Source organism: Diadema setosum, chromosome 15 (genome assembly GCF_964275005.1).
Source record: "Diadema setosum chromosome 15, eeDiaSeto1, whole genome shotgun sequence".
Taxonomy (NCBI): Eukaryota; Metazoa; Echinodermata; class Echinoidea; order Diadematoida; family Diadematidae; genus Diadema; species Diadema setosum.
In genome coordinates this window covers 28,798,088-28,921,038 of record NC_092699.1, presented here as the reverse complement: position 1 = coordinate 28,921,038, position 122,951 = coordinate 28,798,088, and the positions used below count along the sequence as shown (strand labels likewise).

Sequence of the window (122,951 nt, the reverse complement as noted above, 5' to 3'; positions counted from 1 at the left end):
AGAACCTAACCCTGGGTGAAAAATTACCGTGTTGTCTGCATAAATAAAGGCATAATATTTGTGTTTAATGTATGGTCAGTATTGTAAGGGGCAAATTATTTGTTTTGTTTCATTTTTCTCTCTCTCTCTTCTTTTCTTTAAACACAACAATACCCAACACTGATTTAGTCCCAGCTTAGAGAAGTTGAACTGAAAAAGTTATAAATATAGTACGAAAAATACGGCACTAAAATTTATCCCTGCGGAATCCCTGATTGAAACGTACTGAAATGCTTATCTCGTGTCTTTGTAAGAAACACATTGCTCTCTCCTGATTACGTTTGACTCTAAACCACTTCAGTTCAATTTCAAGGATGATGTCAAAGAAAAAAAAAGAAAAGAAAGAGAAAAAAAAAACACGTTTTTTCTGAAAAGAAAACGTCATAAACTAAAGCAGAAACAATGTAAGAAGAGACATAAAGCAGGCCTTTAATAACGAGAGTAAGGAGGCGGTAGACGTTGCTGCTCAATTGAATCCTCACAAGTGATTTTACTTCAAGCTTTCGGGCTTTCTGTCCTTTATCAAGACTGAGGACAATTAATCGGACAAAATACAAAACATGGATATCATATACAAAAAAATAATGATGATCAAGACAATAGTGAAAATAATAGTGAAAATAATAACGACAGTGAAAGAGGCAGAGACGGCAGAGAATAATTACACAGATGGGAGTGTATATTTTATGCATCAATCTTGCATAATATAACTTGCATACATACAATCACAAACAAGCATACATGATATTACAAGCATTTGCAAATAGGTATGACTACACATCTGCACACACATGTACATATAGATACGGATGTGTACGCACATGTCATGTGAATCTCCTCGCGTATGTCAAAGCAGGCAACCATATAAACAATAACGGCAGTTTATAAAATCATAATAGTAATTAAATCAAGGAGTGTATGTATAAATAAGCGAACATGGGTACACACAAGAAAGGAAGAAGAGAGCACATAAGTAGCGTTCTTAACCGGAAATAAGTGTATAATAATGTGTTTAACAGCATTCAAGGTTACAGAAAGTGAAGAACAGAATCTATAAATACGTACGATGTGAGATGCACACTTCACACCGAGCCAAAAATGTGATGTGTGCATCTCACACCGGTTAAGAACGCTGCTTATGTCTGCTCTCTTCTTCCTTTCTTGTGTGTACCCATGTTCGCTTATTTATACATACACTCCTTGATTTAATTACTATTATGATTTTATAAACTGCCGTTATTGTTTGATGGTTGCTTTGACATACGCGAGGAGATTCACATGACATGTGCGTAACATCCGTATCTACATGTGTGCGCAGATGTTTAGTCATACGTATTTGTAAATGCTTATAATATTATGTATGCTTGTTTGTGATTGTATGTATGCAAGTTATATTATGCAAGATTGATGCATAATATATACACTCCCATCTGTGTAATTATTCTCTGCCGTCTCTGCCTCTTTCTCTGTCGCTATTATTTTCACTATTATTTTCACTATTGTCTTGATCATCATTATTTTTTTGTATATGATATCCATGTTTTCTATTTTGTCCGATTAATAATGTCCTCAGTCTTGATAAAGGGCAGAAAGCCCGAAAGCTTGAAGTAAAATCACTTGTGAGGATTCATAAGCAACGTCTACCGCCTCCTTACTCTCGTTATATATATGTATAATATATATATATATATATATATATATATATATATATATATATATATATATATATATATATGTATGTATATTATAGAAAAGATGAAGAAGTAGAGTGGTAATGCATTTTGACAGTCCAACAGTTCTATTTATTCAGACCAAATTTTCGACGAATACATTCGTCTTCCTCGGGGTCGACAATGACAATTCTGAAAGTAAACAAGGTGACTCTATTCTCTATATAATTATACATATGTGGTAACCTGGCATATGAATGTTTATAATGTTTATATGCATTATTTATATTATATATCATATATATATATATATATATATATATATATATATATATATATATATATATAGGCGTACCTGTGTTGGCGCGGTGGATCGGTTTGACGCATGGATGATTTTTCTTTTCCGGTGTCTGCATTTGGATATAAGCTCGGACCTTTTATTGAGTGCGTTTTTGTTTCGGATGATGATGGCCTTCTCATCGAGGCAGAGGTTGCACAGGCCACTCCTTCTTAGAGTTAAGTTTGACTTTTTTTGGATGTCCCATGTCAGTGTGAAGTTTACGCGTTTTTCTTTCAGGCTCCAGATGTATTTTGAGAGTTGGGTTTCGTTTTTTTATTTCTCATTCTTGATGGATTTAGCATGATTCCTATATCTGTCTTTGAAGGTACTCCCCGCCAGCCCGTAGTAGCACTTTTCTTCGTTGTCATGCTTGACGGTTGCCTTATACACAAGAGCCGTTTCCATGCATCTTCCTCTCAATGGGCATTGGTCTTTTTGGCGGCAGTTGCATTTGGGTTTGGGTTCGGTGTCACGTGACTTGGATTGTTTGATAACTCCTTGGTTGTGGGATTTTATGACTGCATCCATGTTTTTCATGCAGCTGTAGCTCACTTTTACCGTATTCTTATTGAATATTGGGTTCAGCTTGTGCCCTTTGGGAAAGTGTTTGTTGATGAGCTTCAGGAATCTACCCCACGTTTGTCTTGGTCGCTGCATTATAAGGTGGGTTGAACCATGTGATATTCCTGCTCCTGTTTTTCCTTTTTCTTCTCTTTCCCTCTTATATATTCCCGAGCTTATATCCAAATGCAGACACCGGAAAAGAAAAATCATCCATGCGTCAAACCGATTCACCGCGCCACATAGCATGAGCACAGAAACACACCACTTTGTCAGTCTGCCTGAGGATCGCGACAGCGTGAAACCGCCGGTAGCAGACAAGGCACCAAAACACAGGTACGCCTAATATGCTCTGCTTTACAGCATTGAGCACTTTTCAATCCTCAACAAACTACGTATTCCCGACGGATATATACAAAACGGATATATATATATATATATATATATATATATATATATATATATATATATATATATATATGTAAAATGCATAATATAATAATAAAGACAAATATGGTCACAATATTGTTATACTCTCTTACATAATGTTTGACCTCCGTAGCATCCAGCTCATTACATCTGTCACCATGATCCATTTCGTATAACCCATGCGCACATTTGAGGATTTCAGAAACAATATTAAAGGGAAGATAAACCCCAAGAGCAATGTGGATTGAGTGAAAGCAGCAACATTAGTAGAACACATCAGTGAAAGTTTGAAGAAAATTGAACAATCGATGCAAAAGTTATAAAGTTTTAAAGTTTTGGTGTTGGAACCGCTGGACGAGGAGACTACTAGAGGTTATGACGTATGAGTGGACAACAATACCAAGAAAATATAAAGAAAATTCTACAAAAATCCATTTTTCATGAAAATTACAAATTCCATGAACTTGATATTGACATATGTTAGGGGTAGCAATTATTCCCCCTGCTTTCTGAAAGAGGTTGGTCCATTGCTCTTTCATAATTCTAGAAAAGTATTTTTTTGTTGAATTTCCTTTATATTTTCTTTGTATTGTTGTCCAGTCATACGTCATATCCTCTAGTAGTCTCCTCATCCAGCCGTTTCAACACCAAAACTTTAAAAATTCATAACTTTTGCATCGATTGTCCGATTTTCCTCAAACTTTCACTGATGTGTTCTACCAATGTTGCTGCTTTCACTCAATCCACATTGCTTTTTGGGTTTACCTTCCCTTTAAGCACCTCAACAGCTTCAAGGAGACGTAATGCATGAATGCACAAATTATGAAATTTATGCTCAAACAAAGAATGAGCAGTGGCGGATCCAGAGGGGGCTCACAGGGAGCACGCGCCCCTTTATTTTTCCTTGAAAAACAAAAGAAATAAGAATAAAAAAATAAAGTAAATCCGGAAGCTGCAGCAGAAATATTAGTTGAGCCCCCCCCCCCTTTACAGAATTTATGGATTCCCCCATGATGAATATGCCTTATAACCCAGGTGACCAGCGAAGACTCTCAAACAACAATTGGTGAAGCATCCATTTCATGATTAGTAACAAACTATTTCTATTCTTGCCAAAGTACCCTAGACTTTAAGGAATACTTGGTTGCTGTCAAGCACTATAAAGGACTGCATGAATTATAATCATTACATCACAGATGCTTTATCTCAATGAATAAGCCAACATCACCTCATGCGCAAAGACGAGCTTCATGTAGCCTATACGAAATGTCTTATTTTGGCAGTTGATTTTTCAGTACAACAATTTTCTTATCTTATAACATCATACTTAATTGAAATTTCTAATAATTTCGTAATCGGTGTAGGCTTGTATATAATAATTCGGTAATAACTTTGGTGATTGGAGACTTTTCAAAGTATGTTTGCTACTTTACAGTTTGTATAGAACTATACAGAGGCCAACTCTCTATGATATAACGTCATAATTTATTTTCCACACATTTCGCCACCGTACTCCCCGAAAAAAAAAAGACTTAAAGGTACTGTTTACCATTAGGAGCAGTGATTTAGAAAATGTTCGAGATAGCACATTTGAGGCATAAGTAGAAAATGTATGTCAGTTGTATCATACTAAACATCCAATGAAAAAAAAAAATGTTTGCAATAAAGCCTAAAATACAGGGAGGTATCATTATCTTTATCAACAAACTGTTGACAGTTTAGTCTAGAAACATTTTCATTATAACTATATTGTTCACATTTTTTGTATTTGACAATATCTATTATTAATAATACTGATTCAAATTTTTACTTTGGTTGTTTTTATCCCTATCTCACATTTTAGAACTATTTTGAAGCACGAAAGCTGGGTTTTTGTTTCATCTGCAAAGATGGTAGGCCTAAATAATGCCTTTATAATTTCCTCCTCCTCCTCCTCTTTCTCCTCACTCATCCTTCCCTCCTTCTCCTCTCATTATGAGCCGCCTCCTTCCCCCTCCTTTCGTTCGCTCTGTTCATTATTCATTCACTCATCTTTCCTCACCCCTCTCCCCCTTACTCCAATCAGTCTCAAAATAAAGGTCGCAATACGGCAGACACTCAATGACATCTGCTGCATGCAAGGTGCTTGGGTGCGTGCGGAGTAGTAGCACTGTACTTTACGATGCCGACGCACGATGCACCGTACACACAATAAAAATGCACTCTAATGCTGTAACTGAGGGCATTTAAATCACGTGACCCATTGCGCGCTTCCATTTTTCAAAGAGTTGAGACTTTGCACACGCCACGTGAGTATACTGAAAGCTTTGTTTAGTTTCCGTTCTTAGTGATGTATGTCAGAATATAAACTTTATAATCATGTATCTCATGCAGTAATTATTCACGGTTGATATAATCTACTCTCAGAATGGAATATATTCAGCATTCTGAGGAATTTTTGTGTCTCTTCCTTCTATCGTTTTCACCAAGGGACATAATGGCTGGCAAGGAATGCATGGTCCCATGTATTGAAATTTCTGTAATAGCAGAGGTTGTGTGAACATCCATGGCCATGCAGCATACAGTAACATTTAGAGACAGTGAGTGGTAGACGCACTGACCATGCTGACACTATACTAGCGACAGTACAAGTAGGGTCTGTAGGATTTGAGTCTTGCTTTCTTCTATATCATATGCTATATAGAATTGGTATCTAGATCTTCTAGATGGGCTCTGTATTGCTGTAAATTTAGACTTTAAATTTTAACTTGGGCTCTGCTTTGGTAGGCACTCTCACAGTGAGTCTCACTCAGCTGCAGTAGAAAATAAAGTCTACAATAGGGTAACATCCCCAGTATTCGGTCACTTTAGCTTTTTTGCAATATTTTTCAAACTAGATTAATACATACATGTACATACATCATATCTACAGCTATGTATGTGAAATATATCAAATTTCTTTAATCTCAACTTTCATTTTGTTAAATATCTCACAGAATTGCACAAAATCCCGAAATATTTCACCTTGTCCTTGGTCCTTGAAAATTTCCCAGTATACGGTCACCGGCACCAGTATTCGGTCACGCGATGTGCGCGTTCAAAGTCAATGTATGTTCAAGGCAGCTGAAAAATGCGCGTGCGCTCTACCTTGTTGGCGCAAAATTGCATCGGGGACGTTACGGCGACCGTTAGTGACCGAATACTGGGGCCTCGGCACTTGCGTTCAACCCTTGTACATTGGGACACTGTATCGGCATGTACGGAAATTTTGTTTTTCTTTTGCGTTTTTGAGGATACCATTACACTCCAAGCTTGCGATAAGCGAAAAATCCCGCAAGAGAACGGCGTATTTCTAGATTTTTTTAGCGCTTTTTCGGGACTCGTACTCTTAAAACTGGGCCTTATCCGCGCACGCTTTTGGAAAGTAGCGCCGATTCTGCACTTTTGACGGTAAAATTTGGGATTTTGGATGGATTTTTGAAGGGGGCTAAGGGAGTTTCCTGTTTGAATGAGTGTGCAAGTATGTGAATTAATGTGTTTTGCGTGTGTTGTGACAGTTGAACTTACTGGGTGGTGACTAGTGATAAGTGACCGAATACCGGGAGCTGACCGAATACTGGTGCCCTTACCCTAATGACATGTTAAAATTTACACTTCAGACTTAGATCTAATTAGAATTGTCTAGGTAGAGGACTGTCACTAAATTCAGATTTATATCAAATGTCATGCCTGATGTTTGGTTTTTAGGATATTGTTTGGAATCCGGAATAAAAAGAGATAAAACTGACCTTTAATATAGATTCCGTCACATGAGAATTCGATATCGCGATAATGGCTTGCTATCGCTAAGCCAAGGCAAGGCTACTACGTGTCTGTTACGCGCTCTGAAATACGAATCTTCAGCTACCAGCTCGCTTGCTGCGAGAATCCGAGCCGCAGGATGTGTCCCGTTCGCATCGCCACTGCTTTCGACGCGCTCAACGCCGGGGGCCACGGGGCTGTGAGTTGCGTGAGCTGCCAAATTCTTTGTCCCTTGCCAGTTTGCCGTGCCACTATACTAGCGCATACTGACAGTGAATGGACTGGAATAACGCGGTCATGTGCATTTTAAATGTCATGTTTTTCCATTTTACAACCTCGACAATATGAAACTGCTTTGGACACACAAATTCTACCTACAAAAGTACAATACCATCACACCTCCATTCACGTAACATGTTATCGTGTCATACAGTGTAATTGCATAGACACGCGCTCGGGTTTCTTCCCGCGAGTGCGAACGAAGACTGCTCACTGACCGATATCGTCTGAAAATCGTTCTGCAAGTACTACTTTGTGTACTCATTGCATCTATGTGCTACTATGTGCTACTGTGCCTCGGCAAAAGAAAACTCGTACAAGCATTCAAGATTATTAAAAAACGTTAGAACTTCAATAATTTGGACATTGTCATTGATTAATTGCAATTTTTCATGGAAAACTCACATGTAATCGATTCAAATTTAAAACTTTGCCTGGGATTTCACCGTTGATTCTATGACATATTGTTCACATTTTCTCACAGAATGGCTGTCTTTAGAGAGCAGCAGTACTGATACAGTAGCAGATCACCGTACACGAGTGTGAAAACCCAATCACACAAAGTGAAAAGAATATTCATAAGACGAACCTTCACAGAGCAACACGCCGATAGCAAAACGACTGCACGGAATTGGAAACCATTTACGCATTAACTTTTGGGACACATCTGGGACAGCGCCATCTAATGCCTATGTGTGAACCTAGCTTTGGGCTGGTGCTTGGGAATTTATGAGACAATAGCAAAGACAAAGCCACCGTTTGGCAAAGGTCGAGGGTTAGCTTAGACTCTGTGCCTAATCGTATGGGCCATCAGCTCAGTGATATTTTCTAATGACATAAAGCAAGCTGCCCATGATTTGACCACATGTCATCCAAAATTCGCTTCGTTAACGAAACGATCATTTTGTCGATGAAATGACTGATTTTGTAATGAAATAGGCCATGCGACACTTAGCGTCCTGTAAAAAACTATGGTCCTTGTCCATGATTTAAACCGTGGACAAGATTCTACCACCTTCATGAATTCGGGCCATTGTCTGGATAGGAAGAGTCTTTGTCCAGGTAGTGGTGAAACAAACAATGGGCACAGTGGGATTGTGAAAAACCTGTACTTTTTCCCCATGTACAAAAATTGCAATCAGATTTTCGCATTGATAACACTCAATATGATTAAACTGTCTAAATGCTACTTTAGGGTCTTAAAATATAACATCTGAGCTCTATTTTGCAGAAAACCGCATTCAGTTTAGTTAAGTGGTCACAGAGAAATGTGGATTGTTGTAAAGCATGTCATGAGTCTGATTCTTCCAAGTTTAGCACTTGGATGCTCTTGTGTGTGAATACAATAGACAGAACTTGGAGGGAAGAGATTCCTGACATCCTCAACAAAATTCCTCATTTCTCTTTGACCACTGAAGCAAATCGAATGGGGGTTTCTTTAATATGTGGGCAATGAGTTATAGTTTCATACCCTGAATTTGTATTTGGATTGATTCACTATTTTTAAAGATATCATTGAGGAAAGTCCTGTTGTCATTTTTTGGGGGACATATGGTACTGGACTTTACTGCCACAGTAACATTTTCATGAAACTGATGGGATTGGGGGCACATGGACAGTAGCTGAAGGAAGCATCACACAAAGTCTGTATATTTACACTATAGCAAAGCTACAACAGTAGCTAAGGGACAACAATGCACACAACTCAACCTGAGTGTGTCTGTATGTTTATGTCATAACTCGATCAATAATGTTTGCATTGACCTTGGGTTTGTGTATGACTCTGTGTGTGTGTGTGTGTGTGTGTGTGTGTGTGTGTGTGTGTGTGTGTGTGTGTGTGTATGTATGTTAGTTTGCATGCTGGGGGTAGGGTCCTGATCCAGAGGAAATTTGTGGGTTTTATAAAAGGTCTGCCAAACATTGACAGGATAGGCTCCAATTGTAGTCAATGTTGGCAAACATTACAAGAAGTGTCCTCAAAAAGGGGGTTTGCAGGTTATTAAACCAGCAACCAACAATGTGACTTTTGTAACACTTTTATGCATGCACTAATTGTTGAATATTTAGAGGACATGACATTAAGGCCTCATGTTAGTTCCAAATGAAATTGCAAGGCATATACACATGTGTGCATCACTGTTATGTGAAGACATGTTCAAGCTTGTAATCCACAACTTACTATTGTGTTCAAGTTGAATGAAACTTCCTTGTGTGATTCACTATGCAACCTTTGACATAGATGTCTTGCAATTCCATAGTTGATAAGTAGACAGTTAGGCATATCATGGGTTTGTTGGAAGTCAAGTGCCCTGCGTTCATGTTAGTTGTGCATGTAAATGGCTTCAGTTTGGAACTTACCTGAAACTGACCCTTAGTTACAGCATTTTTTTTTTTTTTTTTTGAGTGATACTTGGTCATGACTTGTGAACTCGTATGGCAAACATTATTTACACAGTCCCCATAACTTAATCCAAGCTCTTTCAAAATTCTGTTTCAAGCTCTATTGTTGTTATTATCATAATAATTTTTAGTTATTTGCTGGAGGAGTGTCTACAGAATTCTACATTGTGGTTGTAAGTACCATAAAGGTCCAAATTAATGTAATTACAATGCATTGCTTTCATTGATGTTTTCCAAGCAGACCAAAGGCAGTAGCAGCAGCGCAGACAGCTTAGCAGTATTTTGTGGAGAAGAAAACTTCCATTTTGAAGATGGATTCCAGGCAGAGAAGTAAGAATGAGAAGCACATACATTGTACATTCATATGCACAAAACCCAGTTTGCTTGTTTGCAGTCAGAGTGTACAATTACCTTCTCCCCTTGCTTGTGTAATTTCATGATGGGACCATTCAGATTCGAGTTAAGATTATTCAACAGCAGTGCAGATTCATGATCCTTTATTATTTCAAATTCGCAAATAACAGTAAGAAAATCTGTTTGTAATTTTACAATATCAGTCCAATTGCCAAATTCACACCCCACCAAAAAAAAAGGGTCCCTGATCTATAGATTGAGTTGATTAATTTGTAATCAGTGAGTTTCCATGGATTATGCAAATTCTGACCGTGTGATTGCGCATGCTACACCAGCTCATCGCCAGGAGGGACTTAACAACTTCTGAGTTATATTTGATTTCACCAACAAGTCTTCTTATCAAAGATAGGCCTAACCTTGATGAATGAAGATGGGGAAATATTTTCTTCTCATATTTTGCTTTTCCCTTCTTTATTGTTGTTGTGGGGGGGGGGGGATGAGGGTATAGTTCCCTATCAGGAGCTGCAAAACATGAGTGTTTAGAAACGCCAAGAGACATGATAGTAGGAGCCATTCCCTTTCCCATCTCCATGCCCTTCTGGCGAAACCGGACCAATGCCCAGACCTCTCTTTGTTCTGTGTGTCCAGGGAGAAGCGAGAGCGAGGATGACCGCACCCTTTTTGTCAAGGGCCTGTGCTACAGCACGACGGAGGAGACCCTTGTGGAAGTCTTCAGGGCCGTGTCGGCGAGGATCCCCCTCAACAACCAGGGACGTTCCAAGGGGTAGGTTGCTTCCAAGATGTGCCCTTTTTAAAACTGCAGTACTTACTAGTAGTTGATTCGGAGCTCTGTGGTGATGTGGTAAAGCAGAGCTTGCCCTCCAAGGTTTTATGACATACAAATGCATGTTGATTTGTGTTGATTCATGATACCCTCAACCTCAATTTTGTGGTGAAACGAATATCTACATATAGAAACAATCCATATATTTTAAAATAATTTTTATTCTTTTTCTTCAGAGTACTTGGGTATGTCAAAAAACAAACAAACAACTTTCAAACTAAGATTCTGGTTGTGACCTCATCTGTCAGTCATTGCTAAATTACTGATATTTTTTAACAAAAGATATTGGAATGCACCTTTCCCTCGACTCGGCATAACTTTCATGTCTCTGTGATATTAATGTCATGAACAAAAGACATGGCAAGGGAACTCTTAAGTTATGCTCTCGTTCTCAGGGAGGGTGCATTCAATGTCTTTTGTTAATCAGATTAGTACTTTAGCAATGATTGACAGAAGAGGTCACAACCAGAATCTTGGTTTGGAAGTCTTGTGTTTGTGGGTTTTTGTTTTGTTTTGTTTTGTTTTGTTTTTTTTGTGGGCGTATCCGAGTAATCTGAAGAAAAATTATTTTGAAATATATGGATTGTTTCTAGATATTCATTTCACCACAAAAGTGATGTTGAGGGTATCATAAATCAACACAGATCAACATGCATTTGTGTGTCATAAAACCTTTAACTTTTTAAATAGGAGGAACCCTACTTAGTTTGCAAGTAGTAAATAAGTGCTAATCTCTGTACACAGAGATTCTACACAGTCTGTCATGTGAATCAGAATAATTCAAAATGTTTTATTTTTTGGTTTAAATGTTCTAGTCTTGGTGATTGAGTGAAAAACAAAATGCAAAGGCCATGTGAAGGGGGTTTGCGGGACGAACACCATACTGGGGCTTTCTTTAGCTCAGTCGGTAAGAGCACATGTGAAGCAATCTGGCTGTGTTGTGCTTGAATCCTGATGGAATCCCATTAAATGTGCTCATTTTTCATTTTAAATTTCAGCTGGTACAATACACTGTAAAAGCGGAAAATTCTTGCCAGAGTAAATGTTTGTGCTCAGCTGGTAAAGTGAAGTTTGCATGTTGTAATTATGCATAATCTAAGAGATAGTTGTATTATTTCATTTAAGAAGCAAAATTATTTGTGCGGTATTATTATCACCAATTTTGATGTTGCATGAAATGTGCTAAAATTTCCACACGCAAAAAGTTTACGTGTTTACATTAGATTGTGTACAAAGCAATGTAGCATCCAGCTGATGAGCTATTTCAATATCCCTCAAGGTTTGCGTACATCGAGTTTGAGGACGAGAGGAGTGTGGACGATGCCATGGACTCGCAGCAAGGCATCGAGATCGACGGATGGACCCTGACTCTGGACTACGTGGGCCACAAGCGGAGGAACTTTGAAGAGTCCGGCGGCGGCGGCGGCGGCAGGAGTAGGGCCAGCGGAGGAGGAGGAGGACGCGATCGTGATCGTGATCGTGACGGAGGGAGGCGGTTCGGCGGTAGCTACGGCTTCAAGTCCGGAGGAGGAGGAGGACGCGGTGGATACGACTCCAGGCCAAGGGGCGGAGGAAGAGGTAAGCTTTGTAGCCAGGATTTGTGATTTCCCCTTCCCAGCTAAGGCCCCAGCCCTGGAAAACAAACAAAGAAACAAAACAAACAAGAAAAACCAGAAAACACCATCATACAGTCACTGGGGATACCATGTAGGGCATCTCTTGGCCATTGATCACCAATTTACGCTCAACAGGAAAGTTTTTGCTTGTGTATTCCAAGTTACAGATATTCCCCCCCCCCCCCCCCCCCCCCCTTTTGAGGACCTGGTAACAAGCTATTCCATCTACCTGTAAATGCTTAGATCATTTCGGTGCTTGAAATCCAATTTGCAAGCACTAGTTTTGGCCCTGTCCATACTGTTTGCTGATTCTTCAGTTTTTGGGGGACAATTGAGTATACAGCTGTGGAGCTCCTGTTGATGTAGCATCAACCTTCTCATTGGCCAATCACACCAGCCATGCATGCTGCTTATGCAAATATGAATGCTACACGATCACAGGTTCCCCAGACATTGTGGCAGGAGAATTATATATTATCAGTGCACTTGTCAGTGATATGACGTTTGCTCCTGCGGCAGTTGCTCCGGTTTTATTTTCTCCAAGGATGAGAGGTTAGGGTTAGGGTTGTGATAGGGTTTTAGGTTTAGTGTCACATGAGGCTTGGAATTAGGGTTGCGGTTAGGTTTGTGGGTAGAAGTTATGTTACGCTTAGTGTGCAGATATTTCTTGGGAGCAATTGCCATAGGAGCACATGTCATGGAACCACACTTGTCACTCCACCACTGTCCACTGTGAGTGGGTCTTGTGTGTGTGTGTGTGTGTGTGCACACGCATTTTTATGCCTCCGCCAACGAAGTGGCCGGAGGCATTATGTTTTCGGGTCGTCCGTCCGTCCGTACGTCCGTACTTCCGTACGTCCGTACTTCCGTACGTCCGTACTTCCGTCCGTCCGTACGTCCGTCCGTCCCGTTTTGTTTTTGTCGATATCTCAAGAACCGTGTGGTGGTTTTGCATCAAACTTGGTATGAGGGTATATCCTTGGGGGATGATACTTTGTGTGGATTTTAGGGTCACAGGGTCAAAGGTCAAAGGTCACAGGTTATTTTGTGAAAAAAAAATTGAAATTTCATGTTTTTCTCCATATCTCGCAAATGGTTCAAGGTATCTTCATGGAACTTAGTATATATGCTTGTACCGATGGGCAGTGATTATCTAGGGAAGTTGGGGGTCATGGGTCAAAGGTCAGGGGTCAAAGGTCAAGGTCAACTCCTCAAAATATAACTACTTTCCTTATATTTATGCAGTGCCTGAAGGATTTTTTTAAAACTTGATGTATGCATGTATAACCCAATATATATTCTGTGGGAAGTTTCTTGCCAAAAGGTCAAAGGTCAAAAGGTCAAAGGTCAAGTGAAAGTGCTAAATTGCACTTTTTCCTCCATATCTCAAAAATAACTCAAGGTATTGTCATGAAACTTACATATTTATGCATGTTCTACCTAACAGTGATTCTCTTTGGAACTGTGGGGTCAAAGGTCAAAGGCCAGGTTTCGATAATACTATTTTACCATTTGATACTAAAATTATACTTTTTCTCAATACCTTGAAAAGTACTCAATGCATAAACTTGTAAAAGGGTCAAAAGTCAAGTGAAAATCATCAGTTCCCCCAAATACCTGCACTCTTGATGTTTTAATCATTCATCCAATTGAACCTAGTTCTAGGAAAGTGAACATTCAGCACATTTGTGGCAAACCTGTCATTTTAATATTTTGCCAATTGTGTGAAACTGTCATCACACATTGTCAAGACATTGTACTATAGACCTATTAGGAGAACCATGTATTATGGCGGAGGCATACACCAGTCGCCGTAGCGACATTTCTAGTTTTTTTCCTTTTTTTCTTTTTGGGTTGGTTTTTTGTTTTGTTTTGTTTTGTTTTTTTTGTTTTTTTGTTTTTTTTGCACTAACCGTGTTTGAGCTTTGTAGTGCCTACTGATATAAGTGGTTTATTACCAGAGCTGGCTAAAAGTCACAGTCACTTCAACTACCATCTGTGGTGCTTATCTTGTCAATTGCAGATAGCAACCAGAACAGGACCCTGTACGTGAAGGGCATCCCGTACGATGCAACGGAGGACTCCCTCATTGACCTGCTGGGATGTGTCTCTGTCAGAATACCAAAGTACAGGGAGTCGGACGAGAACAAAGGGTGAGTCTCTGATTTGCCATGTCTATTGAGAAATCTAGAAATCTCGAAATGTAGCCATCCATGCATACATTTGAAACAAACCAGGGGGGCGTTTCATGAAGGAACTTGTTGGATAAAATGTCCGACAAGTCAATTATATCTGACAAGTTCAGAGAAATCAGCCAATCAGACTAAAGAATTTCTCAAAACTTGTCGGCTATAATTGACTTGTCAGATATTTTATCCGACAAGTTCCTTCATGAAACGCCCCCCAGGTCACAAGTGCACGTGAAATCTTGCTACATACTAATTTTGTAAATGTTTGTAGAGTGCTCCCAGGCAAATGATCTCCCGATGATGTCGCATGGTATTTGTATCGAGTGTTTTGTGTGGTGTAGAGAGGGGAAAATTTGTGAAGATGACTGTATTATCATTTTCAGTCCTGCATTAAGATGAACAGTATTTGGCTAAGATATATATTTTTCCCCCATGGACCCAAGTTGTGTGCCTGCAATCCCATGTGTGTGTATCTGTGTATGTGTGAGATTTTAGCAGGGAAAATTTTCAGCATTTCCGATTATGATTAGATGCTGGTATTTCATTCAGTGTGAGACTCTTCATTCTCTTCACATTCTTGTATTCAATCTTAACATTATAGAGAATGATAAAGTAAATCAATAGTAAACTCAGCACGTTTTCACTTTTCTAGTATTATAACAGATCACTTGACTTGCTTCTCTCAGAAGTAGGGGGAATAGTATTACCCTTAAAGATAATATAAAGTTTTGGTATTACCTTAAAAGTTTCCCTAAATTTCCTTGTCTTAGTCTGTGTTTCAGGTTAAAGTAACTTTCATATAACTAACACTGTGAGACTTACTCTCCCCAAAGTGCTCTCATGTCTTAGTAATCATGCAATAATGGTTTCGTACTAGAGCCGCCGCCGTACGGCAGCGAAGTAGCACACGTGTTGTACGAAACCATTATTGCATGGTAACTGCGACCAGCAGCGTGCAGCCCCATACGCATACTGAGTAGCTAACTGCGACCAGCAGCCCCATACGCATAGCTAGATGGGGCTTCGCATTGTAGCTTACAGGATCATGACAGATTTAGTATCGCGGGTAAATATCTACTTAAAATCCAAAAAATTCTTCAATTTGAAGACTTACCAATTAAGTTGAAGTCTTGAAAACAGGCTTCGAGCAACTTTTGGTTCTGCTAATAGTCCCTTTCTGTTCGAATTGATGACTGAATGTGACTCGGTCGAGAGGACCTTGGGAGAGCTACACTGAATTGACGGCCAGCGCATGCGCACACAAACATCTTATCCGTTCATGGATTTGAAATTTGTTCGCATGTGATGTGTGCGTATGCGCTGGCCGTAGTAATCAGTGTATGTTCAGGGAAACTTTTGAGGTACCAAAACTTTTTATTATCTTTAATATATATGTCATTAACAAGTCAAGTGAATGTGTACTTTTCATAGAAGAACTAAGTTTTTGTGGAAGTCTCTAATTTTTTTTTTATCGTCTTTCACGTTTGTCATCACAAACTGTAGTCCTCTTCTCATCTGTTGATGGCTACACTGAAATCTTTAAAATTCATATCTTTTGAACCAATTGTCTGATTGCATTCTCTGGATCCGCACAAAACAGGTTCGCATATGCCGACTTTGAGGACCACGCTTCGGCGCAGGACGCCATCGACCAACTCACGGGGCACGATGACCTCCTTCTGGAGTTTGCCCGGGAACGCCGCGGTGGCGGCGGCGGCGGTGGTGGCGGTGCCCGTGGTGGATTTGGCAGCGGCGGAGGCGGCAGTGGGTACAGGGACTCGGACCGTACTTACAGATCATCCAGACAGGATGACGGACCTAGTGACTGTACGTATCTTCCTTTCTTGCCAACCCTGAAACCATGAGTAACAGAGGAGAGATAGTGAACTAAGCACAGAGTAACCAGCTTTAAATACTGTAAAACCAGCAATTTTTCGTGTGCGTGAACCTTTTGTGAATTTTGCAAGGAGCCAAGATTTGCAAAAGTGAAAGGCACATGCAAGTTCTTATCTGCACAATGCACTGAATGCGAGGAACAATTAGCGAAAGTTTCATGTGGTAAATGTTTCTTGTTTCACGTTGATCAGACTATCTGGCTCCACATTTAGCAGCATGTACGTTTGTAAATGCATGAAAATAAGTGCAGCCAATACATGATTGTAGAATGACAGTATTTTTTTTTATTTAAGCACAAAATTGTAACAGTTTATGATTCTTTTCATTCCACCCCCGGAAAGATGTAGCCACCTTTGCTGCAAATTGTGGTGTGTAGGTATACATGGAGAGTTGTAAGAAGCGTAGAAATGATTGAACAATTATATTGATAGAGATGATTGGAGTGAAAGGTCAAATCTCGTTAATGCTTTGGCTTGAAATTAATTTCCTAACATTACTTCAGTTGGGACTGTCAAGTAATAATGTGATATGGCAGACACGGTAGACATTTTAGTTTAATCTGATGTTCGAATCGTTTACATGATTTCCTCTTGTTTTCTTTGGCTTTAATTCATTTCATTTCACTTTGTATGAATATGTTACTTTTTGTCAGTTTTGTCTGCACTCTGAAACCAAAAGCGTCAAAATAACATGTCTTATTGACATTTCCCACTGCTGCCTTGTTCCCCGCTTGAACCCCCAGACGACTCCCAGAACAGGACCGTGTACGTGAAGGGCATCCCTGAAGACGCCACTGAGGATGATCTCATGGACCTCCTCGGATGCTCCGCGGTTCGGATACCGAGACATCCCGACACAGATGAAATTAAAGGGTAAGCGCAAATGTCTGATGTGTGTGTGTGTCCCTTGCCAGATTGTTGAGCCATGTTAAAGCCATTTACCATTGGGGGCAGTGATTTAAAAACCGTTCGAGCTATCACATTTGATGCTTATGTGTAGATCAGTTATATCACATAACATCCTACCATATACCAAGAATTTTGCAATAAAGCCTAAAATATAAGGAGATATCACTATTTTTTGCAGTAAACCATAACTGTAGATGGTTTATTGAAATAATTTTGGCAAAACTATTGTTCACATTATGTATTAGCAATACTTAGCATTGATTATACCGATCGGCATTTCTACATCATTTTGTTTCTATCTCTAACTCGCATTTTATAACTATTTTGAAGCACTAAAGCTAGGTCTTTGTTTCATCTGCAAATGGTAAATTGTACCTTTACGTTTCACGGAAACTGAACTGCCGCACAGCTTTGTGTTGCCAAGGTGACCTAGAGATCCAAACTGTGCCACATGGCTCATTTTCAGGGAACCTGCGGTGTTTTTTTCCCCCCTGAAGTATGCCACTTTGGTACTTCTGAGTCGTGCATTGGTCGTGCAATTGGAGTTGTGTAATAGCTCATTGAGCATTCATGAGCACAGCAGAAAGATTAACACATACTCTTCAATATTCTAGAATAGAATACTTCTGATTAGTTAGACTGTACTGATAGGAGTTAGTTTATGACTATAGGTGATGAAGTGATACATAGTGATACTGTGGTTACTAGATGCTGCTGTAATGTACCTATATTGTACATATAAAAAGCAGATTTTGCAAGTAGTCTGTTTCTACAGTGTTTGTTATGTTTTTTGGGTTTTTTTTTTTTTTTTTTTGTTCAGCAAAAATTATATAAAAAGATTCTTTGTCAAGATAAGACACTGCATATTTTGGAAATAAGCTTAGCATGTGCCCTTTTTTTTTTTAGTGAAAAAAAAAAAGTTCTAAAAATTCTGTATGTATATACAGTTTACTCTTCATTGTCTTGCATTTACCTGTGCATTGTAGACAATCCTTTTTTTTTTTTTTTTTAACCCGTTGAGGACAGATTGATTTTGCTACAACACGCATTTCCCATGGGTAGACACCTGCCCGAGTATACTCTGGACTCATCTTCAACGGGTTAAAGATACGGTGATTGGGGTAATGGGACCGTATGGATGTTTTTTATAAGACTATAAATGGGAGATATATCTTTTCTCCATTCAGCTTTGCCTACGCTGATTTTGATGACCACGAAGCCGCGCAGAACGCCATCGACACTCTGTCTGGCTCAGACAACCTGTTCATGGAGTTTGCTCGGGAGCGTGGAGGCGGACGCGGCAGAAGTAAGTACTGCAGAAAATTGGATCTATCTGTCACGCTGTCGCGGAGAGCATTCCTTTGATCTAATCTGGATAATGCCAATCCTTGTGAAGACTTGAATTGTTCCACAAATTTATAGAAATGACGCTCATCTTCGAAATGCATGCGGCCAAGCTATGGATTGCTGCTCATTGAGTGTTTCCTGAGACTTTGTTGAGCCAACTCTTCTGTATTTTTTGTGGATAAGGGATTAAATCCCCTCTAACAAGGAGTACCAATTAGCTAAATATGAATTGTATTTGTTGTGAGATCTGGGGTCAAATGTCAAGGTTAGAATCATGCATTTTATCTTCATTATTGAGAAAACTCTGCAGACATTATTGACTTACACTAAAGAGATCACAACAGGTTGGGTGAAAAAGAGAAAAAAAGGCATCATGCCTATATTATTAAATGTTATGTAGATCCAAGAAGCGAGGAATGATTTTCATTTTCGAAATCATCTCTTCTCACCCAGGGCGTGGCGGATTCCGTGGTCGCCGTGGGGGAAGCGGAGGAGGCGGAGGCTACAATGGATACTGAGGGGGGCAAACATCAAGAACGAGGCGGCGACGCTCGTAACTAAATGTATCAAACAGGGACGGACCACGACGACAGAGGAGTTTTTCTCTACACGTACATCACAGAAATCTTGGGGGAAGAGTGAAAGCGACTTGCATATCAAGTGATGTACCTCTAATACTTTACAGCAAACAAGATGATGCCATGGCATTGTGTGTAGAGAGAAAAAAAAAAGAAAAAAAATTAACAGATGCCTTCGTATCGAGAGGAAATGATATCTTTTTTGACGCTATTATCGTTTGATGAGTCGCTTTGAGTCGAGACTCGCACGCAGATTTAGGCGATGCTCGCATGACGAAAACGTGCAGCAGATTGACAAAAAAAAGTTTTAAAAAAATTGAAGTGACAGTGAAGGGGGTAGCAGTTTTGTGCTTACGATTTTTGTGCTGAAATGTTATTTTTAGTGATCAACGACTTAACATGGGGGTAGGGGGGAAGGGCTGGGAAATGCTGTAAACCTGTGGCCCAAGGGAGGCCGCATTTTTTCACTGGATGTACAAAATTTCCCCTTGTGGTGTCTTATATGTAAGTAGGCTAGTGTGAGTTTGTTGCTACTTGCGGTTGCTCGCTGGAAGCAGATTGCAAATGAATGAATTCTCTTGTTCATTCTACACACTTTAATCTTTTTTTACAATTCTGTTCACTCTTCCTGATATGACAGGAAGGAGAAAAAAAATGTTATGCCTTCCCGGAATTTTATAAGCATAGGCACGGAAGTGAGCCTTCTCTCAGGCATGCATCCAACTGTAGATAGCATTAGTAGCCGACGATGATATGAAAACATATGACAAGTGCTGCAAATATAGGTGGACGAAGATTGCGCTTCTCGAACTTTTTTCATCCCGAGGCGCACTTTGGCCCCTACAAATTTTTTTTGGAGCCCCATAGTCAGACGGAATATGAATCCTTTCTTTTTTTAAATTTTTGGCCAACGTCACGGCTCACCATTGGGCCATGGGTGAGAAGCACAGGAGTAGGAGACCCGATTCATTACGTAAATACCTCTCCTTTCACCCTTTCCTCGGCATGTGCTTCTGGAAAAGTGTTCGTTTGAGCTCGCCAAGATTTGCGTCTTTGTCTAGGTGTGTAGTCGTTGAGGTCGAGGGGAGCTGTGTAGCTTTAAATATCACGGTGGGCTTCGAGTCGTAGATGTGTGCGCAGAGTTTTGGTCGAGCTTCGAACAGCAAGATCTGTAGCCATGTGTTTTGGACAACTTCAGGGAAACCTCAAAGAAAGGCATTTGGGATAGATAATCAGAAAAAAAAAAATACTTACCTCCTGCATGTTTTTTGTTCTTTGAATCATGGTATTTTGACAATTAATTACTCATTTCAGTCTTATTTTTTTCTTCAGGCATTTTTTCTTCTTTCTCTTTGATTTGCAAACATCTTTTTCCTCATATGAGCTGCAAGAAATCCTTGAAGATTAAGTATGTATATAGGCCTGTGATGCCTAATTATATGAAGCATATTCAACACAAATACCCCCCCCCTAAAAAAAAAAAAAAAGCACTGTTCCCTTAGACATTTGCAGACGAGATGGATTGTATAGAGGATATGTATGATTTTTCACACAGGTTAGCCAATACTTTAGCAGTATATACCGCCCTCCCCTCCCCACTCGTGTGAATCTCAGTAATATGATGATGCCCACCCCGATGATCCAAATGTGGATAAAACACGCTGGCCCGGAAAATAAATTGGTCTATGCGGGCAGAAATGGGACTGCAGGACACGGCTATTTTAATTTTAAAATGTGGTCATGTGAGTTGTGGTTTTGAAAGCACATTGTATGATAATTGAGTGGAGTTCATGTACAGTAGTTCTTTTTTTTTATTTTTTTTTTTTTAGTATTGAGATGGAAACAGTCACCTGTGTTGTGTGGATTGTCACCGTTTGAAAACCCAAATATTAATTGGTAGCTCTACTTACTGTCAGTGTAAATACATTTCTTTTCTTCTTCTTCTCTTGTTTTTTTGTCCAATAGTATTTCGTAGTATTAGCATCAACTGTACGTTTTGAGAACAGTTACAATAGCACTGAGTGTATGTTGTGCATTTTGATACAGAGTGAACTTCACAGATGCAGACCAAGAAATAGTAAAGTTACTATTTCGCTATTACAGATACGTATTGAAAGTATACTTTGAAGCCCAATTTTTTTTTGTTTCTTTAAGGACTTTTATTTATCCTTTGCTGTATTTTTAAGGTGTTAGCCAATTAGCGAAGATAAGTGGGCAAGTTGTCCAAACGACAACCATTGCGAAGATGAAACCATGGAGTAAGTTGCGAAGAGTGAACTACAAAGAGCAATCTATATCATGTGGCATGTATGGACACATTAACTCTACCAATATGAAAATCTGTGTATTGCCCATGCTGACAAGTTCGCGATGTATAAGTAAACTATGCAGTGGTAACTTTCTTTTCATTTGTTAATCCCCCATTTGAAGATTATGACCGTCACGAGGAGAAGTTAGCGGGAGTCTTTTCAGAGATGGAGAGTATCTGTATAGACAGATATAAAATGCACACGAAATATAATGCAATGTGGGATTTTTTGTGTTGGTGTCATTAACGCTTTTATCTTACGATATCAGTTTGAGAGTGAACTGGGCAGTCTTGTGGATTTTTTTTTCCTTGTCCACATATGAACTTTTAATTTTGATAGTAAATATCATGACAGCCAGCAAAATCATCAACAATTGAACTTTGACCTGCTCAATGGCGTACGCCCATCAATCATGCCTAACCGATCACCTACGGTGTGATAGTAATTGAGTACATTATGTAACAATATTCAGACATAATACGAGTGTTGAGATGGGAAGGGGGATAGAGATATGTAGTCTCGTGAAAGTCTTCGCAACATTGTGAGCAGTATCAGCACAAAAGTTTGTGTGAGACTCGGGGTGGTAGGTTAAGGTTGCCCATTTTCATTTTCTTGCTTTAAAGTTGTTGTTTTTTTTCACTTTTCTATTTTTTTTTTTTTTTTGGGTCGGGGGGGGGGGGGGGTGAGGGAAGATGTGTGTTTTTTAAATTACTTACATGTAGACCTGAATGTATTGATATGCTGCCCTGCACAAGGACATAATACACATGATTTATAAACAGCCTACAAGGCTGAATTTTGATTCATAATTTATTTTGATTTGAAGATGCCAACAAGTCAAATTTTGTGCGACAGTTGGGGCCCATACTTGAGCGTTTGAGTGTCTCTCCACTTTCCTTAATGTGCATTTTTGAATGTACCAAACTTAATTTATATTGAAGCCTCGTAATTGAATCCTTTCCTTTTAAGTTGCGTTGCTGGAGTTTGTAGTTGGCAAAGGCAGTATTTTAACCCTTTTTTACCATTTCTCATGTTGATTGTCAATCTTTAAGTCCATTTGCATATTTTGCTACATTTGTGGTAAGTCGGTAATGTATATTTGTATTGGAATTATGGAGTATTACATTATTTCTAAGTCAATTTTAATAAAAATTGAAATAAAGGGGAGGTAGTAGAACTGATCCTTGTTCAGTGGATTTATTGTCGTCTGGAACTGAATATCAACCCTTGCAACAACTTTTTGCTCTGCACCGATTCATTATTCCCTGTTCAGTAGATTCATTGTCGTCTAGAGTTGAGCTACGACCTGACAGCAGCTTTTTTTGTTTTGTTTTGTTTTGTTCTGCATGCGCTCTAATTCATTGTTTTGAAGTGCAAGTGCGCACCATGTTCAAACTGTTTTTATTGAATTCAGTGAGGAAAATCAAATGAACAGAGTGATGGAAGCTTATCAAGATCAGACATAAAAGTGGAAAAAAAAGATAATGGAATTAAACACATTTTCACCAAATGCACACAACATGGAAGAGACTACAGTAATGAGCTACAGAAATATATTTTTTGTATCCCCCAAACAGAGTTCAGAGGATACTATAGATTTGGCCTAGTTTTAAATACATTTCATATACTACATAATGATGTATGTATATACATACATATATATATATATATATATATATATATATGTATATATATATATATATATATATATATATATATATATATATATATATATATATATATATATATATATATATATATATATATATATATATATATATATATATATTTATTTATATATATAGGCATACATGTGTTTTGGTGCCTTGTCTGTTACTAGTTTGCAGGCACAAACCCTTGTTGGTCGTAAAGGAGTCTGCGCCAAGACTACTACATGCACCACTTTGGCACTGTCCCATAGGCCCTGTGTTGAAGCTTCTCCTTGTTGGGAGAGGCTGCAGTGTAGTGGTGCGTGTATTAGTCTTGGCGCATGCAGACTCCTATACGACCAACAAGGGTTTGTGCCTGCAAACTATCTGCTACCGACGGTTTCACGCTGTCGTGATCCTCCCAACGGATATATACCAAACGGATATATATACATGTAGTATATGTATGTGTATATATATATATATATATATATATATATATATATACTCCTAGATGGGTCATTTGGAAGACATTTCCATTTGTTTTATATGCAAATTTATTATTACATGTTCAATGGCAGTTTACGCAATGGAGACACGAAAATTGTCTCCTTAATGACCAGTTGTCTCCCTAATGAAGACACTTCCCCCCAATATGTCTCCCTAAGGTGCCAACTAAGGATATATATATATATATAATATATTATATATATATATATATATATATATATATATATATATATATATATATATATATATCCCTAGTTGGCACCTTAGGGAGACACTTCCCCCCCAATATGTCTCCCTAAGGTGCCAACTAGGGATATATATATATATATATATATATATATATATATATATATATATATATATATATATAAATATATTATATATATATATATATATCCTTAGTTGGCACCTTAGGGAGACATATTGGGGGGAAGTGTCTTCATTAGGGAGACAACTGGTCATTAAGGAGACAATTTTCGTGTCTCCATTTCGTAAACTGCCATTGAACATGTAATAATAAATTTGCATATAAAACAAATGGAAATGTCTTCCAAATGACCCATCTAGGAGTATATATATATATATATATATATATGTTGAGAATTCACGTATTGGCTCCATGAAGAAATGATGAAATAAACTGGAAATGCATTTTTGCCAATAAAGAATGAGTTTATTCGACTCAAATTTTCAGCGACCTCCGCCTTCTTCAGGAGTCTTGACAATGACAGTATCAAAACAAAGCAAAACAATGACCCGAATTCACGAAGATGGTACAAACGAAACCATGGTTTAAACCATGGACAAAACCATGGAGCGCCAAGCGTCGCACGGAATATTTCGTTACGAAATTGGTAATTTCGTCAACAAAATGATCGTTTCGTTAACGAAATTATCATTTCGTGGACGAAATGTTCATTTAGTTACAAAATGTCATTTCGTTACAAAATAATCATTTCATCGACGAAATGACTGATTTCGTAACGAAATATTCCATGCGACACTTGGCGCTCCATGGTTTTTGTACTTTGTTTCATACTTTGTACCACCTTCGTGAATTCGGGCCATAGAGAGCGCACTCGTAGACAGACTTGGTTGCTGTGAGACACGGCTGGAGGTGCGCACCCTTTACAGTGATGTTGCCATGTAGACGCAATGTAGTCATGGCACGCATAAGAAGGAGAGCATTGACATGTTTTTATTCGGGTGCTGTTCGTTATTCCGAAGGTTCGATATTCCGAAGGTTCGTTATTCCGAAGGTTCGTTAATCCGAAACACACAGATTCCCTATACCTAGAGGTTCGTTAATCCGAAAGTGAAAAAGGGTTCGTTAATCCGAACATTTTGTGGCGTTATTCCGAAGGTTCGTTATTCCGAAGATTTGTTAATCCGAAAATGAAATTCGGAAAAACGAACATTCGGAATAACGAATCTTCGGGCTGAAGAGCCTTCGGAATAACGAACCTTCGGAATAACGAGCTGTAACCGTTTATTCGGTATTTCATCATAGCATGCTGTGATAATACAAAGTGATATGTCGCTTAAATTGAACGCCTTTGTTAGGTAATAAACATGGCAATGTAACACGAGGAACCTACTAAAAAGCAAAGCTTGTAGGATGTAGGTTCCAAAATTCGGCCTAAGCGTTTAATACAATATTTCAAGCTGGATATCATAAAGAGTAACATCAATCAGAGAAAATGGTGGGAGTTTCATATACGAACGTAAATCAGTGTTGTATTCAAGTTAACCTGTCCGATGGCTGTAAATATAGGACGTCGGCTGGACGCGCCCTATGGCTGGACAGCACAAGTCTGACACGCATCGGACTGACTCGAAACTTGTCCGACACTGACTCGGCCTGCGACCAGAAATGGCGTCCGATGGCCGCGAGCTAAGCTCGAGCTAAGCTCTGAGCTTCGTTCCTATAATCATACTACAATCTTGCCTCATCTCATTACGCCGACACGTCTGACACCGACCTAATTCAATTCAATTCAATTCAATCATTTATTGTCTGATTTAAAAAATACAGAAAATCTTCCTCCACTGGCAAGATAACAGAGCATAACACGACAAGAATAACAAACAGATCACATATAAAAAAAAATAATAATAATAACATTTTTTTTTTAATATTTGACTAACGCAATTTGCATTTATATCCTGTATGAGCTCCCCCCCCCCCCCCCAGCTGCACCCGGAAAATTGCCAACATTTTGATTTGGTCATCTCGGAGAAGACTTGTGTTTAATGGGCATGGTAAGTCAAAAACTATATCGCAATATGTTTCATAATAGTATTCAAATATATGTTCATAGAAACGTGATAAAAAGGAATTCTAAACTCTTAGCAGGATCAATGGCACACAAAATAAACAATGAGCATGCATGTTTGAGTGCGTGGGTTGGAATCGTTTGCACACAGTAATAGCCTGGATTAAACGCGCGAGGAATCGCACAGTAGCCGAAAGTGTCGAAGAAGCAATCACGCACACACTACTGTTTCAGAGTCTAGACGCAAAAAGAAGAAGGAAAAAAGAAAAGGCACAGAACTAGACCACGTCAGGAAGAGAACTACCAGATACATGACATTGAAAGATCGGACACATGTGAGTTGAGCCAGAAAAATTAATTTAGGTTGGACGGTATTCGCGCCCTTCAAACTCTCAACCAATCAAATTCAAGGGATTTCTTCACCCATATTATGGTGATTTCCCATCACATGAATTGCAATGCGAACCATTCAAGCATACTAGACATTCTGAAAATGACAATTTGACAATCTGAATTCTGACTTTTGCGAGGTTCATTAAAGCGTATAAAAGACGACATCACATTTGCGTGTCAGATTCCCCCACCACCTGCCCACAGGCAAGTTTTAAATCAGCACGCCGGGAGGTTCAATTCAATCTAAATTTCTCATTCAGTGAGCCCTTTTTTCGTCATTGAACAAAAATAGCAAATTGAAACATACCAAAATAATGACTGAAATATCCTACTCACATATCTAAAACACTGGTAGTTACCCCCTCGCGTCCACGAAATACTTGAAATAGCAAATAATATTAAGCAACGACCTATAATATCACCACTGGATGAGGGCACAATGCAAAACACGAAATACAACAGGGCAATGAACTTATTCACGAAATATGGAAACAATATTCCTTGGTCAATTGACCAATCAGATTACAGAATGCCTATATCATATTACGTTAATTGTATATGTTAATTAACAGTCTGACAGACTCATTATTCATGCTATGCGAAGGATGGGGAACCCATTGTGCGTGCAACAATGCCATGTGGATAGGTGGGCGTGGTTTTTTCACCTCTTTTTTTATTTGTTTTTAACGAGTTGAGCGTAACTTATGGAACTTCGTTTCTCATTCTGCGTCTGATTACCTCAGGTAAATATTTTGATATGCAATAAGTCACCAGTCTTTGGTGTTTCTCTCTCTCTCTCTCTCTCTCTCTCTCTCCCTCTCTAACAGTGAATAAATATTCCATGATTTGCCAGCTCTTAGGGGGAAATTCCCTATCGTTCCTATATTTTGTAATGTTATTCGCAAAGAAAGGAAACAATCGGAGCATCGCTTACATATTCTGCGGGATTTGTTCTTTGTTTGTTGGTGTTTTGTTGTTCTGCTTGCTTTGAAGTGGAAAGACCTACCCAAGCAGCGTATCTCGCATTGTGCAGTAACGTTCGAGACTCTGTTTTAGTGTCGAGATTGCTTAACCGAAAACAAAGATTGATAAATGACGAATTTTATCAAATGAGGTGCATGTGAAATAATGTGCAAATGCATCTACAGAAAGAAAGACTCAATCTTAAAGCAAAACTTGGGCAAATTATGCTGTTACCATCAAAATATACCACTGTCGTGATATTATGTTTGCTCTACGTCTGTTTGTTTGCTTTTTTTATACCAATGTCTCTGCTCAGGAAAGCAGAATGTGATGACAACACATTTTATGTATCATGGCACCCATCACGCACTCATGTCATGTATCCAATATAAGCCCTGTGCTTTCAACGAGGTGCCTATACTTGATTATCAAAATGCAGGGCCTACTTTGGTAGACTAATTTGTCTACCCACAGTGTCAAACTTTGCCTCACGCGTGAGAGATAATAATACACATGTACCAGAACATGAGCATTGTTAATATTGTCTGTGGTTTGCTCAAAGAATGAGAGTTTGTTCCCTCATAGGACAGTGAAAAGCAGTTCAGTGCAAACAAGCCTTACAAGCATACATGTATGTCACGCGAGCGGAAAGATGGCCGAAGACAGGGAAATTCCCCGCAGGAAACGCGAGTACATACATACTTCCTTGGGTGAAGTCAAGCCCCAACGCGCATCTATTGCGAATCATTGTGAAATTCGAGCTACTTTGATACAGTAGTACGATTTTTAGCTGATGTTACCCCAAGTGTTTCGTATTTTGCAGCGCTTCATCGGGGCTTCATCATAGCTCTTATATACCGTCTACGTCAGGCCTGTTTAGGGGCTTTTAATTACTTGTGTGTGTGTGTGTGCGTGTGTGTGTGTGTGTGTATGAATGCCTTTGTGTGCTTATTTTCAACCTTTAATTTTTACTGTTTGTTGTGTCCAAATTATGAGAATGCTTTGTTATTTTATAAAGAAATATCAGTTTAGGTGCCCTTACATCATCTGAATGGAAATTTATGAATAAATGTCGTTGAAAAAGAGTGTGTATAGATGCGTATGCGTCTGTTTGTGTGTCTGTCTGTGTGCTTGCGTGCGTGTGTATGTGTGTGTAGATTTATGATAAATAAATAGATGTACGGAGGTCGGGACTGAACCACCCCTCACGTTGTATACTTCGATGCCCTTTGTCGCAGCAGGGAGGTGTCTCACCTCCCTGGTCGCAGCGACCCAGCGGACGTCGTCTATCATTGAACTGAAGAAGTTATTCTACTTCCGCCTATTTATTCATTTGTCTAATTTTTGTTTAAGTTGGCTCACCGTCAGTTGCTGAAAGATATTACCATTTTAGCTGTAAGTCGTTATGTGTTTGGTATATTGTCATCCGCAAGATGGCTAGACTTGTTCGCCACATTATTGCTATCTACAATGTGTATTATGCTTGTAAAATCTGGAAATAAACCGTATATTGTGATCATGTAAACAACACTCGAATGGAGTACGGTGAAGACACACAGTCGCAAGAATCTTCAGATATATTATTGAAGGAGGCAGACTTAACCAGAAAAGGAAAAAGAAGAAGAAGAAAAGTGCGAATAACACAATACTAGATATTCGAATTTTATCAAAATTGGCCGCCCGAACGCATTGAAATCAGGAAAATTTTCAAAAGCGAGCAGTCACATTGTCGTTATCACCATGCCGTTATCATTTTTCCAAGTTAATTATACGAGTTGGACATTGAAGACCTATAGTCCCTCCCCCGCATGTCGTCCACGAATCCGGCAAAGTGACCATTCAAGTTATAAGAAGCATTGCACGATATTATCATCACTAACTTGTAATTTTATGTATTTAACTCGTTGGGAATGAAGAATCTTCGGAATACCGAACAGTAACCCTAAAACTTACCCTTGATTATTTCGATGTAACATGCCAGCGTGGTCTATTAAACCAATATTTGCCAAATTTTCATACGTTGACTTACAGCGCGGCTTGACAAGGTCATGAGCAAACGAAATGTCACTCAGCTCACGTTGGCATGTGTGTTTGACTCTAAAAATGTAACACAGTGATTCTTAACTTTCTTCATATGTTTTATGCCCAATTATGCTGAAATGATCAGTGTTTTTCTTGTATATGACCAACCTACGTAACCCTAAACCCAACTGCAATATTGCTGAAAACTCGAAGCCCTCATATGAAAACAGACACACACACACACACACACACAGACACACACACACACACACACACACACACACAACAGGCAGACAAAACTAACAAAAGAAAAGGCACTGGAAAGATGTAAAACACTGTTAGGAATTTTTCCAGTCTTTATTTGTTCTCTCTTTCTCTCTCTCTCTCTCTCCTCTCACACTGAGACTGTTTGGTATTGTATTCCTGAAAAAAAAAAGAAAAAAAAAAAAAACTCATCAGCCCGTTCACGCTTGCAGAGTGGTCTAAACTTGACGATGATTGGTCGGCCGCGTCGCACAGTTCAGCACTTCTCGAATCACGAATACCCTTACATGTGTTTACGCAACGTCGAAATCGCCTTCCCAGCCCTCGCGCCGTTGTCAGACTGATGTCCCAGTGATCTCAGAGGATAATAATAATTGTTCGGGAAATCCAAAAACGTTTCACATTGTGGATATTCGCCTTCGCGGCAGGAGCAAAGAGATATATCGGCGCCGGCCAAAAGTTTGATTCACATGATTGGTGCAAAGAGGAAAATAATTGGCGATCGTTAAGCGGCACCCATGCCCCTACCTCCCTTTCTTTACAATTAACGTGATTAATGGTCGCCGTAATTCGAGTCGATTGTCGGCGTGCTCGAATTCGAACACATAACACAGCATCCGGCGTCAATCGTCAACCCAGTTTGGCTGCACCGTTGTTCAGTCCTGGAGCTACAGGCGAGGCTTACCCGTGACCTTCCAACATTATGAGAGTAGGTACCATAGCTACTTTATGTAAACCTTTTTTTTTTTTTTTTTTTTAAGTATCTTTTTTTTTTTTTTTTTTTTAAAGTATCCCGTAACGTGTTATCGAGAGCTTGTAGACGATCACATAATCGGTTTCACTAAGAAGTATTTTCAGGTAGCGATTATCGATATTGTTATGAAAGTACTCTGAAGAAATGTTTGATGTCATGTTTAGCATGCAATGTCATAATCATGTTTGATTTGTATGTTGATGTTAATGTATATGTCACTCCGGATGAAACTTCGACAATATGATATAATACGTATTTTGTAAGACAAGAAGAATACAAGATATTATACATTCGGTGTGTTAACCTTTCTCCGTTCCTTCACGTCATGCTTGAAGTATAATAATTTTTGTCATCATATTTATCTGTATTCTTTGCGATATAATTGCATTTAGTCAAATGGGTAGCAAACATACATGGAAATATAGAATGTAAGATATTGAATATGAAGAAGAAATATTAGAATACATGCAACCGATTGGCAAGACCTTATGGCCCGAATTCACAAAGGTGGTTTCAAATGAAACTACGGTTTCTAAAAACCATGGTTTCTAGAAACCGTAGTTTCATTTGAAACCTCCTTTGTGAATTCGGGCCTATGGGTTTAGAGGCAACTTAACGCCCTCATCATTCTCAACCGACGATATGTATATATATATATATATATATATATATATATATATATATATATATATATATATATATATATGGGTACAAGTAACATGGCGATCAATTAGGAGCATGCTCAGGGGGCATATCTCTTGAAGTTAAGCAAGATAATCGTGATGATGATAATGTTTGTAAGAAAGTAGGAAAAATTGTTGTTTCTTTAACGAAGAAAAAAAAATGACAACTCAGACTAGTAACTGCCACATTGAATCATGTATGGCACAGGCAGCGAGAAGGAATGTGAAAATGCATGAGAAAATAGAACGAAACCGAAATAGAAGGGAATTTTCCGTCGGAATAAGCTTTCGTGATACACTAGAAACCACTATATACAGGCCTTCACGCACATTGAACACATGCAAAATCAAAAGAGCAACGTAAACTGAAGGCCACCGCACACTACACGATCAGGCTGGTCTTAAAGTCTTAAGCCAAGCTGGGTCTTAAAACCAGTCGTACGACCGGACACCGCACACTATACGACCGAACCTTACGAGTAGGCTTACGACTGTAAAGCGCGCGCAGTGCGCACTGCGTGCGCTTGCATTTTACTGCATTGTGAATGGCTGAAAGTCTACGACCGGTCGTAGAAATTCAACATGTCAAATCTCTACGACTGGCGCTAAGACCCAGTCGTACGACTAGAAAATGGCAAGACTGTCACGTCACACTTCTAGTCTTAATGTCTTAAGACCGGTGAATCGGGGCAAAATCGTGTAGTGTGCGGCGGGCTTAACTTGATTAGACACGCACGCGCGCGCACATACATACACACACACACACACACACACACACACACACACACACACACAAATACACATGATTGTGTGTGTGTGCATATGTGTCATAATATATAATTGGAAGAGGAAGTATTCGGAAAAAAAAGAAAGGAGGACTCTCCCTTTGCAAACAAAGGAAACATGTTGCCTTGTTACCTGTCTCATTCACGAGCGACATGATGTTTGCTATTGTCTTTCATTTATTTCGCACTCGCGAAGCCAAACAGCACAATCTGATCACATAAATATACCAAACGTGATACCGCAGACAGACCGTGACGCTGGGAGGATTCAAGTTCGTGCGTTTTTTGTAGTTGGATCTAACTTAAAAATGGGGGATCCCCTTTTCCGTCACAAGATCCACCCTCCCCTCCCTAACCCACCCCTCCCGCCAAAAAAGGGGAAGGAAATAGGTCAATACAATTCGACAGAAATAACGAAAAACATAATTCCCTGAGGCTTCAAGGACACGTTATTGAAAAATCATCAGTCAATACCTTATCTCAGAAGAACATAGGCCCTAACAGCAAAATAACATTAAAAGCAACGACAACTTTTCTAATGTTGTGCGTTTTTGTAGTTGGATCTAACTTAAATACGGGGGATCCCCTTTTCCGTCACAAGATCCACCCTCCCCTCCCTAACCCACCCCTCCCGCCAAAAAAGGGGAAGGAAATAGGTCAATACATTTCGACAGAAATAACGAAAAACATAATTACCTGAGGCTTCAAGGACACGTTATTGACAAATCATCAGTCAATACCTTCTCTCAGAAGAACATAGGCCCTAATAGCAAAATAACATTAAAAGCAACGACAACTTTTCTCATGTTGTATAAAATCATAATGAATGAATATATAAAAAATACAGATAAATATGTGCATGTACTATATTTATGTGATCTACAATTTATTTCGTTCATTGATGATTGTAGTTATCCTTTCATATTTTTATTTATATCATAACTTTCGTTAATGACATCTTGTTCAGTGATTTGTCTAAATAAAAAAAATGAACCAAACATAACATTGCTGTGTTGACGACAACATGCAGATGGAGCATAACGTGCTATATCGTGACACAACATTCGAGGTATAGTGCGTTATACAAATTATACAAAATGAATATCTACATTTCAACAAGGTTACTATGTTATTAGATTCATTGGAAGGATATGAAGAAATATATCAAGCACCGTTCCGAGCCAGCAGTGAAAATTCCAATTCCCCTGGACAGAATCTACACTATTTAGGCCTACTTCTTTTTCCGGGCTGTGTTCCTTGGACGCTTTTGTGGCGAAAAATTAGTGCTCTTCCTGACTCCCCGAAATCTATAATATCAACTAGAGTGCATCGTTTATTCGTTGAATTTATTTATATATGTATTATAGAGAACTTATACATTTATTAGTGATGTATTATATTTGCTCAAGGCAGATCCACAACTTGTAGGAGCTATAAGTGTGTATGTCTCTCTGAGTGTTTACATTAATGTCTCCATGTATGTCACTTAAAGGGATTGTATAGTTTTGGTTGAGATCTAATTTCAGGTTTCTAACATTTTTTTTTGGCAAGATAATTAGAAACCTCTTATGAAATATGAAAGAGCATGTAATTCTATGAGGAATTCAACATTTATTTGATGAAAATTGGTTTTGAAATGGCTGAGATATCCAAAAAAAGAGCGATTCTAATAAAGTGTGGGACCCACACTTTATTACGATCACTTTGTTTTACTTTGTTTTTTGATGTTTCAGTCATTCCAAACCCGATTTTCATCAAATAAACCTTGAATTCCTCTTAAAATGGTATGCTTTGTACTATATCATAAGCGTTTTCCTGGTATCTCACAAAAAGTTAAAAGCCCAATTTTCATCTCCACCAATACTGTACCATCCCTTTAAAATATGAAATCTACAAGGTTTATATAACCTTTTGTTTTTCATGCAGGGTGCCATGATGAACTCAACTCGGAAGTGCGGCAGGCTCCCGCCGCTGCTCGAAAAGGAGATGTTGTTCCTCGAGATTCACAGCTACGTGCTCGGGACCTTGTTCAACCTGCTCGGTGTCACGGCCGTATTCTTCCTCTACCGCCTTGTCAAGATGAGAGGTCAACCTTTCATAATATGCATCAACGTCCTGCTGATCGTGATGGCCATCCTACGCTACTTATACCTCGCCATAGACCCTTACAACACGAAGATGCTCTTCCATTTCCTCGTGGTACAGATCCTCGAAGACCTGGCGATTCCGTGTTTGACGTCGGCCTTTGCCATGGTGCAGTGTGCCCTCTTCCAACTGTGCAAGGTGAAGCGACTCAGCCCGGTCTTGCAGAAGCCGTGTGTTCTCGCCACGATCGTAGGCATCCACTTCTCCTTCGTCCTAGTCAGCGACGGCCTCATCATCATCGACGCGGTGGGCTGTTGGCCCCTGATCCTGTGCCAGGTGGTGACGCAAGTGTGGGGACTTTTCCTCTGCGCGAGTGTCATGATGGTGACGCTGAGACTAGTGGTGACGGACAAGCGCGTGAAACGGACACTGCGCGGATCGATGCGTTCATCCAATAGAAAAGGGAATGTTACGCATGACGTAACGGATGAAACACGATCTGCGCGCTCCAATGCCAATCCACCAGCAACGGTGAACCTGCAGCGGACAAATCCAGACGACGTTGTAATAGAAATGGCGAAAGACCGGAGAAACACAGACGTTAACGCCAATGACGTGAATACCCTACCGTCTCAGAGGAGGAAAAGGGACCACCTGAGAAAGATCAAGATCATTTGTGTATCGGCGAGCTTAACTGGTCTATTGTGCTTCGCTGTATCGCTCTTGGGTGTCGTGTATGTACTGAATCCTGTTCGTGATTATCATATTGGTCCAATCCCATGGCTGTGCTACCAAACAGTCCAAAGGTGAGGTCATGACGAACTCAGGGCAGCATGTGAATCTTATGTTTCCATGTCATTTGCACCTGCGACAATTGCTCCCATGAAATACCTGCTCGCTAATCCAAACATAATTTCCACCCCCAAACATAACCTTGATCATAATTCTAATCTCATTCACGTCAAACTTAATCTACAACTGAATCACAACTCTTACCCTATAATCCTAAGTTCTTGGAGAAAATAAGTTTGGAGCAATTGTTGCAGGAGCAAATGTCGTGCCACCTTCTCACAGTTTAGTTTATATTCAAGGGTACACAGCGCTAGTATATTACAGATCGCACGTGTTCAGTTTCTATTTAAATTTCAATTAAATGTCCATTTTGGATTTTACCTCAATTTTCTCTGTAAGTTGCAAGAATTACGGAATGTTAAGTATTCAAGTTCTAGAAGTGCACAGATGAAATATTAACAAACTTGACCTGGCTTGCCGAGAAGTATAAATGTAGCAGCAATTAATATTTCACGGTAGGAATCGACGGCCAAGTGTGTAATAATATCCGTGCTAAAGGCAAACATAAAAACATTCACTCAATGAAAGATAATACTATCACGTAATAAAATGATGATTATGTTCCCTCTTTATCTTTCCAGAATTATTGAACTTTTCTTCGGATTCATCTTGCTCTACATCTCATACCAGCGACCCGGGTCCTCTTCGCCGGCGAGGACATGATCACTGTATTCCTTTCAAGAGTTCAGACTTTGATGAACAAGGGCATGCATGCAGCGGATTCTTCCAATAAACTGAGGTTCTGAGCAGGGATAATCTTTTTAAAAATTCAATTTGTAGAGGGAGAAAGAAACTCACACCTGAACGTTCACCCCTTTGAATAATATATTTCTTTCATTTATCCTATGCCTTGTCCGCCTTGGACTACTTAACACAACAATGTCAGAATTTCGGAGCTTGGGTATTTGTTCCATGTTCATCGTGTCACTGCCGGCAACCAGGGACAGCCTGGTGGTAGTGCCGCTGCCTGTTAAGCAGTAGATGACAGGTTCGAGTCTCATTGGTTCCTTTTTTCCGACATGTTTGTTAATTTACAAATCAGCAGTTGCGATCTTAACAAATTTAATTTGTAGAGGGAGACAAACTGAAGAAACTCACACCTGAGGGATAACCTCGTTGGTCACAGGAGGGGTTTATGTCATTGATGTTTCCTTTGTCACTGCCGCTGTGTGACAATGTCTTCTTTGTAAACATTCACCTTGCTAAGACTTTTCGCATTCTAAGTTTGTTGCATCTCTTGACGAGTTGCTTTGCTTTGTTTTCGCTTCATCTTCTTTTGGTCTCCCTTCGGCTCTGTCTAACTGTCGGTATTGATTCTATCTTAAAGGAATCGAATTAAGTTGTATAATCTGCTAATAGGCCTATTACTTGCAGAAGTAAGTGATGACAATACACGTAGCTTTATCATTTTCATATTCCTATGTAGCATTTCCAAAGATCCTATATTGACTTTTCAATGCAAGACACGACAAATGAACAATTCATATTTAGTCTCTGATGTGTCAAAATAGTAACTGTTTCAAGCTCGAGATGTTTATTTTGTTCAGTTGCTAAGTTAGCAATATATATAATGTGTTAAATGATTATTTTATTGCGTAGAAATGAAATTTGCTGTTTCGGTTTTGTTGAACAATGACTTTAACATGTTACGTAGGGAAATTTGTGGAGTGCTAATTTCGTGCAATCAAGCGTGCTTTTAACAATTTATATATACCCAACGATTTTTGTGCTTTCATTGACTGATTTGTTGAAAAATCAGTTTAAGTAGCACTTTCAAGTAGCACTGCCTGCAGAATGAGTCCTAAGACGTTTTAGTGTTTAGTGTGAATTATCGTTTTGCCCTTTCTATGTATAACCCTTAACTAGTTAAAAGCACACCTTAGGCCTAAAGGGAAAATGATAACCAAACCAAAGGATTTCTTCTTTAAATTCCATTAAAGAGTTGAACTCCTCCATGTTTGACATTATAGTATATAGTCAATATAAAGAGCCACGATGAAGACAATCCCTTCTGAACTTAGTTTAGAACTAAAAACTAAGTTTGAAGTATTTGTAAACAAGTACACTACGGTCATAATCACGTGACCCGGACAGTAACTTCGATGTGTTCACATGGAGTGACATACGAAACTGTGTAATTCAAAATGCTCCTATGTTAGACTGCTTATAAAAGTCAACTTTAACATCTTCACATCTATTTTTCCCAGGTCAGTGTTCTTGTTTTTCCAAAGTTTGGAGATGAAGCAACTTTCGACCTGTGAAGTCTATATCCCAAATGGCCACCCATTCTCACATTTCTTCAAAGAACCAAGAACGTATTGCTGTGCCTGAAAGCGAGAATAGATCAGACTCTGTTTTTGCTATATAAACTATCATATTTCGCCATCATGTCCAACAACTTCTTACCCACCAGTTTGGATGTAAGGTGCTGTTAAACGACTCCAATATATCTTTATCATTGTTCCTGTGAGATAATCATTACCATCCTCGTCATACTTATTACTGGTATAATTTCATAATCGATTTATTGACTATCACCTTCAATTCATTGTAATTATTCTTGGCAATATCGTTATACGATCATTATTGTCAGCATAATGATTTCATGATAATGACAAGAACGAAAATATTGATAAATACTGACAGTGATAACTATACTTATCACAGTAGTAATCATCTGTATTTTCATTATTTATTTTTCGTAAGTTACCATTCATATATTGTAGATTATACAGGTGTATAGCTAGTGTTCTATTCCCTGATGACATCAACATTCGTCTTTCGTTCTGGTAACTTTCAGCCCATTCATTGCACATTCTTGTAGGACACATTTTCCCAGGGATAAAAAGAACTAGATGTGTACTTTTGATGTTTGATACTCATCAAAACGGCGTCTACGATGTATATAACTTTGCATTGTATTTTAACTTATTGTATTGTGTATCACCAGATTTCTTTTTTTTTTTTTTGTTTCTAAACACTTGCTATCCTTGTAGATGCTTATGTGTTATGCTGACTGCATCTGGATAAAAAAAAAGAAAAAAAACCCCACAATGTAGCAGTAAGATTCGTTGTATATCAGTTGTTTATTTATCACTTTGTTTGTATCGATAGCAGGAATAAAATCAAGTCAGTCGGAACACTCTGGTTTGATTTGATTTAATTTGATTTGATTCATTTGATTTGATATATGCATATGCTATGACATTAAATGTTCAAAGAATAATACACACACACATATATATATATATACATATATATATATATATATATATATATATATATATCAAGAGTAAAATAACAAATAACAAATGACAGTTATATTTTGATTATATATATATATATATATATATATATATATATATATATAATAGAGTATAATGTAGGTCCTGCAATTGAGCAAAAAATCATTAATTATCAAATCAAATTATTTAAAAGAAATAGTTTGCTCAGTGCTAAGTGCCTAAAGTTGATTGGTGTAGATATTGCCCCATCGAAAGAATACTAATGTGTCAGTGTGCAATCTCACATAGTGTTCAAGTTGTCCGCTTGCAGTACACATGATTAAGATATTGCCCCATCGAAAGAATACTAGTGTGTCAGTGTGCAATCTCACATAGTGTTCAAATTATTTGCTTGCAATACACTTGATTAAGGCAGTCAAACATTATGGTAGGTTTGTCTAATATAAAAAAAAAAAACAAAGCAGTTATTTGATTTCAGAATTTTTGCCTTGCAAGTGATACTAATTCATAAACACACATACGAAATCAGTTATGCCTGTTAGGTGACGTCATTACCTCACTGGTTAACACTGTTATATATACACGAAAGCCCTATAAACAAGGTGATAAAACCTGGTTTGAGGTAGGGAGGTGGAAAGTTTTACCTCCCTGTTTGATGTGATCATTTTGAATTACCCCTGAAAGTCATCAATGTCAGGCCAGTATGCATGGACTTCAGTAGTCAGATGCAAGGGGATAAGCTTTCATTGTGCCTTATTCCAAGTCATTTAATGTCATTAAAAACATTAGGGAATACCCACCCACGGATCAGTGTAGAATTGTAAGGACTGGTGATGATATCTTAACCTCGTTCACTTTTCACGTGACATTGTGCTTGCGAGTAATATTAGTTTTTGAGAGTATGCTGAATTCAGAATTCAACAACGACTCAATCTCAGTTGCGATTCAATTCAAGTTAAATTCTGTTTAAAATATAACATTTCCAATATCTCATTTCATGTCTTGTATTGGTGAAACATCAACCATTTTTCATATTTCCCCCAAAGAATGTATTAAGGTCCTTCTAGATGAACCAATAACCAAAGCCGCGATGATTTGAGTTCTGAAGGTCCCTCCGCCCCATATTTTGCTGCCAGATTTAATCACTGAAAGACGCAGACTTAATAGCTTTCCATTCTATTGCACGCGTTGAACTGGTGATTAGATAATGGGTTGACGTCAGCAGGTACGGTCATTATTGGTAAAATGATGCAGGCTACCCTTACACCGCGACCTCAATTAAGTCAGCAAATATCATACTCCTCGCCCGCATCTGATACCTCGCAAAACCTAGGGCTGCTAGGATACCATGTGATAATATTTATTTAATCACTGGTGGACACTTTTTCTTTTTAGCAAATTGATCAAAATGCGTCCATGTCAAGGTGAAGGCAAATGGACGATTTATTTTCATGGGATTTCAGTTTGACTTAGGCTCAAAAAAAAAAAATCCGAAGTATAATCAGCGCTTGCACTGAATACGAACAATCTCTTATTGATAAAACCATAAGTAGACCTAGTCTATTATTAAGATATACACATCAAACAATTTTTTTCCTTCTTTATTCTTTCACAGTGCGCGTCTGTGTAGAAAGAAAATTCATTTTATTCAAATTTTCCTCCACACACAAACGTACACACACACACACACACACACGCACACACACACACATCACATGTCGGTGCAAGCAAAGCCATTCTGCGTGTTCGAGACTACAAGGTGTATCACGAAGAGTGAAAAACGTAAAACACAAAGTCAAATAACGCACTGTACATGGGTGACGTGAAGTGTTTTGCGAAATATGCAAAAGGGCACACATTGTTATTGCCATTGCTATTTAAAAAAAAAATAATTACATGTGCATATACGTATACTTGTATCCTTCAACGCGTTCTTCCCAACGTCCAAAACACCGCATTGATCACTGGAGGCAAACTAGGATACAAAGTAGAAATTTAAAGGGATGATACAGTATCGGCGGAGATGAGAATTAGCCTTTAACTTTTTACGAGATGCCAAGAAAACACATATGAAATGATACAGAGCATACCATTCTAAGAGGAATTCAAAGTTTATTAGATCAAAATTAGTTTTGGAATGGCTGAGACATCCAAGAAACAAAGTAAAACAAAGCAATCCAAATAAAAGGTGGGTCCCACCTTTTGTTAGGATTACTCTGCTTTTAATATCTCAGCCATTTCAAAACCAATTTTCATGAAATAAATGTTGAAACCCTATTGAAATTATACGCTCTTTCATATTTCATAAGAGATTTCTCATTATATATATATATATATATATATATATATATATATGTATATAAAAATAGAAACTTCAAGATAGGTCTCAACCAAAACTATACGGTTCCTTTAATTGCGCTTTCAAGCATGGTAATTTGTCTTGATAACGAGTAGTTAGACAACTAACACCTTTGCTGTGCTTTTTATTGTTTCTCTCTCTCTCTCTCTTTATAATTAACTGACTGTAACCAAAATGTAATATCAATTATCATAGATTACCTTATCCGAACATTCCAACGCACCAGAGTGATCTTAAATATATATATATATATATATATATATATATATATATATATATATATATATATATACATATATATATATATATATATATATATACATATATATATATATATATATATATATATATACAGTCGAACCTGTCAATATATTATTTGCTCACTATAATTCCACACGAAATGATAATAGCGTCCCACAAAATTATGAGGATAAGTGGAGAATGAAATGAAAGGTGGCACTGAAATTTACCACCACAACCCTTTCCCATATGGCTACGCCACTGTTTTGACCTTGTTCGTAAATGAATACTGCTTTCAACAAGTTTCTGATGATGAGATGATATAGTAAGAGTTAGGTTTTAAGAACTGAAATCCTTCATAATTTTTGTTCCTAAGACCTTAGAATGCACAAAAAAAAAGAAAAAAAGAAAAAGAAAACGAGCACACCCAAATGAATTCCATTCCTTTGTGTTGAGGAAATTACAAGAGGACGAACAAAACAAAATATAATACAACGCGATTTATGATTATGCTCAGCAGTCAATAAATAGAAAATGTTCAAATAACCACCATTCTGAAGGTATTCTGACTTACCTGTATACTTGAGATGGGATTTCATTATAGTTTTGGGATCACCTATTATGTTTCCTATACATTATTTAACATTTTTTATCATGTAAATAAGCAATGTAACATAGAAAGAATAGGTTGCATCCTGTATTAAGCAGGAGAAACAAGGTACAGACTAAGAAAAGGGGCGCTGTGGCATAGTGGATAAGACTCCCGACTCCCGATCGGAGGACCCGAGTTCGAATCCGGCCCAGTGCTTACGTCCTTGGACAAGATGATTTACCCACTGTGTCCCTCTCGACCCAGGTGTATAAATGGGTACCTGGCAACGCTAGGGTAATAATAACAGCAGGGCCCTCTGGTAGAGCAGTGGAAACACTGAAGAGGCTACCCTGGGTAATTAAGACCTTATTATTATTATTATTATTATTATACAGACTAAGAAAAGTTAATGTAACAGATTCGTATTACAGTATCCTTAAATAAAAATGTTACGGAATAACATCTGAATATACCTTTACGCTACTCAACAATAACAGATACATGACCACAAAAAAATAAAAATCACGTACACAAGCGAATAAGAATTTTAGTACAAATGGAAATTTTACGCATGAGTGAACACATTCGTCCTTGTCTTCCAAGAAACAAAAGTAAAAATTGCAGAATTTCACTTGCAGTGATTCATTTGTAAATGCCCTTCAATATAGCAATGATAACAAAAGACAAATTCAACACAATGAGAGACATGAATGAATAGCAAAAATAAGTTTTCATTCTATTGTATCTCTTTATATCCTCAAACAAGAACAAAGTGGGAAACTTACAAAAGAAGGAAACTAAGAATTTTCTGTCAGCTTACATTCAAATGTCATACAGAGTAAGATGCAAATGTGGTAAAATGGACAGTTTTTTTTTTATTTCATTCTTTTGATTTTGATTTAGGGGAAGGCTAGTAACTGATCAGTGGGAATCAGTGGAAATGCTGGGAGATGATTGTTCCAATCCTTATGGGATTCATTCAAGAGTTCATTGTATATCTATTGTTGTGTGAAAATGATTTGCTTCAGAACGGTCTCATATTCAAGTAATGTGCAGATTAATGCTCCGTCACTGACCAGGGACGCTAACCTGGAAGCATTAAACTGCACATTACTTGAATATGAGACCGTTCTGAAGCAAATCATTTTCACACAACAATAGATATACAATGAACTCTTGAATGAAACCCATAAAGATTGGAACAATCATCTCCCAGCATTTCCACTGATTCCCACTGATCAGTTACTAGCCTTCCCCTTTAAGAATTCATGAGACAAATTGAAGAACCAATTATCATTTTCAATGTGCTTAACTCGAAATAACGTTTCAAATTTATACCATTTTTGTTAATATTGCCTCTTCTGTCATGTCAGCTGTATTTGGATTTGAGAGAAGATTCTTCTTTTTCTCCGTTATTTTTTGCCTGTTTTGTCTTTGGGGGCTACAAAGACATTATAGAGATCATTGGGTGAATTCATTTGCAAAATTAATTTGTGTTGGATGTGTCTTTCGTTCTCGGTGTTATGATGGAAGAGGACAAACGTATGAATCAGAAATTGTCATTTTTTCGGGTGCAATTTTCACTTTCGTGCCTTGAAAGAGAAAAATGAATGTATTCACTCATGTGTAAAGTTTCCATTTTTATTGACCTACCAGGTTGATAGCCAATTTGATTGCCTTTAACATGGTATATAAAACGTCAATATGTAGCCTAATATTCTATGAGAAATACGAGCTCAAATGCAAAAGAACTAACTGAACAGATTTTTTTTTTTAAATCATTTTCCTCCTATGTCCCGTGAAAAGTTTCAGTGGGTGAATAACGTACATTGTATAAATACTTACGTAAACAGTCTAACCTGCGTATGTCAACCACTCACCGTCTTGACACACAAAAGATGGTCTTTATAGTCAGGTGGCCACTACAGATATTTAATTTCATCATTATGATACATGGAATAAAAATGGTTATTTGCGGCAGTAATATGTCTCGCAACTCTAATATTTCAGAGAACACGACATTTTTCAAAGCCTAATCGTATTTAGAATATAAATTAGTGAGAAAAACTGAGTACTCATTGTATCACTTTTAGTTTCGCTGTAGACTAATGGCTGGCCTGAAAATGCATGGCCTCAATAATGAACTCTGACAAAAGGAATAGTACCGGTAATTAATTAATACTTGCAATCAATAAATAGCGGTAATCAATTAATACTTGCAAACAATTAATACCGGTAATCAATTAATACAGGGCTCAATTTGGAGTCCGTTACTCTACACATATTCAATCATTGTCCATGCACGGGAAAACAAGTATGCGTTTTGCTGACTGCAATAGAAAGGTACCCAGTATACGAGATTTTTTTTAACACATATTTCCTCGGGAGTTCGTTATGGTTTGCGTAAAACAGGATGGTATTTTACGGTATAAATGAATTATTGTTTTCCAATGCAGTCATCCGAGAAAACAAACAAAGAAACTAGTATATCTTTGTTGTCAAAATGATGAGGCTCCAGACAGCCTTCCTTCCAAATATTTCTTTTCATTACTGTATTCTATTCATTTTCATTTGCAACAAAGAACATGAATGTACAAATGTATCATGTAAAACAAGTATATATACCTTTTCTTCACCATATCAAAATAATAGACACACAATAAATTGTGAAGCCTATAGATCCATGATATTTACTGACTAATGCATGATGCATGATATTTACTGAAACATGTGTCATGTCATGTCATGCCATGTTAGCTTAGAATTGACTCGGATGACGTGTAATACACTGTAATATTCGAGAGAGAAATTTGTATAATAAGACAGTTGACAAGATTTTAAAATGTGCATTAAACATGATGGCCCGAGAGGTGGTACAATCTTGCCCATGGTTTAAACCATGGACAAAGACCATGGAGCGCCAAGTGTCGCATGGAATATTACGTTACGAAATCAGTCATTTCGTCCAAGAAATTATTATTTTGTAACGAAATGACAACATTTCGTAAAGAAATATTCCGTGCGACACTTGACGCCCTATGGTTTAAACGGGTGCAGCTGTTCGTTATTCCGAAGGTTCGATATTCCGAAGGTTCGTTATTCCGAAGGTTCGTTAATCCGAAACACGCAAATTCCCTATACCTAGAGGTTCGTTAATCCGAAAATGAAAAAAGGGTTCGTTAATCCAAACATTGTATTTGTGGCGTTATTCCGAAGGTTCGTTTTTCCGAAGATTTGTTCATCCGAAAATGAAATTCGGAAAAACGAACCTTCGGAATAAGGAATCTTCGGACTGAAGAGTCTTCGGAATAATGAACCTTCGGAATAACGAGCTGTAACCGGTTTAAACCATGAACAAGATTGTACCACCTTCGTGAATTCGGGCCGATATGTTTCTCATAAAATTCTTCTACGTAAGCATCACTATTAAAAGCAAAGTATAAGACTCTCGCCTATTCATTACTAATAAAAATGCAGTTGATAAACATCTGTCTTTTTAAAACCTTTATCTGAATCTTACAAAATAGCTCAGAATTAAAAAACAACAACAGTTAACTGGATAAAGGAGCGGCAGTGTATAGCTCAGTGGATAAAACCACGGAAATCAATCACGAGGTCTCTGGTTCGAGTTCCCTAGATACAGAGGATGTTATACCCTAGGCAAGGCAATCCATCAGTACAGTCAAGGGGAAAACCCTTCCACCTCCACCGCCCCCCCCCCCCCCCATGTTCTTGCCTTACGCGTGCCACAAACGAAACACAAAGTACAGTAATAGATCGATATCAATATATGTTTTCTGCGTGGATGTAACATTGTCCGTTAGATAAATGATGCGGGAATTTTCGGTTCTCAGTACATCATATTCGATGTGTTCAAGAGAGATTTACAATCCCTTTATGATCTTGTTGGCCCAACAATGTAAGCTCATCATGAATGATTATACTGAAGACGTTTTAAGTAAGGTAAATTTTTCATTCATCTAAGTCCAGTTGCATTTCATATTTTCAGCGTGATACAGATCATTGGTATTGTCATGTCATACCTCATGTTAGCTTCAGGTGTGACTCGGATGAGCTGTGATACATTTTAGAGAGAGAAATACATATTCGAGAGAGAAATTTGTATATAAGACAGTTGACAGGTTTTAAACGTGTGCAATAAATAAATGTTTCTCACACAATTCTTCTATGCAAGCATCACTATTAAAAAGCAAAGTATAGGACTCTCGCCTATTCATTACCTTTTAAAACTTTTATCTGAATCTTACAATGTAAATCAGAACTGAAAAAAAAATAACAACAGTGCATTGGATAGAGAAGCGGTTGTAGCTCAGTTGATAAGACTACTGATATTATTCACAAGGTCGCTGGTTCGAGTCCCCTGGATACGGCGGATGTTAACCTAGGCAAGACAATCCATCTATAAAGTCGAGCGGTAAACCGGTCCCCCACCATGTTCTTGTCTTACGTGTGCCACAAACGAAACAAAAAGTACATGAAGTAGAATAATAGATCGATATCAATAAAATATTTCCTGGATGTAATATTGTCCGTGAGATAAATGATGCGGGAACATCCTCAATACATCATATTCGATGTGTTCAAGAGAGATTTACGAGCCATTTATGATCTTGTTGGCCCAACGATGAGTGAATTGGCTAGATGAGACGCTTTGTCTGTCGACATTGTAAGTTCTCATCTCCTCCTTGTAATGTGTGCCTTGAAGTTTTCTCATCTTTTTTTTTTCTTCTGGATCCCTTGATCGGAGAACACTAAGGGGTATGTTTATCTAGTTTTGAGATCATTTAAACTCATCCTGAATATAATGCTGAAGACCTTATGAGTGAGACAGATTTTTTCATTCACGTAATTCTATAATTGCATTTCATATTTTCTGCGAGATACAGGTCATTGTATAGCTAAAATTAATTGTCTATAGATTCACAGATTATATATTTTATAATTGCACCTCATGTTAAAGTAGTAATACACGAAGAGTTTGATCGCAAAACGGACTAAGCACCATTAAACATTCTAAGGCAAGTCCGTCATCGGATAGAGCAAAACAATCTTTCCAGTGATATCTTTACTTGTTGCAATGGTACATGACGTCTAATATATTCCAGAAGCTACAATCATTAATCATATCCTATATTTTCGTATATTTTCTTATTTTTTCAGATTCAGTTTCGATCGCAAAAATCACGAATTGAAAAAGAATGGAGCACATTTGCTTTGCAATCAAATTCTAACACAGTGAGATCAGATGAACAGACAAAAGGTTCATTAAGTATCTTATAAGAAATCATGTAGGAAGGGAAAGGTTTTTTTTGTGGATTTTCCTTTGCAGTGACGAAACAGCCTCAACTTCTTAAAATGATTTCTTTTTAATGAATACTTTGGGTCAAACTATTCTAGAATTTTAATGGCCTTTTTTTTTCTTCGTTTTGTCCTGATGGAAATAGGAATCAATAACATATCAAAACACTAGATATCAAATACCAAAATATTTACTCATTACATTAAAGAGTTCTTGTGTTCTTCATAGATCTGTTCCCTCGCTGCTTTAGACAAGATGGCGGATGCAGTTGGCTACCAAGACAGCGGTGAGAATTTTGTCAGCCATGTTAATTTGACGAAATCCAATAATTCCAGTCTCGCTCTTAGTGATATATGTTTGGCTGGAGCATATTGCGCTGTGTTTGTTCTTGGAGTAACAGGAAACACCGTCCTGTTACTCGCTATCGCACTGTCGAGGAAACTCCAGACGAGAACCTCTATCCTCATCATCAGCCTCAGCGTAAGTGATCTACTGGTGTCCACTGTTCAGCCGTTTCAGGTCAACATGTTGCTTAGAAGAATTAACTTGCCACTTCATGATGTGATTTGCCAACTGACTGCTGCACTTGATATCATTTCTATCGGGAGTAGTATCATTACCATTGCACTGATCGCTCTCAATCGCTGCGTGCTTATTATCAAGCCACTACAGACTTTCAACCGCATCTTTTCGACCAGACACCTCGTTGCTATGGTGATCTTTTCTTGGTTGTATCCCATCATAGCTATAATCGTCCTTCAGGTGGCTGGTCATGGTTTTCTCGGATATGACGCGCTCACGCGACTCTGCATTTGCGACTTCTCTCACAAGAATGCCAATACTTTCGCCTATCTCGTGAGTTCCTCGTCAGCAATAGCCCTCAGCGTATCGTTCCTCTGCTACTGGTTGATCTTCAGGCGCGTGAAAAAGAGCGCCACCAAGTCCAGGTCAAGTACACTGACAGCTGAGAAAAGACGCCGCAGTCATAGCGAAAATGTAATTACCAAGAATCTCCTATGCGTGGTATGCTGCTTCCTCCTGTGCGTATCCCCCTTCCTGGCTGTCTTTCTAGCCATCCCTTTCCTGGAGGGACCCGCTCTGCACCGAGTACTCAGCGTGATGCCCTACGTGTCCCTGCCCCTGGTGCTCGACAGCTGCCTGAATCCGTTTATCTACGGATGGAAGCACCCTCACTTCAGGGTGGTCATGGCCTGCATTCTCCGGGGGCGTTGGCGTGATATCCCGGAGCCCTCCCGACTGCTGGCACGATTCCTCGCCCGTAACAACGGTGGCGTACAGACGTCTCAGGCAAATAGCGTGGCAACGGGATGCGAGGCACAGAGCCAAAATGCCACCATTGAGACCAACAATTAGGCTAATGAAATGCATGTGTCTCCAAAGTATATTGTCTAGTTGTTGTATTTTGTTACACGATATTGAACACTTTCAAAGGCGATGCTCTGTAAAGTTGAACTGGTCTATATGTATCCCGGCTAAGACTGAATATTGTGTAGAGTATGTCAGTTTTAGCCAAGTTTCATGATGATGTGGTTTTGAATAAGAGATTGTTGGCCTACTTGTGAAAGCGAAGTTACAGCGGATCATTGCGTCCAATTAGTGATTTGACACAGCGGAAGATATCACCGGTCTTCATTAAGACCAGGCGTCCACTAAGGTGCGGACAGGATACGGAAAGGGAATTTAGTAATTCCGCACTCATTCGGCAACCTCTCTGCACGTTCTTGAAAGAGTCCGTTCACTGTCCTAAACATGTCTGCACGGGCGTTCCGCGCCTTCGGAAACGCCCGAAAGCTATACGATTAGCATACTAGTATTCCGGAGTATTTCGCGCTCTTCCAGAGTGATAACTAGGATACTCCTAGGAATGTCCCAGGACAAGCCGATTCGCATACTTATTCCGCGTCTGACGCGGGCAGCATGCCGAAATGACAGAATTTGCTTCCGCAACCCTTCCTAGGCTTGTCCGCGCTCTAGTGGACGTCAGCCATAACGGCATAATGCCAAACGTCCTTTTTCACTATAAGCGTTATTTATCTATTTCGTTGAAGTAGAGTATTCGCTTACTTTTATCAAAGGTAATGCTATCTTTGTTGTTATCGATGTGCACTGAAAGGAAATAAAGCACTCATCTTACGTGTGATAGGTTGGCCACATGGTTCCATGAGAAATTGTCCAGTGGTGATCCAGGGAGGACCGCACCGGGCGCATGCCCTCCTTTATTTATTTTTTTTTTAAACAAAAGAAATAAAAGAGCGTTTGCCCCCCTTTAATTTTGTAAACACACCCCCTCCACGGAATTCTTGGATCCACCCCTATATACTATTACATTCAGCGCGGCGCTGCTTGCTTTCTACAGAATGTGTTAATTTGCCTGTAATGGTGTGTTAAAACTATTAAGCGATAAGACGTTATGAGTTATGCAATATTTACAATAGCGACAGACTGGTTGAATATCTTCCTCCATTCGGATGTTAATGTTCGTTTATCCAATTACGCGTGTAGAGTAAAATTAACCCCCCCCCAAAAAAAAAAAAAAAATAGAAATAACATCGCAGTGGATCAATTAAAAACAAAGACCGTTGAACTTTGCTCTCTGAGGTTTGTACCGATGTTCAAATTGAAAAAAAAAAATTGTTCCAAGAAATGTTTTATAAATCATGTTTTGTGTAAATAAATATCACAACGCCGTATAGGCTTGTAACGATCACTCAAAACGTACTTGTCTGAATGATGTTTATGTACTATTAACTATGTGTAAGTTATCCCGACTGGACGTCAAGCTTTTTAGAGCTTGTGACGATCCACACAAAATGTGAAATAACATATTCCATGTACAAACTATGTGCATGTTTGTGTATAATGTATGTACATGCATCTTTTTAATAAATCAAATCAAATCAAACATAACATATATCACTGCGCGTTACTGTTTTGCATTCTTTGGCGGAAGTAAGCTATCTATGTCTGGATGAAATGCATATGATGTAGCTACTGAAAACAAAAAACAAACAAACAAACACACACACACACACACACACACACACGCAAAATAAAAACAACACTCTTGAAACCACAATCCAAGAGTTCCACTGTTCCAGTTCCGTTGTCAGTAGCAATGCCAATTTCAATACACCTGCCATTGCCTATTGGTAGACTTTACCCGTCCCTGGGAAGGAACTTTGACACCAAGTATTCGTCCAGTACGGTCGAAGATTGAAGTTCAAAGACTGGAGTGGACAATGGATGATGCAAGCAGGGTTCTCTATACGGATTGCCTAAGAATACCACGGTTTAGTGTCAAGACTTTCTACACGTTCTTTCACTCCGCATTTTAAGCAGGGCAGGTATTAGCGCAAAATGCAATTCAATACAAGAGTCAACTTAGCCTTACACCAGTGTACACATTATACACTAAACGCATACAAAGCAATGCTCAAAATTTCCTTCTCATAGTGCACCTCACTGTTAACAAAATCAGTTCACATTATCTTGTTAATTGAATACATACTTTCATGCCTGATATAATCTTCGTTTTCCTAACACTGGTCATTCTCTCATGAACTTGACGCATCATTTGATATACAACCCATTGTTAAACAAACTCAGTTCACAATATTTTGTTCGTTGAATGTTGAATATGTACTGGTCAGGCCTGACATAATTTTCTTCATTTTCCTCCCTGTTAACAAAATCAGTTCACATTATTTTGTTCGTTGAATACATGCTGTTCATGCCTTACATGATTTTCTTTTTCCTAACATTTTTTTTCACATTGTTTTGTTCGTTGACACATTATTTTTGCTCAAAAATCACATTATGAACAAAAAGGGCATAGCGTTTAGACAAGAGGTAGAATGTAATTTACTTTCATTTATTCAAGCAGGGTACGGACATACCCATGTGGACCCCAGCACAGCCGACGTAAGATTGTGTGTGTGTGTGTGTGTGTGTGTGCGTTAATTTTTCTTTGTTAGGAGTATATTTCTCGTTGGAAGTAAGAACTGTAGGGAGGAGATAAACTATACAGAGACTTTGAGTAAAGTTAAAAGGTAGTTGGGCTGGTGGTAGCAGAGAGATTTGACAGTAATGGGGAAAGCTCATTATTGAAAAGTATGCTTTGTCCAAACGTAATTATGTTTCTTCATCCTTAGTTGTTCCGAAGTGGGTAGTTAATGCGGAGATTTATCAAACTTATTTTGAACTTATATGGAATGGGAAGGACCGAATTAAAAGAGCGACTTGTTATCAGGATTACAGTCCATGGTGGTGGCGTGAGGAATTTTGAATTATTTGTGAAAACTCAAAGGGTTATGTGGTTAAAATGCCTATTTCTGTGGTGACAGGAAGATGGGTTGGAAGTTATACTTTGATTATTGGTTCAGGAAAATATGTGGAAAGTTTTCATTTTTGTGAAATTAATAATCTGATGTAAAATTGTTGTTTTTGAAGGTGCCTCCCTTTTACTTTCAAGTTTTGCAGGCTTAGGAAAATATGGAGAGAAATAGGAGTTGTTGTTTTTTTTTAAGACAAAATTAATCCAAGTTTTTAATAATAAAGAGTTTTTTTTATAAGGTAAAATGATTCCTTATGAAGATTTACTTGACACGACTCCTGAGGAAGGCGTAGGAAGCCAGGAAAAATTGAGTTCAATAAACTCATGCTTTATTGGTCAAAAATGCACTAACAGTTTGTCTCTTTATGTATATAATGATTTATATAATTATGTATATATATATATATATTTATACATATATATATATATATATATATATATATATATATCGATATAGATGTGTGTGTGTGTACATGAGTAAAACTATAAATCTATGTCTCTCTCTCTCTCTATATATATATATATATATATGCATATACATGCCATTCGGACTTTCGTGTTGCTGTGTTTTTGATTTGTTTACCCTAGATATTGCCCTGAACCATATTGACCATACTGACAGGGCAACCTCGAACGTCAATTACACCGGTCTATCATGATTAGGCAATGACGTACGCTACCTCCATTACCATGCACACGGTGGGACCAAAAAGCCATGTAGTATTAGTATGATCCAAGGTTGAGGTAACTATAATTTTACAATAATAAGCTCTGTTTCGTTAATGGCAGGTAATTCCTAGGGCAGGGCCGGGATGATTACCCTTGAAGTATTTCAGTTACAAGTCGAGGGAATGTGTAGTTTTCATTTCTCAACATGACATTTTGTGGTATTATACGAACAGTGAAAAATTGATCAGAATAGTATTAAAATTAAGGAAATCATGATGTTTCAAGGATTCGTTAATTTTTGAATAGCAAGTCTTGAACAGTTGAATATTTTATTTGAGTGAGCTGCTGATGTCATCACCTCACAATTTTCCATTGATGGTCTACAAAAAATTACAAAAAATCAATCATTTGATCATGAAGGTGTATAACGTAATGTTATTCTCGGCTGAACAAAGTGTTGCACAACTTTAGAATAATGATCAGTCAGAAATATCAGGATTTGAGACTGGGGCATTATTGCCTTTTGAACAAAAAACGGGGAAATTTCAAAATGTTATGTGTAAACTATATGACAAGCAAGGAGGTGACATAATCGCTTCACTATTTTTTATATTCATAATTATTGACCGTTCAACTATTCGGCGGAAAAAATGGCTTAACTTCATCATATCATAACTTCCTTAATTTTCTTTCGATTTTAATCAAATTTTCAATTCTAAACATTTCTAACTTTCAACTGATTTGGAATTCTCCTTGAACTATAGCTCCAAGGAAAAACAGAAAAATAAGATAACAAATTCAAATCCTCGAAAACAACGACAACACAGATGTGACTGTATCACAAGACCAGCTCGTTCATTATCACGAAGGTAGCTCGAATCATCATATCTCTTTGGATATGAAATTCAAGCACATAAAAATGTATTTCAGAATACTCCAACCCATGCGCGTATTCATTCAAGGGAAACAGATCGCGAAATCACAATAATGCGTTTCTATTTGTGTCTTTCCATCCAAATCCATTTGGACGCATCGCAGTAAGAATGTGACAGAATACTAAGTAATTATAGCCATTAGTCTCCTACAAATCCCACAAATATTTAAAGGGATCGTATAGTTTTGGTTGAGACCTAACTTCAGGTTTCTAACATTTTTGGTGAGATAATAATTATGAAACCTCTTTCGAAATATGAAAGAGCATGTAATTTCATGAGGAATTCAACATTTATTTGATAAAAGTTAGTTTTGAGATGGCTGAGATAGCCAAAACAGGGCCTAATAAAAGGTGGGACCCAGCTTTTATAACGATCGCTTTGTTTTACTTAATTTTGGAATGTTTCAGCCATTTCAAAACCGATTTTCATCAAATAAACTTTAAATTCCTCTTAGAATGGTATGCTCTGTACTATTTCATAAGTGTTTTCTTGGTACCTCGCAAAAAGTTAACAGCCCAGTTTGTATTCTCATCTCCACCAATACTGTACCATCTCTTTAATGTGACTTGCCCCAAATTTCCCTGATTTTCTACTTCTTTTCTTTTCTATTCTTTTTTTTTTGCAAACCGCGTAATGTTCCAGATCTCTCTTAAAAGAATAATGATAGTAATGATTCACGTATAACAAATCCCTATCCATGTGAGAAATTGTAAAATTCACTCCCTCTCTTTCGAGTGGGTACATTCATGTTCTCTAGGAACTTTCTTCAGCTGCAGACGTACAGTTTGCTTTGTTTGTTTGTATGTATGTTTGTTTGATTGTTTGTGGGTTTTTTTTTTTATTTGATGTGTGACATTATAAACAATTGAGGAGGAGGGATGGGAGAGTGCCTATTATATAGGGCATGTAGATAATCAGATAGAAATTATATTTTAATTCTTCGTAAATATTTACTTCTGTGATATCCTGACCAATGTCTAATCTTCTCATAGCTTTCATGCCAAGGTCATCATGTTATCACGAAATGATTATTCAGCAATATTGATATATCTTTGTTTTCCTCCAAAGAGATCAACTCTTCAGGAGCAAATACAATCAAATCTAAGACCAAAGTGCAGCTCTAATTAGAAATTAATAGATCACAATATAGAACCTAATCATGGATTGGTCTGATATTTGATTGCTTGACTATTGTCTTCGCAATGTCGCTGATCAGTTTGGGGGAGAACAACGCGTTTTACGCTTTCCGACATCAGCTCTACAGTTAAGGAGAAGTTAAATCTAATTCAAATCTGTTTCAAAAGAACGATTAATCGACGATGAAGTCTCATCATTGTTGGAAGATTTTGCTGATCGTTGAAGTATCATGCATCTTGGCATTGACACGTGGCCAAAGTAAGTATTTGTGTGTGTGTGGGGGGGGGGGGGGGGAGTAGCTCATGCAAAGCTAAACTTTTAAACGCCATGTTCAGGTGTAGGTAGGCCCTATGTATTCATGCAAATCGTCAGAACATTAACAGCGAAATCCACTTTTCGTTTTCGTTTTTAACTTGTAGAGTTACAAGAGGAAGTCTCATTTGAAGGATAAGGGAAATCCAATTCCAAGGAAGTGTGTTGTAAAAAAAGAAATTCTACTTAAAACATTTAAAATCGTATCTCCGAGCTATTTGCTTATTTGACGACCGACTCCTACATTCAAATCGCACAACACATACCAAATTAGTCAGATCACTGTTGTTTCACTGTCTTATGTAGCTCCCTATCGACTCTTTTTTTCATTTTTTTTTCAATCTGTTATCAGTCCATTGTACGCGTAAATTTGAATTATGTTCGGATGTACACATTGCATGCCTTTTGTGTTCGAAAAATAAATTGTATTATTTCAGAAGATTCTGAATAGCTTGAAGTGAATTGTATTGAATTCAATTTAGAATCTCGTTGGTTTTGAAGAGGAGCCGCTGCATGCTGCTGTTGTAATGTGTAATCTCTCTGTAAATTTTATTAGTCATTTCTGTGTCTATTTTCTGAGTCATTCCTGTTTCACCGTCGTGATTGCGAACCCAAATCGGAGCAATCCACCGTAATTTCAATGAACACTTCGCATACTCGTTTGATGACTTAAATAATCCCCGAGCACACCGGTGAGCAATATGACAATGAAATTAACATAGGGAGATTCCCGTCAAAGTTTTCTTTCTTTTTGGTCCCTTTTTGGTAGTTTTCCCAAAACTTTACAAAAATCTAGATTTATCTTATACAATGCCTAACAGCTTCTATTCTGAAACCTGTCCCCCCCCCCCCCCCCCCCCGCACGCCTTTTCATGCCAAGAGGAAATTCTGTAACGTAAACACTTTGGCAAGTGTTGGTATGAATAAAATCTCTTGTGGTGGAAACAATATTGGTAAATGCCCTTCAAAACCCCCTTTTTAGTTGAAAGGTTATGGTAAATATATTTCCCTTAAGTGATAAGAGGTTTAATCAACCATTCATCCAGCACGACAATAAAAAATCTATTCCATTGTTTGAATATCCACTGAATACATTCTGCTCTGTTACGCATGGACGAACGTACAAGGTGAACGAAAATAATAGTACGCCAAGTTGGTTTGTGACAGTGATAAGAATAGCCTTCTCTGTCACCACTCATGCGCTCTAGAGTCTACACGCCACATAAATGAATCCGACTTCAGAGCACTGTAACTTATGGTGTCCATAACTGGGGGGGGGGGGGGCTTCCAGAGAAGAACAAAAACACTTTTAATGAGTTGTGAAATGAGCCAGTTGAATTGCTATGTCGGTGCATACATTGTTATTATCTTTTAGTAGGCTTACTTAAAGCCCCCAGTTAGAAATTACCATTTTAAAAAAAGAACAATACCCTAACCGAATTGGCCCTGTTTATCTTTGGGAGCAGTGATCTAAAACATGTTAAAGATATCACATTTGATGCATATGCGTTGTTCTGTTGTAACACAAAACATCCTGCCATTATAACATTTTCGCACTACAAGCATAGAATATAAGGAAATATCAGTATTTTTCTCAATAAACCATAACTGCAGACGGTTTAGTCTGGATTTTTTTATTATAACTATTGTTGTATTCAACAATCAGTTTCATCTGCAAATGGTAAATTATGCCTTTAACCGATCCTATTCCGACGGATAGTCAGTTAGCGCGGGTGTTTGATGTGTATGAAGAATCAAGAAAAAAAAAATCCGTATGCATTCCTATATCATAGGTGTACAGGGACCTATACCTGATGCACTCCGGGAGTTTTGTCAGTTGTTTTGTTTTGTTTTGTTTTTTTCTGACGAACTGTTATAAGCTACTGAAATCCTTGCATATGATTGGCTGAGAGCAAAATTTGTCTGAAAAATTTGTCGGAGAAACGCTTCATGAAAATCCTAATGTCCCCTTGTGTTGTATTCCCGCATGTGCAGTGCGTTCTCTTCTTTGAATGTCACTGTCAATGTAGCCGTACCGAAGGTCACAAGCAGCGTTGGTAAAGTCCCCCTGAGTAATAGAAAAGGTGGCCTTCAATGGCAAGAAGAAGGGATAAAAAGACATTTACACCAGCTTCATTTCTCTCTAGATTCAAGGTCGTTAATCTTAACAATAGCTCCATAATATGAGCGAAGGAATCTTCCTGGTTGAACAATGATTTGGCTTTGTTATACGTGGATCCACAGCATCCATGATTCTAGATACTTCCTTCTGGAGCTGTTTTCTGTATATTAAAAACATTCTTCCGCTTTCAGAAGTAAACTCTTGCTTATAGCCTCCCCCCCCCCCAAAAAAAAAAACACAATATGATTGCTTCCTGAATTTATTTGCATATCACAAATGTCATTGCAAACTCATTTCTGTTCTGACAAGAAAAAAAAAATATTTGTCTTTATTATTGATTTTTTTTTTTTTTGTGGAGATGGTGGAAGAGGAAGTTGTTTACAAAATTTTGATAAATCAAAATATATCATACATGTATGTGCATGTGTGTATGGATATGGATGTGTGATTATACATTATATGTCTATACATACATGTATATGCATAATATATACATGTTTATGACATATGGTAGTTTTGTTTGAAGTATTTTCAGGGTTCCCTCGACCCGAGATGCATGACAGACACGAATACGTTGGTACGAGGCATACGCGGGCTACAGGGTGTACTAGTACATGTATATGAAAGCAGTGTGTACATGCTAATTTCAATTGTTTCACGCAGAGGTGCCTTTCGTGGCATCTCGGTCTGCAAACATTTTTCTAAGTACTCTGGGGGTAGGTGTTCCCATGGAGCTTCTTTTGGGTTTATTTTATTTTTAATTGTTGTTGAGGGGTCGCTTGAGACTCTTCGGGTAAGCAACCGAGTTTTGGTTAGCACGCCCTCTCCCGTGTGTGTTTTGCTATTGGTCTTTTGTAGTCTATTGTGTGTTATTCATTTGAAAACTACTTCCAAAGGTTGTCCTTTTGCTCGTTTTCTGAAAGCATATTTACCTAATGCAGGATAATGTAACATTTATTTCGATGAATTGTCGTGGCCTAGCGAATAGCCAAAAAAGGCAAGATGTTTTGTCGTATCTGAAGTCAAAAAAGTATGATGTTTGTTGTATTCAAGACACTCATTTTATACCGAGCACTGAGGCAGAAATCCGTAAGGAATGGAAAGGTGAATGTTTTCTTTCATGTAATACCTCAAATTCAAGAGGTGTCGCCATATTATTTAAAGACACAATCCCAGTAAAAGTTAATAGAGTTCAGATAGATAAAACAGGAAACTTTGTGATATTAGATTTGAAATAATATGAATATAATTTGACATTTATATCTTTATATGGTCCGAATACTGATAAACCTGATTTTTTTTTTGTTGACCATCAAAAGATTATATTAGAATTCGAAAACCCACATACTATCCTTTGTGGTGATTGGAACTTAGTTCAGGATACAACCCTCGATACATATAATTATGTACATGTAAATAACCCTAGGGCCAAAAAACAATTAGACACAATGAAAAATGATTTAAGTTTATGTGATCCACGGAGAATATGTAATCCGGATGAAAGATGTTATACGTGGCGGCAACAAAATCCCTTTAAGCAAAGTAGATTAGACTTTTTTTTTTAATATCCTCCGAATTGCTCTCTTTAGTTTGTAACACTGATATTTCTTCAGGTCACCGTACTGACCATGCTAAAGTTTCTCTAAGTTTAAATCTTAATGAGTTTAAACGGGGACCAGGGTTTTGGAAATTTAATAATATTTTATTGAAAGATGAAATATATGTTCAGAAAATTAAACAAATTATAAAAGATACAATTATATTTTATGCAAAGGGAAATGTCCAGTTTGATCACAATGACAACGTAATTGGTGAATGTCAGCTGACTGTTAATGATCAGTTATTTTTTGAAACTTTAATGATGATAATACGTGGGGAAACTATTTCTTACGCTTCTCATATTAAAAAGCAAAATATTGATAGAGAAAAGGAATTGGAGAAAAATATAGAAGATTTAGAAGAAAAATTATTATTGTGTAATGATAAAAGTGAAATATTAGATGAAATGAATAAACAGAAAGAAGAATTTGAAACATTACGCTCAAAAGAAAATGAAAGAATCGCAATGAGAAGCAGGATTAAGTGGATGGAATTAGGAGAGAAGCCCTCAAAGTATTTCTTAACTTTGGAAAAACAGAATAATGTTAATAGACAAATTCGTCAGCTCTTTTGTGAAAATGATATTATTATGAATCAGTGCGATATACAGACAGAAGTGTTTCAGTTTTTTTCCTGTTTCTATGAAGAAAAAGAAACCACAGATGTAGATTTACACTTATTATTGTCATCTTCTGACATACCAAAATTATCACAACAAATGTCGTTATCATTAGAAGGTCCCTTAAATGAAAAAGAGGTATACTCTGTGTTAAAAAATATGAAATGTAATAAATCTCCCGGATTAGACGGTTTTACCGTTGAGTTTTATTGTGTTTTTTTGGAAGGAAATAAAATCTTTTTTTGTTAAATTTCTTAAATTATGCTTATTTTTCAGGACAAATGTCGGCAGCACAAAAAATGGGAGTAATCACATTAATTCCAAAAGTAAATCAGCCCCGACAGTTTCTAAAGAATTGGCGTCCAATTTCTTTATTGAATGTAATATATAAACTGGCATCTGGTTGTATAGCAAACAGATTTAAGAAATTTTTATCATATTTGATACATGGAAATCAAACCTGATTTTTGGAAGGTCGATACATTGGTGAAAAATTTTAATATTCGTTTACTGTATGATATACTTTTATATACAGAGTTACATGATATACCAGGTTTGTTACTTTTAATTGACTTCGAAAAGACTTTTGATTCTGTGTCTCATAAGTTTCTTTTTAAAGTTTTAGATTTTTAAACTTTGGCCAATATATGAAAAACTGGGTACAGTTGTTTTATAACAATGCTACTTCCAGTGTTTTAGTGAACGGTTATTTTACAGATAGATTCAAAATAGAACAGGGCTGTCGACAAGGGGATCCCTTACCTTTTTCTGTTGGTCAGTGAAATTCTTGGAATTATGATGAGGCACACGAATTCTGTGGTTGGGTTGCAAATTAATGAAAAAATTTTAAAGTATTACAATACGCAGATGATATACACTTTTAACACTTAACGGATCAGATCAAGATCTAAAAGATGCTCTTGAGATTTTTGATACTTTTGCTAACATATCGAATTTAAGAATTAACCCCACAAAGACTAAAATAATATGGATAGGAAAAAATCGGAATTGTAGAATTAAATTATTGGAAGATTGTAATTTTGACTGGATTTTTCAGGGTAGGTATACTTTAGGTACCTGGGAATAGAATTTTCAGTTAAATTATATGAAATGGTTGAACAAAATTATTGTGAAAAAAATGAAAGATATTACAAACACAATGACCTCCTGGTCTAAACGATCACTTACTGTTTTAGGAAGAATTACTGTAGTTAAATCATTATTGATGTCAAAATTAAATTATTTGTTGTTATCACTTCCTGAACCAAATTTTAAAACATTGACAGATATAAATCGTTGTTTTTATTCGTTTATATGGGAAGATAAACCCGATAAAATAAATAGAAATCAAATGTGCCAGCTATATTGTCATGGTGGTACTAAAATGATTGATATTTTCATGCATACTAAATCTCTTAAAATATCCTGGATCAGAAGGTTTATTTGTGATCCGCAGACTGAAAATTACACGTTCCACATGTTCCGTTCTTTCTTGCCCCAACCAGTATCGTTTCATTTATTTATGGGGTCACTGTACTACAAAAAACTTGCCAATGTAATGTCTAATGAATTTTGGAAAGAGGTACTTCTGGCTCTTTCAGAATTTCTACAAATCAATACAAATTATAATTGGGCAAGCCAGCCTCTTTGGAATGATCCTTTGATTAAAATGAATAATAACACTGTATATTTTAAGTCTTGGTGTGAAAAAGGTGTACGTTTTATAAATGACTTGTTAGATAATGATGGAAAATTTCTTTCATATTTTGAATTTCAAAGGAAGTTTGGTATACAAACTAACTTTCTTCAGCACGGTGGACTGTGTAATTCTATCCAATCATTTGCAAAAAACTGCATGTCGAAGATAGCAGACCCTTTTATTCCTCATGGTTTAAATGTAATACTGAAACATAAGAAAGGTTGTTCTGATATTTATCAAACGTTGCTAAGACACACGTCAAAACATTGCAACAGTTTTGTTAAGTGGAGTAGTATGTTGGATCTTGATGATGAAACATGGTCTTTATACTGTTTAATTCCTTTTGAATCAACTATTGATATTAATATGAGGTGGTTTCAATTTAAGATTCTCAATAGAATATTATATATGAAAGACGCTCTTTTAAAATTTGGTTTTGTAACAGATAAAAAGTGTACGTTTTGTAATGACAGTGAGGAAACCATAATGCATATATTCTGTTCATGTCCTTATTAAATAATATATGGAATAAGTTTGAGCGATGGTTACTTTTGAAGATAGATAAACAAATTGTATTTACAAACCAACACAAGTTATTCGGATTTTATGGTCTCAACAACAGTGCATTAAACTGTATGATGATTGTTATAAGAAGAGAAATTTTTTCAGCGAAATTAAAAAAAAAACCCGTTCCGTCATTCGAACATATAATATCTGAGATAAAATGTTATTTTGAGATGGAAAAATGTATAAGTCAAATGAATAGTAGAGAAAAAAAAATGTGAAAAAATGGGCTTTATTTATTAAGTGTTCTTTTAAATATTAAAATTACATGATATTCATAGTGTTTTCAGGGTTATTTCTGCCAATAAAATAAAAGAATGATATAAGTTATATGTTTTTAAAAAAAGTTAAAGAAATTGTGTTATTATATGTACAAGTGCAGTAGGCCACTGTTTGTCGATAACCAAATTATTATTGTTTTGTATTTAAAAAATTATTTGTAAATGTGACTTTCTGAATATGTGTATGAATAAAACACCCTGTGGAAGGGAAAAAAATTGATAAATCAAACAATATCCCAACAGAAAAAAAAAAGAATCTTCCCCTCCATCTTACTTGTTTTCTTCTCTAGCCTTTGCATTGAACAGTATTGTTACAAAGATTGTTCTCTAGATGGATTCTTTTTTTTTTCCTGGTCACTTTTACATTGGCACTCCACGATAACACTAGGGCATGGATTTTGAAACAATTCAGCACTTGGATGATTTTTGTAACAGGCAATAGACATTAAAGTAATAGTCAAATACTTTACATCCAAGGTCTTTTCTTACACCAGGAGGCTTGCTCGAGGCTTTCCTGACATAGCAACAGTAAACACATAGGACCTAGGCTGTGCTTCACTAAAGATAGGGTGAGCTTATTGCCTTAGTACAAGGTTTTCAGGGAAATTTCCATGAATTTTCATTATTAGTACACCGCTGAAACAATTCGATTCAGTTTCATTTTTTCCATCCAACAAGAAGTGAAACAAAATAGAATAAACAGTAGTGAGTGCCGCCAAAAATATGCATTACTGAACTCATTAGAATTGCTTGGGAGCAATTTACGTATTTACGGGACCCCCTCCCCCCCCCCCAATAAAAATGAAAAATAGATAAAACAAACACACGAACAAATTAAATCCGGGCTACGATGTTGATTTTGATCTCCTTAATTTAATTCAATTGAATCATCATTCAATTTGATTATGCTTCATTTACATCTAACCAAAACAAACTGTAATACTTAATACAAAGTATAAATTTGTCAATTTTTGTTAAATAGTTTGAAAGCAACATAGACCAGAAAGTTTAATTTATTACGGATAATTATGATATAACGAGAAAACAATGGAAACTTTACAATGGTAACAAAAAATAGATAAAGCGATGGACAAGAGTGATATACTAAAAAGCGGGGCTTGTATGACGTGGATCGCTCCAAAATTAAAAACCATCAACATACCAATAACATTAAATTACAAAATTAATCTAAAGTGTACCGTTAAAGCATTTGATAATTGATATGATTATTATACATAATGCTGATAATAAAATCTTATACAACATTTCTTAACATTTTGTATGATGTTTTAGTGTACAAGAAATAAACCTCATCATCAATCTCCCCAACAAAGTGCCCGACTTCTGGAACGCTCAGGCGCGGGCGAGCATCGACCAGGCTCTCGACATCCAACCCAACACGAACCAGGCCAAGAACGTGATCGTGTTCATCGGCGACGGTCTGGACGTGTCCACCCTGGTGGCGGCCAGGATTCGGCAGGGGCAGCTCGACGGTGGCGACGGCGAGGGGAATATGCTTCCGTGGGACAAGTTTAGCCACAGCGGCCTGACCAAGGTAACGATGAGGCGCTGGAGGAGGAGTTTGAGGAAGATGAGAAAAAGAAAAGGGGAGGAGGAGGAGGAATAGGCAGAAGTGGGTAAGAGGAGGGTGATTCATTTCATTTCATTTCATTTCATTTCATTTCATTTCATTTCATATCATATCATATCATTTCATTTCATTTCATTTCGTTTCATTTCATTTCATTCCACTTCATTTCATTTCACTTCATTTCATTTCATTTCATTTCATTTCATTTCATGTGAACTTACAATGTACATATCCAGATAATAAGAAAAGTTGCGAAGTACAACAGAAGTCATTATCTAATACAAGCGGGTGCAATGGTATATTGGGATAGTAGAATAAAGTTGACACAAATGCTTGATGAGGTATCAAACAGCCATATTATTTGAATAATCGAGAGTATCTATACCTACATATACATGCAGTACATACAAATGGTATGGTAAATGAAGAAAGACTTCATTTCACTTTTCCTTTTATTTCAAGTATATTTATATGTCAAAATTATACGAAATTATTACAAACTTTGAAAATAATCATTTGTAAAGCAGGTGAGAAGGCATATAGGCACTGATAGGGATAGTACAATAAAGTTGATTCAATTACGTACACGATATAAATATCAAACAACCATATTATTTAGAAAATTATGCGTACCGAAACCTACAAATACATGCAATATGGTACATACATACATACATACATACATACATATGGTAAGAGGATTGTGACTTCATGTAAATTCTTCATATTTTCATTTCATGTATTTTTACTTATCCAAATAATATAAATCATTACAAAGTACAATAGCATGATGATAATCATCGTGCAATCAGGTAAAACGGCATACTGGGATAGTTAGAATAAAGTTGCCTTCCTATTCATCTTAACTGTCCTTCACAGGTTGCCCCCCCCCCCCCCCCCCCCATGGTCCTCGGGATCATCACTGACCCTCCTCGGCCTTTTGTCCACCCTCCTGCTTTAATCCCTCTCCTTGTCATACCTGTTGGGCTCCTTGCCCATGACCTCCAATCCTTCCCTTTTGTTTTTCTTTGTTCTGTGTCTCTAGCTCTTGTTGTGTGTAGTCTCTATTCAATATGAGTATGTGATTGTTGTCTCTGCCTGTTTGTCATTTTGCCTCTGACGAAGATCCTGCTAGGATCGAAAGCTCAGGCCCCCCTTTGACCCCATTTTACTCCATTGGCTATAGCCACCATTGGATAAGCAATTTTCAGCATCTTTTTTTTTTTCTTTTTTGCTACACTGAAAATATCGTAAGACAGACTTGATTAATATCTTCACTTGTGCATACGAGAGAACAGTCCACATCACAAAATACTAGACAGATTGAATAATAGAGAAGCGAAAAAAGATAAGAGGAGTTGTATATACACACTATGTCTATCAAACTCAAAACAACCTCTCCCCTTTTTACACAGCAGAACGTTTTCATCGGCACATTCCAACACGAACACTTCGATCATCATCATCATCATCCCACTTTTTTTTTTTTTTTTTTTTTTTTTGGGGGGGGGGGGGTCATATTAACATGTAAACATACAAACATAGGATAACCAATGCTTTACATCATCAGCTTCCACTCGTTGGAATTCATTACCCCTTTGCAATGTTACTCTTCCCTTCATTCTTTCAAGAAGGCTCTGAAACCCTATTTGTTAAGCTATTGATGATTGTATAGGCATAGGGAATTATTTCATAGTGATAATAAGTGCCTCATAACTATGAATCATCATCATCACTACATTTCGTGTTTATTGTCCTCGCAGACATACTCGACCGATCAGCAAGCTGCCGACTCGGCCAGCACGGCCACAGCCATCTTCGCCGGTGTGAAGACCAAGAACGGCGTGGTCGGTCTCGACGATAATGCCGATCGCGGCTCCTGTCAGACGACCACCGGCAGCGAGGTGTTGTCCAACCTTTATATGGCGCGAAACCAAGGTAAGCAGATATACTTTTTTCGATATACTTCTGTCGAGAGTCGCTGGATCTGTTATGCCTTTCTGTCCGTTGTATTGTCTTCCTGTCATGTTAGTCTTGTCTCATTCTGTCTTGTCTCATAGTCTCCCTTTATCTGTTTATTAGTTTCGTCGCCCCAGTCTCTTTATTCGCGTATGTATGTGTGTCTATTTGTTACTCTGTCTTCTTAGTGGGCTTCCAGACTTTTTAGACTCTTTTCCCCAGACTTTTTTTCCCTTTTATGCATCAGCTTATTTTTGTTTTTGACATTCTGTACCAGAGGGGCCCACATTCTACAAGCTTAGTCTTTTTAGTGGGTCCCTCCATTTTTCGAGGTTTGCGTGTTGTCAATTCGTCTTATTTCTTCCTCATGATAACGTATTATTACTACAAGGTGAATTCCACAATTATATTCTTCTCAGTTTACTTTGGTTTTTCTTATGCAGCCTTATTCCCTCTTACCAAGGAAAGTGAAATGTCTATGTCCTTTTCTAAAAATGAAAAAAGAAATTGAACTGAAGTGAATTGAATTGAAGCCCTCATTCAGCTCCGAGGAGAAGCAGTGTCATGATGATAATCATGAATGTTTACATTCATATTAATAATGATAAGAGGTAAAATGATGATGAATGCTTATTAGTAGCATAATTGCACATACCAGAAAAGCAATGGTAATAATGATACAACAATGTCATATGAATGCACAAACGTGAAAAATACATGCAAAAACATAAATCATAACTATAGTGTACGTGCCTTTTGTGGGTATTATAATAAATGTGCACGGTTTGCGCTTTTCCATTATGATGTGATTCTAAATCTAATCTAATGCTGTCATCAAACGTAAATATTTTCTGTGCGTGTTCGTGATATTGCTGACTTAACTTGATCAAAGTGCATCATGTGGTCACTTTATTTCAATCGAAGGAAAAGCTACCGGTTTCGTCACAACAGATAGCGTGACTGGTGCTACGACTGCCGCCCTCTACGCTCACTCACCCGATAGGAACTGGCAGTGTGACGCCGACATTCCTCGAACGCAGAGCGACTGCGTAGACATTGCCCTTCAACTCATCCAGAATAATGCCGACATCAACGTAAATCAGAAAAATCTTTGCTCACATGTTCATGATCCCTAACTGAATGACTGTCTAAATGACAGACTGAAGCATACAATAATGATTAGCCAGGCCCACTTCACAGCGGGAGAGGAGGGAGGGGTAATATGGAGTGCTCAACCAGGGGATTTTCAAACTAGAGTGTTATCTTTAACTTATACTTGTACGAAAAATCTTAAAGGGTGTGTACAGTTCTGGTCGAGGTGAGGATTTAGCTTTTAACATTTTGCGAGATATTCAGAAACCACTCTATGAGATGTCAAAGAGCATGCAGTTCTAAGGGGTATCAAAAGTTTATTCGATGAAAATCGGTTTTGAAATGGCTGAGATATCCAAAAACAAGGTGAAACAAAGAGATCCTAATAAAGTTGTGGCATGTCGCCTTTTATTATTAGCACTTTTTTGGATATCTCAGCCATTTGAAAACCAATTTTCATCAAATAAACGTTGAATCCTTCTTAAAATTACATGATCTTTCATATTTCATAAGAGGCTTTTCATTATCTCACTTAGGAATGTTCAAAACATGAATCCCCACCTCAACCAGTACTGTACAGTCCCTTTAATCATACATTACTTTTTGAAGACGTCTTTCTCGTAGAGGGACTGGTATTTAATTCTACATACACTTGCAGCTCCTCCACAACGTTTCCCATTGAACCCATCAGTGACTAAACCGCCCGAAACCGCCTGTCATTTTTTAATAGTTTTAAGCTTTGATTTTTCTTTTTCATATAGAATATGTAACTATGTATATTTAAAAGAGGTCAAAAGTCAACAAAAGTACGTCAGAATTATTTCTCTGACACACAATTCTCTTGGAAAAGTCTCAATAGTCTTTACAATAAATATAACTTATTATAAACAAATATAAACAATCAGTGAACTATTTTTAATGAGAGCAATATTGCTGTATAGTCTAGGGAACCCTAGGTCGTTATGTACAGAATATTCAGTTCGTAAAGGGTTAATTTTGCAGGTGATTCTGGGTGGAGGCAGACAAGATTTTCTTCCCACGTCCGTGGAGGATCCCGAGTATTACGACGTAATGGGCCGGAGGGAGGACCGAGCTGATCTGATTAGCCAATGGCGGGATATGAAGGGCGCCACCAATAGTCGATATGTGTGGGATTACGACAGTTTCCAAGCAGTCGAGCCCTCCTCCACCGATTTCCTCCTTGGTGAGTTCCTTTTCTACGTCTCCTCCTTCTCCTCCTTTTCCTCTTTCTGCTCCTTGTTATCCTCCTCCTCCTTCTTCCCCTTCTAATCCTCCTCCTTCTCCTCCTTCTTATCCTCCTCCTCCTCCTTCTCCTCCTTCTAATCCTCCTCCTCCTTCTCCGCCTCCTTTTCTTCCTTTTCCTCATTCTCCTCCTTCTAATCCTCCTCTTCTTCCTCATCCCCTTCTCCTCCACCTCCTCCTTCTTCTCATCCACCTCCTCCTTCTCCTCCTCCTCCTGTTCCTTTCTCCTCCTCCCCTCCACTTCATTATCATCATCAACATCCTTGTCTTGTGTCTTGAAGTCTAATCTGTCATATGGAGATTAACCTCGATTATAGTCAAACCTGTCTATATACCAGACACCGAAACATGACTGAAGGGAGACGAAATAATATGTGGGCGTTATGGACAGATCGCCATTGTAGACAGGTGGTCTATTAGACAGACTTGACTGTGCGTTGCAAGCACAACAAAGAGAATGGTAAACTTTTGCAGCTTGAAATCGGAGACAGCCAATTAATGTAAGAAGGTTCTGAAATTTGACAGTTTTTCAAAATCTTGGCGGAGCTATAATCTTGCAAGCAATTACATGTTCAGTTAAGATGAGGACACTGTCATTGGTCCAAACTTCTCTTTTGTTGATTTATGCGAAGAAATAATTTGAAAAGCATGTTTTAATGGGTGATTGAAAAACTATACATACCCTTCGTCATTAACAAGCAATTAAATCACATTTCAGCAATGATTCATCGCTCATGATAACATTTTTGATCTAGTCTATTATGTTTATCCAATGGAAATTCAGGGGAAATAGGTGCCCTGATAAAAAGGGACGGATAACGACATCATCACTTCGTCATCTCATGATAATGTATTAAAGGGATTGTATAGTTTTGGTTGAGACCTAATTTCAGGTTTCTGACATTTTTTTTTTTTTTTTTTTTTGGTGAGATAATGAGAAAGCTCTTATGAAATATGAAAGAGCATGTAATTCTATGAGGAATTCAACATTTATTTGATGAAAATTAGTTTTGAAATGGCTAAGATATCCAAAAAAGAGCAATTCTAATACAGTGTGGGACCCACACTTTATTACGATCACTTTGTTTTACTTTGTTTTTGGATGTTTCAGTCATTCCATACCCAATTTTCATCAAAAAAACTTTGAATTCCTCTTAAAATGGTATGTTCTGTACTACATCATAAGTGTTTTCTTGGTATCTCGCAAAAAGTTAAAAACCCATTTCTCATCTCCACCAATACTGTACCATCCTTTTAATGGTATTTTGACAAACGTCCTTATTTCGTAAAAACACATCGAGATATGTAGTTCACAAATTTCTTATCCTATATTTTTCATCCATCGCTTGTAATGAAATTAAAGATCCTTCTAAGATTTTAGTAGTTTCTTGATATTTCATTTCATTTCATTAATGTCAGCATAGAGTGCCACTTCAAAACTAGCTGTTGAATAATTAGGAAGAAGGTGGATAGTTGAGTGAAAAGATGAGAAAATGATTTTATAGAATAGAAATATTTCAGAATTACACTCTGAAAAAAAAAATAGGTTCAAGGCTACATCTTTACCAGTGTCACACTAGAAACACGTTTACGGGTGCAACTTTCCACCTTTCAGATGTGAAATATTGTTCCTAGTGTAACGCTGGTCCGAAATGTGCAGATTTGCACCCGTAAAGGTGCTCCCAATGTGACACGCGTAAGGATGCAAAATTGAACATATTTTTCTAGAGTATAGTTGATGAATAGGACAGAAATGAGATAGAGAAAGTATACAGTATGGGGGGGGGGGGGGGGCTCTCCTTGTATTGTCTTTGAGTGCCTGTCAGTGTTTTGGAGTCACAAACTCCGGCCACCGGAGTTTTAATCAGATGGCTGTCACAATAGTCATGCCATAGTGTAACTTTTCTGCAGTCAGATAATTTGAAGGGGATTGTCACAGTATACACAGCGCAATGATTCTCTTAGATAGCTGGAAGTAAACGTCTTGAGCAGAGGCTAAAGTGCTAATATTGGGCGAAGTCCCATTTATCATCAACGCACACATGGATTCGCTCATTATTTGTTGGCAAAACAGATAAAGAATTATGATTGACTTTAGCTCTTGGTTGGTATAGTACCACGATGGCTTTCAAAGATAGTAATTGTCATGATGGTATTGACGCTGGGTGTAATTGTGAACGCGATAATACACCACACTCAATAAGTGAACCTTGTCCCCATTATTTGAACCGAATAATACAAAAACAACATTTCCTTTGTTAGTCGATGAAAAGGATGAGACAGATAAACACTTAAAAATTTCTTTATTCTTCTTCTTCTTTTTTTTTTTTTTTTTTTTTTTTGCGATGAAACTTCTCTGGGTCAAATGGGCAGTCAGAGCAAAGTTTCTTGAAATTTATGTCAGTGGAGACCAGCGTTCTAAAACTGTTAAAACTGCTCTGACATGGAAGCCTTTTCAGTTTAGCGATATCATTAGACGTGTGTAAGCAATCCAAGCTGCTAACAAAATGTGGCTTGTGCAGTACATCGTTTTGTTGTTTTTACAGCCTTATCCGTCGACATCGGAGGTGTAGAAACCCTTTGATCCCTTGCACATTTTCGTCCATGGAAACGAGATCCCAGAATACAATATTGCTTTAACGCACGATTGTCTTGAGTTTGGACGTGATTGAGATAAAATAAGAAAAGAGTGATATAATTCAGATTTTATTACAGTTACTAATAATAGTACAATTTATTGTATATAAACCAATATAAACACACTTTACCATGGGAATAGCTCCTCATGTCATACTCCCCCGCACGCAGGCACACTAAAACAACCCACTACACTGGCAGGCAACACACTCCGCGTGGCTTGTCATCACGCGCGCATATTTCCAATATGACACCACCCGAACGCTTTCTTTTGAAAGAAAAAATAAAAATCACTATTCTTTGATATAGGCAAGGCTTAAAACCTGTAGAGTTAAGTAGTACAATATGTAAACAGTCATCGTAGTGAGAAGGAAGTCACGAAGTTTTTCTCTTCATTCCATCACAGATCATCTAAGCAAAAACTGATATTTACTTATTGATCGTCTTTCATACATTTTGAACAATTCGTTATGCACTTCACCTGAGCAAGTGCCATGTGCAATAGGCCCTTAATACTTTTCCTGTCTTTTTTTTTTAATTTGTCTTCATTGTATAATCTTTATGTGATAGCATTTTATGAGACAAAATTTATATATATATATTTTTTTTTGATTATCTACCTTCATTCGTCGTTTTCTGATGTCACAATCAAACTGATTCATGATATCCAGGTCTGTTCGAACCGGGCAGCATGCGGTACGCTTCGGACCGACAGTCCGACGGAGCGGGCGAACCGTCACTGGCCGAGATGACAGAAAAAGCCATCAGCATTTTGCAGAGGGACAGTGATGGGTTCTTCCTTGTGGTCGAGAGTGAGTAGATGCATCAATTTCATACATTTAATATCTCTTTAATATTTTCATATTTGCATATTGTCAAACAAAAGTTCACCCTCCGTCTTGAATGAAAACTCACTCATCATGCTTGTCTGGGTTTAATCTGTCAATATACTTAGTAAACTATTGTGCACATAAAATATCATACGTCTTAAACACTCAACACAGTCATTATCATTTCATGATGTCATTATAATTTTAAAGGGTTGGTATAGTATTGGTGGAGATGAGATTTGGTCTTTTATTTTATTTTATTTTATTTTTTTGCAAGATATCAAGAAACCCCTCATGATATAGTACAGTGCATACCATTCTATGAGGAATTCAAAGTTTATTTGATTAAAATCGGTTTTGGAATGGCAGAGACATCAAAAAACAAAGTAAAACAAAGCAATCGTAAAAAAAAAAGGTGGGTCCCACCTTTTATTAGGATTGCTCTGTTTTGGGTTTCTCAGCCATTTCATAGCCAATTTTTAATCAAATAACCGTTAAATTCCTCTTGGAATTACATGCTCTTTCACATTTCATAGGAGGTTTCTCATTTTCTCACCAAAAAAAAAAAAAAAAAATGTTAGAAACCTGAAGTTAGGGCTCAACCAGAACTATACGATCCCTTTAATCCCTAATAGGCCTATCTATCATACTGTAACACCTTTATTTTAGTGCTGATGTTCTTCGATGGCGTAATCGGTGTTACATTGGTATTAAACGTTCTCTCGACGCTCCAAAGAAAGGACCAAGAGATCAGTTCATATAAGCATCCAAATCCAGGCTCTTTATTTAGTCACAGGAGGATATAACGCTTTACAGAAATATGATATATTAATAGGTACTCCCCATCAAACGGCCATTATATTGCCCCTAAAGAGGGATGGCAAGGGAGACCAACGCTTGTGTCTTTACTCGAAGAGGGTGAAAGAGAGAACTCCTTTTTCAAAGCACATGGTCACTTTTATATTACATGTATACTAGAAGGAGGGGCTTAATCGATAATATTCAAATATTCAAAATAGAGGGATTCAAATTATAATAAAACAAAGGTGTAGGTTAATAGTGACCACTGTCAGTCCATGGGTCACTGACACAAATGACTCACATATTACATGATGGGGATGATGGGGGGAGAAACTTAGCACTGGTAGACAATGGGGAGACAGGTTATCCAGAAATGTTTATGGGAGAGGTTAGGCTCCTAGGGAGGTAGGGTGTGTAGATTGACCACAGGATGTGATGACCAGTCGGGTTGGACAAAATTCTGCGAATAACAATGAAGGAGTTTTCTCTCATGTCCGTAGTGGTTAAAGCTTGGGTTTGTAGCAACAACACTCTTACATTTGATATATTACAATACAAATTATTTAATCACTGTACGAAGCTCTTCAGTCCCGTTCTATAGTCCACTGACTCAATGATCCGGGAATTGTCTGTTCATTGTTTCGACAGGTGCTTTGATTGACAGTAGCCACCACGAGGGGCGGGCCTACGACGCTCTGGGAGAGACACTGGAGCTTGCTGATGCGGTCACCATGGCAACGCAGATGACTAGTTTCGAGGATACGCTGATCGTCGTCACTTCCGACCACGCCAACACGCTAGGAATCATGGGATATCCTACCAAGAACAACCCGATTCTCGGTAAGCATTCTCAATAAAGCCGTATTATCTACAAAACTACTTAGTCACCAATATCTTATATTGCAACAAAATGATTTACACTGCTTGTAAATGCCCATTATATGAAAGAAAAAAAAAGACAAAAACAAAGACAAAACAAAACAAAACAAAACAAAAACGATTGGAAAGCGATATTTTTAATTCAGGAGCCAAAAGGGTTGTAAGGAAAGTAATGACTATAAGCATCTGACTTTAGTAAGAGAAACAGAGACAATAGTCATGATAATGTAGATATGTTCACCAGACATACTTATAATATATTCATATTAAAGATTTAGAGGTGTTCCAATGAAGATATTGGTGGCAAAGACAGCTTATTGATAACGATAAAAATCATAGTATTAATATAATGATTATCAAGATAGTCATGCCTTCATTACCAACATTGTTATAAAGCAATAAGTTAAACATGTTTAAAAGCACTTAACATACCACTTAACATAATAATACTAATCATCACTTGCACGATCTCATTCATACTGCGTGCACGTACCGCTCAGTCTCGCGTTGCTCATTCCGCGTACATTCCGTTGCTAGGCTTGGTCGACAACCCAGAGTCGACGGACCGGGTTCCTTACACGACCCTGACGTACCTGAACGGACCGGGTGGAGAGGCGGTGAGGAATGCCTGGAAGGATGGCTACGTGAGGCGAGACTACAGCGGCGTGGATACAGGTTCGATCAATACGTACAGGTTTTCACTGACAGATGGTGTACACCTGTATTCCCTTTAAGAATTTTGAATGATTGATTGAGTGATTTTATTTTATTCCTGGATGTCTTTACAGTCTCATACATAAATGTAATAGGGCCTACAAAGCCAATTGAACGGACTACTGTGTACGCCCAATATTTCGCGAGGTTTTTATTTTCGCGAATTTCGCGAGTCAGCCGCTATTCGCGAAATTAAAAACACGCGAAAATATCGACTCTAATGCCGATATGAATGTGACGTACGCGTATACATTTCCCCGTTCAGTACAAAACTCCACGATCGTGAATTTAACCACTCCCGAAACTGTCGGAAAGTCCCGATTCGCGCAAATTTAGACTCGCGAAATATATGGCATTAACTGAGCACAGTGTTATTTGAATCTGACAGTTGAAACAGATAAATGATTAATTCAAATATCCAGCAAAATAAAAACAAGCAGGCGTTATTTTATGCATATTATATGCAAACATAGTGGCGGACCCAGGGAGGACCGCAACCGGCGCACGCCCCCTTTATTTTTTGTTAAAACAAAAGAAATAAAAAGAAAAAATGGGGGAGGGGTGCGTGCGCCCCCCTTTAATTTTGTAAACGGGCCCCCTCTTTACGGAATTCCTGGATCCGCCCCTGCAAACAAAGGATTGGATTTACAGAGAATTGTGAACTTGATTCTCAGTAAGTAAAGATACACATTCACGCCTGCAAAAAGCAAGATGCAGAGGAAGAAAAAAGAATTAAGATTCGTCTACTTTGAAAAAGTATTCCTGCTGTCATAAAGAATGATATCACCTGATTTAAGAGCGCGTCTGATAGCATTTTCCCGTCTTTTATGGTGACATATATCACTTGAAAAAAAAATACTAGTGTCTAGGAAATCATTCGAAAATACAGCAAAAAAACTTCATGTGGTAGCATTGCTAAACTGGATCGACACACATTATACATCGTTGAAGGTTCTGACTTTGTATTCTAGATTTTTTTTAATTTTTTTTGAAGTACATCGTATCCCCTAAAAGCCTATGGAATTTGCGTGGATTTTTTTTTTTTTTTTTTTTGCCACCACCAGTTTTTGGTTGACATGGTATTTAAGGGTGAGAAATGTTAATAGAAGAAGGCACAAAAAGACTATCGCCGTGCAAAGGCGCCAGATAAGTCACCTTACTTAACTCGATCCGTCTGATCAATTTGCAATTGCTTGTTTTCTGTTTTATTTTGTGCAATGTTATCATCCATTTATGAGACAAAAAACAAGAGAAATACATCTTGGTAATGACCTTTTTGAGAATTTTGTATCCCAATTATAATCCATACTCCAGAATCACGCGACTGGGTTCAAGACGCCGTCATACCTCTGGCCGCCCAGACTCACGGCGGAGTGGACGTCCCGGTGTACGCTCAGGGCCCATGGTCCCACCTCTTCATGGGCATGCATGAGCAAAATTACGTGGCGCACGTGGTGCGCTACGCGGCTTGCCTGGACAACGGATCGAGCAGTGCTTGCCAAGCCTAGGCCGTGGTGCTGTGCTGCAACAAGCAGCAATGATACCCATCAACATAAAGGCATGATTTGGCTCTCGACACGACGCTTGGGGGATAACTCATGACATAGCATGGTCCGGCTTTCATGATCTGAATTTGACATTATCAGCCATTTTGAACTCTCATATCTGATATGCCAACTGGATAAGATCATATTATGCAAAAACAACTACAGCAACATTGTCAACAACAACAACAACAGCAACAACAACAACAACAACAACAACAACAACAACAACAAAAATAACAGCAACAACAGCTGCAAGAGAATAGCACAAGATCGACATTTTGTTGACCTTTCATTTGAACGGTTGTGTGGTATCAATAATTGTAATTTGGCTTAACAGTCATGGGAGTTGATAGAAAATCACTCAATTTTTTTTTTGACTTGTCTTTTTTTTTCTTTCCTGTGTTTCCTTCTTGTTGGTTTTTGTTGTTTATAGTTTTAACATTTTGATTTTGTAACGGAATCATTTCATCAAGACTGCGTATGACCTACAATTTTCGATGGATGGATAGGCATTGTATGATCACTCCTACAACATTTTTTTTTTTTTTTTGGCCAGTAACCATAGAAACAGAAATCGTTGAAACATTTTTTTTTTTAATTTACGCGCCCAGTTCTTTCCAAGAACAAAATCTATTGGCATCAAAATACGATTTATTATTATGCTTCACGTGTGGTTCGATCCATTGCTTAGTATACATGCTTTGTTGTATTGTTGCTTACGAGTCGTCTGGCAGAAATTATGGCACTTTTAAACTTTAGCCTTTAAACACTTTTATGTGATTTTTTAAGTGTTAGCTCTTTCATACGATATATTGAATATCGCTTGCAAAAATAATTTTCATGATTGATATGAATATTCGTAATCTAGGAATAAAGAACTTCCCCATTTTGTAAGCTTGTACTGCATCTTTAAAGGCATTCCTACAAATCTGAACAAATATACAGGCCTGGAGTTACTTTAAGTGCATGTTGTATCCATATGGCCATCACCCATGTTTCATTTATTGACCAACAGCAAACATAAATTTCTCATCCTCTTTTACTGCGTATACCCTTTCATTTTACCTATAAATAAATTAATGAATTTTAATTCCTAATTCAGCTTTGTTCTACAAAGCCAGTGATGGACAATCCTGCTTTCGCGTTTCGCTGTCAGTGATTTTGTATATCTATTCTACACACAAACACACACACACACACACACACACACACACACACACACATACACACAAAAAAACGTTGTTACAAATTGTTGCTCCCATTATGCTTGTTAGACTCTTCTTCCATTTTTGTGAAAATGGTACGTCGTCTATTTGTTTATTCATGGATATCTACTGCAGCGTGACAGAATGAACTGTCTTTTTTTTTTAAACCAAAACCGGTAAATCCATGTCATTATGATTTCTTTATAAAATGGTAAATGAAAAGAGACTACAAATAAATGAATGAAAAAAAAAAAAAACACCCACGTATAATCGTCTAGTTCTTATTGTGAATATCATGTTAAATGTCTTTTTTTTCGGCGGGAATATCTCATAGGATTTCTCATGTAGCTAAGGTAAAGGGGAATTCGTTTTCAAAGAGGTTTGATGCAGCCAAAATCCTCTTATGCAAGATGAATTATGATGAGCAAAATGTCTTCTTAACAGTTGGTATTATATACGATGTGCATGTTATTAGATTGGCTAGAGTAAAATGGAGGGGGAAAAAAAATCCCAGAAGTGGCTCTGGTGCCGATTACAGTTATTCGAGGTAAATTTGCGGAGCACCAGGTTTTGGACCTGTTGACAAAATTTGTGGAGATGATGGGTGTGTAAAAATCCAGGCATTACCATTTAAGTTCAAATTGATTTCTTTCATTTCCAACAAACAAATAATTAGGAATACAATGAAATGTTCGTATATACAGCTGTCAGGAAATCAGTAAAACAATGCGATGAACGTAATGTAATAAAGACATAGGTAAATTATGAACAAAGATACAAATAAATGTTATATCATTATGGTAAAGGCAGAAACAAAATTGCTGGAAATGAAGGGGACTGCTAAAAGGCAGAGCTTGTAGTATGCAGTCCCCTCATTAAAAAAAAAAAATGTCAAAAAAGAAGAAGACAATTTGCCTAAGAGATAGGAAAAATGACAGAGTAATACACACATACTTGCACACAATCATAATGACGCACATTATCAAACACAAACACCATGGCATGCTCTCACCGACAACTCGGATACTTCTGTAGACAAAATTTTGATTGTCCTTTGCAGGCATAATTTACCATTTGCAGATGAAACAAAAACCCAACAGTAGTGCTTCAAAATAGTTCTTAAATGTGAGTTAGGGATAGAAACAACCAATGTAAAAAATTTGAATCCGTAAAATGGATGTTAAGTATTGTTAAATATAAAAATGTGAACAATAGTTATAATAAAAATGCTTCCAGACTAAACCGTCTACAGTTGCGGTTTATGAGAAAAACAGTGATATCTCCTTATATTTTAGGCTTTACGGCAAAAGTTTTACATGGTACTATGTTTTGTGATACAACTGACCTACACATATGCATAAAATGTGATATCTTGAACATTTTTAAAATCACTCCTCCCAAAGGTAAACAGGACCTTTAATGTCCGTGTGATGTTTTCTTGGGCGTGTCCCACCAGTGTCAACTGATCGTCTGTTTATTGGCTCCGATCCGACGATAATACGGTTAGATAGATTAATGCATTACGCATGAGATATATGAGTTCTTAAAATACGCAGTGAGTTCATGATATTCGTGATGCTCGCATGTTTGAAGGGTGGCGCTTGAGAGATAGGCCTAAAAGGAAGTAGGCGATCCATGCCAACCACGCTGACGCCGGAAGGCGAAATGGTGGAAGGACTTAGACTAACGCTTTGGTGAAGTAATTGATCACCCATTTGCTTTCAGTTTTATTTTCAGAGTTGATGTCTTTTCTTCCTGTGATTATCACTACAATATGGTGAATAGAGATTCCACGTTGTCTACGACATTCTCTGCGACCGTGTGAATAATAATTGCATGTGGATCCGCTTTAAACAGCAAGGCATGCAAGGGAAATGTGGCGAGTCCGACTATCGTTCTAACGGGTCATACCAGTTGAGTCGTATACAACAGTAGCCTTGCTTGGTTTCGCATTGCTATGATTGCACATGGATGAACATGACGACATTTCTACCAAACTCGGTTCATGGCAGTTCAATACCAATGACGCCGCATATAATTCTGTTCAAACAATCAAAATTTGATACACTGGTCACGAAAATATACTGTTGAAAAGAACATTTTAGTAGAATGTGTGTATACGTTCGCATAATGTTTATTATACACACACACACACACACACACACAGACACACACATATATATATATATATATAGAGAGAGAGAGAGAGAGAGAGAGAGATAGAGATAAATGTATATTCACATGTGTGTGCGTGTGAATGCGTAAGCGCGTGTATACACATGTTATGCCCCCTATGAGTTTATAATGACTGTTATCCAATGCAATAAAGTTTCTTCCTTGCCCATTATACCGATAATCATTAGGTATTTTGTAAATATGGACTATGACCTGACTAACAAGACGGAGAATGATCAGCCGGTTTTTATCGTATCTCAAGTAAGACCAAGATAATGAGTATCTGTTAGTATATCGTATAGGTGCCGTTATATACCACCCTCCTCGCATGGATATCACATGAGAGTGAGTATATACTCCTCGTGTTGGCAAACTTTGCGGCCGCAATCAAGTGGCCAATGACTGTTGAGATTGTAAATACCGAAGAGTTTGCGGAGAAACACTAGAGAAATAATTTTATATAGCACTCGAGTTGTGATTGCTTGGGCGATCTTCAGAACCTGTCAAGATGAAGGCTTATGCGGTGCTGGCGACAATCTTCGTGGCGTTGGTGTGGAGGGTGGGTGGACAAGGTATAGTATATTGCACTCATTAGTGAATAGTGCACGATCTAGAAGGCACTACAGATTATAATGGACGGCAAAATAGTAGGCCTAGAGTGGTAGTTGTACTTAACCAATGCCGATGTATTTGGAGTGTAGGCATATAATACATGTAGTCTAAATGAGCTGTGGATACCACATCATGCATTCGATTCTTTGAAGTATAAGGTATAAGGTAGAAAGACTTTGTTTATGCATTCAACACAAAACAATGAAATGAATGCCTTCCGTGGTGCCAATTAAAAGACAATTCTTGTCACCTGCTCTGCGCAGGTTCATCCATCGTTTGAACGTGAGTTTCATCATGCTACTGATGAATGCATGAATGCATTATGCTACTTTGAAAACGAGTGAAGCGCATAACCAATTGAGAAAAAAAGAAGGTAATTTGTACCAATGTGCCCATTGTGCTAACTGTAAACTGGCTTTGGATTGCGTGATGCGGCTTTCAGATTAAGATCTTGAAGAAGATCCTAGGCAAGGAGTATAAATATGCAGAGATATTACACACTAATGTTCACATTGTCAAGTAAGCCTATTTTTTTTTTTTTTTTGGTAAAAGTGAATGCCCGAAGTTCACGTCAATCATGTAAGGACAGACACACCTTCATACACATATGAGTTAAGAGAATACAGCAATATTAACAGGACATGTCAGTGAAAGCTGGATGAAAATCGGACAATCCTTTCAACAATTATGATTCTTTTAAAATACCAAGTACACATACATACACGTATGTGAGATAGTCAAAACTCATGCACGTAAAAGATCCCGCTTCATTCATGCATCGCAAAGACCAGGGTGCATGGCCCGGACGGGTCAGCCGGTTAAAGGTTGTCTCTTCTCACATTCGACTGGACCCCGTGGAGGACCAGCTAGTGCAGCTGACCAATATGGGTTATCCAGCCATCTTCTCAGATGAGAAAAAAAAAAAAAAAAAAAACTAGAAATGTCGCAATGGCGACTGGTATGCCTCCGTCATAATGCATAATTCTCCTAATAGGTCTAAATAGTACATGTGGACAATGTGTGATTACATTTTCACAAAATTGGCAAAATGTTAAAATGACAAGTTTGTCACAAATGTGTTGAATGTTCACCTTCCTTGACCTAGGTTTAATTGGATGAATAGGAGAGCATGTATTTGGGATTTACCGACTTTAACTTGACTTTGACCCATACATACGTTTATGCATTTAGTAATTTTCAAGGTATGGAGAAAAAGTGCAATTTACGTATTGAATAGTGAATTATTACCATTTTCATCTGGCCTTTGACCCTAAAATTCATAAGATAATCACTGTCAGGCAGAAGATGCATAAATATGTAGTACGTTTCAAGATAACTTAAGCCACTTCCGAGATATGGAGGAAAAACTTAGTTCAGCACTTTCACTTGATCTTTGACCTTTTGACCTTTGAGGCAAAAACAAAAGAAGAAAAAAACTTTCCAGAGAATCTCTATTAGGTTAAACATGCATACACCTAGTGTAAACAAAAAATAATAATAATCCTGCTGGCATTGCATAAACATGAGGGAAATATTTAGTAAAATTTTGAAGTGTTGCCCTTGACCTTTGACCCCTGACCTCTGACCCCATGAACCTTAAATTCTCTAGATAATCACTGCCAGTCAGTACATGTATATATACTATGTTCCATGAAGAGACCTTGAACAATTTCCAAGGTACGTACAGAGAAAAAAGGTGAAGTTTAAATATTTTTACTTGAACTTTTGACCTTGACCTTTGACCTCATGACCCAAACTTTCACCAGAGAATCTTAATTGGGTAATACATGTATACACTAAGTTTCAAGAAAATATCTTCAGGCATTGCATAGATATAATGAAAATAGTGAAATTTTATGCATTTGACCTTGACCTTTTTTGACCTTTGACCTTGAGCATGTGCACCCAAAAGTTGATAGGCACAACTTCACCCTCTAATACACATACATGCCAAGTTTCATTAGGATGCCTCAAAAGGTTTTGATAGTTACCTTGTCCACAAAATTCATTACGGACGGACGCCTGCGGACGGAAGGACGAACGGACGGACGGACGGACGGACGGAAGGACGGACGGACGGACGGACGGACAACCCGAAAACATAATGCCTCCGGCACTACTTCGTGGCGGAGGCATAAAAAGGAATGAGGGAGTAATTATATCTTGACTGTTAGTATTGTTGTTCGTTATTTATGTGTTTATATATGTATTGTTGTTATTTTTATGCCTCCGCCATGTATTACCCAATTAAGATTCTCTGGTGAAAGTTCGGGTCATGAGGTCAAAGGTCAAAGGTCAAAAGGTCAGGGTCAAATACATAAAATTTCACTATTTCCACCATATCTATTGAATGCCTGAAGATATTTTCTTGAAACTTAGTGTATATATGTATTACCCAATGAAGACCCAGTGAAGAAGCCTCCGCCATGTATTACCCAATTAAGATTCTCTGGTGAAAGTTCGGGTCATGAGGTCAAAGGTCAAAGGTCAAAAGGTCAGGGTCAAATACATAAAATTTCACTATTTCCACCATATCTATTGAATGCCTGAAGATATTTTCTTGAAACTTAGTGTATATATGTATTACCCAATGAAGATTATCTGGTGAAAGTTTGGGTCATGAGGTCAAAGGTCAAAGGTGATTATCTAGAGAATGTAGGGTTAATGGGGTCAAAGGTCAGTGGTCAAAGGTCAAGTGCAACACTTCAAAATTTTACTATTTCCCTCCTATCATGCAATGCCAGCAGGGTTATTTTTTTTTTTTCACTTGGTGTATGCATACATGTGTAACCTAATAGAAATTCTCTGGAAAGTTTTTTTTTCTTCTTTTTTTTGCCTCAAAGGTCAAAAAGTCAAAGATCAAGTGAAAGTGCTGAACTAACTTTTTCCTCCATATCTCGGAAGTGGCTCAAGTTATCTTGAAACATAGTACATATTATGCATGTTCTACCTGAAAGTGATTATCTTATGAATTTTAGGGTCAAGGGCCAGATAAAAATGGTAACAATTTACTATTCAATTCAGAAATTGCACTTTTTCTCCACACCTGTACCTTGAAAATTACTCAATGCCTAAATGTATGAATGGGTCAAAGTCGAGTTAAAGTCCTTAAATCCCTAGATACATGCTCTCCTATTCATCCAATTAAACCTAGGTCAAGGAAGGTGAACATTCAACACATTTGTGACAAACTTGTCATTTCAATATTTTGCCAATTTTGTGAAAATGTAATCACACATTGTCCACATGTACTATCTAGACCTATTGGGAAAATCATGCATTATGGCGGAGGCATACCAGTCGCCAAAGCGACATTTCTAGTTTGCTTTGTTTTTTATGCCTCCGCCACGAAGTGGTGCCGGAGGCATAATGTTTTCGGGTTGTCCGTCCGTCCGTCCGTCCGTCCGTCCGTTCGTCCGTCCTTCCGTCCGTCCGTCCGTCCTTCCGTCCGTCCGTAATGAATTTTGTGGACAAGGTAACTATCAAAACCTGTTGAGGTATCCTAATGAAACTTGGCATGTATGTGTATTAGGGGGTGAAGTTGTGCCTATCAACTTTTGGGTGCACATGCTCAAGGTCAAAGGTCAAAAGGTCAAGGTCAAATACATAAAATTTCACTTTTTCCACCATATCTATTGAATGCCTGAACATATTTTCTTGAAACTTAGTGTATACATGTATTACCCAATTAAGATTCTCTGGTGAAAGTTTGCGTCATGAGGTCAAAGGTCAAAGGTCAAAGGGTCAGGGTCAAATACATGAAATTTCACTATTTTCGCCATATCTATTGAATGCCTGAAGATATTTTCTTGAAACTTAGTGTATACATGTATTACCCAATTAAGATTCTCTGGTGAAAGTTTGGGTCATGAGGTCAAAGGTCAAAGGTCAAAAGGTCAAGTAAAAATATCAAAACTTCTTTTTTTTTTTCTCCGTGCCTTGGAAAATTGTTCAAGGTATCTTCATGGAACAGTGCATATACATGTACTGACTGGAAGTGATTATCTAGAGAATGTAGGGTTCATGGGGTCAAAGGTCAGGGGTCAAAGGTCAAGTGCAACACTTCAAAATTTTACTATTTCCCTCATATTTATGCAATGCCAGCAGGGTTATTATTTTTTTACACTTGGTGTATGCATGTGTAACCTAATAGAAATTCTCTGGAAAGTTTTTTTTTCTTCTTTTTTTGCCTCAAAGGTCAAAAGGTCAAAGATCAAGTGAAAGTGCTGAACTAACTTTTTCCTCCATATCTCGAAGTGGCTCAAGTTATCTTGAAACTTAGTACATATTATGCATGTTCTACCTGAAAGTGATTATCTTATGAATTTTAGGGTCAAGGGCCAGATGAAAATGGTAACAATTTACTATTCAATTCAGAAATTGCACTTTTTCTCCACACCTGTACCTTGAAAATTACTCAATGCCTAAATGTATGAATGGGTCAAAGTCAAGTTAAAGTCCTTAAATTCCTAGATACATGTTCTCCTATTCATCCAATTAAACCTAGGTCAAGGAAGGTGAACATTCAACACATTTGTGACAAACTTGTCATTTCAATATTTTGCCAATTTTGTGAAAATATAATCATACATTGTCCACATGTACTATCTAGACCTATTGGGAAAATCATGCATTATGGCGGAGGCATACCAGTCGCCAAAGCGACATTTCTAGTTGTTTATGTTTTTTGCTTTGTCTGTTTGTTTGTTTGTTTTTGCTTGGTTACTTAACGTTCTTGTATTAAAGTAATGATCACTCTTTACCATTATTCCAATCGCAGACGCAGAATTCTGGAACAACCAGGCACAAGAAAGCATCCGGACCGCCCTGCGGCTTCAGACGCTGAATATCGGGCAGGCGAAGAACATCATCTTCTTCCTCGGTGATGGCATGAGCATTCCCACAATAACGGCCGCCCGCATCCGACAGGGGCAACTGGCCGGGAGGACTGGCGAAGAAAACAACCTGGCGTGGGACACTTTCCCTCACGTGGGACTTGTCAAGGTATTATCAGATGCGATTCATATCTTATTTCGAGCTTAGAATTGTTATTTGTCATCGTTTTAGTTTGATTTATGTTTTCATTCGGCACGTTGGAAAGCTTGCCCAACAAGGCTTTCGGCTTATTGCTCATTAGCATACGTCATTATGCAATACCATCAGAGGGTCTAGCAAAAACTATGAGTTGATGCAGAGGCATACATTGTTACTTTCCCGATTTTTATGTTTATAATATACCGGTATATCTCGGGGAAAAGTTATGTTTTTGCCTCTGAATGCTCATAGCAAAATTGCTAGAACCAACAAAGACATTGTATATTTGTTTCATCATCCCTCATATTCCAATAAATGCTTTCGTAGGCTGCATCGCAAAGGCTGAATTGTTTTCGTGCTGTGGTATTCATCGTTTTAATTTCGTTTAGAACTGCGAGAGAGGTAGCTGATCTGTTTCTACGTTTTTTGCTATCATTTTTTTTTCATTAGATTTCAACATTTCTTCCACATTTAACAGGTGAAAACGGGAACAATTGTCAGCCATTTCACCACGGTCACAACTGGAGGCAGCCATTTTGTCACTTGAGCTGCTTGCGCGCTGCGCGCATCGCAAAAATGTAAGACATTTAGATATATAATCGATCACAAAGTTTGCGATAGCAGGGTGATCGTGATTCCGAAATAATATCTTTCATGCCAAATAGATCATTTTCTATTTCCTTAAATTTCTAGCGAAACTGCCCCTTTCCGTGGTCTATACTTATACCAATTCATATGTAAACCATGTATTGTACATGTCTTTTGATCGAAGAAGAAGAAGAAAAAAAAAAACATACTTAACACAAATGTATGGTCATATCATATGAAAATGTCACAAGTAAATATCAGAAATATGATGGGGCCTACATAACGGCTATAACGCTGGTAAAAACTGTAGGTTCTCGAATTCATAGGCATATAATTATGTGGTCTTGGAGAACGGATATGTTTATCTCGACCAACTAAACTTATACCAGTACTAAAATCGATATAAAGAATAAACTAATGAACCACATGGATATCGCTGAAACCAGACTGTACGGAACTCATTGTGTTTGAAAAAGAATACTATATATTTGATGTATTGGCACCATTAAGAATTTGGTGCTTCGGACAAGGACAAAAGACTGGGAGTATTTGAAAAAAAACAAACTTTGAGGGATATGATAACAAATATATGATATTAACCATGTTACATGTACAATAATATACATTAATAATTTGATAAGTTGTTCCTACGACATGCATGGAGTATAATAACCTGAATGAAGCTGAGAGACTAAATTTGATAAGTCATTTGGTTAACTTCGATTGTTGGATTGCAGCTCATGCATGTGCTCGAATCTTCTCGCGTGTCGTGTCTGTGTGTCCATTTAATTTCCTCCTATTCTATATTTCAAATTATACAATCATCTATACCATCTGACGCATTGAAGGAAATTGTCCACATTCCCATTTGAAGTTTAATTCCCTCATCGCCCCGTATTCACGAAGGTGGTACAAATGAAACCATGGCTTAAAGCATGGACAGAAACCATGGAGCACCAATATTTCGTTACGAAATTGATCATTTCGTCGACAAAATTACCGTTTCGTCAACGAAATTATCATTTCGTGGACGAAATGTTCATTTAGTTAGTAAATATGACATTTCCTTACAAAATAACAATTTCATGGACGAAATGACTAATTTCGTAACGAAATATTCCATGCGACACTTGCCGCTCTATGGTCTTTGTCCATGGTTTATACTATGGTTTCATTTGTACCACCTTCGTGAATTCGGGCCATCATGTTCACCTTGTCATAACTGGACTTTCTGTTACATCATGTGGCTTCCCAGAATCTTATCCTATCGTTAATTACTTTTCTTTCTTTCTTTCTTTTTTTTTTTGGGGGGGGGGGTATCATGTTTTTATTTTCTCATTCAGTTGTTTGGTCTAAATAGTAAACGGTTTCCCTATATATTTCCTTACATCCAATACTTAAGAAGCTTTTATGTAGACCCCATCATTTTTGTCATCACTTTGCGAAATTCTGATCACCAATACTATAAACTGCTGTTAACCATTACACACATTTTCATGTCGGAATAGTTTGATATGTCAAGGTGGATCTTAGTATTTTGCGACCTTTGCATGATTGCATTTCTATTTTTTGTTTAGTTTAAGCCAATTCCAAAACTTTTTGCTTGAAAATATCAGCTAGAATGGTTGGCATCATTGTACCTTTAAACAAATCATCATTATGCGTACATATTATGAACAGGTGTTGTATTGATACAGGAATACCATACAGATTTCAGATAATTATAATGATTATATATGTCATATTTTCTTCAAATAAATTACATCGTTCTTTATCCATTTTCTTGTGGTTTCTTACGCCGTGTTGGCGTATAGACGTACAACACAGACGCGCAGACACCGGACTCGGCCGGCACCGCAACGGCTTTCTTCTGCGGAGTGAAGACCAAGTCCGGCATAATCGGTCTCGACGATGGTGCGGAGTATGACGATTGTACCACCGCACCAGGGACGGAAGTTGACTCGGTTCTGCAGCTAGCTCATCGCACTGGTAATGATAAGCAAAACTCAGCCCATGCCGATTATTTTCCGGGCCACACAGCATTTGCCCAGGAAGAATGGGTGCACGTCACAAGTTCGACACCCACGAGTCACACATCCCACGAGTTACACAGCCACGAATCATACAACACACGAATCATACAGACCATGAGCTCGACACTAGGCAAATGAGGCCCATGAGTTCGACACTAGGAAAAAAAAAGAAGAAAAGAAAAAAGAAGGCTGATGAGTTGGACACTTAGCAAAGAGGGCCCGCGATACCGAACATAATGTCCCGTTGTCTACTGTTGGTCTCGTGGGCCTTTTCTATCTAGTGTCGAACTCGTGGACCTTGTTTGCTCACACCGCTGTGTCGCGACTCATGGGCATTGGACGGCATGACTTGTGGGCTGTATGCCTCAAGGACCTTTTTTCAATGTCAAGCAAGTGGGCCGTATGACTCGTGGGTGCCGGTTTCGTGGGATCGGACCCAGGAAAATAGGGTTACAGGTCGTTATTCCGAAGGTTCGTTATTCCGAAGGTTCTTTGGTCCGAAGGGTCGTTATTCCGAAGGTTCGTTAGTCCGAAAATGTGACGAAGTTTGTTATTCCGAAGGCTCATTAATCCGAAAATGGAATAAGGTTCGTTATTCCTAAGGTTCGTTAATCCGAAAATGAAACAAACCTCGTTGTTCCGAAGATTCGTATCGGATCCTATATCACTTCGGATCAACGAACCTTCGGAATAACGAACCCTTTTTCATTTTCGGATTAACGAACCTTCGGAATAACGAACCCTATTTCATTGTCGGATAAACGACCCTTCAGAAAACCGAACCCTATTTCATTTTCGGATCAACGAACATTCGGAGTAACGAACCTTCGGAATAACGCCACAAATGTTCGGATAAACGAACCCCTTTTCATTTTCGGATTAACGAACCCCTAGGTATAGTGTATGTGTATGTGTGTCAATGAAAGGGGAAAATATCTCCCAAAGTAATCACTGTCAAAAAGAAACAAAAAGGATTTGGCTGCTTTATTCTTCTTGAAATGTTATTGAAGGTCTTTGCAGACTCGTTAAGACCTGCGAAACCAGATAACATGATTGTATTTTTTACATCGAAATTGAAGCTTTATACTTCCTTTGTAACGTCCGCAGGAAAGGCTACAGGTGTTATCTCAACTGCACGGGTAACCCACGCGACGCCCTCTGCGCTCTACGCGCACTCACCCAACCGCAACTGGGAGAATAGCAAGGATATCAACAGCACGTTGTGCCCCGACTCTAAGGACATCGCCGCGCAGCTTGTTGACGACAACGCCTTCATCAAGGTATGGCTTGACTAGGGAATAATATAAGGAGACGACGTTTGAGACGACGCTTGAACTGGACGTTCTCCTCTTCGCTACGTCGTGCTGAAAAGTAGCTTAAAGGCCGTGTCACACCTTTCCGGGCAAGCTACGCAGGTTTGTGGCGAGGAGGTAGTTTCCAGCACGTAGAAGATTTTCCGCCGTCGAACAAGAATGTTTGAAATTTTCGCACTTGTTTCGTACCTACTAGATGCGTGTTACTTAGCTTCTACTTGTGACCTGCGTGAGAGCTTTGAAACCAATCCGTTTTCTTTTACGAGTGACTTATGGGTACTGAGAAGTACCTGCGTTAGAGTTGCCTGCGAGGTGCGGCCGGTAAGGGTCTCTATACTGGTGTTCTGCGTGTACTTCTGCGACCGAACCTCCCATGCTCAAGGCCTTAAATGTGATACCGTATCTGGGGAAGTTTTGCGGCTTGACTTGGGGAAAAAAAAAATTGCTACCCGGAGCTCTTCGCAGTTGATCCGCACGTGACGGTACCTAGCGCGTACCTCGCCTGTAGTTGCCCGGAGGTACTCACGCAAGTCCGATTTAACCGCAACCAAGTTTTGAGCATGACCAAAACTTTTTCCGGGTGAGCAGAACACCAGTAGGAGGCCCTTGGTGGCAGCACTTCGCAGGTAACTCCCACGCAGGTACTTCGCAGTCCCCGTATGCAGCCAAGATAATGACATTCCGTGGGATTTTGTCATTTTCTTCAGAGGAATTCCATCACTGAGTTGTCAGCCCCACGCGACTGGTACAAAGGTCACACAGTATACTAGTACTTGTAAGTACAAATAGAATTTAAGTAGAACGCGTCCAGCAAGTTAGACACATGCACTGACTCGCCCAAATCCTTGTTCCCCCTCAGAAATTGCCCGGTATGCTGGAAAATCCCTACACGCAACAAGCCTGCGTAGCTTGCCCGGAAAGGTGTGACAGGGCCTACAAATGGTTGCGGGTAAAAAGATTTGCGTGCACACCTCCGGGTGACTATGGGTGAGATACGCGCTAGGTCCTGTCATGTGCGGCTCATACCGGGGACTTCCGGGTAGTAAAAATTGTTCTTTGCAAACCGCACGCAAGGCTTGCCCAGAAAGGTGTGACACGGCCTTTAGATTTAATACGCTGGGACGCAACGTATAAACAATAAAATGGCGCCCCCATAATAATGATCGGTGCATCAATTAGCTCTCTACGTCGTGAATTGAGCGGACGTAAAATAGCACAGAACACGTGCAGTGAAAACTCAGGAGATGCAAGCTATATAGATTGACTTAAATCTGGATCTGGATCTGGATGAATACGCTGAAAAACTCTGGATAGAGTATCACTCAGCACTGTGGTGTGATGTACAGATAATCACAACGGAGGTGACGCTGGAGCGCTTCTTTAAATGTATCAAATTTATGAATCTGTTTCATATTACTCGGCAGATTATTCCAATCCTTTGCTGTTCTATGGAAGAAGGATTTGGCGAGAGCAGTTGAAGAACCGTGTGAAGTAGAATGATTATCAGGATGATAGCTTCGGGTTGTCATACCTCTCGGTGCTCGAGCAGGGCTGATATAATCCTCGAGCTTAAAATCATTGCCGTGCTTTATTTTATGAAATGTCGATAGCCTTAGAAGCTTGCGTCGTTCTGGAAGTGGATAAAGTTTAAGATCCTTTATCATTCCGGAGACAGAAGACTGTCATTTATAATCATTACAGATGAATCTGGTTGCTCTATTTTGTACTGCTTGAATCTTGGACGTTGAGTGAAAGGGTCCCACACTGTACAGCAATACTCCAAGTGGGAACGCACTAGGCTCTCAATGCTTGGAGTTTAACATTTCTCGGTGCATTGTGTAGATTACGACGGAGGAAGCCAATCATGCTGCTTGCTCTAGCTGTGGTTGTACTTGTCTATTCCATTTTAAGTTGTCTGATAAGACAACTCCAAGGTATTTATGACTGGACATTGACTCTAACTGGTGACCGGATAAGGTGTACGTGTGATGAATGGGTCGAAACTTCCTTGTGAAGTGCATAACGTTGAATTTATCCGGCTTGTATTTCATTTGCCATGGGAAATATGCGATGGGAATTGGATGGGAACATAAGGCTATTATTACATCATCTAGCCTAGATCTTTTTTCTACGATTCAGAGTTGAGTGTAAAAATCATTGTAGTGAAGGGCATGGGGGATTTGGGTGATGTATTTCCCGAAAGCAAAGGAATTCGAATTAAAACCCTTCAAGCACAAAAGCGAAAAAAGTGCTTATAATCACACGGGGAAAACAGGAGCTGCCGATATTCAGAAATGTTATACTGGAAAAGATTGTCTTTCATGCTTTTGAATGATTACCATTCATAGGAGTACTCTTGTGCTTTGTTATCAAGTATGCATGGGGGTAGTACACAAGTCATTATCTATTATAATTAACGTAGGCCCTACAGACTCCACTGAGTAATCATTGGTTATTGTCGGACTGAAAGTTCTGTGAGAGGTACCGTACATGGAAGAGAGATCTATGGTAAGTATAATGAGTGTTTAGGCATTTAAATTGGCTCTGAGAACACGTCTTAAAGTGGTCCCTTCCGTCTATCCACATTATTTTTCTTTGCATTAATGGTTTGCTTGATCATTGTTGATGGTCTCGCTTTTGACCATGATGATGTTCGCTACAATGCGCACTTAAACGCTTTCCGTGTCACTGAGTCTAATGCGAACAAATTTCAGACACCCTATATGGACAAAATGTTAAAGTGGCACACAGACAGTTAATCGGTGATGTGAGTAATTGCGGAAGTTAGTAATTGCGGAAGAAAAATGAGAGGTTCAGGATATACAAGCTTGAAATGAAAGGGTGGGTAGCATTGCGTTGTGTGTCGCTTATAGACTGGAACCCCGCCATTCTTTCAAAGACACACCATCCCCTCGTTTTGCCGAAGGGCTGCGTGATAATTGTTTTTCTTGTTATAATTAGAAATGGCCACTTGAAAACCATAGAGAGAGAGAGAGAGAGAGAGAGCAAAGAAAAAAATAAACAACAACCGCAACGACGGGGAGGGGTTTGACAAAGTGGTGGGGTTACAGTCAACGCGATGTCATGCGTATACGGCAAAAGCCAGAATGACATTGCGTAGTGGTAAATTCTTCGAAGACACAAGGAGGGAATAATTTCACTACCTAACACTGGGCTGCACTTATCATTGAAGATAGTCTTCTGTCCTGAAACATATTTTGGATATGGACTCCCTTCTTAGCTTTTCCCATAACACCACCCCAGTCGCAATCGAGCTTTGCTTGATGATGAGCAGAAAAGGTGCAGATTTAGAGATACACGTATCCAAGTCCACCAAAGGGGAAAAAAGTATGTTCACGCTATAGGTAATTATAACATTGCAGAACGCTTCCCCAAAACGGTACATGTCCTTTAATTACGCTCTCAGGTCATCATGGGCGGCGGTCGGCAGGAATTTCAGGCCAACAACATAACCGACGACGAATACCCTAGTGCGAGAGGGCAGCGCACCGACGGCCGAGATCTCATCGCTGAATGGCGAGCGGAGAAGACCAACGCCCAATATGTGTGGAATAAGGACCAGTTTGACGAAGTCGATCACGAAACTACGGACTTTCTCCTAGGTGGGCGTTACCCTCCTCATTTACTTCATAAACCCATAACACTCTGTATATAACCATGGTAATCCTGTCTATGGTATGGACTATAGACAATGTGTATATCCCTAGATTTTCTCCACTAATCGGTATTCAAAGCATTCAAAGGGTTTACGTTCAAGTTAATTTTCGCACAAACTTGTAAACTGATTTATGTGTTAGTTTATTTACTGTTTTTATTTCTGCATTTTCCTGCAGTGTGATCATGGCGATGATGTACAAACGGGCGTTTTGATTAAAGGATATGGTATAGTTTTTGTTGAGATGTTTGATTCAAATTGTAACTATTTCAGAGATGATTAGAAACCATGCAATGAAATATAGAAGAGCTTGCGATTCTAGGAGGAATTCAAAGTTTATTTCATGAAAATCACTTTTTAAATGACTGAGATATCAGGAAAAAAAGTAAAACGAAGTGGTCCTTTAAACAGTTGGGTCCCATCTGTATTAGGATGTCTTTGTTTTTTATCTATACCGTTAGATTGCAGGGAAATTTTTCGTTATGCAATGTTGTGAGGTCACTTACCCTAGCGTGGTCAAGCACAAGCTCAACCACGTCAACTCTCACTCTAAAGGGATGGTTAAGTTTTGGTTAAGATGGGAATTCGATTTTCAACTTTTTTGAGAAAATGATCGAGAAACCTCTCGAAGAAACATACAAGGAGAGGAAGTTCGTTTGATGAAAACTTGTTTTGAAATGGCTGAGATTTCCCAAAACAAAGACACATATATAATACTGTAACGCGTATGATTATTTAATGTTTGTTATAGTAATGTACGAGTACTAGTGCTTGTTGTTTGCTATACATGTGTGTGCATGTTTGTGTATGTGTGATGATCATGTCTGTAGTCCTTTGCGTATTGATTTTGTAGCAATGCTAAATGAATATATTTGTCCTTAAAACGGATTATTGTGCCTTTTTCGCATCTTTGTTAAATTTTCCTTATCTACTTTTATTAGTGTCGATTTGGTTGAACCTGATAGCAAGAACAGCAGTGATCACCATGCATCTTTTTATTCTACCATTTATTCGATTTCTCTATAATTTCACTTAGGTCTCTTTGAGAGAAGCCACATGAACTACGCAAGCGACGCCGAAGCCGGAAATGATCCAAGTCTGGCTTCTATGACAGAAAAGGCGATTAGAATACTACAGAAAGAGCCCAATGGATTCTTCCTGGCAGTAGAAGGTATTGGAGACACACTTTGCATTCATTTCGGCAATGTTCGGTATGCATGTGCCATCCCAGTCATGTTACATCGCGTCAGTCGAAAGGTTTCGGCAGATTCCGAAACGCGCATGCACGAAGAGGACCGAAACACAATCGTAAAATCTCGGAACGATTCGTAGCAAGAAGGAATGAGGGGGGGGGGGGGACAAGTGGGGGGGACGCCAATCTTGACGACAATGACACTGAGTCATTGAGCATTAATCAGCGACGAGATTCATGGATTCATTCATAAATGAATAATTATAAATGAATAAATAAATACGCAGGTAGATAGATAGATACTTAGATAAGTAATTAGATAAGTAGATAAATTAATAAATAGATCAATATGTGAATAAATAATTATGAACAAATAAATAGAAGGAGAAATAAATAATTGAATTCCAGTAATTGAGTTATCATTCACTGTAATAGTTCTTGTTCCGATTGCCATAAAGGTGGACGAGTCGACCACAGTCACCACGCCGGCCGGGCCTTCGATGCCCTCGGAGACACCATAGCATTGTCCGACGCGGTGGAGATGGCCCTGGAACTGACCGACGACACGGACACTCTCATCATAGTGACGGCAGACCATAGCCATACAATGGCGTTCTCTGGCTACCCCGTACGAGGCAACCCCATTCTCGGTAAGTATACGACCCTCGAGGGATATAGGGTCAATGCCATTTCAGAGTTTTTGTCATCAATACAGGTTGCTATAATCAAAGCTATACCGCATTTTTAAGGTGGGGCCCTTCTCAGGAAAAGGTGTGGCATCGGTGCACCGCGGCCGCGGTGGAGTTACCATGATTTTCGGAAAAGAAGGTCTGCAAGTAAATTGCGATAATTTCAGTCAAAGCCGACTGGTTAATGTTGTCATCAATTACTTCCATAATATCAGCAGAAATTAAAGTTACAATTCTTATGACTGGCAACTTTACCTTCGTTCCACTGGTTACAGCACTTGTTTATTATTTTTCCGATTTCATTTCTGCATCTGCGATTGTCTTCGCCTTGTTGGACAACAGGTGTTGCCGTGGACATCAGGAGATAGGTATTGCCATCCTTAGATTTAATTTGGACAGTGCGATCCCGACTTCGGCAATATTGTATACTTTTTTGGCACCCAGTTCTTGGCGTTGCATGCAAAGAATTCATAGAATGCGTTTGACATTCATGCTGCAGGTGTGATGTATAGAACACGATAAGATATTGCCCTCTGCTAGTCTCAACTTATATCGTCGCTTCGCCTGTACAATAAATATGGAACTTTCGCTACACGACGGGAAGACCGAGAGGACGCGGAAGCAATCAGCAGTGACGGTCCCCGCACTCGGACTCCCGTCCCCATTCTAGTTTCGCTTTTCTGTGAGAATGGACCCGTAGCGACAAGATCGCTGACTAGCTGGCTGCTCAATCGTGCCGAACATTGGGATCGAACGCTATTTTGGCCGAGAACCAATCCGTTTTCTGTTACGAGTGACTTATGGGTACTGAAAAGTACCTACGTTGGAGTTGCCTGCTAGGTGCTGCCAGTAAGGGTCTCCTACTGGTGTTCTACGTGTACTTCTGCCACCGAACCCCCACGACTCACTCGGAACAAGTTTTAAGCATGCTCAGGGCCTTGTCATACCGTATCTGGGGAAGTTTTGCGGCTTGACTTGCGGGGAAACAAATTTGCTACCCGGAGCTCTTCGCAGTTGATCCGCACCTGACAGTACCTAGCGCGTATCTCGCCTGTAGTTGCCCGGAGGTACTCACGCAAGTCCGATTTAACCGCAAATAAGTTTTGAGCATGACCAAAACTTTTTTCCGGGTGAGCAGAACGCCAGTAGGAGGCTCTTGGTGGCAGCACTTCGCAGGCAACTCTCACGCAGGTACTTCGCAATCCCGTATGCAGCCAAGATAATGACATTCCGTGGGATTTTGTCATTTCTTCAGAGGAATTCCTTCACTGAGTTGTCAGCCCCCACGCGACTGGTACAAAGGTCACACAGTATACTAGTACTTGTAAGTACAAGTAGAGTTTAAGTAGAACGCGTCCAGCAGGTTAGACACATGCACTGACTCGCCCAAATCCTTGTTCGCCCTCAGAAATTGTCCGGTATGTTGGAAAATCCCTACACGCAACAAGCCTGCGTAGCTTGCCCGGAAAGGTGTGACAGGGCCTATACATGGTTGTGGGTAAAAAGATTTGCGTGCGCACCTCCGGCGTGTCCGGGTGACTACGGGTGAGATACGTGCTAGGTACTGTCATATGCGGTCTCATTCCGGGGACTTCCGGGTAGTAAAAATTGTTCTTTGCAAGCCGCACGCAAGGCTTGCCCAGAAAGGTGTGACACGGCCTTTAGATTTAATACACTGGGACGCAACGTATAAAAAATAAAATGGCGCCCCCATAATAATGATCGGTGCCTCAATTAGCTCTCTACGTCGTGAATTGAGCGGACGTAAAATAGCACAGAACACGTACAGTGACAACTCAGGAGACGCAAGCTATATCGATATTAGACTTAAATCTGGATCTGGATCTGGATGAATACGCTGAAAATCCTTCTGGCTGGTTCAACGCTGACGCCTTAGATTTAATTTGGACAGTGCGATCCCAACTTCGGCAATATTGTATACTTTTTTGGCACCCAGTTCTTGGCGTTGCATGCAAAGAATTCATAGAATGCGTTTGACATTCATGCTGCAGGTGTGATGTATAGAACACGATAAGATATTGTTTATACAGAGAAGCAAAATACGCGCTCATGCCGGCTCATGCCGGCTCATGCCGGCTCATGCGAGAGGACCTCTCGAATTTTGCTCTGTATAAACGCGGCGTATGCCGGCATACGCCGCCAAATCCAGGCTCATGCGAGAGGTTCCGTCCGCCACCTTTTGAGGTGGACGATGCGAGAGGAGCCTCACGTATTTTGCTGTGTGTTTATACAGACGACCGAAATTCGAGAGGTAACCGGAAAGCGCGTATTTTAATATCTGTCATGATCGAACCACGTCTTCTCCTTCTTACTGAAAAACTGGATTTCAATTGATCATTTGGCCGGGTGGTTGTCAAGAGGAACGTTACAAGAATGACCTTCAAGCTTGGTGGTCCTGATGACTTTGCCGGTGCCATCTTGATTTTTTTCATTTTTTCCCATCATGCAATAAACTGCACTGCGAACGTGACCTATGCTTGACACCCAAAATTCGAGAGGTCCGGTTCAGCCGAGGTCCGCTCGCATCGGCTCGCATGAGCCGGTATTTTGACTTCTGTATAAACACGAGAAATAAGCGCTCATGCGGGAGGTAAAATACCGGCTCATGCGCGCCGATGCGAGAGGCTCCTGTATAAACACGCACAAAGCCCTCTGCTAGTCTCAACTTATATCGTCGCTTCGCCTGTACAATAAATATGGAACTTTCGCTACACGACGGGAAGACAGTTTCGCTTTTCTGTGAGAATGGACCCGTAGCGACAAGATCGCTGACTACCTGGCTGCTCAATCGTGCCGAACATCGGGATCGAACGCTATTTTGGCCGAGAACCATTCTCGTTTTCCCATGGACGGGAGGATTTTTTCGGAATTGAGCACGCGCAGAAGCAAATTTTGCATACTCCACGCTCAACTAGTGGCCGCGACGTGCTTGCGGAAGTTTCCTAGTCTCATCCACTCCAGAAATCAGGCAATTGATATAGCAATTGTGTTCGGGTGAATGATAGCCTCGTCAATGCGTAACGCTGATACACAAAGATTTTTTTTCTCTCTTTCGCTGACTTTTTTTCTTTCGCTGCTTTTTGACGTCTTGCAGGTCTTGTGGATGAAGATGACGATGCAGCTGACGGCTATCCATACACGACTTTGGGTTACCTGAATGGACCTGGCGGTTCGAGAACTGTTGTCAGCTTTAACTTTACAGGTCACAGGCGTGACCACACGGAGACCGACACTGGTAAGCTGTACACTCTACCTGTCTCTTGTATGAATTTTGTTATGATTACGATACGCTATTATCATGATAATTCCCTGCCTTTACAAACAGGGACGCGAGCCGATAGACCATTCATTTCTTATTCAAACTCTTCAAACAATGGTTGTTCTGACTAACTAGAAAGCGTGCGCGAGGTTTGCCAGATATGTTAATAGAATGAGATCATATATTATTGTTACAATATTATTGTTAATCGAAGTTTGGGCTTGCTGAAAGACGGATATTCAACAGAGACAGGCCTTATCTGTAAAGAGGTCCCTTCCTATTATGGAGTTAAATACCTCGTAAAATACGAACCATGCTTCTCTTTGTTATCACAAAATCAATAATCAAGAGATATAAGTAGTATTTATTAGATTTGTATAACTTGCAGTGACCTTGAGCTTGCCACGTGTAAGCGATGGGCTACCTTCAAAATTTGTCAGTGCTGCTGTCGAAAACTGACATCATAAATACATGTGAATTTCCAACTGTCGTATATGTCGTGTTTTACATTAGTTGTTCTTTGGTTCCTTGTGCATAATTTTGTTGTTGATGTATGTGTATTTTTTCCGGTGTTTATCTCAACAGAGGATTCAAACTTTCTACAGGACGCCCTCGTACCGCTGTCGTCGGAGACCCACGGCGGAGATGACGTGGCAATCTACGCCATCGGCCCAATGGCCCACCTCTTTCACGGCGTGCACGAGCAGAACTACATCGCCCACGTGATGACTTTTGCCGGTTGCTATGACGACACACTGGATAACGTCTGCAACAGCGACGTGGAGCAGTGCCCTGGTGGTGCTGGCATATTATCAGCGACAAAAGTCCCAGTCATTATCGCAGCTATCGTATCTGTTTTGATGACGTACTTCCTGTAGAAGAGCGAAATTCCCAGTGCATTTCTGTATCACTCTATAAGTCAACTTTAAGGAATCAAGCAAAGTCGGGTGAACTGAATGAAAGTGGTCTCATCAGAATTTGGCCTTGGTGGCAACCAAGTTTGCAGTGCCTGCTGGATGTCACCACCTCAATATCTCTCCATTTGTTTTGTACACAAGTATCGTAATACACTTGTAGTTATCATTTTCGTCGATAGATGGGTCTAGGGCAATTACCCCCAGCCTTGGCAATTATCCCGGACCCTTCCGCTGACCCTGACCCTAACCCTAATCCAAATCCAAATCCTGAACCTAATCCTAATCCTGACCCTAACCCAAACTTTATACCGTAAACCTAACCCTAACTCTAATCTTTACTCTAACCTTATCACTAACCAGTATTCAGCCGGGGGTAATTGCCCTGATAGACAGATTACTGCAACAGTCTTTCCCTCTCATATTCTTTGGAATTTTGATGCGGAGGATATAGATTAAATATAATTAATGTGTACTTCATGTTAGACCTTAGGTCGAAAATAACTGGACATCATGTGGAGATTCATACAGGCAGGAGGGCATTTCATCAAGTGTTATGTCTGTAATTATCAATGTCAAATTTGCTCTCATGCAGTCAATCACACGTAAGGATTTCAGTAGCTTTCAACAGCTGTCAGTGACTGACTAATTTCACGAGACGATGCCAAGATGAAGATCAATGGGAGTTTTGTGAGGTGATGATGTCACTCGCCACCATCTGTGTGTTTGCTCCTAATATCTCTGCATGGTAGAATTTGAAACTCGAGAGCTTTGTTATTGACGGTCTTATTTTCAAAGAAATTTCAACCATTTTGTTCCTAATGTTAATATACTTTATTTTCAGAGCCAATTAAGCTAATCACGATATGGAATTGCACATTGCACAAATAAAGAAATCCATTCCTTGTAGTGACAGATTAAAATCAAAACAATTGCGTTCGTTTAGTAGGCTTATTCAAACAAAATAGTCCAATTGATAGTATGTGACCCTACGCTACAAGAAACGGACCTACTAGAATGAACACTGTGCAGAATATTCACACTTGTTTCGTTCAGACCATGATCCTTCGAGGATAAGCTAACTTCAAAGTTAAGCTGTATGGGGCGCCAATGGTTGCACGGTCGATTTTGTTCCGAAATTCGTCATTTCGTCGACGATATCGACCATGCTACACTTGGCGCCCCATAGAGCTTATTCTTAAAGTTACCCTCTAGGTTAGCAAATCACTGTCGTAACTACTCTAGGTCCAAACTATAATGCAGGGTAACTGCGTCTTTAAAGATTACTCTTAAGTACTAACGGAAAAGAGAGAGTGGAAGAGGGAGTGAGAGAAAGAGAGTGAGTATACCCAAAGACGTTGCGTAGAAATTTATTTTGTATGGAGTGTAGTTAATGTCAGTGTAATTTGTAAAGAGCTTTATCGCAAAATTATTTAAGTTGGAATATTTGCTTATATTTGATAACATATCAAATCTGCTAGGGAAAAAGAAAACAGCAATAAGAGAATAGTAACAAATGCGAAATAATTTCAATCACAACTTCAAGAATATTCATGGTCATGTTGCACTTGCGGCATCACTGAAGAGGTTTGAAGTTCGTCTATCTATTGATGGACTTGCTTTAGAATGTTTAAAAGTGGTGCTTAGCCCATTATGCGATCAAACTCCTCAGTTTATTGGACATTGAATAGTAAAACGAAGAACAAATAAGGAGCAGCAGAGGGTAAAAATACACAAGATTCCAATTTATAGTTTGCTGTTGTTGTTTTTTTTTCTAAATAGTGAATAGTTGATGCAGTTATACGCTTTGTTATTCTAGAAAACACTCGAATACTTACAGTTTGTTCCGATGCGTCAGAGACAACCAGTCCGTATCAAGGTATAAACCATAAACTATAAGGCGTGGAAGAACACCAAAGTGTGATGTCATAGCCATTTATCGCCATGATGGAAACTGGGTCTATTCAATAAGCACCCTCTTCTGGCCGGAATATCTGTAAACACTATTGTTGCTAACCATGCTCACACCTGTTTTCAACTCAAGCTATAACAAAAGACTGTGACATCATCACTTATATATTTCGGTGCTCTATAGAGTATACATTCATTTGTATGATGACCTTTAACCTTTCATTTAGCATTGTCACCGGGCATGCAGCTCCGCGTGGGTGCCGAGACTGGCGTAGAATACTAACATTCCAAACTTACACAGATCACCTGTTCGATGGAATGTAACGTAACATGCATCACAAAAATGAAACAATAAAATACCGGTACCGAAGTGATGTCTTTTGCTCTAGTTTTGGTTGGAACCATCAAGTGCGCGCATAATCACTCGGACCACAGATAAGGTTGTATTCAACCAGTTTCCATGGCGATAAATGGCAATAACATAGAACTTTGGTTGTCTAGTAGATATTCGATCTCTCTTGAGGTACTATGCACCTTTCGCTTCCCGACGAATATTGTGATTGACTCAAAACACCTCAGTAAAATCGATACTCTTTACCTATATTTTATGTCAATCCGGGCATTAATGGATTATTTTACACGTGAAAGGAGAAGTGAAAAAGCAACACGTGAATGAATGAATGGATAATTGAAATCATGGTATCTAATTTGATTACAACTCAGCATCGAATATAAAACATTCCAGACGTCATCTGTGGTCATTGATAGGTTTTTTTTTTATCATTATGTAATTTTGAAATGGCGTCATCATACCATCTTGATTTGATTGTTCGCGAATAAAACGCGTGCAATTACCATTTGCCTACAGTATTTGAAATCGCATGGAAGAATTTAGGTTGTGTCTCTTTTGGATTTTTTTCTTCATTATAAATTTTTGATACATTTGGGTGCATATACATGCATATAGAGTTGTGTGTGATTTGATTGTGCCATATATGAAATAAAGTATTCTTCTAACGTAAAATTTTGTCCGAGCATAACTCCGTCTGTTCATGGGTCATTTGATCTAACGAGAACAAAATAGTGTGGGGAGAATCTGAAAGCTGCGTCAGTTCAATTACCTCGTTTGATGAAACTATTCTAAAGATTCGTTATCCGAAGGCTCTTTAATCCGAAAATGAATAAATAAAAATGTTATTGGATCAAAAAGTTTGTTAATCCGAAAAGAAATTTCGTGATTCCGACGTAATTCCGAAGGTATGTTTATACTCACTTCTTTTCATTTTCGGATTCGTTCGAACCTTCGGAATAGCGAACCTCATTTCATTCACGCCACAAAATGTTCAGGTCAATGCAACCTGTTCCATTTTAGGATTAATGAAAAGGCAGGTAAAGGGAATTTGCGTTTTGGAATAACGAACCTCATTTCCTTGTCGAATTAAGAATCCATCGGAATAACGACCCGATAAAATAAGATTAAGCAACATTTTGACTTAATAGAAACTAACTGCCTGCAAAAATAGGACTACTTTGGCCACTTTAAAATCATACTGGAACATTACAGTGCGTTTTTTTAAAAAAAAGGTAATCCAAATTTGGAAGGCTACCATTTCTTAATTGTCAGCTACGAAGAGCACAATGTTGGTTGTGAGGAAAGAGGAACTCTTCATCTTTCCATTAATGCCTAATTATGTCGACAAATGTCGTGCATGACTGAGCACATGAACTTTAAAGACAACAATGACAAATTGCCCTTTTTCCAAGTTTGAGTGTCACATGAAGGAACAATGCATGTCTCACTGAAGGGATAAGATCTGTCAATGAAAGTGTTCAAATAAACAGGCCAGCCTATACGAATGCACTTTTGTGTTTAGGTTTGTATTCAGAGTTTCTTCTAACATTTTATAGTCCATATCAAACCTGCAACATGGCCACCTGTCCAATAACTTGGTCACTCCCAAAAGGCCAACCAGCACAGTCCATTTTCTCTGTTCACGGACATTCCACGCATGGCTCGTAGCAATAAACCATGTTTTGAGAATAAAGGGAGAAAATGGATAATGGGTTATCCTTTTTGGGAGTGACCAAGTTATCAAGAACATGGCCATGTTGAAGGGTATGGACCATAAAAGGTTCAAAGAAACCATAAACACAAACATGCAGGCTGGCCTATTAATCGACCACTTTCATTGACAGATGTCATTCATCAGGTGAGACATTCATTGTTCCTTGTTCATGTGACACTCAAACTTGGAAAAAAAAGGGCAATGTTTTCTTTAAAGTTAATGTGCTCAGTCATGCATGAAATTTGTCAACATAATTAAGTATCAATGGAAAGAGGAAGAGTTCCTCTTTTCTCACAGCCAACATTGAGCTGAGTGACAATTAAGAAATAGTAGCCCTCCAAAGTTGGATTACCTTTTTTTTTTTTTTTTTTGGGGGGGGGGGGGGGGGATGCACACTGTATAGTGATCTTTATTTATGTAGCACTCAGTTCTATTGATTTCAAATAACACAATTAACAAAATAATAGTCGGATTGAATTCAACAGTTTAAAGTCCCGGAGTACAATCACCTTGTTTAGGATTTGCAAAGATAGTGTGTTTGTTCTTGTGTTTGTGACAAAAACACACACATACATACACATGAGCACATCTTTTTTTTTTAATGCTTGATCCTTTCCGAAAAATACCAAAACAGGAGCAGCGTCATAATAAACACAATCACAGACCGGTTGCGCAACACCAGATACTCATTGCATTTTCGCATCTATACTATCACGCAGCTACGAAGTCAAAGTTGTGGAATACTCATTGATTGCGCAACCAGTCCCCGTGGCGTAATGGATCAGCGCATTGGACTTCTAATTCAAAGGTTCCGGGTTCGAGTCCCGGCGGGGATGGAAACATTCTTTTTGTTGCCAATTTGAAACTGTTTCGAATGGATAACGGTGTACACTGACGCAATATTTTGTACGGGATCTTCACACATAATAGTACGCAGTAAGCGTGTTCCGCAACAGTGCCAACAGATGGCGTACTTCATAAGATAGGCCCCTATGAACACATTATTGCTTCTGTTTCAGAATGGAAATTAATTTGCTCAATTTCGGTGAACTTCACTTAATTTTGATTTTGTAGATGAGAGCATTTTGTATTGACGCGTAATATCTACAGGCCAATTTTCATAGATTTTGATGAAAAGAATATAAAAATAGTCACTATTTCTTGGAAATATTTTGAAACTTTAAAATTCCATAAATTTGATGTGTTCAGTCCATGTTTACGATTTTCTCTTACATTATACCATTACTATTCCGTTTGCCTGAAATTTGTACATTTCTTGTTTAAGTCATATTGAACATCAGGTAAAGATTGTCCTCTTAGCTAATTGCAGACGGGGAGTATGAAAGTATTGGAGTTCAACAAACGTTCAGAATAAAATACAAAAATGCAGTTGCACATTTTGTATTTGCATGTGGCGGAGGGGTGTATGAACGTATCTCAAAACTAATGTAGCTGAGCACTGTAATTCTTGGTAATGACATTGCATGTTTAACTCAAATTCAGATCAACTCAACTAAAAACAAATATTCGATCAGATTATTCTTCAGTTCAGTTCAGTTCAGTTTTTATTCCTGCATTTCAAAATCAGTACAAATCAACAAATCAACAAAATACTTACATAGTCATTTACACAGCTAATATTCGTAACGTTTGGATCTTACATACATTTTCTTTTTTCTTTTTTTTCAAGAACGAATATCATATATGAAAGGAAGCAATAGGAAATGATAAAAATGAAATGCAGGGGACCATCATCATAAGCTAAGCTTGACGAGGAAGATGGCCCCAGGTAAAGAGATACATAAAGAAAATCTTGCCACTCACTGAGTGGGGGTAATTGTGCAAAGGGCACAATAAAGAGATACATAAAGAAAATCTTGCCACTCACTGAGTGGGAAGTAATTGTGCGAGGGACGTGCGGTGCAGTGCGGTGTGCATTGTGTTGGGATGAATCTTGGTTTGTACGTTGAGTGTTATTTTGTGTATCAGTGTGATGAGGTGAATGTTACTTCAGTTATGGCCCTGAACTCATTGTTTAGGGTGTTTGTTGACCAGGTGGTATGAATATTTATGTGTCAGAAGTATACTGGATTATGAGGGTGTTTTTTAGTTCTCGTTTAGTTCTCGTTTGAAAATTCTCTGTCATTTCTAAAGCAGGAGAGACTCGTCTCGAGTGCAATATCTTCGCATGCAGCAGATATGTCAAGGACAAACCGTTGTATTAAAAAAAAAACCAAAAACGATCTTTGTGTACGATTCTCAAGTAAGTCTATAGGGTAATGGCCCGGATAACTTATGAATAATTTTTTGGCAACGGCAATCAATTAGAGAGAAACCGGATCTTACATGTTATATCTTGTGTATCTATTTCAAAATATCACTTGACCGCACCACTTAGAACGGACTTACAGCGAAACTATTAAAAGTAATTGAACATTATCTATAACGAGGTGTAAAAAAAAAAAAAAAAACGGGTATATGCTTTATAGATGTAATCTGTTTTACTTGTCAAGCTTCTGGTCGTCTAGCTAACTCCATGACCTAGCATCAAGCCTAGTTTAAGCTATCCTCTATATAGGTCTACGTCATGTTTTTCATCCAATCATGATATATCGATAGGACTGGAAAAAGAAACGAAAAGAAAAAAAAAATATTCACTCACTGTCGAAGATGAAGAGACTAGAGGAGCGGTGGAGATCAGTTTTCGCCAATTGGCTCTGTCCTCTGCGCTCTGGAACCACCCCGCGAGACCGACACCCACGAGTTATACCGTCACCAGTTCGACATTGAAGAAGGCCCATTAGTCCCACGAGTCATATAGCCTACGAGTCGCACAGCTCATGAGTTCGACACTATATAGGCAAATAAGGCCTATGAGTTCTATGCTAGGTAAAAACAGCCCACGAGTTCGACATCATACAAGCGGGGCTTAACGTGTGGGTCTCGCGGGCCTTGTTTGCTTCATGTCGAACTCGTTGGCTGTACGACTCGTACAGATAACCGTCGGCTGTATAACTTGTGGGCTGTATGACCCATGGACCAGGGAGGTGGAAAGCCACCTCCCTGCATGGACTGTATGACTCATGGATTGTGTGATTCGTGGGTGTCGAACTCGTGACGTGCACCCGTCAGTATGGGGCTGTCAGGTCGTGTCCAGTCTTACTGTTGTCCATCCAGCGCTTGGGCTGTCTATAAATAACACTTCTTCCTCTGCCACTTCCAAGGTTCCTGGCATACTAGTAATACAAATTGACTTGGAGAGAGTGTAGTTGTGGCGGGATATTTGGCCAAACCAATACAGTTTCCCCCCACATTACAGTTAAAGGGACTGTACAATACTGGTTGAGGTGGGGATTCATGTTTTGAACATTCCTATTTAAGTGAGATTATGAGAAACCTCTTATGAAATATGAAAGAACATGTAATTTCAAGAAGGATTCAACGTTTGTTTGATGAAAATTGGTTTTCAAATGGCTGAGATATCAAAAAAAAAGTGATAATAATAAAAGGCGAAAGGCCACGCCTTTTATTAGGATCTCTTTGTTTCACCTTGTTTTTGGATATCTCAGCCATTTCAAAACCGATTTTCATTTAATAAACTTTTGATACCCCTTAGAATTGCATGCTCTTTGACATCTCATAGAGTAGTTTCTGAATATCTCACAAAACGTTAAAAGCTAAATCCTCACCTCGACCAGAACTGTACACACCCTTTAATGTAAGGGGTTCATGAGGACCTGTGTGGAAAATGATATTGTTCACGTCGAACGAACTGGGAATAAACTAGTTCTTTTTCCGGTCAAGAGATGCCAAGGAGGCACCTAAAACTCTTGGTTTCAAATGACTACATAGTTCCTATAATTGGTACAGTCTCGGCTATCCGTCTTGGCCGTAAACAGCAGGATGAACATGACTGGTGACTAATTTTGTAAAGCTTCCGTGTGGTTAGGAGACTTATGTTGTTGCTTCTCCGTATTATCCCGACAGGTTCAGCCATAGCTGATGTTGCCAAGGCAAGCTTGGTCTTGAGCTCCTTGACTTCCTTGATTTTGCAGTAGCTGTTGTGACTGAAAAAAAAAAGGTGCTTGTTGATTTGATTCCAACTATCAGTGAGTGCCCTAGTGGTTACAATAAATGTTATGAACATTACCAGTCCTCTGAAGTGAAACACTGCGTAGGTCCTACTGGTATATATATATATATATATATATATATATATATATATATATATATATATATATATATATATATATATATATATATATATATATAGTATATATATATATTTAATGATATTTCATTTCCTTCCTCTTACCATACATTAAAAAATACACAATAATAGTAAAACATTCGCTATACACAAAATATAAAACGAAACATTAGTACAGAATACTTTTAAGAACATTTCATTGTTTTACTCAAGTATCGAAAAAAAAAAGACCCACACACACACCTCACATTATGCCTTTGAATTCATAATTCATATCACTCGATGATCATAACAATTTCAGCTTAAACATAATCACATTTTTTTTTTTCAAAACAAATAGCTTATATCAATTGAAATCAAGGAAAATGTGAAGTCATCATTATTTCTCCACACCGTGCACGTCCCTCAAATCACAAGCACTTCTCATGAACACTCGGCTTGCTATGCTGCCATCTACGTCCACATACAGAGCACTTGTTATGCGCAGCATACACAGTATGATCACGAGATTCCATTGGCATTGCATATTGAGCTCTGTGCATATGATTGAATGAATCGATCCGACCGACCTAGCAGGAGAGTGAAACCGGCTGCCGAAGAATAGAGAACTATCATTGGGCCTTGCACAAGGAAAATCGACGAAATTTGACACTGGTAAGTGTATATAGCCTAAAAAGAGTGTAGTCAATCGGTGTAATGAATTTGTGCGATTTTACTGGGGTGTTTTCGGTGGAATGTACGAGATTCTAGTGCCGCCTTGATACCACTTTGCATATCTCGCCGCACGGAGCTGCAGCGGGCTAGTTGACATTGGCAGGCCCGTAGTGTCCGTCGCGTACTACTGCGCTGTTAACGTTTAAAAGACTGTGATGTTCACTGCAGTGAATAGTAAAGAGCAAGGCTTGTGTATGAGCAGATCGGTGATTTATCGTGTTTATTGGTGCAATGGAAGATATGAGTTGATGATGGGAAAGTGTGTGCTTGTTTTAATTGCCTGTATGAACAGTGTATGAACAATGATGACTTCAATCCAGTTTGTATAACTACTGAGTATGTAATAAAGATGAGCAAGCTATATAATGAAGGACAAGCAAGAAGAGGTTGAAGGAGGGGAAGTGAAGAAGAGGATGGTAAAGTTTATAAGGAGGGGAAAAAGAGAAGATGATGAAGAAGATGAATAGATGAAAAAGAAGTTTTTAGTAAGGTTATGTGTATAAACAATAGAAATTATTAATGAAAATAAAATCAGAGGTATTAGAAATTGTAATTGTAATATTTGTTTTTTGTTTTGTTAACGGTAAAGGTAAACTTTATTGTGCAATAGTAAATAATTTGTAATGTGTGTTTGTATTTGAATGTATCCATGCTTATCCTTAGATGTCTGTAATTCAGCTTGTGGGCTGCAAGGGATGTTATTCAATACCTTTCAATAAAAAGTTCACCCAAATGTGCAGATTGGGTGATTGCAGCAATGTTTCATTTCATATTTCGTTCGTGACATCACTGCAGGACAATGAAAACTTTTTAAAAATAAAAGTACATTTAAACAGAATTCAACATGTTTTCATATGTCACATTTCTTTTCCTCATTTCTGCACAAAACCAAACAAACTCATAACAGCATAGCAGGTAAGATATATGCCTTTGAAATACCACTACTTCAATTTGTCTTGATTGTAATAAAAAATTTGCTATAATTTGTAAAGCAGAGTACTGGGTACTGCAAAATCACCTGCACACCTCCTAGGGGCATTGTTAGGAAATAACCAGTGGCGGATCCAGGAATTCTGGAAAAGGGAGGCGCCTTTACAAAATTAAAGGGAGCGCACACAACCCCCAATGTTTTTTTTTATTTCTTTTGTTTTAGCAGCAAATAAAGAGGAGGTGCACGCCCGGAGCACGCAAGGTGCGCCCCCCTCTGGATCCACCGCTGATTACACCTACAATTTAGTGGCCACTTGCATTAACACTATTTACACTCTGTAGGATGCAAAATATGGGACCTTGCCCATATGTCAAGTCTGTGTGATTCTGCAGGATGCAACCAGTAATTCCACAATTTCCTTCTGAACATTTTTTTATGCCTCCGCCAACGAAGTGGCCGGAGGCGTTATGTTTTCGGGTTTTCCGTCCGTCCGTCCGTCCGTCCGTACGTCCGTCCCGTTTTGTTTTTGTCGATATCTCAAGAACCGTGTGGTGGTTTTACATCAAACTTGGTATGAGGGTATATCCTGGGGGGATAATACTTTGTGTGGATTTTAGGGTCACGGGGTGAAAGGTCAAAGGTCACAGGATATTTTGTGGAAAAAAAAGGTTGAAAATTCATGTTTTTCTCCATATCTCGCAAATGGTTCAAGGTATCTTCATGGAACTTAGTATATATGCTTGTTCCAATGGGCAGTGATTATCTAGGTAAGTTGGGGGTCATGGTTCAAAGGTCAGGGGGTCAAAGGTCAAAGTCAACTCCTCAAAATATCACTACTTTCCTTATATTTATGCAATGCCTGAAGGTTTTTTTTTTTTTTTAACTTGATGTATACATGTATCACCCAATATATATCTGTGGGAAGTTTCTTGCCGAAAGGTCAAAGGTCAAATGAAAGTGCTGAATTGCACTTTTTCCTCCATATCTCAAAAGTAACTCAAGGTATCATCATGAAACTTACACATTTATATGCATATTCAACCTAACAGTGATTCTCTTTGGAACTGTGAGGTCAAAGGTCAAAGGCCAGGTTTAGATAATGCTATTTTCCCATTTGATACTGAAATTGTACTTTTTCTCAATACCTTGAAAATTACTCAATGCATAAACTTATAAAAGGGTCAAAAGTCAAGTAAAAATCATCAGTTCCCCAAATACCTGCACTCTGACATTTTAATCATTCATCCAATTGCACCTAGTTCTAGGAAAGTGAACATTCAGCACATTTGTGTCAAACCTGTCATTTTAATATTTTGCCAATTGTGTGAAACTGTCATCACACATTGTCAAGACATTGTACTATAGACCTATTAGGAGAACCATGCATTATGGCGGAGGCATATCAGTCGCCGTAGCGATATATCTAGTTTTCTCTATGAAGTATCCCTGATATCAATGGGTGGATATTGGCAGGCCTGCAAATGCCCATTTGGGCAAGTGGGATTAAAATCTTAATTGTAGCGTCCAGTAGTAATGTTTTGACTTTTAGAAATAAATGGAAATCAGTGAAAATGTGAAGCACTTCAAGTTTCCCTTTAATCTTACTACCATGAATCCTGAGTTGACCTCAGTATGTTGTAATGTTGATAGTTATCACACAGTGTGTTAAAGGGATGATAGTTTTTGGTAGAGATAGGACACACCTTTTATTGGAATCCGTTTAATATTCTACTTTGTTTTTTGTTACTGGGCCAATTCAAAAGTTATTTTTATCAAGTGAACTTCTTATTCCTGTTAGAATTGTATGCTATTTAGTATTTCATGTAAGCAGTTTCTAATTATCTGGCAAAAAGTTTAAGCAGGAATCCCCATCTCAACCACAACTATGCCATTCCTTTAATGGGTTAGTTTCATGCAAACAATGGTTCAATGGTTCTGACAAAGTCATACAATAGGCCTACTCTTGAACAGCATATACCTTGGATTTCCATGCAATGCACATATGGCTGTGTAATGGTTAGCATTCCTAATAACAGGAGATGCTGTGTAATCCAAGCATTGATGACCAGACTAAAACAGGACATCGAACAGTTGCAAGTCTTTAATTCTGGCATTGAATGCTGTCTACACGTATGTATGTGTCATTGGCAAAACATATGCCCTCATGCCTAGAGATCTTGGTTAAATAGACCAGTGACGTTTGTCTGTGACCATGATAGCGTTTTGGCATCATGGCCGTAGTGATACCGATAGGTGGATAAACAGAGCATGCAGTTTGGACAGACACAACAACAGTACAAGGTTACTGTGCCATTTTGGCAGCAGCTTTGAAGTATAATAGTGGAGGTTTTCTTTATTTGTTTGTTGATCGTCAGACATTCCTACAATGTTTTGTACATGCATGCATAATTCATTACAAGGCAGTTTGTTGTGTTAACTAGACTTGTTTGTGTCTCATGCACAGCAATGAACAATTTGACATTGATTGTCACCCTGAAGGAAAAAAAAAAAACAACAACAACCCAACAGAGTATTCATCTACATACGTACATACGTACATGGTTTAATTCCACACAAAGCACAGTGGGTGGAACGTCATGAAATGTTTTGTCTGATTTTTTTTTCTTCTGACAATCTGTTATAAGCTACAGAAATCTTTGTATCTGATTGGCTGAGAGCAAATCTGTCCAACAAATTTGTCAAACAAAACTCTTTATGAAATGCCCCCCATGATGGTAATTAGAATCTTATCATTAACATCACAATAAATTATCATTCAAGTGACATACAAAGATAAGGAATGGACAGAAGAGGAGGACGAGGAAGAACAGAAGAAGATAGTCTAGAAGGATTGACTGATTATAAAGTAAATTATGACCTACAAATTATACAGGTGTACACCTTGTGAGAGTCAATATTTTTGTGTTTTATTTTCATGTTTCTTAGTCTACCTCTGTGTTTTTTTTTTCTCTCTTCCAAGGGACATACATATACAAGCATATCTGTACTTTTTAAGGAGATTTCTCCCACTAGAATTTGCTTGAGAATAAGATTTAGTTTTATTTGCATCCTCTATACTTCATTTCTGTTTTGTTCCCCTGATTTTTGTAAGACATTCAATGTCATGATAGGTTTTATTTGCTGACATCAATTCAAGTAAATCGCTACTTTTGTCTTGTTTAAAATGTAAGTGTTATATGTATACTGTGTAAATCATTACGAGATACCGGTATCATAATATGCTCCAAGCTTCAATGTTAATTTTGTGTCATGTTTATATCAAGTGAATTGAAAGTACATTGTATCAATTTAATTTTCACAAGCAACAGATCAGCTTAAAAGGGACTGTGCAGTACTGGTTAAGGTGAGGATTCAGGTTTTTTTTTTTTTTGTGAGATAATGAGAATCCTCGTATGAAATATGAAAGAGAATGTAATTTCAAGAAAGATTTAACGTTTATGTGATGAAAATTGGTCATGAAATGGCTGAGATATCCCCCCAAAAAAGCGATCCTAATAAAATTGACAGGCCACAACTTTTTTTTTTAGGATCTCTTTGTTTTACATTGTTTTTAGATATCCCAGCCATTTCAAACCCGATTTTGTTCAAATAAACATTTGATTCTTCTTAGAATTGTGGTATGCTCTTTAATATTTCATAGAGTGGTTTCTAAATAACTTGCAAAATGTTACAAGCTGAATCCTCGCCTCAACCAGTACTGTACGGTGTCCAGTCCCTTTAATAATGTACAGTGGGACACAGATACAATCCTATGCTGTAAGTCATGTTTTCCCATTGACCTCAAGCTTCACTCTGTGCTCATTAGAGTGTGTGTACTGATACATTGATTAATTATTTATAGCAATGCCTATTTTGATCAGTATTGTAACTTTTTTGTTAGTTTCTCTGAGTTTGAGGTGTACAGTACTTTGCTTTTCTTTTTGTATTTTTAAAAACTTTCTTATACAAAGGTGTTTTCATTTAAATGGGTTTTTACTCCATACTTTGTGTGGCACATATAATTAGTGCATCATACAAAAGCACTCCAAAATGCAACATGAAGTTTATTGATTTTGAAAATTCATCATTTGGGTAACCAGTATTGTTGCGATCATTATTACCATTCATTAATAATTCTCTTCAGATTTCATAGAAATTTGTTTACTATTAAAGATGCCTTACAATTTGAGGAGAATTTTCATTTGCAGTTGTATGTCTGATTGTTTCTTTTTCTAAAAAGAAACAAAATATCGTAAATGCCAAGCATTTTTCTCTCAACTTTTGTTTTCCTTGTTAATTTGTAGCGTGTCATGTACAGTACTGTGATGTGGTGTCACAGTCGAATACAGAGCATAGTTTCTGGCATGATAGCTTGTCACACTGCCAAATAGTAATAAGGTTGGAGGGGACGAAGATGAACCACCCTGCTACGACTGCCAGAATTATTGTCATAGAGCAGGAAGTGGCAGGGAAATTAGGGAATTAACTGCGGCCTGGCCAGTAATCCTATCAGACAGTGTCGGTGACAATGGAAGCAAACGATCAAACAAGCAGGGGGCTATCAAACAAGTGAAATTCAATTTAGAGTGAGCACTGCCCATATCTCTAATGGTTGCTGGGAAGAAAAGAAAAGAGAAAACAAAAACAAAAACATGAAGTTTACTCTGGATTCAAGTACAGTGCAATGCGTTGAGCTGCGACAAAATTAAGCAGTGCAAAATACCGGTATTATACATGTGGCTATAGCTATCATCACTACACGCAATTCATAAAATTCAAATGTGCATTTTATTGTCCCATTAACTGGAGGATGATTATCCACAAATTGAGGTACATTTCAAAACAGTTGTAAATCCTGGGTGTGTGGGTTAGGAAAAAAAAAAGAAGCAGATGTAATGGGAATCTTATATTTTTCCTCACATGGCTAGTTTTATGCTGCATAATTTACTTGTCTAAATTGCATTTAAAGCAATTTTCCACTGTATGGAAACATACTGCTTCAGACGAGTTTAATGCAATTGTAGAGCTGCTGTCTCGACCCACAGTTAATTTTCAATTCAACATTGGTACAACATGTTTACGCTATGGCTGCGTAAACATAATGATAAGTTTGAAGGCCTGTACAGTATTGTGATTTTCACTGAATGAAGAATGTTTTGTGTAAAAACGTATTTCATTTCATTTTAACTTCATGATTGGAAGTCCTTTCTGCAGAAATTTAAAGTACTCAGGACTGTACTTTAGAAGTGTAGACTTAAAGATTAAAACCAATGTACACTGAATGCTGAAAAGCAAAAGAAAATGCGACCTGTTCTACAAATAAGCATGCTGCTCTAAACAGCTTTGAGAACCATGATACATATATGAATGCTGTAAGTTTGGGTGAAAAGCAAATCGTGTCAAATGCAGTGATGCATTATAGTAGAGTTTTTGTGATCAAAAGCCTGAAAGACAAGGAGTGACTCTGAGTCAGTGTTATTTGCACTGAACCCGATTTTAGCGAAAATAGAATTCCATTTATTGATCAACTCTTGAGATCATTGATTTTACGTCATGTCCCTACTGGTGTATGTTTGTTCTTAGTATAACAGATCTGCAATACACATGAGTTGAGCGCTTGTGAAGAAAAGAGAAATTAAGAAGCTAAAGCAAATATTTGCGACCACAATTCATTAAACCCATTCGTGGTGAAATCACTTTCCATCAAAGAACAGTAGTCTTGGTATGTATGTGGGATGTTATGTAGACATAAATTTACAAATCCCATTAGTATTAATCGCATGAATTATATTTCATCCACCCCCTTTTGCTCAAGAAAAAAAAAATGAAGGAAAGAAAAAGGAAGTAACATATGGTACAGCTCTTACTGAAGTATGTTCTTTACAGTTAGATATACCATCAATATTTACATGGGCAGTCTAACTCTCAAAAGCTTCAGAGAAGTGGTGTATTTATTTTTGAAAATAAATTCGCTAGATTTCATTCTGAATTTAGTTACATACATTATAATTGTTCAGAATAGAATCAAAAGGTGCTCCAATTGAATCTGTAAATTGTGATGATATCAAGTTTGACAACTTGTTCCGGACCCGTGCATAAACATACAATTGTAGTACTGACACAAATGGCAATGGGCATGTTGAAATGTGTTTGATAGATTTTTACCTACATGGACTTGTATTGTCAGTATCAAAATTACAACTTTGAAAGAGTTCAATAGAAACTAGTCCAGATTGAGAGCAGTAAAACATACTATTCCAACACCTTTATTTTCTTATCCACATTGGACAGTAGCAAAAAGGGAGATTTTAAATGGCAAATGGAATTTACCTTGAAATATATAAAATTTATGTAATAAGATAAAATCAAACTGCATGAAAAGTTTTATCTTTAATAATTTGAATTCTGTTACATACAAATGTTGATTGGATATACATGTATGTGCGTGCCAGTCATATCAAATTTTTGGCTCAGTAATAGTATGTTATCTCCACAATACTGAAATGCGTAATGAATTCTGATCTACAATCTTTCTACGGCTGCGTTTATCTAAAAAATTTCTGAGGCAGAATCACGATCCTAAACGCGTTTGAGGCATTTCCAGGGGTTAGATAAACGCAACCGTGTTTTCAAACAGGTTGAGAAATGCCGTTTTGAAACGCCTTTCAAAGGGCGTTTTGAAACACGTTTGAGACCACGATTGCCGTTCTGTGAGTAGATAAACGCAATGCCATTTTGAAACGCGTTTATATCTCAAGGTCAAATTCCAGATGTTTCCAGTTGTGTTCTCTGCCTATTATTTGTGTGTGACTGATGAGGCTTGTTTGGTGGTATGCAGTTGACCTTTGCTTCCCGGGTCAAACGGCGCAAAGCAGCTGCGCAGTGACACCACTTGAATCGCGATTGTATGATGGTTAGATAAACGCGGCACCTGGAGAATCGCGTTTCAAACCATGTTTGCAAACACCATTCCAAACGCGTTTAGAAACGTGAGTCTCTCTCTCAACAACGGATAGATAAACGCAGCCTACGTATGGCTGTGACGTTATAAATTTCTTTTGATATTCTTCAACCAGGCCTCTTGAATTAAAGTCTTTCACATAAAATAACAGTGCTCTCTGATATCTTTTTTCTTCCTAACTGCTCTCTCTTTCCTTCTCTATAATTATGATGTTTGTTTTACACTTTTTATGCCTCCGCCACGAAGTGGTGCCGGAGGCATTATGTTTTCGGGTTGTCCGTCCGTCCGTACGTACGTCCGTACGTCCGTACGTCCGTCCGCTTTCGTTTACGCGATAACTTGAGTAATATTTACTGGAATTTTACCAAACTTGGTCCAAGTATGAAGTATGATGGGGCAACGATTTGATAAGATTTTGGGTGAAATCGGCTAAAGGTCAAAGGTCAAAGGTCAAGGTCAAATCATGAAATTGTATCCGTTTACGCGATAACTCAAGACTGTATGGAGCAAATTTCACCAAACTTTGTTGGAGGATGATATGATGGGACAATTACTTGATTAGTTTTTCTGTGAAATCGGACAGAGGTCAAAGGTCAAAGATCAAGGTCAAATCCTAAAATTTATCTGTTTATGTGATAACTCAAAACTGGATGAAGCAGCTTTCACCAAACTTGGTCCAAGGATGATGTATGATGGGACAATTAGTTGAGTAGATTCTAGTGACATTGACAAGAGGTCAAAGGTCAAAAGGTCAAGGTCAAATGCTAAAAATGTTGCTATTTCCCCCATATCTATGCAATGCCCGCAGTTATTTTCTTGAAACTTAGTGTAGACATGTACTACTGCGTAAGGATTCTCCAGAGAGAGTTTCATGTCATAAGGTCAAAGGTCAAAAGGTCAAAGGTTAGGTGAAAATGTTGCAATATCACTTTTCTCGCAAATGGTTCAATGTATCTTCATGGAGCATGGTACATATGCATGTACTGACTGGCAGGGATTATCTAGGGAATTTAGGGGTCATGGGTCAATAGTCAGGGGGTTCAAAGGTCAAGGTCAACTCCTCAAAATGTTACTACTGTATTTCCCTCATACATGCATACTAGTATATGCAATGATTGCATTATTAGTTTTAAAAGTGTTTAATATATGTACATGTATTACTTGATGGAGATTCTCTTGGAAATTTCCAGCCAGAAGGTCAAAGGTCAAAGGTTAAGGGTCAAAGGTCAGGTTTAAATGAAAAAAAAAATATTTTGTACTGTAATTACACTCTTTCTTCATACCTTGAAAATTATACTCAATGCATAAACTTATAATAAGGTCGGTCAGAAGTCAAGTAAAAATTTTCAATTCCCCAAATATGTGTACCTGCACTCTTTAATAGACAATTACAGCAAACCCAGTTCGTGGAAAGTGAACATTCAAGATATTTCTGACAAACCTGTTATTTCGATATTTTGCCAGTTATGTGAAACTGTCATCACACATTGTCAAGACATTGTACTATACACCTATTGGGAGAATCATGCATTATGGCGGAGGCATCAGTCGCCGTAGCGACATTTCTAGTTTTTTTTCCATTCATGTGGTTGGTCTAACATTGTAATACTGTCAAGAATAATTCTACCTTCAGTATCGAATGAAAATACTATGTTGTACATGTACAACTTGTAACATCGAAATGTACTTACCAAAACCAAGAGGGCAGCTGAAACTTTAAGTCAGGGCAGTTGACTCAAATGGGCATTTGCCTGCTCAAAGTATTAGTCCCCTTGCCCAGTTGCCCATGATATGGACAAGTCACTGTGGAGGAAGTGTCTTTTGTAACGTTGTGGACATTTACATTAACCTGTTCAGTATGGGAACCTGGTGACCCGCGTATAAAGTCTATGGGCACTTCAGATATGGTATTGAAAGCATTAATAATGATGTCCTCTGCAAAGATGCTGTCATATTATAATAGCATCTTGATGGGGACAGCACTATGAAAGAGGAAACAGATGTGACGGTTTAGATGACAGCAGATGCAAGAAGACAAAATAACATTACTAAAGTTCTACTATGAATTTAGAAATTGAGCTGTATTTTGGTAGTTTAAATGCTCATAAGAGGGAGACTGTTAGCCTGTGTGAGAGGAGAATGCAGAAATACATGCCACTCCCACCCCATGGAGGGGAAAAGAAGCACGAGGCAAAATGGCTTCCATTAGTATGCGGATGCCTCTCGTTGCACAGTGGGAGAGAAAGAGATAGAAAGAGAGAGAAAGGGAAAGGGAGGGAGAGAGAGAACATCCATATGGTAGATATTCGCAAAGCGTGGAATGCTGGAATGCACACTGCGGGCGTCTCTCGTGTCTCCTATGTGCAGGTGAAGAGGAGTGCCTTTTGGAACGCATCTCTCCGTTGCTCAGCGTATCTCCTGTTGGGTGTCGGTGATGTTGCTCCTCCCCCCCCCCCCCATCCCCCTACCCCCCCCCCCCCATCCCCCCTCCCCTCCCTCTCTCTCTCTCTCTCTCTACTCTGGGCTTTAGCAGTTCACCTAGATGCTTTATTCCACCTGCACTGCTTTTTTTATTCTCGCTTAGGCAGAAGCTGTATTCACACACACAAGTTATCAGTCTTTGCATCCCAGGGTGAGAAATAATTTTATTTGCCACCTTGGCACAAGAAAATCACTCGCCTGCAAATTGAAGTGAACATTCAAATCTGTAGACTGCGCATGCCTCTACAGTGACCACAGCATGACCCCTGGCATGTAGTGTGCAAACCTAGTTTGCGGGGAGTTGCATTATGGAATTTATGAAAATTGATGCTTTATACGTGATGCCCAAAAATACCAAGCTGGACCAAATGTGCATCACAATGCATAAAATGGCAAAATTGATACAATAATTTGTTGTTGCATTGCATTGCAAAAACCAATGTTCAAATTTTGGTTAATTCCGGGTGTGTGTGAATGGGACGTACATGTATGAATCCCAATACATGAGCCACCTTTGCTGAACCCCCAGTATGGCAGACTTTGCAAAATGTGTGCAGATCCTAGCCTTTGCACTGCTTGAATCTTTTCAGGGTCAGAATGCTATCCAGGATCTCCCCTCAGTAAGTATGTGAACCTGAAAGAGAGAGAGAGAGAGAGAGAGAGAGAGAGAGAGAGAGAGAGAGAGAAAAAATCCTAATGACCAACTGTGGTTCTGTTGAAGAATTTAAAGGGAGCTGTGAATGATTCTTCAAAAAGCTACATTATAGATGTTGTGAAGAAGACTGGTTGAACTTCCTGATGCATTTTTAGCTGTTACCAGAGCTGTAAGATGTCTCCCAGATTTTACAGTGAGGCTACTTGAAGATTTATTTGTAGATAGTACATGTATCACTTCATATCTTGACAAAAATATAAAGACCTCCCTGATTTGGGACGTACATTGTTGTATATGTGTATTGATGCCTCTTGAGATTCATGTAAAATGCAAGGTATCACCCTGATTATGCTTTAGAATCTCCCTGGTTTGATGTGTGAATGTTGGCAGGCCTGTGTTATCCTTTTTTTTTTTCAGTGTTTTGGTTGTTTATACATGCATGTGGAGAAGTACCCAGACAGACTATATGCTCATCATGACTTTATTTTCAAATCTACTTTATCCTCGAATCAGAGCATCATAGAATTTTGTGACTTGCTTCAGGGGAATTATGATTAGATTTTAGGGCAAGTCCAAGCTATTTTGCACCAGTAACGCGTGGGACATCACAAGAAGATTTAGCCCTATATTGCAATGTTAAGATTGAAACTTCATATGTTGGGTTGCTTTTGATAGCTAGTAGGTATCTTTGTTCAAAACAATAGAAATAATCAGAATCACGCGTTCAGTATTTAATTTATGCAAATTTATTCTCCAGTAACGCGTGGGACCACAAAAATTGTCCTTTTTTTCTTCTTTTACTTTTATCTCAATTATTGTGAAAATACTTGGTAAACTATAAAATCATTGCAAACATCTTTTTCTACAATAATAACTGTACCTGAAACAAAACATTTCAGAAAAAAACATGAAACTGTTTTCTCTCAAGGTCAATTATAGAAAGATAGGTATAGTAACGCGTGGGACAAGTAACGCGTGGGACATTTTTGTCACTATGAATATTGTGATGTGAATTGCACATTTGCTCAGAGAAACTTTAATATGGGGTACTAGTTATCTAAATAGATGTATTTCTAATAAATTCTTGCAAATTCAAATGATTTAGACCCATCAGAACAATAGATATAATAAAAAATATGAAATGCCTGTGTTATCCTTTATTTTTTGACATTTGACTTTGAATGTGACCTTGAAAATAGCATGTAATGACCTTTTGTGAATTATTTATCCAAAGTGGAACTTTTCACCAAATTTCAAGTCAGAATTCAGAAAATTACAAAAAATCCCTCAATAATGTACACATTTCCCATAGAAGACTAAGATTTAGTACACTTCCATTGACTTGTACACAAATCGTCCCACGTGTTACTAAAATGTCCCACGCGTTACTAAATTTAATTGAAAATTGCAAGTATGAGAATTATCAGACTAACTTTTTATCGCTTGGATATGATTAGGTCCATTGTGAATTTGGTCTTTTGAAAGTTTCAAGTCAATTAAATCATTAACTTTTATGCAAATGAGAAATAATGACCTAAAAAAGTAACGCGTGGGACATGCTAATTTTGGCCCATCCCTCATTTGCATATTTAATCAGTTGAAAAACTGAAAATCACAGTCATGATAACTTGTTATTCAGACTTAAGGTCACCATACTTATTTTCATAAAAACTTGTAAAAATTAAAAGATATATTTTAAAATGCAGAATTTTTGAATGTCCCACGCGTTACTCTAAATTTTAATTTATGCAGATTAATTAATTTATTGCTGGTTATGCGGAAGAATTTTTACTTTTTCTTTTTGAAATTCATGTATTTTAACTTCTTAGCTTTAAAATGATACCAAGTTTATGTAGATTGACCCATTTTGAATTTTCAGTCTTGTGTGATCAAATAGCTTGGACTTGCCCTTTACAAGTCACAATCAGCAGCAACAACAACAACAAAACCAACAATAATACCGGGCACTAAGTATTAACATAGCAGATCACCAAGAATTTCTGTGAGACGTGTTACATATTTTGCAGAAGTAGTGGTTATCTGAGGGCCACTGAGTCATCAATATTATTCTGCAGTGGGCACTGTTAAGCCCTTGAGGACGGGCTGATTTTGCTGCAACATGCATTTCCCATAGACACTTGCCTGAGTATACTTGGGACTCGTCTTCAATGGGTTAATAGCCATCTTGCTCTCGTGACCGATGCATAACTTGCAAAGTAGGCCTACTCATCATGTGATATTTCTACCCACACACATACACATACCCACACACAAACACATTCAAATCAAACAATTCCAAATAAGACAGGTTTTACAGGTTTTTTTTTTTTATTTATCTTTTTTTTTTTTTTGGGGGGGGGGGGACATAAAGTGAGATATCATTAATTTCCTCTTTCCACACGGATGTGGGAAGGCATTGTTTTCCTCAACATGTCTGAAACACAGAGTCATTTATAGATATATTGTGTTCAATGCTGTTAGAGTGTTATATGTTATATGTTATATGATATGTGTTGAACAGTTGATACTGTTATGAGTATTGTGTAGTTATGTATTCTAGTGGTTTTTTTTTTTTTAATTTGTGAATTAGGCAAGGTGGCCTATATTTGCAAAACTATTTAACAACTAACAGAATATTTGTCTCCAGTAGCACAGATGTGCCATCATCTCCAATTACTGACTATTCTCCTTAAAAGAGATAACAATCAGAAAGTTCTCATTCCATCACTATGGTTCTCGATCGCAAATCCAACCACTCATGAAATTGCTGTATAGGTCCCAATGTATGCAGTATATCACTCTTGGGGCGACAAAACCTCGAATCTCAAAAATGTCAAATGTTCAGGAGATCGAAAGAAACATGGCAGCCAATGAAGCAATATAACAAATGGGATCGCCTTTCCTCTGACATGCTGTGATGGCTTCACTTTTTGGGTGAGACAGTTAGGATTTGGACAGGACATCACAAATTTCTGGTTTTACAGAGCATGTATGGGGCAACTACATTATCTGAATTTGCAGAGGTACAGTGTAATGATGTCATCAGCCCCAAGTCTCCCACTGCACTGTACACAAATCATGGCTAAATTTCCTTTCTGGACATGATGTTAGTTGGATCATTGGAGATGGGGTTACATCAGATTAATTGGTATTCTTGGTATGAGCTATTGGAACTGTGACCTTTAGTGGGAAAGAGATTGTAGCTGTTATTAAACCTTGACCCAAAAATGGCTTCGACATGACTTTGACTTGTACAATCCAATGAGAGTCTCTTGTACAAACCTATGGGAAGTTGTGAGGTGTTGCCATTATTATACCTCTTCCAATTTACCCAAATGTGCAAGCTGCAAGCCCTCGATAGGAATCCATAGAATATTAGTTTCTCACACCTGCTTCTAGACAGCGTCAAATTACTAATTACAACATGCTCAGAAAGTCCATTTAACCCATTTAGGATGAGTCCCGAGTATACTCGGGCAAGTGTCTATGGGAAATGTTGTAGCAAAACCAAGTCCTCAACGGGTTAAAGAGCAATTCTGCTTTATGATGTTTTTGACTTTCAAAGAAGAGTGTACTCAAGCCACCACCTTTTTCTATAAGATAATGTGAGGTTTAAAATTTTTTTCTTAAATAAAGATTGAGATTGGTTTTGTATAATGTACAATTCCATTCAACTTAATGAATTTTTGTGTCAAGTTTTTTTTTTTTTATTGCAACTGATTGACAATTTGCCTTTCACTGATGTATTCAATAAGTCACTGATAATTCAGAGTTTTAGTAGAAGCTGTGATTTGCATCACATTATTTTGTAAATTGGTTGTGAATTAGTGTTATTGCCTTACAAGTCTTTATAATTATTACCGGTGTATTATTATTAATTTTTTTTTACTATTATCAGTAATTCAGCAATTACAACCCTTTCCATTTGTACTGGAACCATTGACATCAACTAGAGAACAGTTTGATGAAAATTCTTTCTCCTTGCATTTATTTGTTGTCGGAAATAGGAACTTTAATAGCAAAATTTTATGAGTACATGTGTAGGTGAATGCAAGACTTGTGAGACCTAGACCCTGTTTTATGAAGAGTTATAATTGATCATATAGTTGATTTCTATCATAAAGTTTATGGCAGCCTGTTTGTTAAGGAAATTTATAAATCAATTTTATCTTTTGATAAAAAGGGGCCCTCGGTCCTGTTGTCTAAAAGTTGAGATCAAACATACATGTACGTCAGAAAAACAGACATGTGTGTGTGAATGCTCAGTTTTGAAGGCTGATACCTGTCTGATGTTTGATAAGATATTTGATTATATCTTGTTATGCAGCTGGCCCCTGACATTAGATGTTTATAATGTGAATTTGGCTTTTGATATATGTCATGTACTGGGGAAAATATTTGAGGCTTTCAAATTCCATTCCAATGTTTTTTTCCCATCTAATTTTAAGTGGAGCTGTCTGTTCAGATTGATTGAGTTGTCCAGTGTGAAAGTCGCCTTGAATGATTTAACGAAAGTCTGTTATCTCCCTTGTCTGAAAGGGTATTGAAATATTAGTAAAGGAAAAAGTAAGACTGTTGTGAAAGAAATGGTTCTGTGATTTCTTTTTTTTTTCTTCCAGTGAGCCATGCAGCATGGCTGTTTTTCCCATAATCCTGCCGAAGATATTAAGACGGGGCTATCCTCAGGAGTATGTTTACATGAATCAACGTGATGAGATAATTAGGCAACCGATCGATGACAATTTGAGTTTGGACGTAGGAGTGACACTGAACATGACTACCCATTTCAGTCTATATATGTGTATTGAATTATTAAGAAGGGTCCTAAACATGTTTGCCATGTGAAAGAATGATTCACTTTGTTGTTTTGTTTGTTAACTTTTTTTTGGTGACAGGATGGAGAGGTCTTGCTTCTGAATTACGAGACACTCCCATGTATTCCTTCCCCCCCTTTTTTTTTTGTCTGCATGCTTTCAGAGTAGCAATGTCTTCACAGAAATGTAACATGGAGCTTTAGATCTTGACGCGCGGACGTTTGAGACGACGAGTGCGCTGGATGTTTTCCTCTCCCCTGCGTTGCGTTGAAAAGTAGCTTTAGATTACGCTGGGATGCAACGTATAAAACATACAATCGCGCCCCCAATATGATCGGTGCATGAAGTAGCTCTCTACATTGCAAACTGTGCGGACGTAAGAATAGCCCAGTACGCGTAGTGAAAAACGCAGGCGACGCAAGCTAAAAATACATCGACTTGACGCGCGCTTACGAACTGCGCACGCTTAGAACATGTTTTTTCCCGCTGAACGTCCGCGCATCTAAAATCTAAAGCTCCCTATTCACAGTGGAAAAGGAAGAGAGACGGAGGGAGGGATATGCCTCCTCCTCTCCTACTTCTAATATGGACTTCCCTTGTGTAGACTGTGTCTTCGTGCATTCTCCTATTGAAGAAGAAATCCACCCCAAAAATAAATAAACTTCAAAAGAAAGAGAAAATTATTCCCTACAGAATGATACAAAAATGACTAAAAATCGGGTAAGAAATAAGGAAGATATGACATTTTGAAATTTTACATTTTTGTAAAAATATTTCTTTACCAGTCTTTATGAATATTCAAATGAATGAGTGGTGATGTCAAACCCTCACAAATTTTCATGTTTGTTATATATATATATATATGGAAATCTGAAAAATTGTTATTTTTAGCTGATACAAGTAATGTCCCCAAACCAAGATATATCACAGCTAACATTTTTGGTTTTAGGAAAAGTTTTATGTTCATACAGCTAAAATGAGATTTTTGTCATTTCTGTATATGCAATAAATAAGAAATTGTGAGAGCATGACATCATCAACTTACTGATCTGAAAATTCATAAGGACTGGTCAAGAAATGTTTTCCAAAAAAATATGAAATTTCAAAATGTCATATCTTCCTTATTTCTATCCAAATTTAGTCATCTTTTTAATCATTCTGTAAGAAATGTTTTTCTCTTTCTTCTAAAGTTTATCTATCTCGGGGGTGGATTTCTTCTTTAAAGCTTTTTTGTGTTAATGCTTGTGAAATGTCAAATAATGATGTATTTCCTTGTGCTTGCTTTCCCCTGCAGAGTAAACCAGTTGGTGGGCTGCCATCTCCTACCCACGTGCAGTGATGCTCTTGCCCCGTGTGAACGCA

At 38.2% G+C, this 122,951-nt stretch overlaps 5 protein-coding genes and 1 non-coding gene across 6 annotated transcripts; all 6 read left to right on the top strand.

Annotated features, from left to right (window-relative positions):
- Positions 1-9,748: 9,748 nt before the first annotated feature.
- Positions 9,749-22,218, top strand: LOC140238792 (nucleolin-like). The gene is made up of 8 exons (XM_072318689.1): positions 9,749-9,828; positions 10,501-10,636; positions 11,976-12,274; positions 14,336-14,465; positions 16,102-16,328; positions 17,140-17,269; positions 18,493-18,611; positions 19,106-22,218. Exons 1-8 carry the CDS (start codon positions 9,810-9,812, stop codon positions 19,168-19,170), a joined length of 1,125 nt encoding a protein of 374 aa, XP_072174790.1. The 5' UTR covers positions 9,749-9,809; the 3' UTR covers positions 19,171-22,218.
- An 11,555-nt stretch (positions 22,219-33,773) lies between these two features.
- Positions 33,774-35,556, top strand: LOC140238649 (uncharacterized). The gene is made up of 3 exons (XM_072318549.1): positions 33,774-34,487; positions 34,560-34,729; positions 35,357-35,556. Exons 1-3 carry the CDS (start codon positions 33,774-33,776, stop codon positions 35,436-35,438), a joined length of 966 nt encoding a protein of 321 aa, XP_072174650.1. The 3' UTR covers positions 35,439-35,556.
- Positions 35,557-46,786: 11,230 nt separating this feature from the next.
- On the top strand, positions 46,787-47,905 carry LOC140238648 (neuropeptides B/W receptor type 1-like). The gene has a single exon (XM_072318548.1). The coding sequence runs from the start codon at positions 46,787-46,789 to the stop codon at positions 47,903-47,905; it is 1,119 nt and encodes a 372-aa protein (XP_072174649.1).
- Positions 47,906-53,726: 5,821 nt separating this feature from the next.
- LOC140239231 (alkaline phosphatase-like) lies at positions 53,727-74,097 on the top strand. Its single transcript, XM_072319109.1, has 9 exons — positions 53,727-53,884; positions 62,157-62,377; positions 64,177-64,351; positions 65,297-65,466; positions 66,467-66,668; positions 70,036-70,176; positions 71,644-71,835; positions 72,412-72,549; positions 73,903-74,097. Exons 1-9 carry the CDS (start codon positions 53,809-53,811, stop codon positions 74,094-74,096), a joined length of 1,509 nt encoding a protein of 502 aa, XP_072175210.1. The 5' UTR covers positions 53,727-53,808; the 3' UTR covers position 74,097.
- A 3,855-nt stretch (positions 74,098-77,952) lies between these two features.
- LOC140238647 (alkaline phosphatase-like) lies at positions 77,953-97,028 on the top strand. The gene is made up of 9 exons (XM_072318547.1): positions 77,953-78,087; positions 82,908-83,131; positions 85,564-85,738; positions 86,890-87,062; positions 90,523-90,718; positions 91,808-91,942; positions 92,422-92,613; positions 95,768-95,908; positions 96,518-97,028. The coding sequence occupies exons 1-9, from the start codon at positions 78,024-78,026 to the stop codon at positions 96,808-96,810; spliced, it is 1,593 nt and encodes a 530-aa protein (XP_072174648.1). The 5' UTR covers positions 77,953-78,023; the 3' UTR covers positions 96,811-97,028.
- A 4,557-nt stretch (positions 97,029-101,585) lies between these two features.
- Positions 101,586-101,659, top strand: Trnar-ucu (transfer RNA arginine (anticodon UCU)). The gene has a single exon. It is a non-coding gene; the product is annotated as a tRNA-Arg (tRNA).
- The last annotated feature ends 21,292 nt before the right edge of the window (positions 101,660-122,951 follow it).

Coding starts and splice junctions, on each gene's coding strand:
- LOC140238792 (XM_072318689.1), top strand. Junction 17,270..18,492: donor GACACAGATGAAATTAAAGG/GTAAGCGCAAAT, acceptor TTCTCCATTCAG/CTTTGCCTACGCTGATTTTG. Junction 18,612..19,105: donor TGGAGGCGGACGCGGCAGAA/GTAAGTACTGCA, acceptor CTTCTCACCCAG/GGCGTGGCGGATTCCGTGGT.
- LOC140238649 (XM_072318549.1), top strand. CDS start 33,774: ATGAACTCAACTCGGAAGTGCGGCAGGCTCCCGCCGCTGCTCGAAAAG. Junction 34,488..34,559: donor GGACAAATCCAGACGACGTT/GTAATAGAAATG, acceptor CTACCGTCTCAG/AGGAGGAAAAGGGACCACCT. Junction 34,730..35,356: donor TGCTACCAAACAGTCCAAAG/GTGAGGTCATGA, acceptor TTATCTTTCCAG/AATTATTGAACTTTTCTTCG.
- LOC140238648 (XM_072318548.1), top strand. CDS start 46,787: ATGGCGGATGCAGTTGGCTACCAAGACAGCGGTGAGAATTTTGTCAGC.
- LOC140239231 (XM_072319109.1), top strand. CDS start 53,809: ATGAAGTCTCATCATTGTTGGAAGATTTTGCTGATCGTTGAAGTATCA. Junction 64,352..65,296: donor TTATATGGCGCGAAACCAAG/GTAAGCAGATAT, acceptor TTTCAATCGAAG/GAAAAGCTACCGGTTTCGTC. Junction 72,550..73,902: donor CTACAGCGGCGTGGATACAG/GTTCGATCAATA, acceptor TCCATACTCCAG/AATCACGCGACTGGGTTCAA.
- LOC140238647 (XM_072318547.1), top strand. CDS start 78,024: ATGAAGGCTTATGCGGTGCTGGCGACAATCTTCGTGGCGTTGGTGTGG. Junction 85,739..86,889: donor GCAGCTAGCTCATCGCACTG/GTAATGATAAGC, acceptor TAACGTCCGCAG/GAAAGGCTACAGGTGTTATC. Junction 87,063..90,522: donor ACGACAACGCCTTCATCAAG/GTATGGCTTGAC, acceptor TTACGCTCTCAG/GTCATCATGGGCGGCGGTCG.